Raw genomic sequence first — 144179 nt, 5'->3', positions numbered from 1 at the left:
CAAAAAAAAAAACCAGTGGTGCTAGCCCCTATTTATTTCTTTATCTCTAATGGCCGTCAAACCACCAATGGACCCAACCGTGCAAGTGATTGGGCCCGTCAATACCAACACATAAAACCTCTAAGGAACCCCGTGCCCTTAGGAACCCAAAATTAAAATTCCCCCCCCATGGGAAATTCTAAATACCTCCGCATTAACAATTGGCCATAACCTGCTGCACTTGTAAGGGCTAGCACCCCCGCCCAAAACTGCGACAATAATCCCAGAAACAAGAACCATATAAATTAGGGACGGGTGGGAGGGAGATGCTTTCTGTTATAAAATTTTTAGCAACTGCTGGCTTTCCCGCTCAGCTCCGCTATAAGTAACCTCCTACCCTGCTCCGCCCCTAACTTCTCCTGACTACACTGCCTACTTCCTCTGCGGTCAAAGCTCCCTCCAGCCAGCTTTGCACCGCTTCCAGGAGCCCCTTGACCTGCTATTTCGTCAAGAACCGGCCCTTACCTTTTAACACCACCTTTAAACATTTTTTTAATACACACAAAACAAATAAAGACACTAGACTTGGCGTTGGTACAAATTGGCCGCAGCTCCTTTATTTTAATAAATATTAGAAAACTTTAATAACTTTAATAACTTACGGCTAGATTTGGAGTTCGGCGGTAAAAGGGCTGTTAACGCTCCGCGGGTTTTTTTCTGGCCGCACCATAAATTTAACTCTGGTATCGAGAGTTCAAACAAATGCTGCGTTAGGCTCCAAAAAAGGAGCGTAGAGCATTTTTACCGCAAATGCAACTCTCGATACCAGAGTTGCTTACGGACGCGGCCGGCCTCAAAAACGTGCTCGTGCACGATTCTCCCATAGGAAACAATGGGGCTGTTTGAGCTGAAAAAAAACCTAACACCTGCAAAAAAGCAGCGTTCAGCTCCTAACGCAGCCCCATTGTTTCCTATGGGGAAACACTTCCTACGTCTGCACCTAACACCCTAACATGTACCCCGAGTCTAAACACCCCTAGCCTTACATTTATTAACCCCTAATCTGCCGCCCCCGCTATCGCTGACCCCTGCATTACACTTTTAACCCCTAATCTGCCGCTCCGTAAACCGCCGCCACCTACGTTATCCCTATGTACCCCTAATCTGCTGCCCTAACATCGCCGACCCCTATGTTATATTTATTAACCCCTAATCTGCCCCCCACAACGTCGCCGACACCTACCTACACTTATTAACCCCTAATCTGCCGAGCGGACCTGAGCGCTACTATAATAAAGTTATTAACCCCTAATCCGCCTCACTAACCCTATCATAAATAGTATTAACCCCTAATCTGCCCTCCCTAACATCGCCGACACCTACCTTCAATTATTAACCCCTAATCTGCCGACCGGAGCTCACCGCTATTCTAATAAATGTATTAACCCCTAAAGCTAAGTCTAACCCTAACACTAACACCCCCCTAAGTTAAATATAATTTTTATCTAACGAAATAAATTAACTCTTATTAAATAAATGATTCCTATTTAAAGCTAAATACTTACCTGTAAAATAAATCCTAATATAGCTACAATATAAATTACATTTATATTATAGCTATTTTAGGATTAATATTTATTTTACAGGCAACTTTGTAATTATTTTAACCAGGTACAATAGCTATTAAATAGTTAAGAACTATTTAATAGTTACCTAGTTAAAATAATAACAAATTTACCTGTAAAATAAATCCTAACCTAAGATATAATTAAACCTAACACTACCCTATCAATAAAATAATTAAATAAACTACCTACAATTACCTACAATTAACCTAACACTACACTATCAATAAATTAATTAAACACAATTGCTACAAATAAATACAATTAAATAAACTATCTAAAGTACAAAAAATAAAAAAGAACTAAGTTACAGAAAATTAAAAAATTATTTACAAACATAAGAAAAATATTACAACAATTTTAAACTAATTACACCTACTCTAAGCCCCCTAATAAAATAACAAAGACCCCCAAAATAAAAAATTCCCTACCCTATTCTAAAATACAAAAATTACAAGCTCTTTTACCTTACCAGCCCTGAACAGGGCCCTTTGCGGGGCATGCCCCAAGAATTTCAGCTCTTTTGCCTGTAAAAAAAAACATACAATACCCCCCCCCCCCAACATTACAACCCACCACCCACATACCCCTAATCTAACCCAAACCCCCTTAAATAAACCTAACACTAATCCCCTGAAGATCTTCCTACCTTGTCTTCACCATCCAGGTATCACCGATCCGTCCTGACTCCAAGATCTTCATCCAACCCAAGCGGGGGTTGGCGATCCATAATCCGGTGCTCCAAAGTCTTCCTCCTATCCGGCAAGAAGAGGACATCCGGACCGGCAAACATCTTCTCCAAGCGGCATCTTCTATGTTCTTCCATCCGATGACGACCGGCTCCATCTTGAAGACCTCCAGCGCGGATCCATCCTCTTCTTCCGACGACTAGACGACGAATGACGGTTCCTTTAAGGGACGTCATCCAAGATGGCGTCCCTCGAATTCCGATTGTCGCCCCCTTTTTCAGGCATGTCACCTGAACCTCCTGGCTTACCCCTTTTAAAGCACTTAACATAGGGGTGGGATCCCCCACACCCAGAGAACTCGTGCCGAAACCTACAGCCAGCTCCCCATTTACAGAATTTGTCGTTGTATGCAAAGCAACATCCTTTTTTGACGGACGCCGGAGACCCACTGCTGGAAGAGCCACCGGCTCCTGACCGAAAGGACTGGGTGGCCCGAAGCGGTGTCATTATCCTGAGCCACAAGCCCATGTCCCGGTCGTCCCACCTCATATCCGGCTTCACCGAAAGCCGCTGCCTGAACTGCTCATCACAGGACCACCACGCCATACCCCCATAAGTCCTCTGAGCAGCCGCTACCTCATCCAGGTAACAAAACAACGCTTCCCCCTGATCCGGGAACCTACCCGAAAAAACACTTGCATAAATTACAAACGCTTGGAACCAATTTGAAAATGTTTTTGGCAATTTCCTATAGCGTTTTTTCCTCTCTTCTTCCTCTTTCTTTGCAACATCCTTTTTGGAATCCTCTGGAATCTCAAAGGACTGCTCAAGAGGGAGTAGGGAGAACAATTCAATGAATTCTCTCTTACATATTTTCTCCTTCACATCAGCTGTTAAGTGCATTCCCAAAGGACCAATGGAGCAGAGACACGAGCGTGACATCGCTGTGTCGGCCACCCTCAACTCACCCCCGTCTGCCGGCTTAATGCCGGCACTAACTGACTCCTTAGCCGTCCCTGCACTGGCAACCGCCTCCAGAACTGCACCCCCCTTGGACCCCATGGCATTGTTACCGCTAACCTCAGTCCTACCTAGATCTGGAACAACCACAGCCCCAGCCGGAGGCAACCATGATCTCTCCACGGAAGACCCCGGACCCCCCTCCAACTTTGACAGTAGATCCTTCAAACCAGCCACCACTCTCCCAGCCACCGTATCACCACTAGCATCCTGCACACTAGACTCCCCCAAACCACCACTTTGCCCAGAAATTAAAACTGTCTCACCTGCTGAAGCCTCTGTAGAACGCTGGCCACTCGGGAAGCTGACAAGCGCCGTCTGGAGCCCGCCGATGCGCTGCTCCGTATCCCTTCCACCTCTGTCTGGTATCCTGACAGTCGACCGTATCTGCTGGAGCGACTGCCGTGGTTGATCCTGAAAAACAGCATCATGTGAATACATGTCCCCATGTACAACACCTCGCCCGCCCCTCCCCCCCCTAATAAGGCTGGTTCCCCTAGCCGTACCCTCCCCCCTGCCTCTTTTGGGGGCTCCATAACCATCTCCACCAGGCCACATAACATCCACCACAGGCCGTCGCCGCGACCCAGCCCTCCCTAAACCAACACCTACTCCAGGCCCAGCAGGCCGACTACCCCCCCTTCTAGCACCACGCTCGGATGCAATACCAGCCCTGGCCACCCTGCTACCACTTGCCCTCCCACCCACACGTGCCATAGATCCCCCCCTCACCTGACTTCCCCCAACCGGTTGCACCTCCTGCTGCATGCCTTCATCGGGCTCAAGACGAATAGTGTCAGTCCAGGAGCCGTGCAGGCCCGAGAAGTCCTCCTCAAGGCCGTCAAAAACATCTGCCGCTGTGGATGGACCAGGCTGAGGCTCTGGCCGTCGCCCTGCGGAACTAGGAACTGCAATAGAAAAACTGGCATGTGAGTCACAAAAATCAGCACCAGTAACCCCCCCCACAGAAACAGGGGTCCTGGGAGGGGGACTGCCAACCCCGCAGGCCCTACCAGAGCCAGACCTAGCATTAGCCCCCTTAAAACGGTCCACAGGCTTAAAAGTGACCCCAGGGGAAGGAGGGACATAATCCTCATCGGAGGAGTCTAAATATAAATCAACTACCCCAGCATCTATCTCAAATTCCCCCTCCTCCTCCCCAGACCCATACTCCATGTCCACCAACCCACTGTCACAGTCAAAAGTACTCTGCTTATATATTTTTTTTAAAAAAACTGCCAGACCGTGCCGGTGTCATGTGACATGCCAAGCTATTGCCATCTGCTGTTTTAGATGTGCACTGTGCAGCACTGAATGCAAAGCCCTAACTCAGCATCCAGCCATTCCCACTGCATCAGAAAAGGTCCTACTGGGGTTACCACTGTTACCAGGTAACTGCTCTGTTTGTGGGGATTGTTTCTGGGTAGGGCTGACTGTAGGCGCATGCAGCAGAAAGCTGGAGCGGCAAGCACGTGAGGATTTGAGCATCTGTGCAGCTGCATACACTGCTCTCTTCAGTCTTGAGACTGTGTGACTCATCTCACACTGTATCCATGCAGCCTTGGACAGACAGCATCCAGTCTGCTGGTCCCCTTAGCCCTGCTCTTTCTGCTGTGACCCTAAGATCAACTAACTGAAGTTTGTTAGGGGAACAGTGCTTTGTAGAAAGGTGTCAGTGGGAAGAATAAGTGAGTGCACACACGCCCCTCCCCATGCAGCATTGTCTAGTGCAGGGTGAGAGGGAACTTGTCCCTAGCAAAGAAGTGACATGTGCTGCTGTGGCTGATGTATAGTGTCATGCTTATACTTCACACACTAATGTAAGGTTTATTTTTATAGTTTTTGTTTTCTCTCTGTCTCAGATTTTACAGTTTCCCATAGCAGTTCTGCTGTTCCAGTCAGTAAACTTATATTTGTCTGCACCTCCATGCTTCCTCCTCAGTCTTTAACTTGCTTTGCTCCTGTTGGCTGCCCTAAATATCTTTAACCAGCTAACCTCACACCAGAATCACATTCAAAAGAATATTAAATAAATCCACAGTGGAGGAATTGATATATTTATTTACTTATTAATACTGCTTAGGTACAGTTTCACATATTGCAATTTATTTAATTTTTTTTAAATGATTAGCCCAGCAGTGGATGATCCACTACTGGGCTAATAATTTTGAAAACAATTATAAAATTAATTGATTTAGTTGTTTTTTGGGATGTTGGGGTGGAGAGCAAAATTGCATGGGGTGTGGGGGGGGGCAAGAAATTTTTTGCCCAGGGTCCAGTCAATATTAAAGACGGCCCTGAGACAAATGGTTGTAAAATGTTATCTAGGATCCCCTTTGCTCATAAATGGCAGACATGTATGGCTTTGTACACACAGAGAGAAGCACACTCACAAGAACGAACAACCCGCTCAATACCATAGCCTGTTCTATGCGATTTACCACCTGGGTGCAGCTTCTTTTAGCCCAGTAATGCTTTTCACGGTAGAACTTTCCTGTAGTATTTCAGTCTATTCCCGCCTATTACGGTCAGTCCAGCGCCGAAATACCAGGCAATTCCTCTCTGAAAAAGGAACACAGCAACCTCAGACAATAATTTCAGCCTTTATTGGGCCTCGTTAGTGAGGTGTAGCCATATTCATCTAAGCACACTGAGCAAGGAGTCCACATCTGGTTGCCCCTTTTTCCCATAGGGAGACTAAATACACACACACAGCACACTCACAGGAACGAACAACCGGCTCAATACCATTGTTTGCCTGTTCTATGGTGATTTACCACCTGGGTGCAGCTGTTTTTTAGCCCAGTAATGCTTTTCACAGAGTAGAACTTTATGTACGTCTGGGGTTCTGCCATTTCTCTCGTTCAGAGAGGGATTGCCTGGTATTTCAGGCTTGACTTTACTGTTAAGTCAGAATCAGACTGATATGCTACAGGAAAGTTCTTCTCTGTGAAAGGCACATGTTGAGAAAAAAGAGGCTGCTTCTTTGGTGGTAACTAGCCATAGAACAAACTATTATGCTATTGTTTGTTCCCAGGTTGAGCGCTTCTCTCTTTATTTATGCAAATGTTGGCTTTGCCAATGATTTTTGGTAGTTAGAAGGCCGCTAACTGAAGCAGTGCACATGTCTAAAATTCCCAACAGTGAAGGGGTTAGCTCCCAACAGTGAAGCGGTTAGCTCCCCTCAATTTCCCCTCTGGAGATTGACCACCCACCTGCCTTCATCTTTCCTCTCCAAACCCTCCACGGCACCACTGCACCTGAGTGACAATGTCTGTATTGGCAATCTGGCTACATATAGTAAGGGAGCACCATTAGCGCTCCCTTACTATGTGAAGGCAGATACCTGCTGCCCCCCCAGCTGCAGTCTCTGCTGTCTAGGCTGACACTTGGGAGCACAGCAAGTGCCATAGTGTTGGATGTAGGTACTACATCAACACAGTACACTGGGCAAAGTACTGTGTGACATAGTACTACTGTACATCCAACTGGCACAAGTATGGGGAAATGTCTCTAATCTTACAAAGTGATTGATTATAGATGACAAAAGAAAGTTAATTTACATCTGTACCTCATATACCACACAAAATTGAACCAGGAAGATAAATTCTATTCAAGAAGAGTATCCCGGGTTTGCTGTTTACACAACAATAGTGACTTTATGATGGCTGAGATAGGGAAGAGAAAGCCATTATGATTGTCTGTGTATATTAAGTTTAGATCTCATTATTTTGTACTTCCCTTTACAGCCAATAGGATTTCTGTAGCTCTCATCCTATTGGTTAATTTGAATTTGAAGATCCAAATCAGCCAATGGGAATGCAAGTGACGCCATTTTTAAACGCGTACCTTGCATTCAATCCTCAGTGTGCGGCGGTGATCATGCGAAGAGGATCCTCCATGCTCCATGACTCCATGGTCCAATGTCTTCAGTTCCGCGGTCATCTCCGCTCCACACCGGCTTGGTCCTGGATGAAGATGGAAGATGTCGCCGGCTCCAAGAAGACTTCACCGACGCCTGGAAAAGGACCTTCTCTGCTGGACTTCACGAACGGTGAGTACCTATTTGGGGCTTAGAGTTATTTTTTTATTTTTTAAATTAGGGATTTTAGGCACTGAAATAGAGCTGAATTACATTTTAAGGGCAGAAAAAAGAGCTGAATGCCCTTTTAAGGACAATGCCTATACAAATGCCCCTTTAGGGGCAATAGGTAGTTTAAGAATTTTTAGTGTTAGGTTTTTTTATTTTGGGGGGTTTGGTGGGTTGGGGTTTTACTGATAGAGGGGGGGGACTTAGTATTTTTTAAGGTAAAAATGCTGTTTAACTTAGGGGAATGCCCTACAAAAGGCCCTTTTAAGGGCTATTGATAGTTTAGTTTAGTTTAGTTTAGATTAAAGGGTGTTTTTATTTTGGGGGGCTTTTTAAATTTCATTGGGATTATTTTTTTATTTTGGATAATTTGGTTTATTTTTTTCTGTAATTTTAGCATTTTTTATCTTTTTGTAATTTTTGATTTAATTATTGTAATTTAATCTTGGGTTTAATTTTTAAATTAATGTTAGGATTTTTATTTTAACCCCTTAACGACTGAGGACGTGCAGGGTACGTCCTCTAAAGGATGTCAGTTAACGACCAAGGACGTACCCTGCACGTCCTCAGTCTGGAAAGCAGCTGGAAGCGATCCTGCTCGCTTCCAGCTGCTTTCCGGTTATTGCAGTGATGCCTCGACATGTCGAGGCATCCTGCAATAACACTTTCTGGCCATCCGATGCAGAGAGAGCCACTCTGTGGCCCTCTCTGCAGCGGACATCGATGGCCGGTATCGTTGGTGGGTGGGAGCCGACTTGGGAGGCGGGTGGGCGGCCATTGGTGAGATCTGGAAGGTGGAGGGGGGCGGGATCGGGGGCGGAGCCTTCGGGGGCACGCACGGGCGCACGCGCGTGCACGGGGGTGGTGGGCGGGCGCATGCACAGGGCAGGAGCGGGTGGGAACCGCTACACTACAGAAAAAAAGTTAAAAGTTAAATGTAAAAAAAAATTAAATACACTTTTTTTTTCAAAAGCATCTAAGGGATCTGGAAGGGGTGGGGGTTGGTATTGGGGGGGGGGAAGCTACACTACAGAAAAGGGACATTTTTTTAATAAAAAAAGCATATTATTCACTAAAATGGGTACTGGCAGACAGCTGCCAGTACCCAAGATGGCGCACATTAAGTCAGAGGGGGAGGTTTAGAGAGCTGTTTGGTGGGGGATCAGTGAGGTTGGGGGCTAAGGGGGATCCTACACAGAAGCATATGTAAATATGCAAAAAAAATGCACAAAAAAGCCCAAATTTTCCTTTTATTTTAGTACTGGCAGAGTTTCTGCCAGTACTTAAGATGGCAGGGACATTTGTGGGGTAGGGGAGGGAAGAGAGATGTTTGGGAGGGATCAGGGGGTCTGATGTTTCAGGTGGGAGGCTGTTCTTTACACTAAAGCTAAAATTAACCCTGCAAGCTCCCTACAAGCTACCTAATTAACCCCTTCACTGCTAGCCATAATACACGTGTGATGCGCAGCGCCATTTAGCAGCATTCTAATTACCAAAAAGCAACGCCAAAGTCATATATGTCTGCTATTTCTGAACAAAGGGGATCCCAGAGAAGCATTTACAACCATTTGTGCCATAATTGCACAAGCTGTTTGTAAATGATTTCAGTGAGAAACCTAAAATTGTGAAAAATGTAACGTTTTTTTTAATTTGATCGCATTTGGCGGTGAAATGGTGGCATGAAATATACCAAAATGGGCCTAGATCAATACTTGGGGTTGTCTACTACACTACACTAAAGCTAAAATTAACCCTAGAAGCTCCCTACATGCTCCCTAATTAATCCCTTCACTGCTGGGCATAATACACGTGTGGTTCACAGTGGCATTTAGCGGCCTTCTAATTACCAAAAAGCAATGCCAAAGCCATATATGTCTAATATTTCTGAACAAAGGGGATCCCAGAGAAGAATTTACAACCATTTATGCCATAATTGCACAAGCAGTTTGTAAATAATTTCAGTGAGAAACTGAAAGTTTGTGAAAAAATTTGTGAAAAAGTGAACGATTTTTTGTATTTGATCGCATTTGGCGGTGAAATGGTGGCATGAAATATACCAAAATGGGCCTAGATCAATACTTTGGGATGTCTTCTAAAAAAAAATATAAACATGTCAATGGATATTCAGGGATTCCTGAAAGATATCAGTGTCCCAATGTAACTAGTGCTAATTTTGAAAAAAAATGGTTTGAAAATAGCAAAGTGCTACTTGTATTTATGGCCCTATAAGTTACAAAAAAAGCAAAGAACATGTTAACATTTGGTATTTCTAAACTCAGGACAAAATTTAGAAACTATTTAGCATGGGTGTTTTTTGGTGGTTGTAGATATGTAACAGATTTTGGGGTTCAAAGTTAGAAAAAGTGTGTTTTTTTCCATTTTTCCTCATATTTTATATTTTTTTTTATAGTAAATGATAAGATATGATGAAAATAATGGTATTTTTAGAAAGTCCATTTAATGGCGAGAAAAACGGTATATAATATGTGTGGGTACAGTAAATGAGGAAGAGGAAAATTTCAGCTAAACACAAACACCGCAGAAATGTAAAAATAGCCTTGGTCCCAAACGGACAGAAAATGGAAAAGTGCTCTGGTCACTAAGGGGTTAATAGTAATTTAGGATTTTTTTTTTAATTGTAATTTAGGATTTTTTAAATTATTATTTGCATTGTGGGGCATGGCGGATTAGGGGTTAATAGTTTTAATAGCTAGTTTGCATTGTGGGGCATGGAGGATTAGGGGTTAATAGTTTTAATAGCTAGTTTGTGCTGTGGGGCATGGCGGATTAGGGGTTAATAGATTTATTTTAAATTGCGATGTGGGGGGATGGCGGATAGAGGGGTTTTAACATGTTGGGTTAGATTTCAATGGGAAAAAGGTTTCAAAGAGCATCTTTTTCCTGTTTTACACCTAGTTGAGCTGGGTGTAATTTTTGTTACTGTATCGGCAGCCTCTGACAGTGTATTAACGGTTTGCGCAGGCATTGGAAACAAGGTATAATTTCAAGATTAGCGGCTTTTTATGCTTTGTATGGGACACAATAATGTTTTTGGCAGCCGGAGTCCGGTTACCAAAATTGAGTTATAATGGGCCGTTGGAAGCAGTCGGTGAACGATATTGCTTCCGACTCCTTATTTAACGGTTTGCGAGCGCTCGCAAACTGAATTACGGCTCAATGGAAATGAGCCCTTTATACAGGTAATAAACACAGAGGACGGGGAGGCGGAGCTAGCCACCATGCTGAGTGGATGCAAGTCCACTCCGTAAAAAATCTTTCTCCTAAAGGGGTTTCTAAGCACTATCCTCCCTATAACTGTATACACATGCTCCTACATTTCACCAGGGACCTGATGAGAACATGGGTGCAGATTATTATGCAGGCTTTGGATCAAAAGCACACAGCCATGATTGTGGCCTACCACACAGTTATGCACCCCAACTGTGACATCGTCTAAGGAAACGACTACCCATGACATAGAGACTCATCGCTGAGGGGACTCCAGATACCTCACTCTAACACTAATATACAAGTGAGGAGACAGGCTTATGGCTACATTTACGTGCACATACAAGTTTCTCTATGGAGCTGGTTACTGCCCTCCTGACATCGTTGTGCGCCCGACTGGATCACCACCGAGCAGCAATTGTTGACATGCTAAAAAATGCTGTCAGCACTCCTTACACTGTAGTACTGCATGAGGATCCACACACCAGCATGACAGATGCCCTGTCTGATTGTGGGGATATAGCCTTACACCGCACATACAATCAGCAATACGGGCAACAGGAAGAGCCTGAGTTTTCTGCCGGACCTGAAAGGAGAGTGCTGGGCATAGCGAAGAACCCTGGGTTTAGCCGTGACGCGTCTCTAGAACCAGTCCGTGTGATACATCAGTGGATTGTTAGCCACCATAAACCACATGCATCAGCGGTGTCCATCTACAGGAGTATGCATGTTAAGACAGAGGACAATACGCTGCAATCTGTGGATGGTCCTAGGTGGTGAGGGTCTTACCTACACCTTTGCAGCTCACAATGGACCTTTGATTGTATCCTGACCCTGGACACCTGGTGCTGTTTTTTAAAATCAAGATCTGGGGTCGGATGAGTCCTTACCGGATCTAGAGTGGTGTCCGGATTAACTTTAATTAAGATGCAGTACGTCACTGTCCTATCCTCAATATTGTGACTATTTCAGATTTAGTTTGTACACTGGGATATCTAGCCATTGTCTCCTAGCTGTTCACTACCCCAGATGACGACCTTCGGGTCTGAAGCATGTGGACTCAGGACTCTAGATACTCCATTACACCTATTACAATATTAGTTGCATAACATTAGCTCATAAAAATTCATTGTTGGGGGTTTTCAGTTCTTAAAGGTTCCTTAAAAGTTTCCATAGTTGCTCGTGTTTATTGGGTTCATGTTCAAGTTTTAAACAGCTGGGTGATTTCGCTTTACCGCCTTTCAATGTTTAACTTCTATTCATTTGTTTAAATGTTATATGGGATCAAAAAATGTTCTAGACAAGTTTTAATGTATTATGTACACAGCTGCCCTTACAGGTGTTAACTGGGACAGCTGTCTTATTATTTTACTCTCCTATCACACCTAGTATAAAATAAACGGTTGTGAATAGGTTACCAGGTATATACTAGGGACTACTACTACAACATATAGATGGGGCTGTAATTGCAACCCACTGCCATCTATTAAGTGTATATTTATAACCGTTTACTATCTTGATATGATTCCCTCATATATATTATTTTAGTTAAGGGCAACCTGAATGATCATGCACATTTTTACAGGTTGTGGTCACCTATGGCCCTTAGCTTGATAATGCATTATTACTTTACACCCTTATTGCGCCTTTGTGATACACTAGGGACCTGGTTTTAACTGTTATACATCCCTGCTTTCTCTTTATGAAACAGTATTACCTCATGCAAGCTGAGTTCATCATACTATTTGGCATATTATCATATTGCGCTTTTATTAACCTATGTAATCTTGACTCACATGGCATAAGCCAAATTATCCTTAACATAGTCCTTAGGAGACAATATAACTACAACAGTACCCAGCTTTACTCTGATGTACCCAACTTAGATACACTCATTTCCACGTTGGTCTCACATAGAGAATGTCATACACTTCTCCCAATGACTGATTATCCTTAACCCTCCATTTTAGAAATATATTTTTTTAATACCCCCGATAGGCTGGGATTATAATTTACCTTTAACACAATTGCTAGGGTTTGATGATATTGCCTAAATGATACCAACTGTCTGCATTTTCACTTATATTCTGATGACTATGCATGTTAGTTAGTTTGCAGTTTTATAAGATATTAACAGGAATTTATTAAGTTGTTGCGCCATTACTTAGACATGAGCAGTGACAGGGTTATGATTAGCATACGCTCATAGGTCCACCATCTCTGTTCTCGTGGTAGCACTCAGCTTTCCGCTTTAACTCTTACTCTTTTACATATCATCTCCTATAACTTCAGTAATAGGGCTATGTTCACTAAAGCTATTTAAAACACATAAAGTCACAGAGTCACCGTAGCATGCGCTCGCCTGTAAGTCTGGTGCGAGGACAGGGATTCGGCACAATAGAGAGTGGGCGGGGACACACCCCCTTGCTTCTGTCTATGGATAGGCTGCTACTCTGGGTGGAACTGCTGGGCACGCCCCAAACAACGAGTGCATATAATGATACAAAAACGGATAGCGCTCATACCATAGGAGTTCCAAGCCACCATATGAAGGGAATAGATGAAGAAAAGAGCTCCAGGCAAGCCTAATATAAAAATCCAAAACTTTATTTCTTAAAATGAACGTTATAAAAAACATCCATACGAAGAGAGTCAGCTGTGACAGAGACAATCAGGTAGTTGAACTGATCTCCATGCAGACACGTTTCGTGCGCATGTGCACTTGTTCACTGCTCACCTGGAGATCAGTTCAATCACCTTTTAAGGCTGTTTCACTCATGCTAATTTTGCTTCCGTTACCTGATTGGAAACAGACATATGGAGACACACCCCTAAATTCAGCATGTAAAAATGTCACTAATAACTTAGCGTATACTCTTAATACATCTCTTAAGAGAAAATATTTTACATTTTATAGGGAATTACAAGCATTGCTTTATAATACTTAGTGCGGTCTTAATGCATATTGTAATGCTATTGAAATAAACAACCCCAGTATTCATCTCTACATTTATATTTGATAATACATGTGACAGCAGTCAACTTTTTTGTTTTAGGCACATCACTTACTATGTCTGAATTTAGGGCATGAACATATTATGTACTTCGATTACATTTTTTAATGGAAATTTATTCCCTTCCTAATAACTTCAGGCAAAGCTACATTTTAGCCGTGAATAGAAATAAATTAAGTTTAAAGAAAAAAGAGGGGATTTTACATATTTGTATATTCTTTTGTACACTTGTAATTTCTCTAGAGAGCAACCAATAAAGATTTATGGCTGAATGGGTTATCCTAAAAGATATATACATGTGTTATTTAAGGCACTGTAATTTAATTTCTATGTAAATACATCTAGGTCACGTCTAATATTAAGACCATCAGGTTCACTAGTTTGGAGTGTGAACATCTAAAAGATTTCTCTTGTGTTGAGCAACATTACTCTGTTGCCCCCCCCTCTTCCATTTCGTAATGTGGTCAATGCCTTGTATTTTCATAGAGGATACGTCAGAGTTATGTTGTGATTTAAAGTGTCTAGATACCGGAGTATCACTATCTACATCTTCGATTGATCTCAGATGTTGTAAAAATCTGTCCTTGAGGGACCTCTTAGTTTTCCCTGTATACTGTTTTTTACATTTTTCACATGTGAGAAGATAAACAACATGTGTTGTCGCACAGTTAATGAAGTATTTTATATTATATTCCTTATTTGTAGTACATGAGATAAATTTACTTCCCTCAGAGACAAAATTGCAAGTTTTGCATATTGGACGCCTACATCTTGAAAAACCTTGTTTTTTTGGGAGCCAACATGTATTTTTAGTTGGCTTCATATCTGAAGGAGACAGATAATTAGCCAAAGTTTTTGCTCTCTTAGGAATGAAATCACATCCAGAGGACAGAATTTCCTTAATAACTGGATCAGAGTATAGAATTGGTAAAGATTCTCTGACTATTGTGCATATTTTGTTAAACTCAGCACTATAAGTGGTAATACATTTTAATTTAGTCTGTTTATCCTTTACTTTCTTTTATTTATATTTAAGAAACTGTTCCTGAGGGATCTGATCTACATTATCCTTTGCTTTCTTTAGGAGATCTTCTCTATAGCCTCGTTGCTTAAAGGGACAGTATACACTCATTTTCATATAACTGCATGTAATAGACACTACAATAAAGAATAAGATGCACAGATACTGATATAAAAATCCAGTATAAAACTGTTTAAAAACTCACTTAGAAGATGTCAGTTTTGCTCTGTTGAAAGGTAGCTGGAAAGCCCACTGCAAGTGGCAAATAAGATACTCTCCCCCTCCCCTTTCTTTTGCATATGAAAAGACTCTTTACACAAACAGGAGCAAGCTGGAGAAGGTAGCTGACGGTATTCACATAAAACTTTGGGGCTTGGTTAGGAGTCTGAAAATCAGAGCAATGTTATTTAAAAATAAGCAAAACTGTACATTTATTTTAAAAAAAAACTTTATGGGCTCCAGCCGAACCAAAACATGACGGAGAGGTCATCTCCACCCCCCCATGGTTTCAGATTGAAAGATTCAGACTACACAAATTTCTATCCAGCTGGGGCTTCCCAGCAACGGGCATAAGGGACTTAACGGCGTGGGAGCAGAAGTGTAAATCTGGTCAATCCCTATCAAAACCCCTATCAGTCCATTACTCTTACATAATGAAAGACATTTGTGCAGGTGAAGTGTGGCAGTTAAGGGAACGTGAGTTGAGAATCCAGGCCGCTGGAACAATATGGTCCTACGCGTTCTCAATCACCAAAAAGACGCTACATTGCGCCAACTCGTTGGAGTTGTATGTCAAAGTCTGCTTTAGATGGCACTATACTCCCCAGAGATTGGCTCAGATGGCCCCTGCCCACTCGCCTCTGTGCTGGAGAGGGTGTGGTCAGGTGGGTACAGACCTCCATGTGTGGTGGTCGTGCCCAGCCTTGAAACAGCTGTGGAGAGGAGTCTTTCAATTATGTGGCTCAACCGGGATATCTATCCTGCAAGTCCCCAAGGTGGCTCTTTTGAACATTTTCCCATCAAAAATGCCCAGATCCCATAAGCAATTGGCTATTTTTATATTCGCTGCTACAAAACTCTCGATAGCTAGAATGTGGAAACAGGCAAGTCCACCTAACCTTACAGGAGTTGTACAGATCATAGAAACCTACGCTGCGATGGAGAAGGGATTCTATTTCCATCTAAACAAAATGGACTCATACTGGCAAATTTGGGACCTATGGGTCCAAAAACAGGATCTACCAGGTGCCCAATAATATGTCCCCTGCATAACTTGACATACCTAGCCCTGAAATGTATGACTGTGATTCTCCCCACCTGGGGAGTCTGTCTACACCCTCCCATATTCTATCTGAATTCCCCTGATACCCCCCCCCCCCGGACTCTCCTCTCTCACATTTCCGCACCCCCTCCTTTTCTCTCTCAGCTCCACCTGCCTAGGTCAAGTGCTCGTCAATGCTAATCTAGAGTATACTAAATCTGGCTTTTTGGCATTCACTCCCAGAGCTGTTTCTATAGTAGATAGATAAGGTCCTCAGGACAAGAATGGTAATCGGAGTGATGTAGGGGAGGTTGGATTGGAAACGAGCATAATAGGGTAGAACCTGGCCTGGCCCCGGTGAGATCCCCCTAGGGCTTGACAATTTGGCCATGAGAATTCAAGTGGTCCTAAATGTAAGTTAAACTAGGGTTGGTGGTGAGTCGAATTGGATAACCTGATAGTCAGCGGCTTACCTTAAGGCCGACCATAACTGGTTCTAATGGGGTTATGTAATGTACCAATAATACCTATGATGTTTGTAAATGTCTCTGGGGAGTGTTGTAACCCTAAGAGACATATTGTTTTCATATGTTTGTAACAAGTTTAAATATCTTCAATAAAAATTATATTGCAAAAAAAAAAACTTTATGGGCTATATAAATAGATCATCTACAAAACATTTATGCAAAGAAAAAATGAGTTTATAATGTCCCTTTAAATCTTTCAGTAGCCTCTCTGGCCTGTTCCTGGTATTCAATTTCCTTGGTACAATTTCTTTTGATACATATATAATCTCCCTTAGGGATACCCCTGAGAACGTGTCTGGGATGGTATGATTCATATTTAAGTAGAGTGTTGCCTGCTATATCTTTTCTATACATCCTTGTTTGTATTGAAGACCCAACTCCTCCCCCCTGGACTGTGAGGTCCAAGAAATTAACACTCTCACTGCTGTGTTTCCCTGTAAATTCAATTCCATATTGGTTACAGTTTAGATACCTGCAGAAATCATCTGCTGTCTTTTTGTCAGAGTCCAGGATGAAAAACAGATAATCAATATAACGAAAATATTGCAATATTACATCCTTGAAAGGGTTACTATCTCCAAAGACGCAGGACTCCTCCCACCAGCCCATAAAAAGGTTGGTGTAGGAGGGGGCAAACTTGGCCCCCATAGCAGTCCTGCGTCTCTGGAGATAATACTGAGTCTGAAACATAAAAAAATGATGCGTCAGTAAGTATTCAATTGCTCTTAATAGAAAGATTTTTGTTGCTGCCTCAAAATTGCAGGTAGAATCAATGAAAAATTCAATAGCAGTAAGACCCTTCTGATGATCGATAGATGTATACAATGAGGTGACATCTACTACCATTAATCTATAACTAGATTTCCAACTGATATTCTTAATTTTGTTGATAAAAGAGGTGGTATCCTGAATATAGCTGGGTTATTGGCTGACTAATGGCTGCAAAAAGGTGTCTACAAGCTCAGACAGCGCTTCATTTATGGAGCCAATGCCCGCAATAATTGGTCTCCCCGGTGGGAAATTGGGATCTTTGTGTATTTTCAGGAAGTGATGAAATATGGGTGTAACGGGATGTTGCAAAAATAATCTCTCCTCAATTGTCTGTGTGATAATGTTGTTATATCTGGCATATTTAATGATGTCTGTGATCTCTTTTTGAAACCTATTTGTGTTTGTGAGGTTTTCAGTAAGCCTAGTGTACATGCTTTCATCATCCAGTTGTCTTTTGGCCTCAGCTACATAATCTAATCTATTTAGAACCACCACATTTCCTCCCTTATCTGATGGCCTAATAATATCATCATTACTAGATAATTCTTTAAGGGCAATTTTTCCTTAGCTGTTAAGTTTGTGTGTTTTCTAGTTTTTTTAGAAATAGATTCATTTAGATCTTGCAGCTTAACTTCTACAGTTTTTTGAAAGACATCTATTTAAAACACATAGGTACACAACGCCTCCTATCGGCTAATGAATGTGGGCCACCGATAGGTTCACTCTGCACATCCCTTTATATTCATATACCACTAATAAAAAAGCCAGATATGTAGGCTTCCCCATATTATAGTGCCTAAACAATACTGCTTCAGAATGTAATCATTTTTAGATGAGGATAAGGAGTAGTCTTACAAGTGTATATATAAGCTTCAAAGTTTACTCATCCCCCTGGGTCACTTAAATGCTAAACATTTGACAAACACTTTTTTCTTTAGATGCCTTACATATTGAGCCTTATAGTTAGTAGCTCTTTTTCATAAGCCATATTCTATTATGAGTCTCCCTATTACTACAGACCTACACATTGGAGCATTTCTATACGCTACTCCCCTGATGGAGAGATGTAGCACGCTACTATAGTGGTATACCATCTCAATCACCCACATTGCTGACAGGTAAGGATAGTCTGATATCTACATATCTATATTTAGGACATTTCACACAGTGGTGGCCAAAGACACTTGAAGGAAGTTGGTAAACTGGGTCTAGGTTGCTTAGAGCTCTTAGTGTTATATTTATGGGTTTGCGGCCGGGACCCCAGAGAATAATAATCTACCCTGTCTCACCTACTACTAGATCCTTATTACGTTGCAAAAGCCCAGTTACTATATATCAGGAGAGCATTACTTAATACATATTGCTGATACCAGATAACTATTGCTCCCCCCCAAGCCCTTCATGTCCATCACCTATAACACAATAGTCCTATCATACTGATCATGTTGTCTTGATCCGACTCTGTCCTTCTCTCTTTGGTAATGTAGCTATAGCATTTTGAGTTACCCTCGCTCTCATAATATATTCCTACCATAATGGCCCGCCCCCCCCAAATTAAAAGTGGCTATTGCCCACTGACTCCCCCCCCAAACCATACTACTACCCATTTTCGCATATAGGTACATTCATTATATACTTAACCCTTGGGTTCTCATTCATCAGAGGCGACTAATCTTCTTTAACCTTTGAACCATCTACACTCTATATACCTCAACAATAGGTTTTCCAAATCTTTATATCTATTTCATAGTATAACTTGCTATACCTGGTAGTGTCTGGTTCACAGAAAAAGAGGTCTCTCATACTTTGCACAGGTTACTCTTCATCTTTATAATTATCTCCCTACTATTAGTTAACATTAGCTATTGAACAGGACAATCTATATTTACTGTTGTAAACTTTTATTGCGGCATTGTATTATGTATTTAACCTGTGCAGATGGACTATTGTATGTTACATTTTCTTTTCACCTCAATAAAAAAATAATTTAAAAAAAAAAAACACAGAGGACTCTTTTGAGTTTTGGCCACTGATAGAGAATTTAGCCAATATGGCTGATGTACGGTATATGCACAATATGACTGATGTATATACACAATAGGGCTGATGTATATGCACAATTTGGCTGATGTATACGCACAATATGGCTGATGTATATGCACAATATGGTTGATGTATACACACAATATGGCTGATGTATATACACAATATGAGTCACTTTTTAGTAATTTCTAGAATCACATCTTCACTTACACACAATCCCCCTCCTCCTTTTGGAATGTGTTTAAGTACGAGGCTGTGTTTTTCTATGACTATATCTTCACAGCTGTCTTATGTTAAAAAATGTATGTTTTGTTAAAACAAACATACTTTATTTTACACAATGATATTATTTACTGTAGAATGTTAGAGAATATTCTAGAAATTTGTAGTAATTGGTGTATATGTGATAAGAAAATATAAAAGCCTGTGCAGAAGAGCTTTCTATCAGACATCACTTTGCCACCTGCTGTATTTGAATCATCTATTTATGTTAACCTGTTATTTGCCATTCAAGGAAGGAATATAATAAATGTATTTACTTATATCTTTGTGTCTGTAAAGTTCCTGTAACATCTAAATGGTGGAGAATGCAGGCAGACACAGGAAAGGTAACATGAAGACTCACCAGTACCAAACTAAGAATTATTGGCAGGAAGCATTGGCAAATCTGCAGGATTTTCAGAGGGTCAGGGATTGTCTCTCTGTATCAAGTACAGTTACCTAGTATTAAAGAGTTCCCCTGGAAGAAGTATGTGGAAGTTCAGACACAAAAGGGGTGACAGGTTAAGGATCATCTTTGTAAATAAGGAATTTGAGAACCCAATTGTATTAAATTAAAATTGTATTAATGACCAGTCAAGAATATTTTGAGCTAAAGGAAACAGATTGTGACACCTTGCTCATGGGAAAGAAATCTGCGTGCAGTGGATGAAAAAGTGGTCTCTGTGGCACATTTAGTCTGAGATGTATGTAGGAGAGTGCACGCACGAGAGTTTCATTTGGTACGTGAGTGTTGTAACAGGTTATTGTACATAAAAATTATTCTGTACATTGTTAGTTGTTAAAATCATATAATTATAGTGGTATAATGACACAAGCTTGCGGTAGCAATTAGCGCCCTGAAAATTAACCAGAGATTAGATCTCTGGTTAATTTTCTAAAATGCCACAAATGCCCTCAAAATAGAAGGCATTATAGTTTCTTAAGGACCAGCGACGTACCCTGTATGTCGCTGGCCTTTTTTTGGGACTTGATTGTTTTATAGCGTGGTCTTGCCACCAGCGTTGAGACTGCTTTATTCCACAAAGCCATCTGGAGGGAGGGCATTAATAGCGTGTTCTTGCTAGACTTGTGCTATTATGTCCTGAAAAAACCCTTAACGACCAGTGACATACAGGGTACATTGTGGTCATTAAGGGGTTAAAAAAGTAGCATTTTGGTTTTAAACTTGGCGGCTGTGTGGTGTTAGAAAAATTACGGCACTGAAAAGTGTCTTTACATTGCGGTCTATAGGAATTGTGTGTTCCCAGTAAATATATATGTATATGATTAGATACATTTACTGTATATTTATATATTCATATGTGTATATACTCATATTAACACACATAAATAAATATGTACAGTATATAAGCATATACATATATATTTAAAAATTGCTGCCATTACTGCGCTACTTACTCCCTGCGCTGCAGAAATTCTGATGCTGTGTCTCACAGCATGAGAATGAGGCTCCCATTTGAGCCTATGGAAGCGCACTCTCGTAAGCGCAATGCTTCCCAGCAATGTGAATGCAAGATGGCGTTCGCATTGCTTTCAACTTGTAATACCAGCACACATTAGCGTGCACTGCTATTACTAAGTGGAGAGCTAATATCGCCTTAAAGAATGTGATATTTAGCGCTCCACTTGTAATCTAGCCCTTAATTGGCTGTGTGGTTACATTTCTAGATGGTTATAGATGTTTGTCTAAACTAAGGAATTAGATCTCTAAAAAAAACTCTAGATTTAGAGTTTTGTCGGTAACGACCCGCGTAGCTAACGCATGCTTTTTTTTCCCCGCACCTTTTAAATACTGCTGGTATTTAGAGTTCACAGAATGGCTGCGTTTTCAGTGCGTTAGGCTCCAAAAAGGGAGCGTAGAGGCATATTTACCGCCACTGCAACTCTCGATACCAGCGGTGCTTACGGACGCGGCCAGCTTCAAAAACGTGCTCGTGCACGATATCCCCATAGGAAACAATGGGGCAGTTTGAGCTGAAAAAAAACTCCTAACGCAGCCCCATTGTTTCCTATGGGGAAACACTTCCTAAGTCTGCACCTAACACTCTAACATGTACCCCGAGTCAAAACACCCCTAACCTTACACTTATTAACCCCTAATCTGCCGCCCCCGCTATAGCTGACACCTGCATATTTTTTTTAAACCCCTAATCTGCCGCTCCTTACACCGCCGCAACCTACATTATACCTATGTACCCCTAATCTGCTGCCCCTAACACCGCCAACCCCTATATTATATTTATTAACCCCTAATATGCCGCCCCCAACGTCGCCTCCACCTACCTACAATAATTAACCCCTAATCTGCCGACCGGACCTCACCGCTACTATAATAAATGTATTAACCCCTAAAGCTAACTCTAACCCGAACCCTAACACCCCCCTAAGTTAAATATAATTTAAATCTAACAAAATAAATTAACTCTTATTAAATAAATTATTCCTATTTGAAGCTAAATACTTACCTGTAAAATAAACCCTAATATAGCTACAATATAAATTATAATTATATTGTAGCTATTTTAGGATTAATATTTATTTTACAGGCAACTTTGTAATTATTTTAACCAGGTACAATAGCTATTAAATAGTTAATAACTATTTAATAGCTACCTAGTTAAAATAATTACAAAATTACCTGTAAAATAAATCCTAACCTAAGTTACAATTAAACCTAACACTACACTATCAATACATTAATTAAATAAAATACCTACAATTACCTACAATTAAACCTAACACTAAACTATCAATAAATTAATTAAATACAATACCTACAAATAAATACAATTAAATAAACTAACTAAAGTACAAAAAATAAAAAAGAACTAAGTTACAAAAAATAAAAAAAATATTTACAAACATTAGAAAAATATTACAACAATTTTAAACTAATTACACCTACTCTAAGCCCCCTAATAAAATAACAAAGACCCCCAAAATAAAAAAATGCCCTACCCTATTCTAAAATTAAAATAGAAAAGCTCTTTTACCTTACCAGCCCTGAAAAAGGTCCTTTGCGGGGCATGCCCCAAAGAATTCAGCTCTTTTGCCTGTGAAAAAAAACCATACAATACCCCCCCCCCCAACATTACAACCCACCACCCACATACCCCTAATCTAACCCAAACCCCCCTTAAATAAACCTAACACTAAGCCCCTGAAGATCTCCCTACCTTGTCTTCACCACGCCGGGTTCACCGATCGATCCAGAAGAGCCTCCGATGTCTTGATCCAAGCCCAAGCGGGGGGTTGAAGATGTCCATGATCCGACTGAAGTCTTCATCCAAGCGGGAGCTGAAGAGGTCCATGATCGGGCTGAAGTCTTCTATCAAGCGGCATCTTCAATCTTCTTTCTTCCGGATCCATGGTCATCCCGCCGACGCGGAACATCCATCTTCACCGACGACTTCCCGACGAATGACGGTTCCTTTAAGGGACGTCATCCAAGATGGCGTCCCTTGAATTCCGATTGGCTGATAGGATTCTATCAGCCAATCAGAATTAAGGTAGGGAAATTCTGATTGGCTGATGGAATCAGCCAATCAGATTCAAGTTCAATCCCATTGGCTGTTCCGATCAGCCAATAGAATGCGAGCTCAATCTGATTGGCTGATCGGATCAGCCAATCGGATTAAACTTGAATCTGATTGGCTGATTCCATCAGCTAATCAGAAATTTCCTACCTTAATTCCGATTGGCTGATAGAATCCTATCAGCCAATCGGAATTCAAGGGACGCCATCTTGGATGACGTCCCTTAAAGGAACCATCATTCGTGGGGAATTCGTCGGTGAAGATGGATGTTCCGCTTCGGCGGGATGACCATGGATCCGGAAGAAAGAAGATTGAAGATGCCGCTTGATAGAAGACTTCAGCCCGATCATGGACCTCTTCAGCTCCCGCTTGGATGAAGAATTCAGCCCGATCATGGACCTCTTCAGCTCCCGCTTGGATGAAGACTTCAGTCGGATCATGGACATCTTCAGCCCATCGGAGGCTCTTCTGGATCGATCGGTGAACCCGGCGTGGTGAAGACAAGGTAGGGAGATCTTCAGGGGCTTAGTGTTAGGTTTATTTAAGGGGGGTTTGGGTTAGATTAGGGGTATGTGGGTGGTGGGTTGTAATGTTGGGGGGGGTATTGTATGTTTTTTTTTTACAGGCAAAAGAGCTGAATTCTTTGGGGCATGCCCCGCAAAGGGCCCTTTTCAGGGCTGGTAAGGTAAAAGAGCTTTTCTATTTTAATTTTAGAATAGGGTAGGGCATTTTTTTATTTTGGTGGTCTTTGTTATTTTATTAGGGGGCTTAGAGTAGGTGTAATTAGTTTAAAATTGTTGTAATATTTTTCTAATGTTTGTAAATATTTTTTTATTTTTGTAACTTAGTTCTTTTTTATTTTTGTACTTTAGTTAGTTTATTTAATTGTATTTATTTGTAGGTATTGTATTTAATTAATTTATTGATAGTGTAGTGTTAGGTTTAATTGTAGGTAATTGTAGGTATTTTATTTAATTAATTTATTGATAGTGTAGTGTTAGGTTTAATTGTAACTTAGGTTAGGATTTATTTTACAGGTAATTTTGTAATTATTTTAACTAGGTAACTATTAAATAGTTCTTAACTATTTAATAGCTATTGTACCTGGTTAAAATAAATACAAAGTTGCCTGTAAAATAAATATTAATCCTAAAATAGCTACAATATAATTATAATTTATATTGTAGATATATTAGGGTTTATTTTACAGGTAAGTATTTAGCTTTAAATAGGAATAATTTATTTAATGAGAGATCATTTATTTCGTTAGATAAAAATTATATTTAACTTAGGGGGGTGTTAGGGTTAGGGTTAGAATTAGCTTTAGGGGTTAAAAAATTTATTAGAGTAGCGGTGAGGTCCGGTCGGCAGATTAGGGGTTAATGCTTGAAGTTAGGTGGCGGCGATGTTAGGGAGGGAAGATTAGGGGTTAATACTATTTATTATAGGGTTATTGAGGCGGGAGTGAGGCGGATTAGGGGTTAATACATTTATTATAGTAGCGGTGAGGTCCGGTCGGCAGATTAGGGGTTAATAAGTGTAGGTAGGTGGAGGCGACGTTGGGGGCTGCAGATTAGGGGTTAATAAATATTATGTAGGTGTCGGAGGTATTAGGGGCAGCAGATTAGGGGTACATAGGGATAACGTAGGTGGCGGCGGTGTGCGGTCAGCAGATTAGGGGTTAAAAAATTTTAATAGAGTGGCGGCGATGTGGGGGGGGCCTCGGTTTAGGGGTACATAGGTAGTTTATGGGTGTTAGTGTACTTTAGAGCACAGTAGTTAAGAGCTTTATGAACCGGCGTTAGCCCAGAAAGCTCTTAACTCCTGACTTTTTTCTGCGGCTGGAGTTTTGTCGTTAGATTTCTAACGCTCACTTCAGCCACGACTCTAAATACCGGCGTTAGAAAGATCCCATTGAAAAGATAGGATACGCAAATGACGTAAGGGGATCTGCAGTATGGAAAAGTTGCGGCTGCAAAGTGAGCGTTAGACCCTTACCTACACAACTCTAAATACCAGCGGGCGGTAAAAACCAGCGTTAGGAGCCTCTAACGCTGGTTTTGACGGCTACCGCCAAACTCTAAATCTAGGCGATAGGATTTTAAGTCATATAATTTAAGATTTTGATGTTTTCTGTCCACAAAAAAAGAAAATATATTATAGAATTTGATAAAAGGCCAACTGGATAGGTTAGTTAATATACACATTTTAATTGCTGTAACAAATATACCTATTAACTGAATGATCTAGACTTGTGAATATAAAAAAGATTATTATTAGACATTACTTGCTTCACAAGCTTTTGTTTGTGTCTAAATACAATGTTGTAGAAATACAAATACTGTTGCAGTTTGCAGATGGTTTTCATGGCTTGGAGACTTAGAAGATTATTTAGTAGATTATATCTAGTTCTTGTATTTATTATATTCATTTTTGATATTGAGGAATAGCTAAGATATGTTTTTCTTACCAGTCATACTTGTATAAGTATAAAAGAGAGAATTATAGAGAATATAGCCACTATGGCTGATGTATATACCCAATATGGGTGATGTATATACCCAATATGGCTGCTGTATATACACAATGTGGCTGATGTATATGCACAATATGTCTGATGTATATTATGCACACTATGGCTGATGTATATACACAATATGGCTGATGTATACACACAATATGGCTGATGTATATACACAATGTGGCTGATGTATATACACACAATATGGCTGATGTATATACACACAATATGGCTGATGTATATGCACAATATGGCTGATGTATATACACAATATGGCTGATGTATATACACAATATGGCTGCTGTATATGCACAATATGGCTGATGTATATACACAATGTAGCTGATGTATATGCACAATATGTCGGATGTATATTATGCACACTATGGCTGATGTATATACCCAATATGGCTGCTGTATATACACAATGTGGCTGATGTATATGCACAATATGTCTGATGTATATTATGCACACTATGGCTGATGTATATACACAATATGGCTGATGAATACACACAATATGGCTGATGTATATACACACAATGTGGCTGATGTATATACACACAATATGGCTGATGTATATACACACAATATGGCTGATGTATATGCACAATATGGCTGATGTATATACACAATATGGCTGATGTATATACACAATATGGCTGCTGTATATGCACAATATGGCTGATGTATATACACAATGTAGCTGATGTATATGCACAATATGTCGGATGTATATTATGCACACCTTGAGTCATATTTAACAAATGTCTGTCGGACCTGATCCAACAGTGCGGATCAGGTCCGACAGACATCGCTGAATGTGGAGAGCAATACGCTCTCCATATTCAGCATTGCACCAGCAGCTCACAAGAGCTGCTGGTGCAACGCCGCCCCCTGCAGACTCACGGCCGATCGGCCGCCAGCAGGGGGGTGTCAATATGGCTGATGTATATACACAATATGGCTGATGTATATACAATATGGCTGATGTATATACACAATATGACTGCTGTATATGCACAATATGGCTGATGTATATACACAATATGGCAAATGTATATGCACAATATGGCTGATGTATATACAATATGGCTGATGAATATACAATATGGCTGATGTATATGCACACTATGGCTGATTTATATACAATATGACTGATGTATATACACAATATGGCAAATGTGTATGCACAATATGGCTGATGCATATATACAGTATTGCGGAGGTATCTACACAAAATGGCTGATGTATATGCACACTATGGCTGATGTATATACACACTATGGCTGATGTATATACACAATATAGCTGATGTATATACCCAATATGGCTGATATATATACACACTATGGCTGATGTATATACACAATATGGCAAATGTATATGCACAAAATGGCTGATGCATATACACAGTATTGCTGATGTATATACACAATATGGCTGATGTCTATGCACACTATGGCTGATGTATATACACACTATGGCTGATGTATATACACAATATAGCTGATGTATATACACAATATGGCTGATGTCTATGCACACTATGGCTGATGTATATACACACTATGGCTGATGTATATACACAATATGGCTGATGTATATACACACTATGGCTGATGTATATGCACACTATGGCTGATGTATATACACAATATGGCTGATGTATATACAATATGGCTGATGTATATGCACAATATGGCTGATGTATATACACAATATGGCTGATGTATATACACAATATGGCAAATGTATATGCACAAAATGGCTGATGCATATACACAGTATTGCTGATGTATATACACAATATGGCTGATGTCTATGCACACTATGGCTGATGTATATACACACTATGGCTGATGTATATACACAATATAGCTGATGTATATACACAATATGGCTGATGTCTATGCACACTATGGCTGATGTATATACACACTATGGCTGATGTATATACACAATATAGCTGATGTATATACACAATATGGCTGATGTATATGCACACTATGGCTGATGTATATACACACTATGGCTGATGTATATACACAATATGGCAAATGTATATGCACAAAATGGCTGATGCATATACACAGTATTGCTGATGTATATACACAATATGGCTGATGTCTATGCACACTATGGCTGATGTATATACACACTATGGCTGATGTATATACACAATATAGCTGATGTATATACACAATATGGCTGATGTATATACAATCTATGGCTGATGTATATACAATATGGCTGATGTATATGCACACTATGGCTGATTTATATACAATATGACTGATGTATATACACAATATGGCTGATGTATATGCACAATATGTCTGATCTATATACACAATATGGCTGATGTATATACACAATATGGCTGCTGTATATACACAATGTAGCTTATGTATATGTACAATATGTCGGATGTATATTATGCACACTATGGCTGATGTATATACACAATAGGGCTGATGTATATACACAATATAGCGGATGTATATGCACAATATGGCTGACGTATATACACAATATGTCTGATGTATTTACACAATATAGCTGATGTATATACACAATATAGCTGATGTATATACACAATATGTCTGATGTATTTACACAATATAGCTGATGTATATACACAATATAGCTGATGTATTTACACAATATGTCTGATGTATTTACACAATATAGCTGATGTATATACACAATATGGCTGATGTATATACACAATAGGGCTGATGTATATACACAATATAGCTGATGTATTTGCACAATATGGTTGACGTATATACACAATATGTCTGATGTATTTACACAATATAGCTGATGTATATACACAATATGGCTGATGTATATGCACAATATGGTCGATGTATATGCACAATATGTCTGATGTATATTATGCACACTATGGCTGATGTATATACACAGTATGGCTGATGTATATACAATATGGCTGATGTATATGCACAATATGGCTGATGTATATACACAGTATGGCTGATGTATATACAATATGGCTGATGTATATGCACAATATGGCTGATGTATATACACAATATGTCTGATGTATATACACAATATTGCAAATGTATATACACAATATGGCTGATGCATATACACAGTATTGCTGATGTATATACACAATATGGCTGATGTATATGCACACTATGGCTGATGTATATACAATATGGCTGATGTATATGCACAATATGGCTGATGTATATACACAATATGTCTGATGTATATACACAATATGGCAAATGTATATACACAATATGGCTGATGCATATACACAGTATTGCTGATGTATATACACAATATGGCTGATGTATATGCACACTATGGCTGATGTATATACACACTATGGCTGATTTATATACACAATATGGCTGCTGTAAATGCACATTATGGCTGATGTATATGCACACTATGGCTGATGTATATACAATATGACTGATGTATATACACAATATGGCTGATGTATATACAATATGACTGATGTATATACACAATATGGCTGATGTATATACACAATATGGCTGCTGTATATGCACAATATGACTGATGTATATACACAAACAATATGGCTGATGTATATACACAATATGGCTGATGAATATGCACAATATGACTGATGTATATACACAATATGGCTGCTGTATATACACAATGTAGCTTATGTATATGTACAATATGTCGGATGTATATTATGCACACTATGGCTGATGTATATACACAATAGGGCTGCTGTATGTGCACAATATGACTGATGTATATACACAAACAATATGGCTGGTGTATATACACAATGTAGCTTATGTATATGTACAATATGTCGGATGTATATTATGCACACTATGGCTGATGTATATACACAATAGGGCTGATGTATATACACAATATAGCTGATGTATATGCACAATATGGCTGACGTATATACACAATATGTCTGATGTATTTACACAATATAGCTGATGTATTTACACAATATAGCTGATGTATATACACAATATAGCTGATGTATTTACACAATATAGCTGATGTATATACACAATATGGCTGATGTATATGCACAATATGGTCAATGTATATGCACAATATGTCTGATGTATATGCACAATATGTCTGATGTATATTATGCACACTATGGCTGATGTATATACACAATATGACTGATGTATATACACACTATGGCTGATGTATATACACAGTATGGCAGATGTATATACACAATATGGCTGATGTATATACAATATGGCTGATGTATATGCACAATATGGCTGATGTATATACACAATATGGCTGATGTATATATACAATGTGGCTGATGTATACACACGATATGGCTGATGTATATACACAATATGGCTGATTTATATACACAGTATGACTGATGTATATGCACAATATGGTTGATGTATTTGCACAATATGTCTGATCTTTATGCACAATATGGCTGATGTATATACACAATGTGTCTGATATATATACAGTACACAATATGTCTGATGTATATAAACAATATGGTTGATGTATATGCACAATATGTCTGATGTATATTATGCACACTATGGCTGATGTATATACACAATATGGCTTATGTGTATACACAATGTGGGTGATGTATACACACGATATGGCTGATGTATATACACAATATGGCTGATTTATATACACAGTATGACTGATGTATATGCACAATATAGTTGATGTATATACACAATATGTCTGATCTTTATGCACAATATGGCTGATGTATATACACAATGTGTCTGATGTATATACAGTACACAATATGTCTGATGTCTATAAACAATATGGTTGATGTATATGCACAATATGTCTGATGTATATTATGCACACTATGGTTGATGTATATACACAATATGGCTTATGTATATACACAATGTGGGTGATGTATATACACAATGTGGCTGATGTATATACACAATATGGCTTATGTATATACACAATGTGGGTGATGTATGCACACAATATGGATGATGTATATACACAATATGGCTGATGTATATACACACAATATGGCTGATGTATATACACACAATGTGGCTGATGTATATACACACAATATGGCTGATGTATATACACACAATATGGCTGATGTATATTATGCACACTATGGCTGATGTATATACATAATATGGCTGATGTATATACACAATATGACTGATGTATATACACAATATGGCTGATGTATATACACAATATGGCTGCTGTATATGCACAATATGGCTGATGTATATACACAATGTAGCTGATGTATATGCTCAATATGTCGGATGTATATTATGCACACCTTGAGTCATATTTAACAAATGTCTGTCGTACCTGATCCAACAGTGCGGATCAGGTCCGACAGACATCGCTGAATGCGGAGAGCAATACGCTCTCCGTATTCAGCATTGCACCAGTAGCTCACAAGAGCTGCTGGTGCAACGCCGCCCCCTGCAGACTCGCGGCCGATCGGCCGCCAGCAGGGGGGTGTCAATATGGCTGATGTATATACACAGTATGGCTGATGTATATACAATATGGCTGATGTATATGCACAATATGGCTGATGTATATACACAATATGGCTGATGTATATACACAATATGGCAAATGTATATGCACACTATGGCTGATGTATATACAATATGACTGATGTATATACACAATATGGCTGATCTATATACACAATATGGCTGATGTATATACACAATATGGCTGCTGTATATGCACAATATGACTGATGTATATACACAAACAATATGGCTGGTGTATATACACAATGTAGCTTATGTATATGTACAATATGTCGGATGTATATTATGCACACTATGGCTGATGTATATACACAATAGGGCTGATGTATACACACAATATGGCTGATGTATATGCACAATATGGCTGATGTATTTACACAATATAGCTGATGTATATGCACAATATGGCTGATGTATATACACAATATAGCTGATGTATATGCACAATATGGCTGACGTATATACACAATATGTCTGATGTATTTACACAACATAGCTGATGTATATGCACAATATGTCTGATGTATATGCACAATATGTCTGATGTATATTATGCACACTATGGCTGATGTATATACACAGTATGGCTGATGTATATACAATATGGCTGATGTATATGCACACTATGGCTGATGTATATACACACTATGGCTGATGTATATACACAATATGGCTGCTGTGAATGCACATTATGGCTGATGTATATACAATATGGCTGATGTATATGCACACTATGGCTGAAGTATATATAATATGACTGATGTATAAACACAATATGGCTGATGTATATACACAATATGGCTGATGTATATACACAATATGGCTGCTGTATATGCACAATATGACTGATGTATATACACAAACAATATGGCTGCTGTATATACACAATGTAGCTTATGTATATATACAATATGTCGGATGTATATTATGCACACTATGGCTGATGTATATACACAATAGGGCTGATGTATATACACAATATAGCTGATGTATATGCACAATATGGCTGATGTATATACACAATATGTCTGATGTATTTACACAATATAGCTGATGTATATACACAATATGGCTGATGTATATACACAATATGGCTGATGTATATACACAGTATGGCAGATGTATATACACAATATGGCTGAAGTATATACAATATGGCTGATGTATATGCACAATATGGCTGATGTATATACACAGTATGGCTGATATATATACACAATATGGCTGATGTATATACAATATGGCTGATGTATATACACAATATGGCTGATGTATATACACAGTATGGCTGATATATATACACAATATGGCTGATGTATATATAAAATGTGGCTGATGTATACACACGATATGGCTGATGTATATACACAATATGGCTGATGTATATACACAATATGACTGATGTATTTACACAGTATGGCTGATGTATATGTACAATATGGTTGATGTATATGCACAATATGTCTGATGTATATACACAATATAGTTGATGTATATACACAATATGTCTGATCTTTATGCACAATATGTCTGATGTATATAAACAATATGGTTGATGTATATGCACAATATGTCTGATGTATATTATGCACACTATGGCTGATGTATATACACAATATGGCTTATGTATATACACAGTATGGCTGATATATACACACAATATGGCTGATGTATATATAAAATGTGGCTGATGTATACACACGATATGGCTGATGTATATACACAATATGGCTGATGTATATACACAATATGGCTGATGTATATAGACAGTATGGCTGATGTATATGTACAATATGGTTGATGTATATGCACAATATGTCTGATGTATATTATGGATGATGTATGTACACAATATGGCTGATGTATATACACACAATATGGCTGATGAATATGCACACAATGTGGCTGATGTATATACACACAATGTGGCTGATGTATATACACCCAATATGGCTGATGTATACACACAATATAGTTGAATATAAGAGATTATTCTAGAAATTTGTAGTATTTGGTGTATATGTGATATGAAGGTATAAAAGCTTGTGCAGAAGAGCTTTCTATTAGACATCACTTTACCACCTGCTGTATTTGAGACTTCTATTTAATTTAACCTGTTATTTGCCATTCAAGGAAGGAATATAATACATGTATTTACTTATAACTTAGTGTCTGGGATGTTCCTGTTTTTTCCAGGGGGCACAAAAACTATGGCTCACATTTTAGTTCTGCTTTTTCCCAGGGGCTACAAAGTCTAGTGCAGAAGACTGCATGAGGCCCTCGTGAAGCCAGTTGGCCATCCCTGATTTAGTATATTAATAACATCATCAGGCAAATTGCCTCACAGGTGGCAATAGAGATGCAACACAAATGGGGGGAAAAACAGGTCTTTTTGCAGTATATTCATTAATTTGACTTCTACCATCTCAGTTGAAAGGCTGCGCTATGCACATACTACTGTGCATTTTATGTCTCAAACCATCTCGTCACAAGTCTTGCTCTAGCTGTTTTTCTTATATGTTTATCTCAGTAAGACACTTTTTCTTCAAGCAAAAATAAAACTGATGGTTAAGAACAATCTTGCAGCTATTCTGGATTTGTTTCAGTAACTCTGCAAGTACTACAGTAGTTCTCACAGATTCTATCACAAGTTATAATAGTGAAATAATGAGCAGGATAGCTGATCAGTTAAATGGTAATTACTCAGTACATAGCATAATAAAAAAAAACAAAAAACCTTTTTATTATTTTCTGTCTTGTGATCCAAAATCAACAAAAACCTGCCTTCAGTGCACACAGTAAGAACGACGTGTTTTACTGTCTTCCTTTTAATTAATATCAGCCTTGTTAACCACAATGCGTTGTTGGTTTCTCTTATTGATCTTTTTATACAAAGTACTCTTTACTACAGGCATCCAAAGAATGTTTGACGTCCCCAGCAAGTATTTCTAGCCAGACTAAATTTCCCACTGCAGACCTGCTGATCCCTTAAGGCAAAGCAGGAAAAACAAACAGGGAAAATGCAATGCTGATCTCAAGGTGAGTGAAATCTGAGCTTGCTGACATGGTTCACTTGCTGAGCCAATAATATGCATTGGAAGTTAAGCAATAAGGTGTAGTAATGTTGTGTTACTATGGGAGCTTTGTAATCAGACGTTAGATAGTCACAATGCCCTAGTATTGTAGGACTTAACTAAAAAATCTCTCCTTGATTTTCTCATTTCCTTGCCCTCAGCATGTCATTTACTAATGAGTTAAGTGCTTGTTATGCCAAGACACGAAGATTCCGTGAAGTAGGAAGCAGACTGAGGTATGAAAATGGGATGCACAATGGAGGCCTCTATTGTCCAAGTCAGAAGAATGCCTTGATTAATTTAAATGACCGTCTAGCTGCATATCTTGAAAAAGTATCTAAATTGGAAGAATCCAATAGGCAACTTGAGCAACAAATCCAAAACTTAACTGAAAAGAAGGCCAAACATGTTAAGGATAACAGTCGATATGAGAAGACCATCGCTGAACTTGAATCTCAGGTTAGTTCATGTTTACATCATTTGCAACCCATTGCTGTATAGGGATGTTGAAAAGAAAGTAAGTATATTGTATTGGCCTTTACACTGTGTTTAATTTTGATTATCCCATGATGAAACAAGCTTGATAAACACACCTGAATATTATTTACTCAGAGTAAATATGTACGATAAAACATTATTAATTTCTGGGCCATTTCAATATATTAGAAAAAAAATCTACTTGCTTGGAAATCACTTTACAATAACCAACCCTATTCTAATCCACAAGTATTTTTGCAATGTTTTTACATGAATTGTTTTGAAATTATTTTTTTTTTTCAGTTTTTGAGCTTGCTTAGTTCTTATTTAAAAAAACACAATCATTTACTAATTTATAAATATGTCAAAAGAGTGAACAAATCATACTTTTGAACTATGATATGTGTTCAAATACAATATTATGATACAATATGATATGTGTTCAAATACAATATTATGATACAATATGATATGTGTTCAAATACAATATTATGATACAATATGATATGTGTTCAAATACAATATTATGATACAATATGATATGTGTTCAAATACAATATTATGATACAATATGATATGTGCTCAATATTGCAAATGAGTGCAATTTGACATACAATGATTAGGGAAGGGCTAATTGCATACATGTCATGCACTGAGCTTGTTCAGAGACTATAACAACCTGCTGTAAAATCAAAAGGTAGCCACAAGCAATAATAAATCAGACAGGTTTGACAGTCCTATCACTATCAATAGCAGCTTACGAGCACTCAGACTTCAGCAGCACAATAATGCATCAACTTTGACATTGTGACAGCACCAAAGAAATAGTGACTTCCACTACAGTGTAATAATGGCAGCATTCTATGATTTTCTCGTAATATGTATAATACGGGGCTGCAATGCTGCCCCAAACTCCTTTGCCACAACACATCTCAATAGCTGATTTAAACTTCTTACACCAGCATGTAGACAGTTAGGAACTGCTAAAGTGCAAAAATGATAAATAAGTTATCCTCTGCACAGAGCTTACCCCTACTACAATAACTGTAGCAACAACCTTGTCACAGTGTGATTGACCATGTGACTTGACCTCAATAATCAGCTGACCGGCCCCTAAACAGCATCTTTTATCTGCTAAACACAATCAGCATAACCCACCCCACAGCAATTACCCTTATACATAAAACACATTGTGGTTACCCCCACTGAAACAAAATCTAACTCCCCCAGTAGCAATTTACCTTACACAATTATCTCAAATTTAGCTATGTTTTAATATTGACACTGACCATCTGCATTCCTGGTTAACCACTCAGGATTGACAAAACAATGAATAAACCAGAATACAGCAAATATTAAAATGAAGAGTATCTTTCGCTGATGGCTGGCCTTGTTGCTTTGAGGTTAATAGTGTAGCAGGTGTTGCAGAGGGGGAGGCACTTGGACTTATTTAGCTGCCAGAAACTAATAGCAATATGATTATAATTCTGGTAAGAGTGCTGACAATTCTCTGAGATGAGGGTTATTATTTTGAAAGGTTAGCAGATATGTTAGTTTTTTTTTCTGGCAAGTTATAGGCATGCACAGGGAATACATTTGTATCCAACCTAACATCTGTAGCATCCTCCAAAGTTGTTACAAGGTCATGGGGTTTCCAGATTCATGGTCATTCTATTCCATTGGAAAACCTGGCAATTGAGAGGTTTTGCACTTCAGCTGTGCTTTACTAGAAAAAATTGACACCGTTACTCTAATCCAATCAATCAGTCTTTAAATAACTTTTACATAAAACATAAGTTTTATATTTTATATTTTATCAGCTGTGGCCTCTGTCATATCTTGGCTATTTGCATATTTTTATGTTCTGTTATGCTGATATTATATTACCAAGCCTCAGGACAAATAAAACATATATTGTGAAATATAAATAGTACATAATAAACACACGCTTTACGTATCTTTTGTATCTTTCATACCTTACAATTGTGCTATACATCAGAACAGTAAAACTTTTAAGTGAACATTGCAATAATAGGCAAGCTTTTAAGTTCCAGTTTCAAACAATAGCTGTTTTGAAAAGACAAACCTGCTGTATAAAATAATACATGTAGCATCAAATATCACTATCTATCTTGTTCATAGTTACTAGTAAAGTGTTTTCGGTTGGTTGTAATAATGGTAGCCAATTCCTCATTGGTAAAGTATTGGTGAAGTTAGTGCTGTGCAAAACCCCAGCAAGCCCTCCCATTAATTGTATGTATTAGAAGATACTTTGCATGAAACTTCTAAACTAATGGATCCCTTAGTTGCTCAATCTACATGTATATGTGTGAGGTAAAATATAGAGTGTTATTTAATACATGTGTAAAAATGATACCCCATAGTCAGAATTGCATGTAATGGCCAAAGTACAGGTATTTTATCATATATGCAACACTTCCTGACACACTTTAATTGTTGCAAGAAACAATATGAGCTTGCAATTTTTTTCAGATTAGGTAGCCATGTTGTCTCAAATTGCTAATCAATCAAACACATCTGAAAATGCAGCTGCCTCACAAATCCTTATCAATTAAACTACAGTTCTACCTTTAGGGCTAGATTATGAGTGGAGCGCAATGTCATGTTCACACGAGCGCAATATTTGTGCTCCACTCAGAAATACCAGTACATGGAAATGTGCACTGGTATTATAAGTGCGACTCAATGTGAACACGAGCACGCTTCCATAGACTTCAATGGGAGCCTTGTTTTATTGCTGACAGACACGGCAAACCACCTAGCACAGAGCAAGGGACAAATTGTGCAGCAATAAATAAATATATATATGTATATGCTTATATACATATATATTTATGTGTTTATATGAGTATATATATACATATAAACACATAAATATATATGTATATAAGCATATACATATATACAGTTGTATAGAAAAGTTTAGCCACCCCTGACAATTTCCATGATTTTCATACAGCTTCTCCTTGTGCAAAGTGCGCTGAATTGTTGAACTATGCACAGTGACACCATCTGCAGCAAGATGATGTTGTAGGTCATTGGAGGTGGTCTGTGGGCTGTTTTTGACCATTCTCACCATACTTTGCCTTTATCGCTCCGATATTTTACTTGGCCTGCCACTTCTGGCCTTAACAAGAACTGTGCCTGTGGTCTTCCATTTTCTCACTATGTTCCTCACAGTGGACACTGACAGCTTAAATCTCTGCAATAGCTTTTTGTAGCCTTACCCTTAACCATAATGTTGAACAATCTTTGTTTTCAGGTCATTTGAAAGTTGTTTTGAGGCCCCCATGTTTCCACTCTTCAGAGGAGAGTCAAAGAGAACAACAACTTGCTATTGGCCACCTTAAATACCTTTTTTCATGATTGGATGCACCTGCCTATGAAGTTCAAGGCTTAATGGGCTCACCAAACCAATTGTGTGTTCCAATGAATCAGTGCTAGGTAGTTACAGGTATTCAAATCAACAAAATGACAAGGGTGCCCAAATGTATGCCCTGTCTAATTTCGTTTGGATGCATATTGCACATTTTCTGTTAATTAAATAAACCTCATTTCACTACTGAAATATTACTGTGTCCTTCAGTTATTTGACAGATCAAAATGAAATTGCTGATCCAAACACCCAATTATTTATAAATTAAAATCATGGAAATTGTCAGGGGTGCCTAAACTTTTGCATACAACTGTATTTATAGAGAAAATACAGTCCCCCATTGACATCCATGTAAAGGCACTTTCAGTATCACATCCCCTCACTTTAACCCCTTATAACAGCTTTGTGCATTTTTTTTTTTTTAAATAAACATGCTCATATTTTTATTTTATGGTACTTTTCAGTCCTCTTTTTTTTTGGGGGGGGGGCAATTGAGGCAACATTTTTTCATTAACCAGAGATCTGATCTCTATAATGATTTCTAGCACTAAGTGTAAAAGTGAACTCATGGTAGCATTAACCAACCACTTGTAATGGCTTGTTATTTAATATTCACTGTTAAAGAGACAAATGTACCTCTTTACCAGTAAAGATAGCAACTCACTTGTAATCTAGCCCTTAGATGCTATAAAACACATCCATCTAGATTAGGAGTTTTGCGGTACAGCTATACCACTGAAAAATTGGCCATTGCACGTGGAATTCCCAGGAATGCATATTACGAGTTGCGGCAGTATACCTATACCGCAAGCATTTTAGCCTTTAACGCAACGTTCATTCCGCACTCAAAAAAATGACGTTTGAGTGTGGGATATTCATAGAGCCGGTATTACAGGTAGTGCATTCCGGCTAAAATGTGTGCTTTATACTGACACGATCCAAACCACCATCTGACACCAGTAGCTATCCACTATAATAAACCTATTAACCCCTAAACCTCCGCCCTCCCACATTGCCGCCACTAAATAAACCTATTAACCCTTAAACCTCTGCCCCCCCACATCGCAAAACACTAAATTAAAATATTAACCCCTAAACTTAACACCCCCCTAACTTTAAATTAAAATTACATTATAACTATATTTAGATAAATAAAAACTAACCTGTGAAATAAAAATAAAACTAACATTAAACTATAAATTAACCTAACCTTATTATTATAATAGAATAAAAAAACTACCAATTAAAAATCCTAAATTACAAATTTAAATAAACTAATCCTACAAAAAAATTTACATTACAAAAAAATAAGCACTAAATTATGAAAAATAAAAGATACTAAGATTACAAAAAATAATAAACAAAATAATGAAAAAAAAAATTACACTTAATCTAATAGCCCTAAAATAATAATAAAAAAATAATAAAAGCCCCCCAAAAATAAACTACCAATAGCCCTTAACCCCTTAAGGACAAGGCAATTTTTCAATTTCTTTCCCTGAAGGACCAGGGCTATTTTTACATTTATGCAGTCTTTGTATTTAGCTGTAATTTTCCTCTTACTCATTTACTGTACCCACACATATTATACACTGTTTTTCTCACCTTTAAATGGACTTCCTAAAGATACCATTATTTTCATCATATCTTATAATTTACTATAAAAAAAATTATAAAATATGAGGAAAAAATTGAAAAAAACACACTTTTTCTAAATTTGACCCCCAAAATCTGTTACACATCTACAACCACCAAAAAGCAACCATGCAAAAATAGTTTCTAAATTTTGTCCTGAGTTTAGAAATACCCTATGTTTACATGTTCTTTGCTTTTTTTGCAAGTTATAGGGCAATAAATACAAGTATCACTTTGCTATTTCCAAACCATTTGTTTTCAAAATTAGCGATAGTTACATTGGATCACTGATATCTGTCAAGTATCCCTGATTATCCCTTGACATGTATATATATATATTTTTTAGTAGGAAACCCAAAGTATTGATCTAGGCCCGTTTTGGTATATTTCATGCAACCATTTCACCGCCAAATGCAATCAATCAAATAAAAAAAAAAGTTCACTTTTTCACAAATTTTATTTTTCTCACTGAAATAATTTACAAACAGCTGGCTAGATTACAAGTTTTGCGGTAAGCTAAAAAGAAGCGTTAACAGGTGCTAACGCTGCTTTTTTACTACTGCTGGTATTATGAGTCTTGCAGGTTTAGGGACACCGCACACTTTTTTGGCCTTACCGCAAAACGACTTACGTAAAGTCTTTTTTCTATGGGACTTTCATAGCGCTGGTATTACGAGTCTGTCCTGGGAGGCCAAAAAGTGAGCGGTACACCCTATCCTGTCAAGATTCCTACTGCATTTTAAAGTCAGTAGTTATGAGTTTTATGTTACAACGCGGTAGCATAAAACTCATAACTAAAGTGCTAAAAAGTACACTAACACCCTAAACTACCTATTACCCCTAAGCGGAGCAGCTCCATCTTCAAGACATCCGATGCGGAGCATCCTCTTCATCCAGAGTCTTCTTACTGAATGACGGTTCCTTTAAGTGACCTCATCCAAGATGGCGTCCCTTAGATTCTGATTGGCTGATAGAATTCTATCAGCCAATCGGAATTAAGGTAGAAAAAATCCTATTGGCTGATGCAATCATTGATTTCTATGGGGGAAAGCGTGCACAAGCACGTAAAAACAGCCCTCGGCTTCTGTGCGGTATGGAGCTTAACTTACCATAACACACAGCAGAAGGAGGCTTTTCAGTAACTCATAATGGCAGTGCTATGGAGAGTGAAATAACGCAACTTTTTTGGCTTTATTTTCGCACCCTCTTTAGTGCAAAACTGGTAATTTAGGTGATTGAAAGCAATTGTAGCATTAAAGAAAACAATTTTTCCTTTTTTTAATATGCAGGTATATTATAATTATAATATTATGGGCTAAATTTCTAGTGGCATTCTAAATATCACTTGCGTGCAAGCAATATTAGCAATCCACTGAGTAATACCAGGGCACACTAATGTGCGCTGGTATATCGAGTAAAGCACAATGTGAACACAAGCTCGCATTCGCATTTTTAGGAAGCATTGCGCTCATGAGAGCGCGCTTTCATTGGTTCCAATGGGAGCCTCGTTCTGATGCCGTCTTTGACATTGCGCAGCGAAGGGGTAAGTAGTGCAGCGATGGCAGCATATTTTTAAATAAATATGTACATGACTATATAGATATATATTTATGTGTTAATATGTGTATATACACGTATTAACAAATAAATATATTTGAATATAGTAATTTACATATATATTTATGTACACTTAGGAGCCTGTTTATCAAGGTCCGTAAGAGCTGCTGGTGCAATGCTGAATACACTCTCCGCATTCAGTGATGTCTGTTTTTTTTCTAACAACCCATTCCCACTAACTTTAACCCCAAAAAACTGCTTATTGGAGCTGTTTTCATTAAAAAAAAAAAAAGCTACATTATTTTAAATAAAAAAAATATAATGCCCTTTTAGAAAATTATAATATATAAATAAATAAATATATATTTATTATTGTAAGTATATATATTTATATATATATATATATATATATATATATATATATATATATTGTTGTTATCCTTTGGTCTACAACATGTATTCACAAACCTCCCAACATTTTAAAATTGAAAAGAGGGACACCCCCTCCCCCACCGCGGAATTTTTTTTAAATGTGGTGTGCAGGAGCAGGGCAGGGCTTAAAAAAAATCATAAGACCAAAGTAATATAAATAAAATTCTAAATAAAGTCATATCTTTTAATACTCTTAGGCAGCAAATCAAACATAAGCTCAAACCATTGGAATAGCTATGTGAGCTCTGTATTTAATTAACCTTTGCAGAGACAGTGCTAAATATTTTTATCTTAATTGGACATTTAATAATAGATTCTTTAAAACTGCTCTCTGCTTTCCGCATTTATATTCTAGACTCTGGCCTTTAAAGTTAGCAAAAATGCATAGTAACACACTACATAGCATACACTTACACATGCACATACACACACACTACATAGCATACACTTACACATGCACATACACACACACTACATAGCATACAATTACACATGCAGACACACACACTACATAGCATACACTTACACATGCAGATACAAACACAACATAGCATACACTTACACATGCAGACACACACACTACATAGCATACACTTACACATGCACATACAAACACACTAAATAGCATACACTTACACATGCAGATTAGGGATGGGCGAATGTGTACATTTTCGAATTTCGAATGTAGAACGAATGTTATTACCGAAATTCGAATTCTAAATCCGAATGTCGATAAGAACGAATATTCTTAAAAATTCGAAAATCGAATGTTATTTACAGTTTTCGAATGTCACTTTCGAATTCGAATGTTTATAATTATATCGAATGTCCACATTCGAAATTTCGAATTTAACATTCTATTTAACAAATACTATTCAGAAGTTCAATAGTTCATGTGGTAGGGCGGGAATCTAGTAAATTGATACATAATAGATACAAATATATCATTTCGAATGTTTCCATCTAGAATATTGCATAATTCGAATATTACATTTAAAGAAAGCATTAGAAATAATATTACAAACATATAAATTCGAATTTTTCTAATTCGAATATAAATTCGAATTTTTCGAATTCGAATATTGCATAATTCGAATATTACATTTAAAGAAAAAGCATTAGAAATACTATTACAATCTAAATTCGAATTTTTCGAATTCGAATACACGTATTGCATAATTTGAATATTACATTTAAAGAAAAAGCATTAGAAATACTATTACAATCTAAATTCAAATTTTTCGAAAAGAATATTGCATAATTCGAATATTACATTTAAAGAAAAAGCATTAGAAATACTATTACAATCTAAATTCAAATTTTTCGAAAAGAATATTTTCGAATGTAATCGTAAAATTCGAAACCGAACATTCGAAAATCGAATGTTAGAATGTTATGTAAACATTCGAAATTCGATTCGAACGAACGAATGTGTTAAAATTTGTGCCGTTTTTCGAATGTTGCGAAACATTCGCCAATCCCTAATGCAGATACACACACACTACATAGCATACACTTACACATGCAGACACACACACACACACTACATAGCATACACTTGCACATGCAGATACATACACACTACATAGCATACACTTACACATGCAGATACGCACACACACACTACATAGTATAAACTTACACATGCAGATACACACACACTACATAGCATACACTTACACATGCAGATGCACACACACTACATACCATACACTTACACATGCAGATACACACACTCTACATACCATACACTTACACATGCAGATACACACACACTACATAGCATACACTTACACATGCACATACACACACACTACATAGCATACACTTACACATGCAGATACACACACACAACATAGCATACACTTCCACATGCAGACACACACACTACATAGCATACACTTGCACATGCAGATACACACACACTACATAGCATATACTTACACATGCAGATACACACACACTACATAGCATACACTTACACATGCAGATATGCACACACACACTACATAGTATACACTTACACATGCAGATACACACTCACACTACATAGCATACACTTACACATGCAGATACATACACACTACATTGCATACAATTACACACGTAGACACACACTACATATCATACACTTATACAGGCAGATACACACACACACACACACTACATAGCATACACTTATACATGCAGATACACACACACACTACATAGCATACACTTATACATGCAGATACACACACACTACATAGCTTACACTTATACATGCAGATGCACACACACACACTACATAGCATACACTTATACATGCAGATACACACACACACACTACATAGCTTACACTTATACATGCAGATACACACACTTATAGATACGGATAGACACACACACACACACACACACTACATCATATATGGGTATCTGTAACTCATTGTGTGGGGTCATGGGGTTGGCAAGCACATTAGCTGGCAGTCTGAGGCTGCCACTGTTCGTTACCCTGGTGTTAGCACTGCTCATCATATAAAACTAAAGGCATGCTAGTATTATCACCAGGGGTAGACGTCATCACTACCAAGGGTTAGAGGTCATCTTTACCTGAGGTCAGAGGGTATACAGCCTACCTACTCCTGCTTAACCCACACACCATTACTTTTCCACAAGGAATCTAACAGGTATATAACTCTGGGAGAGAAAAGCCGGCTGCTTCTAAATATGTGCCTAATAGAATTAAAAAAATTATTTTTTCAATGCATGGGGCAATGTGGGACAGATGGCTAGCAACCCGGGATAGCGGGACAGACCCCTAAAATCGGGACTGTCCTGCGAACATCGGGACAGTTGGGGGGTATGTATTCATACAAATAAATTAGGAGCCATGCTAATTTATTGCAACTGTTTTTTAATTAACAACAAAAAATGCATAAGGCTTGATCCATAATGATCCATATCAAGATACATGTACACAAACTTTTTTCACTTCTTAAATTAAAGAAAGTTGTTTCCCATAATTTACCCCATAGTCTTAATTAGTCTCCATAGTATCTTACAAAGTATTATCATTTTCTGTAGAATCTAATATGTACATATTGGGCTCAACTTATCATGCAAGCCTGCTTGCCGTAAGTTTAGAATCAGTGGTCCGTTTCTTAAACTGTCTGTCACATCAGAGGGGGTGGAGTCTGAACATCCAAACTCACTCGGGATGATACGCTGTTGGCATTTATCATTGCACCAGCAGTTCTTGTGAACTGCTGGTGCAATGCTGTCCTCTGCAGATTCGCTATCAGGGGTTGTCAATTAACCCGATCAGGTTGATTTCTGTCTGCGGCCTCAGAGGAGGCGGACAAGTTATGGAGCAGTGGTCTTTAGACCAATTGGCCGCTAGCAGGGGGTGTCAATCAACCCAATCGTATTTGATCAGGTTGATTTCTGTCCACTGCCTCAGAGCAGGCGGACAGGTTATGGGGCATCAGGCTCCATACGGTGCTTGATAATTATGCCCCTATGTCTGTTGTTTAAAGAGAATGATAGTGTATTATCAAATTGCTTTGAGTATAGAAGAAGCTATGATTGTTATTTGATAAGTTACTTACACTGTAGGTGTGTCATTTTCTTTTAAACTCTTTCTCATCATTTCTCAAGCAATAAAAACAAATCAACAACTTTAAAGCCTGTGGCCTACATTCTGATTACTTTATCTTATATCAAATCTGAAGAAAAATACCTTTGATGTTTATTGTACTCTATTGTTCTTCGTTTCTTTTATATTTTCTCACCACCTCCACCACAAATAATATTTGTATTTTCTTAGGAACAAGAATAGTAGTTAAAAGCTATACAGAACTTCAAAGGCACCTTTTCTGCCACAGTTGGTTCCAATCTTTCCAAAATTCTAGTTTGATATTGAATTTTTTTTATTTTATTTTTATCAAAACAATCCCAATTGTACCAAGTCAAACACAGCTGAGCTTGTTAGCTTCCATGATTTTGCCCACAATAGCACCATTAATACTCCAAAAAATACAGCTGCTCTTGTCATGGGGTAGCTAAAGTCTGTCCAGAAAAGGACCCTTAGGTTAGGAAGTGACTTTGGGGCCGATTTAACAAGGACCAAATGGCCCCTATTCCCCTTGTTTCCACAGGAGCCTTCAGGCTTGCCAGAAACAGGAGTTAAGAAGCAGCGGTCCTTAAATCGTCCGCCTGCTCTGAGCGGCGGACAGCAATCAACCCGAGCAGATATGATTGGGTTGACTGACACCCCCTGCTAGCAGCCGATTGGCCGTGAATCTGCAGGGGTGGCATTGCACAAGCAGTTTACCAGAACGTCTTATGCAATGCTAAATGCTTACAGCATATGCTGTCAGCCTTCAGTGATGTCTGTTGGACATGATGCGCTGAGCAGATCATGTCGGACAGACATTTGTTAAATCGGCCCCTAAGTATAAACACTGCCCCAGCAAGGAGGGTGAATCCCAGGATGTGACAAAACCAAATACTTTAAAAAACAACAAATACTTTAATAAAAACAAAGTGACATGTTTCTCGGCTACAAACAGCCGTTTCCACAGGCTTTCTTCCCCATGCTCAGAAGAGGACATTTGCATGCACTGGTATTACAAAGTGGAGTGAAAATATTGCTTTCACTGATATTATTCTAGCCCTAAATGGATTAACCTTTTAACAGTTATACACATTTTTATTTTGTATGCTTATTTGAGTTTAACTTTTCAACACTATGGGCTAGATTATAAGTGGATTTTGCTAAATTATCGCATAGCGCCCAATAATTAATAAGCCATTACAAGTGATCATTGGTTAATTTTAGAAATGTGCCCCAAAAATAGAAGCATCTTTATTTTTTAATAAAATTACTGCACTTTTGGGGCTAAAGTTGGTGGGAGTGGGGCTCATTTACATTGCGGTTTATGGGAACTGTGTGTTCCCTGTAAATATATACAGTATGTATATGCTTTTGGTATGTCTCCCATATAAACCACTGTTTATTCCTGTTTCCCTTACACTGCTTTAACCTCTGGTATGTCTCCCATATAAACCACTGTTTATTCCTGATTCCCTTACACTGCTTTAACCTCTGGTATGTCTCCCATATAAACCACTGTTTATTCCTGATTCCCTTACACTGCTTTAACCTCTGGTATGTCTCCCATATAAACCACTGTTTATTCCTGATACCCTTACACTGCTTTAACCTCTGGTATGTCTCCCATATAAAAAACTGTTTATTCCTGATACCCTTACACTGCTTTAACCTCTGGTATGTCTCCCATATAAAAAACTGTTTATTCCTGATACCCTTACACTGCTTTAACCTCTGGTATGTCTCCCATATAAACCACTGTTTATTCCTGATTCCCTTACACTGCTTTAACCTCTAGTATGTCTCCCATATAAACCACTGTTTATTCCTGATTCCCTTACACTGCTTTAACCTCTGGTATTTCTCCCATATAAACCACTGTTTATTCCTGATTCCCTTACACTGCTTTAACCTCTGGTATTTCTCCCATATAAACCACTGTTTATTCCTGATTCCCTTACACTGCTTTAACCTCTGGTATGTCTCCCATATAAACCACTGTTTATTCCTGATTCCCTTACACTGCTTTAACCTCTGGTATGTCTCCCATATAAACCACTGTTTATTCCTGATTCCCTTACACTGCTTTAACCTCTGGTATGTCTCCCATATAAACCACTGTTTATTCCTGATTCCCTTACACTGCTTTAACCTCTGGTATTTCTCCCATATAAACCACTGTTTATTCCTGATTCCCTTACACTGCTTTAACCTCTGGTATGTCTCCCATATAAACCACTGTTTATTCCTGATTCCCTTACACTGCTTTAACCTCTGGTATGTCTCCCATATAAACCACTGTTCATTCCTGACCTGTTCAAATCCTTTCCCAACATGTGCATCTATCTATTCTTTAACTTTGCTTAATTAATCCCCTCCCAATTTGTCTTTCTTGAATCTATCCCTCTGTTATTGCTAACGTTCTTATTTTTCTCACCTCAGTGTCACTTATCTCCCTGTCTCCAATTAATTAATTTAGTAAACTCAGCTGTCTGTAGTAGCCTTATAAATTTAAGACCAGCTAGGGCAGAGCATTTGCTGGGGTCTAAACATTTGCAGAGCATTCCATGGGCCTATTTAACAAAGATCTGTCGGACCTGATCCGACAGTGCGGATCAGGTCCGACAGATCTCGCTGAATGCGGAGAGCAATATGCTCTCTGTATTCAGTATTGCACCAGCAGCTCTTGTGAGGGGTTGTCAATCAACCTGAACGTACTCTATCGGGTTGAATTGCGGCGATGTCTGTCCGCCTGCTCAGAGCAGGAGGACAGGTTAAGGAGCAGTGATAGATATGCCCCCATCTCTCTAAGCTCTCATCTGTCTAAGTGACAGCACTAAGAATTATACAAGAATTGAACAAGATTTGAAGAAGATTTGAGGCAAGCAAAAAATATTTTCATTGCAAACACAGTTTTTGCACTTAATATTTTGGGATGTTTTCAGGATTGCTTTTCCTTTTAATAGTCTTCATGCCTATTCCACAGGCATGCTCACATGCTTATACCTTACCCTTCTCCATAAGCAGTTTTTATAGGTCCTTTTCTCCTTTCTTCTTCATACCTTAGCTCTCATGAATTACTCTCTATTTTAAAATTGGTAACTAAACTGCACTTCTTCACAGAAATACCCCCACTGCTATAAATCTCATTCTCACCTACTCTTACTTTCCATCTTGCTGCTATTAGCATGAGGGGACATCTCTCCAAATCCTGGACCCACCCTCATTCCCACCATTACCCAATCACGCACTCCTTATGGAAACTTTAATAAAAGCAACACACATAACCTCATTTCCATCCAATGCATCCCATACGCACACACTGCTTGCACACTATGGAACTCTCGTTCTGTCTGCAACAAATTTACAACCATTCATGACCTGTTGATATCAAATGCTTTCATCCATTTAGCAATTACCTGGCTATCTTCTTCTGACACCATTTCCATTGCTGCACTCACATATGGTGGTCTCTACTTTAGCCATACTCCGAAGGCAGGTGAGAAACGTGGCAGTGGTGTTGGAATCCTGCTATCCCCCTCCTGCACGTATTAGTCTCTTCCTCCAATCCCATCTCTCTCCTTCTTCTCCTTTGAAGTCCACTGTATTCGCCTGTTCTCCCCCCTCTCCCTCAGAGTGGCAGTCATCTATCGTCCTCCTGGACCGAACTCCCAGTTCCTTGACAACTTTGCCACCTGGCTTCCTCACTTTCTCTCTACATATATACCAATCCTAATTCTTGGGGACTTTAACATTCCCATTGACAACCCGTCTGCCCCTGCTGCCTCTAAACTTCTTTCACTCACATCCTTCTTCGTTCTCTCACAATCCACCCTATTCCCTACTCACCATGATGGACACTCCAATCAACCTGGTATTTTCCTAACTCTGCTCTATTTCTGACCTCACCTGCCACCCTATTATGATTTCAGACCATCACCTGGTCATCTATAATATTAATGCTACAGTTTAACCCTATTCTCCATCCCGTCCCCGCACCTGTAGAAATCTATATGTTGTGGATCAGCTCCAATTTCCAAAAATCATTCAAGATCTCCTCCTTCACACTTCCACTATAACCTACCCTGATCTTGCTACAGCCCACTATAACAAAACTTTCTCCTCTGCACTACACACACTTGCCCCTCCCCAACTGCACAAAACATCACGCCATCAGTTACAGCCCTGGCACTCTCAGCAAACACGCTATTTGCAAAAATGCTCCCTTACTGCTGAGCATGTCAGGAGGGAAACTCACTCTGAACTGACGTCATTCACTATAATTTTATTCTTCGTTCATACTCTTCTGCCCTTCACTTAGCCAAACAAACCTACTTCTCTTTGCTCATATCTACTCTTTCCTCAAACCCTAAATGACTCTTCTCCACCTTTAACTCTCTATTTTACCCACCTGATCCACCCCAATTCTGTCTTTAGTGCTCAAGACCTAGCAGACTACTTTTTAAACAAAACACGTACTATCCGAAGCAACATCCCAACACCAACCTGCAATCTTACAACAACAGGTCCATTTACTTCCTCTGCCACCCTCTGCATCTTCTATCCAGACACTGTAAATGAAGTTTCTTCATTACTATGTTCCTCACACCTCACTACCTGCCCGCTCGACCCTATCCCTTCCCATCTACTACCCTCCCTGTCTTCCACCCTCACATCTTCAACCTATCTCTCTTTACAGGTTCATTTTCATCTTCTTTCAAACATGCAAAGGTCACTCCAAAACTCAAAAAACGCTCCCTTGACCCTAATTCTCCTGAAAGCTACCACCCCATATCACTGCTTCTTATAACATCAAAACTACTCAAAAACTAGTTTACAATCACCTAAACCCCTTTCCGTCCACCAAACACTCAACTGAGACCACCAAGGTTACTAAGAATCTTCTTTCTGCTAAAAGTAATGGCCCCTACTCTATACTTATCTTACTGGACCTCTCAGCTACCTTTGACACAGTTGACCACACCCTCCTCCTACAGACCCTTAGCTCTTTTGGTCTCTGTGACACTCTTCTTTAATTTCTTAGATTCACTATTATCTTTCTCACAGGTCTATTTCTGTGTCATTTGCTGGTGACTCTCCCTCTCCAATGCCTCTGTCTGTTGGAGTACTTCATGGATCTGTTCTGGGTCCTCTACACTTCTCCATTTATACTTCTTCACTGGGTAAACTTATCAACAGGTATGGCTTCAAATACCACCTCTATGCTGATGACACCCAGATCTACCTATCCACCCCTGCTCTCTCTCCTTATGTCCTTTCTCATGTCAGCAACTGCTTATCTAGTTTTTCTTCCGGGATGGCCTCTCACCACCTAAAGATTAGCATATCCAAGACAGAGCTATTTCAAATACCCACCTTAAGCTCTGCACCGACTTCTGACTTTTCTATCCCTGTCGACGGCATCAACATCTCCTCATCCCTGTAGACGGCATCAACATCTCCTCATTGCACTTTTCTGAGCGCTAACACCACAAAGCAAATAATCCACTCGCTTGTTCTTTCCTGACTTGACTACTGCAATAACCTACTTACTGGCCTTCCTCTTTCCCACCTCTTCTTTCTTCAATCCATCTTAAATACCTCTGCCAGGCTAATCTACCTTTCCCGTTGCTCTGTATCTGCTGCACCTCTCTGCGAGTCCCTTCATTAACAGCAGAATCAAATAAAAAATTATCACCCTTACATACAAAGTTCTCACCAATGCCACTCCCCACTACCTATCCTCTCTAATCAACAAGTATACTCCAATCCGCCCACTAAGATCCAACAATGACCTGCTCCATGCATCTGCGAATATCCCCTCTTCCCATGCTAGACTGCAGGACTTCTGTTGTGCAGCACCTACCCTCTAGGTCTCTCCCCCTTGTGCTTTCAGGCTTTGCCCTTATCTTTCTTCCTTTAAATGCTCCCTGAAGACTTTTTTGTTCAGAGAAGCCTACCACCCTACCACCGAAATCAGTAATAAATTAACTTCACTTACCTAATATTTCCCTCATCTAACTCTTCATTAACATCTTTCTCAATCTTGCAGTCCTCACCTCTTGTTTCTCAAGCTCCTACCCCTCTAGATTGTAAATTCCCACAGGAATAGGGCCCTTAATTCCTCCTGTATATGTTTGTAAAATGTTGTCTTGTCTCTTACAAGTTTGATATCATTGTTTTGTTTAAATTAATTGTACCCAAGTTCAATACCATTATATATATATATATATATATATATATATATATATATATATATATATATATATATATATATATATTTATATATATATATATATATATATATATATATATATATATATATATATATATATATGTATGTGTGTGTGTGTGTGTGTGTGTTAATATGTGTATATACACATATTAACTAGGGATGGGCGAATATGTTTATATTCGAATTTGAATGTTAGAATGAATGTTATTGTAGAAATTCGATTTACATAATAGAATGTTGATAAGAACGAATATTCTTAAAAATTAGATTTTCGAATGTTATTTACAGTTTTTGAATGTCACATTTGAATTTGAATATTACATTTATAAAACACAATTGTAGACTAGAAACTTTATTTTGAATTTGAATGTCACATTTGAATCGAATATCACATTCAAATTGAATATCACATTCGAATTTGAATATTACATTTAAAACACAGTATTAGACTAGAAATACTATTTCAAATTCGAATGTGACATTCGAATTTGAATGTAGCATTCAAATTCGAATATTACATATATTAAACACAGTTGTAGACTAGAAATACTATTTCGAATTTGAATGTCACATTCAAATTCGAATATTACATTTCGAAATTGAATGAATACATAGCTAAACATTCTATTATTCAAGCAAATATTTTCAAATTTTATTGAAAAATTCAAAAACGAAAATTCAAAAATAGAATGTTAGAATGTTATATAAACATTTGAAATTCGATTCGAACGAACAAATGTATCAAAATTAGTTTTAAATTTTGAATTTTTAGAAACATTCGTCCATCCCTAATATTAACACATAAACATAAATGTATATAATATAATACAAATATATTTAAAATCGCTGCGCTACTTACCCCCTTCGATGTACTGAAGTTCTGATGCGTCCCATTGGAGCCTATGTAGGCACACTCTCCTGAGCACAATGCTGTGAACTTGTAATACCAGCGCACATTAGCTTGCCCTGGTATTACACAGTGGAGCGCAAATATCTCTTTCATGAAAGCGATATTTTGTGCTCCACTTGTAATCTGGACCTTAATAGGATTTGTGTTTATGTACCACTGCTATATAAAAATTAACTTTTAGCGCTTTTACCATATTTTTCAGGTTTTACATTTTTTAAATGTTATCCTGGTCTCAGAATACTTCTAATTGTGTGTGATTTGATTCCACTAGCCATAGATGTGCAGCTTCATCATACTTTAAAGAGACATTATTTACTCTCGCCTAGATTTAGAGTTCTGCGTTAGCCGTCAAAAGCAGCGTTAAGGGGTCCTGGTATTTAGAGTCAGTCAGGAAAGGGTCGAACGCTCACTTTCCAGCCACAACTTTTCCATACCGCAGATCCCCTTACGCCAATTGCGTATCCTATCTTTTCAATGGGATCTTCCTAATGCCAGTATTTAGAGTCTTGGCTGAAGTGAGCGGTAGAGCCTCTACCGACAAGACACCAGCCGCAGAAAAAAGTCAGGAGTTAAGAGCTTTATGGGCTAACGCCGGTTTATAAAGCTCTTAACTACTGTGCTCTAAAGTACACTAAAACCCATAAACTACCTATGTACCCCTAAACTGAGGCCCCCCACATCGCCGCCACTCTAATAAATATTTTTAACCCCTAATCTGCCGACCGGACACCACCACCACCTACATTATCCCTACGAACCCCTAATCTGCTGCCCCTAACATCGCCGACACCTACATTATATTTATTAACCCCTAATCTGCCCCCCCCAACATCCCCGCTACCTTACCTACACTTATTAACCCCTAATCTGCCGACTGGACCTCGCTGCCACTATAATAAATGTATTAACCCCTAAACTGCCTCACTCCCGCCTCGCAAACCCTATAATAAATAGTAATAACCCCTAATCTGCCCTCCCTAACATCGCCGCCACTTAACTTCAAGTATTAACCCCTAATCTGCCGACCGGACCTCGCCGCTACTATAATAAAGTTATTAACCCCTAAAGCTAACCCTAACCCTAACCCTAACACCCCCCTAAGTTAAATATAATTTAATAAATTATTTCTTATTAAATAAATTAATCCTATTTAAAGCTAAATACTTACCTGTAAAATAAACCCTAATATAACTACAATATAACGAATAATTATATTGTAGCTATTTTAGCATTTATATTTATTTTACTGGCAACTTTGTATTTATTTTAACTAGGTACAATAGCTATTAAATAGTTATTTACTATTTAATAGCTACCTAGTTAAAATAATTACAAAATTACATGTAAAATAAATCCTAACCTAAGTTACAATTAAACCTAACACTACACTATCAATAAATTAATTAACTAAACTACCTACAATTACCTACAATTAAATCAACTAAACTAACTTACAAAAAAATCAAACAATACATTACAAAAAATAAAAAAAAGATTACAAGAATTTTAAACTAATTACACCTACTCTAAGCCCCCTAAAAAAATAACAAAGCCCCCCAAAATAAAAAAATGCCCTACCCTATTCTAAAATAAAAAGTTAACAGCTCTATTACCTTACCAGCCCTTAAAAGGGCTTTTTGCGGGGCATGCCCCAAAGAAATCAGCTCTTTTGCCTTTAAAAAAAAACATACAATACCCCCCCCAACATTACAACCCACCACCCACATACCCCTAATCTAACCCACCCAAACCCCCCTTAAAAAACCTAACACTAAGCCCCTGAATATCTCCCTACCTTGTATTCACCCAGCCGGGTATCACCGATCCGTCCTCCAGAGGGTCCGAAGTCTTCATCCTATCCTGCAAGAATAGGTCCTCCAGAGGGTCCGAAGTCTTCATGCTATCCGGCAAGAAGAGGTCCTCCAGAGGGTCCAAAGTCTTCATCCAGGCGGCATCTTCTATCTTCTTCCATCCGGAGCGGAGAGGGTCCATCTTGAAGCAGTCGACACGGAGCCATCCTTCCTCACCGACGGACTAACGTCGAATGAAGGTTCCTTTAAATGATGTCATCCAAGATGACGTCCCTAGAATTCCGATTGGCTGATAGGATTCTATCAGCCAATCGGAATTAAGGTAGGAAAAATCTGATTGGCTGTTCCGATCAGCCAATAGAATGCGAGCTCTATCTGATTGGCTGATCCAATCAGCCAATCGGATTGAACTTCAATCTGATTGGATGATTCAATCAGACAATCAGATTTTTCCTACCTTAATTCCGATTGGCTGATAGAATCCTATCGGAATTCGAGGGACACCATCTTGGATGACATCATTTAAAGGAACCTTCATTCGTCATTAGTCCATCGGTGAGGAAGGATGGCTCCACGTCGGCTGCTTCAAGATGGACCCGTTCCGCTCCGGATGGAAGAAGATAGAAGATGCCGCCTGGATGAAGACTTTGGACCCTCTGGAGGACCTCTTCTTGCCGGATAGGATGAAGACTTCGGACCCTCTGGAGGACCTATCCTTGCCTAATAGGATGAAGACTTCGGACCCTCTTCTGGACAGATCGGTTATACCCGGCTGGGTGAATACAAGGTAGGGAGATCTTCAGGGGCTTAGTGTTAGATTTTTTAAGGGGGGGTTTGGGGTATGTGGGTGGTGGGTTGTAATGTTAGGGGGGGTATTTTATGTTTTTTTTACAGGCAAAAGAGCTGATTTCTTTGGGGCATGCCCCGCAAAAAGCCCTTTTAAGGGCTGGTAAGTTAATAGAGCTGTTAACTTTTTATTTTAGAATAGGGTAGGGCATTTTTTTATTTTGGGGGCTTTGTTATTTTTTTAGGGGGCTTAGAGTAGGTGTAATTAGTTTAAAATTCTTGTATTCTTTTTTTATTTTTTGCAATTTAGCGTTTTTTTTGTAATTTAGTTTAGTTGATTTAATTGTAGGTAATTGTAGGTAGTTTAGTTAATTAATTTATTGATAGTGTAGTGTTAGGTTTAATTGTAACTTAGGTTAGGATTTATTTTACATGTAATTTTGTAATTATTTTAACTAGGTAGCTATTAAATAGTAAATAACTATTTAATAGCTATTGTACCTAGTTAAAATAAATACAAAGTTGCCAGTAAAATAAATATAAATGCTAAAATAGCTACAATATTATTATTCATTATATTGTAGCTATATTAGGGTTTATTTTACAGGTAAGTATTTAGCTTTAAATAGGATTAATTTATTTAATAAGAAATAATTTATTTCGTTAGATTTAAATTATATTTAACTTAGGTGGGTGTTAGGGTTAGGGTTAGACTTAGCTTTAGGGGTTAATAACCTTATTATAGTAGCGGCGAGGTCCAGTCGGCAGATTAGGGGTTAATACTTGAAGTTAGGTGGCGGCGATGTTAGGGAGGGTAGATTAGGAGTTAATACTATTTATTATAGGGTTTTTGAGGCGGGAGTGAAGCGGTTTAGGGGTTAATACATTATAGTGGCGGTGAGGTCCGGTCGGCAGATTAGGGGTTAATAAGTGTAGGTAAGGTAGCAGCAACGTTGGGGGGGCAGATTAGGGGTTAATAAATATAATGTAGGTGTCAGCGACGTTGGGGAAAGCAGATTAGGGGTTCATAGGGATAATGTAGGTTGCGGCGGTGTCCGGAGCGGCAGATTAGGGGTTAATAATAATATGCAGGGGTCAGCGATAGCGGGGGCGGCAGATTAGGGGTTAATAAGTGTAAGGTTAGGGGTGTTTAGACTCAGGGTTCATGTTAGGGTGTTAGATGCAAACTTAGAAACTGTTTCCCCATAGGAAACAATGGGGCTGCGTTTGGAGCTGAACGCTGCTTTTTTGCAGGTGTTAGGTTTTTTTTCAGCTCAAACTGCCCCATTGTTTCCTATGGGGAAATCGTGCACGAGCACGTTTTTCAAGCTGGCCGCTATTTTAAGCAACGCTGGTATTTGAGTTGAAGTGGCAGTAAATTATGCTCTACGCTCCCTTTTTGGAGCCTAACGCAGCCCTTCAGAGAACTCTAAATACCAGCGTTATTTAAAAGGTGCGGGGGGAAAAAACATGCGTAGCTAACGCACCCCTTTGGCCGCAAAACTCTAAATCTAGGCGTATGTATGCATTTATATTAGCAAATAAGTACAGAATTGCAAAATACCTCATACAAAATATATAAACAATTTAAATTGGTCATTTTTTGTGATCTGAAAATACACATAAAAAACCACATGAAAACCTTGGTAAATATGTTATCTTAGCTCTCTTCATTGTGGCCAGTTAGTGGTAGCCGTAATTGAGTTTGCGTACGGCTGTAAGCAATTACTGTGTATAGCTGGGTAAAGCAATATGCTGTAGTTTTCAGCATGCTTAGGTTACATAATTTGACTACCATCCAAGCTTCCTTTTATTTTCCTGAGTCCTGTGTCATGTGACACTACCATGTCACATGATACAGTAATCAAGGAAATGAAAGTTTGAAATTTGTTAGAAAAGAAAAACCTATTTATTTGAAACTAATCGATAAGCCTGCCCAGAGGGCAGTCTATGTTTAAAAATTACAAACCCGGAAGCTAAAGTTCCAAAAAAATAAAAAAAGCAAAATTACAGAAAATAATCAGCTATCCAACATAAAAAAAAATTAAACCTAAATTAATACCCCTTTAAAAATAAAAAATCCCCCCAAAATAAAAACACCCGTAATCTAATATTAAACTACCAATAGCCCTTAAAAGTCCTTAAAAAGTTAAATAGCTTTTTTACCTCTAAAAAATAATAAGTCCCCCGTAACAGTAAACCCCCACCCCACCCCCAAAACCCCAAAATAAAAAAAACTAACACTAAAAAAACTAAAGGGACATTTGCATGGGCATTGACCTTAAAAGGGCATTCAGCTCTTTTCAAGCCCGAAAAAACCCTAATCTAAAAAAAAGTTTAGGGTTTTTTTGGCCTTGAAAAAGAGCTGATTGCCTTTTTAAGGGCAATGCCCATACAAATGCCCCTTTAGGGGCATTGGGTAGTTGAGTTTTTTTTGTGTTAGGTTTTTTTATTTTGGGGAGTTAGGTGGGTGTGGGGTTTTAGTATTTTTTAGAGGTAAAAGAGCTGTTTAACTTACAAAAGGCCCTTTTAAGGGCTATTGGTAGTTTAGATTAGGGGTGATTTTATTTGGGGGCATTTTTATAGGTATAAAAAAATATATTTTTGATTATTTTGTTTATTTTTTTCGGTAATGTTAGTTTTTTATTTTAATTATAATTTAGTAGTAATTGGGTTTCATTTAGGGGTGTTAGGTTTGGGGCTTAGTAATTAAATTATTTGCGTTGTGGGGGGTTGGCAGTATAGGGGTTAATATATTAATTAGGGTTAATATATTAATCAGGGTTATTGCGATGTGGGGGTTTGGCGGTTTAGGGGTTAATAGGTTAATTAGGGTTGTGATGTGGGGGTTTTGCGGTTTAGGGGTTAATAAGTTAATTATGGTTATTGCGATGTGGGTGCTTGGCGGTTTAGGCGTTTGTTAATACTTTGTGTGGGAGGTTAGGTTTTTTTTTGTTATACTTTGTGCGGGCGGTTACATGTTTTTATTTTTATTTCTTGCGGGCAGTTACGTGTGTTTTGGTTATTTTTTGCGGGTGGTTGCGTGTTTTTATTTAAGGCTTTGGGTTTGCCTACACTGCATCCAGGTGGAATTCGAAAATGGCAGGGTGGTGAAAAAAACCACCTTCTTCACTGCATCCAGGTGGATTCTTTTGGCTGCGTGCGCATTGAACATTCTTTTGGCTGCGCGCGCAGCCAACATTCTTTTGGCTGCCTCGCACAGCCAACATTCCTTTGAGGATGAGTGCGCAACTGGCGGCACCGACGGATGTGTTACAAACGCGATTATAGCATAGATGCTTAGCAAGTGTTATTGCATAGTCTTTTTTTATTATAATGCATTTGTAGTTTATACAATTCTCCCAAAGTAGGTGAAGTATTAGTGAATTTTAGGCATTGTGGAGCCACTGGAGAACCACCAATAAATTAAAATAGTCTAACCCCCCCCCCCCCCCAAAAAAAAAAAAACCATGTAAAGCAATGGAAGAAACATCCTATGGTTCTAAAATGTTGAAAAAACAAAACAGGCCATATTAATTTGGATGATTAATTTCTTGACATTTTTCTCAGGAACAGGAGTGTTGCGTATTTTGGTTTAGTATAATTTGCTTACATTAGCCAGGGCTATAAAAATTCCAGTCATTCAAGTAAAATCCTGGTATTAAGGCTACCCTGTTTTATGGTCTTGTCTGCGTCAAGTTCATTTTTAACCTAGGATTTTTTTTATATAAGTGTTTGAATTTTCTAAAAAATGGATAATAAATAGAAGTCTGCAGGATTATTTGGTCTACAAACACATCTTTTTTTAGTAAGATGGTAACCTATCAGTATCTAGTGCATTGGTTGTAGCTTGTAGCCTGCACACCAATGTCACTCTAAGGGGGCCACAAAGTGGATATGTATTTTCTGGGGGTTAAAATGGGTGAGAGACTTGGAATGACAGGGGAAGACCCCAAGGGCACCATGCACCCTCCAGGCATCCCTTTACCAATCGTATCAGCAGAACCTCATATGCCAGCATGTTTGCATATATCAGGAGCTTGTGCCTCATGCACTGCTCTAATTCTAATGGAAACAAAATCATCTTATTCAAAGTTGTACACACAGACTCAAAAAGGTATAGACTCAAGCAGAAAGGACAAGAATAAATAGATGTAAAGATTACATGTGTTACAGCTCTAGAGAAACAGAGGAACAAACTGAACTGAAATAAATGGGTTAGTGAATAAAAGGGTCTTATGTGGGACAATTCATTTTAGATATGTACACCTGATGCCTGGATTTTAATTTGTTTTAATGGGCATTATTACCCTTTACTAGCCTTTCAATAGTCCATAAAAAAGTAGAAAATGTCTTTGTATTTGAAAATAACTTTCACCTAGGTTACAAGTTTTGCGTTGCAACTTTTAACGCTGAAAAAATGGCAATATCAGCTTAAAAGCAGCACTATTGGGAGTTGTTTTTGTGTGGGATTTTCATAGTGCCAGTGTTACAGGTTGTGCAGTCCGACTAAAATGCTAGCTTTACAGCATATACCGACACAATCCATACCGCCATCACAAAACTCATAACTAAAGTGTTACAAAGCACACTAACATCCATAAACGACATATTAACCCCTAATCTGCCACCCACCCACATCACAACTATAAAATAAACCTATTAACCCCTAATCTGCTGCCCACCCACATCACCAACACTTTAAATATATTAACCACTAAACCGCCACTCCCCGATATCTCTGCCACTATAATAAAGTTATTAACCCCTATTCTGCCGCTCCCCAACACTAAATAAAGGTATTAACCCCTAAACCTCCGGCCTCCCACATCTCCCCCCAAAATTTAAAAATCTAAATTTCATTAAAAATAATTAACACTAAAATCACGAAAAATAAAAAACACTAAGATTACAAAAAAAAATAAACGAAATTATCAAAAATAAAAAAAAATTAACCCTAATTTAATAGTCCTATAAAAATAAAAAGCCCCCATAAATAAAAACACCCCCTAGCCTACAATAAACTACCTATAGCCCTTAAAATGGCATTGCCCTAAAAAAAATCAGCTATTTTACCTGTAAAAAAATACAAAGTCCCCCCCAACAGTAAAACCCAACTAACCCCCCAAAATAAAAAACTCTAAAAAAAAACCTAAGCTACCTATTGCCCCTAAAGGGGCATTTGTATGGGCATTGCCCTTAAAAGGGCATTTAGCTCTTTTGCATTGCCCTTAAAAGGGCATTCAGCTCTTTTTCAAAGCCCAAACCCTAATCTTAAAAAAACCCACCCCCCAAAAAAATAAAAAAATAACACTAACGCCAGAAGATCTACTCACGGTTTCTGAAGTCCGGGCATCCAGGCGGCGAGGTCTACATCCATCCCGGCGATGCAGAGCGGAGCCATCCTGGAAGCCGATGCTTTCCGGCATGGAGCGTCCTCTTCATATGATCGCCGCCGTACACTGAAGCTGAATGCAAGGTAGCCGTTTCAAAATGGCATGTATATATGTGTGTAAATGGCATTGCATTAATATTGGCTGATTTGATTCTTCAAATTCAAATCAGCCAATAGGATAAGAGCTTCTGAAATCATATTGGCTGTTCAAACTGAGAGCTACTGGTCCTATTGGGGTTAGTGTTATTTTTTTGGGGGGGGTTAAGATTAGGGTTTGGTCTTTGAAAAAGAGCTGAATGCCCTTTTAAGGGCAATGTCCATACAAATGCCCCTTTAAGGGCAATGGGTAGCTTAGTTTTTTTTAGTGTTTTTCTTTTTTTCGTGATTTTAGTGTTAATTATTTTTGGTAAACTTAGATTTTTTTACAATTTTTGCAGGATTTGTTTTTTTTAGTTGTAATTAAGATTTTTTTTATTAGGGGGTGTTAGGTATAGGGGTTAATAGTTTAAATTAGTGTTTTGCGATGTTGGGGGCCAGCGGTTTAGGGGTTAATAGGTTTATCTAGTGGTGGAGATGTGGGAGGTCAGAGGTTTAGGGGTTAATAACTTTATTTAGTGGCGGTGATGTCGGAGAGCGGTGGAATAGGGATTAATAACTTTTATTAGTGGTGGCGATGTCAGGGGCAGCAGATTAGGGTTTAATAACTTTATTATAGTGGCGGTGATGTCAGGGAGCGGCAGAATAGGGGTTAATAACCTTATTATAGTAGCGGCGATGTCGGGGAGCGGTGTAATAGGGGTTAATAACTTTTATTAGTGTCGGCGATGTCGGGAGAGGCGGAGTAGGGGTTAATAATGATGTCTATGGGGGAAAGCGTGCACAAGCACGTCAAAGCAGCCCTTGGCTTTTGTGTGGCTTTTGTGTGGTATGGAGCTTAACGCCACCATATTAAATTAGGTTTTTTATTAGGGGGTGTTAGGTACAAGGAGGCTTTTTTGAAACTCGTAATGGCATTAATATGGGGGGGTGAAATAACGCAACTTTTGTTGCGTTTGTTTCGCACCCTGTTTAGCGCAAAACTTGTAATCTAGATGTTTATTAGTACAGCTAAAGGTACATGGAAGCAATGCATTAACTCCAGGGACTTAGGAAGGCTGCAAAAAAATCAGATTACATGGGAAAGTTAACATGTCCCTCCTAACAAATAAGGAGTATATCATTAAATAGGCTTTTTCTCCATACAAGACATTTTAAAAATGTTTAGTAAATCTAGGCAATTGTACAGTTAGAATGCTGAATGTTAATATGGATAAGTTTAGTCAGTCACAATTACCCTCAGAGCTAACATACAATACAACCATTTTTTATGGCTGCCCCACAGCTGCCTGCTAATAATTTGGTTTAGAATTTTAAAGGTTATTGCCCTCTTTGTCCATCATTTATTCCTAAAATCTCTGACAACGGATACGTGTAAGTATATACTTAAGATTCTATTCACTGCTGTGAAGCATGATATTGAGTTAAGAACTCTTAAATTGTTCATTCTTTGAAATATGATTCATATTCACTGTGTTAAATCCTTTGCTGTTACTCTTACATAGTGTCATATTGAAGAGCAAATAATTAGTAAGCTGTTTATAGATTACAATTCAATTACTAAGCTTGTTAATGTAAAGTAAACAAGGGTGGAAGTTATCAAATGAAAGTGCAAACATATTTTAAATTAATAGTTTTACGTAATTTTTCATATACACCTCCCAGCTTTAATAGAAATATGAGGGAGTATACATTTTAAATATCTATGTATGTATATATACATTTTTTAAGTGAATCAAAATATATAAATGCAGTATTAATTATTTCATAATGGATACATTTAAATATATATACTGTATATATTCCTCCTTATGTTTCCTAACCAACTGTATATTATACTGCTAGGCTTACATTTTACAATCTACATGTGCCTAGTTAACTGGATTATACCTCACCCTTTTTAGTAGGAGTAATATGTTAATGTAAGTTAACTACCATGTAGCCTTATTTACTTATATTTGTTTTAATGTCTTATACTTGCCTTTTGTAATTTCAATGGCTTTGGTATTAACACAAAACAGATTATAGAGCAAAACAGGCCATTTTAAAAACACTGCCACCCCACAAAATGTAAATTCATCACAAAAATCTAATTTGTTTAATTTTAACTAAACGAAAATCTGAATGAATGCACCAATGAAAATAAAGAAAACCAAAAAATACTGATGAAAATTGTCAATATTAATGTTTCCTTTATTTTTAAGCAGTTAATACTTACCTTAAGGTGCTTTCCATGCTCTGGTATTGTAGCTACAGGTGAACGTTTCACCATTAGCTTTGAAACATTTTAATTTGTTTTAGTGAAAGTAAATGTTTAACAAAAATGTGATTTTCGTTTTATCTTAAACTAAACGAATAACGAATAGTGCAGCCAATGAATATTTGGGAAACAATTTCCCTGAATATTCGAAATGAAAATTAAGTCTGAAACAAAATTTTCTTCACTGCACATCTCTACTTATTATAAGAACATCACAGTGTTTTATCATCTGTTGGCTAAATCATCTGTTGGTTATGTCCAATAACAAGGCTTTTCAGCATGGGGCATTAACCAAGACAGCACTGAACCCTCCAAATGGTCTCTCTTGTGGTTATCAATATTGAAGACACAAATAGACACAAATATTACCCCCGGCCAAAATTAGATAGAGCTTGTTATTGAAGTCTTAATATGGGGTTTAACTCCTGTAAAGTATTAAACAATTATTTTTAGAGCAATTAAGAGACATTGCATTCCAGATCTAAAGGGGTAAGATGGCTAAAATGATTAGTTACATTTATAGCATTTATATAAGATATAACATTTTAAAATACTTTATTCAAAACTGTTTAAAATCTTGATTTCCTTTTCAAAAGGTGAAAAAAGCAAAGGTCATCAATGCAGAACTTTGTCTAAACATCGAAAATGTGAAGTTGACTGCGGGTGCTTTTAAAGAAAAGTAAGTATTGTTTCCATTCGTCTTTGTTTTGTTTTTTTCCCCTTTTTCTCAAAGGAATAATTACAATAGTGGATCTTAGCTTCACAGACCCAGGTTCTGCATGGACAGCTTGTGAGTACACAGAATTCTATAAAGAATACACTGTGTCTAAATTCACAGGATAGGAGTTTGATTGTATAGTGGAGTAACCTAGTTACAATAGCTGAAGATAGTGATATGTGAACATATTTAAAGCATATGTGTTCTGGACAAATGTTATCAGCTGTCATTGGTAAAAATAATACAACACTATTGTGAAACAGGCTCAGTCTTCTACAATACGTTAATATGGGCTAGGTTACAAGTGGCGCGCTAACTGTTGCTATCTAACAACAACAGGTTTTTGCGCACTAAATGTTGCTCTCGAGCATCAACAGGTTTTAGTATGCGTTGTTAATAGCATGTGTATTACGAGTTAAAAGTAAATGCGAATGCATAAGCGCATGAGCGATTTTATGTTCATTGAGTTAGCTCGACTTCAAGGCTCTTGTTAACTGTTACGCAAGACTAAAAGATGTCACAAAACACAACAAAAATACATTTAAAAGTACAATTACACTCATTTTAACATTATCTAATAAAAAAATATTTTAAAAAAATTGCATAAAAAAGTTATAAGGGCTTAAAGATATGAGGTCTCAGGTGGTAGAAACAAAAATGACTGTGAAGGGCTTTAACATAGAGATACAGTACATACATACACATGTCTAAATATGTATGTATATATGTGTGTAAATATGTATTTATGTGTTACCAAAAAAAAATTAAATGCTAGATTACAAGTGGTGTGCTAACATTTGTGAGTGAGCACTTGTATTACAAGCAGATAAAGAAACGGAGGTGCCACAATGGCCTAGTAGCACCGACACAGAGGATGTTGGTGTAAAAAGCAGAAATAATACTCACAAACGTTGAGCACCCAATGGTGCTAGTAAAGCAGACTGGAACTTTTAGGCAGTGGTCCAGCTCATTGATCCCCACCGGCAATCGTGTCAACTCATATGATCTGGGGAGGCGATGCCCTTTATATGTATGTGAAAGGAGAATAGAGAAACCATAGCCCAATACCGTATGGTCAGGAGGAGTAGGATAATAAGATACAAATGATTGCACTTACAGGATAGAAAGCACCACCAAGTGCAGTAAGAGCAGACTGGGATTTTTCAGCCTCCCAGCTGACTGAACTCCACAGCAAACAGTTAAAAATTATCCAAAAATTTCCCGGAGTGGTGTAACAATAAACACCACCACAGCAGCAAGTGTATAGATAAAATCCAAATCTTTTTTTTTAAAAACGACGCGTTTCTCAGCCTCTTACAGATCTGAAATTTAAGTTAAAAGTAAATGCTATTGCAAAAATGCAATGGCAAATTTACGCTCATCAAGTTAGAGCATCTGTAAACCTGTCTGTAAAGGATTATGCGTTAAAAAAATGCACTAAACACAACATAAATACATTGAAAATTGCACAAAGAGAGAAGCGCACTCTCAGGAATGAACAACCAGATCAACAAATTGTTAGCTTGTTCTATGGCAATTTACCAAGTGCAGCTTCTAAATATAAAAAAAATCTAAATAACCCATAGAATATATATTTTACAGTATCTATGATAATTTTTAATAATTATTCCTATTTTTTTATTTAATTTATCTAATTCTTCATGTGCGCTAACCCAACTCCGCGTTAGACCTAAAGTGCAAAACCCTAAGCGTGTTATGCATTTTTTACATTCCAATATTTTTCACATAGAAAATGTTTTAAATGTTATTGTTAAATATATATTTCTAAATATATCTGATAATGTTAATGTAAAATATATATCTATACCTGCAGTGCCCTCCACTAATATTGGCATCCTTGGTAAATATGAGCAAAGAAGGCTGTAAAAATGTGTCTTTATTGTTTAAACTTTTGATGTTTTGTTAAAAAAATACACATAACATATTCTGCTCTCATGGCTATCAAACAATGGCAAACACAACACAGATTTATAAAAAAAAATTAAAAAAAATTGTTAAACATGTGTGGCACAATTATTAGCAACATTTAATCAATACTTTGTGCTACCTCCCTTTGCCAAGATAACAGCTCTGAGTCTCCTCCTATAATGACTGATGAGTTTGGAGAATATATGGCAAGGGATCTGAGACCATTCTTCCATACAAAATCTCTCCAGATCCTTCAAATGTCGAGGTGGACATTGGTGAACTCTCATCTTCAGTTCACCCCACATGGGTTCAAGTCAGGAGACTTGGGTGGCCATAGCAGGACCTTGATTTTGTGGCCAGTAAACCATTTTTGTGTTGATTCTGATGTATATTTTGGATAATTGTCCTGCTAAAAGATCCAATCATGGACCATTTTTTAAAGCTCTCTGGCAGAGGCAGTCAGGGGTTCATTTAATGTTGAGCAAAAAGAGGCTGCTTCTTGGGTGGTAGCTAGCCATAGAACAAGCTATTGTGCTATTTGAAAAAGTCCATGATAGTATCCTAACAAAATATCTAGGTTCACTGACAGAAAAACAGTCCTCAACATATTTAACCATGGGCATGAGGTTCTTTTCTGTGTGCACCAAACCCATCTCTGGTGTTTATTGCCAAAAAGCTCTCTTTTGGTTTCATCTGACCATAGAACCCGATCCCATTTAAAGTTTCAGTAGTGTCTGGCAAACTGATGACGCTTGAGTTTGTTTTTGGATGAAAATAGAGGCTTTTTTCTTGAAACCTTTCCAAACAACTTGTAGTGATGAAGGTGACGTCAGATTGTAGCTTTGGAGACTTTCTGATCCCAATATGCAACTAACTTCTGCAATTCTCCAGTTGTGATCCTTGGAGATATTTTAGCTACTCCAATCATCCTCTTCACAGTTTTTTAAGACAATATCTACAAACATACTCTAGTTGAATGGAACTTCTTAATTATTGCCCTGATGGTGGAATTTGGTATTTTCAATGAGTTTGCTATTTTCTTAAAGCCATTTCCCATTTTGTGAAGTTCAACAATCTTTTGCCGCACATCACAGCTATATTCCTTGGTATTACCCATTGTTATGAATGACTAAGTGAATTTGGCCTATGTGTTACCTCATATTTATACCCCATGTGAAACCGGACGTCATGTTGAACAATTTCCTGTTTCTAGTCACCCAGGTGTACTAAAAAGTGTAAAATAGCAATGGGAATATGCTTCAAATATATTTTTCCAATATAAACCTATGTTGTGTTTGCAATTGTTTGATATCCATGAAGGCAGTTTTTTGTGTAGTTTTTGAACAAAAGATCAAAAGATTAAACAATAAAGACAATTTTGTACAGCCTTCTTTGCTTATACCAAGGAGGTATATGCCGGGCACAAGTGGTCCTCCATACGGCAGAAGTCTTCATCAGATCGGGACAGAAGAGGTCCTCCAGAAGGTAGAAGGCTTTATCCAGGCGGCATCTTCTATCTTCATCCTTCCGGAGCGGAGCGTGTCCATATTCAATCCAGCCGACGCGGAGCATCCTCTTCAAAATAAGTCCTAACGAAGAATGAAGGTTCCTTTAAATGACGTCATCCAAGATGGCGTCCCTTGAATTCCGATTGGCTGATAGAATCCAATCAGCCAATCGGAATTAAGGTAGGAAAAATCCGATTGGCTGATCCAATCAGCCAATAGGATTGACCTTGCATTCTATTGGCTGATTGGGGCCTATCTATTTATTGTTGACTAAAAGTATAAAGTATACATTTATATATTTGGGTGTGTAAAGTTATTTATGTTTGGCTTAGACAAGTGTCTGTAGAGCTGTATGTTTATATGTGAACATCTGTGGTTAAATATAAATGGTTAGGAGTGTGTACTCTATGGATTTCATGGTATATGTTCAGTGTGAATACATGTACTTGGTTGCCTAAGAGTACAACAAGGGAGCTATTAGTCTTGCATAGGTAGGCTTGTTTGTCTATGCTATTTATGCTTAACTTTGTATTTAATGGCAGCATTGGTTATAGGGGTATCAGTAGATATGTATGACTGGCTGGATAGGTATGTATATAAGGACAAAAATATCTATTAATATTTGTTGGAATTTATGTTTAATTATGAGTATGTATACATATAATGGTTGGCTATGTGAGTATGTAAGCTATGGGTAAATATATTTAAGCAACAAAGGCTATGAATATATAGTATATCTTTATGTACCCTTAATAGGCATGGATCTGCTTTGGTAGCTTTTGGCATGTGTCAATGCTTACTAATGCTCAAGGAGTAATGTGGCTATGTGCAAATCTGGGGGGATACATATATAGGGTCAGATTACAAGTGGCATACTAACTGCTGGACGCGCAAGTGATATTGCGTTTATTGTGGCTGTTTGCATGCATCAGAAGCAGCGCTCGTATTACAAGATGAAACTAAATTCAAACGCATGAGCTCAATCACACTTTAAACTTGTCAGGTTAGTGTGACTTCAGAGCTCTAGTTAACTGTTACCCTTGAATAAAAAGTGGTAAACAGGGAAAGACTGAAGGAGCACCTGAGCAAAGGCAAGGTCTAAAGCTAATCTAAATATAGAAATTAAAAAAATTAAAAAAATTAAAAAAATCGAGATTAGTTAGTATATTTGATAACAGGGAAAAATTTGGTATTTAATAACATAAATGCATAAAATAAAATAGAATAAAATGGTACCATTTTATTCTATTTTATTCTATTCTATTTTATTTTATGCATTTATGTTATTAAATACCAAATTTTTCCCTGTTATCAAATATACTAACTAATCTCGATTTTAATTTTTTTTAAAAATGTTTTAATTTCTATATTTAGATTAGCTTTTAGACCTTGCCTTTGCTCAGGCGCTCCTTCAGTCTTTCCCTGTATATTAATCTATATTGTGGGTGGCTAGGGACCCACTTTGTTAAGGAGCCACAGGTCACACCCTTAGCGCTGTAAGATACCTATTAATTCTTATTTATAAAAAGTGGTAAAACCACATAAAACACACTGTACAGGGGGGGGGGGATTTGGACGCTTAGAGAGATGACCGCACACTAAAACAGCTCCTAGGGCTGGACCACGCAGCTCACCTCAGGGGGACCACTGGCTAACACCACAGCAGCTATTGGGCACAATACCACACAGAGAGATTTTCGTGCCACAGCCTGGCACACAAAGTTCCAGTAACGACTGCTGGGGACTCGAAGACACAGCTGCACATCTTCAGGCTCCCGGACCGTCCTGCATATCGAATACAGAAGTGCACACATAGCTCAACAGGTCAGTCCTTGAGTCCTCAGCCAAACACCCCGTGGCGGTCCTGACAGTCATTCTGAAGCCGCGCTACTGAAAGGGCCTATATTCAGTCCACTCTCCACAACGGACACTCTGCCTTGTCTCCCTTACACCCCATGTATTCAGGGGCATAGCGTACAAAGTAGTAAAGCACAGCAGAACCAGATAACTACAGAAGAAAGTGCTGGGAACAATACATGTCCTAAGACAGCAATAATCAAGCCCCTTCAGCACATACAGTGTTAATATACATAAGACCAACAGACACTTGGGGTCCCTAACTGGCTTGAACATTGTAGTAGAGGAGACATTGCACTGAAATCTTAGCTAACTACACTGTTAAGGTCCCTAACAGTCATCGTATTTACAATAACATGCCAGGGCACAAATCTAATAAGCTGGAAGGGCACACTAACACTAAAACAGTACCTGAAGCCTACAGAGGTCACCCCTCTACCTTCCAACCTTAGCATAACAGATTGCACCCACCAGGGAGAAACTTTTCAAAATCAGTCTTACACCTCATCTGACTCTACTCACTTAAGACCATCTATTGTGCACCAAGGAAGACATCAAAGAAATGATGACAGACGTTAAAGGGTAGTATGGTGAAATGAAAAAAGACTAAAAGAGTCTCTACACTGGAGGAGAGCCACAACACTACTTACAACGATGCCCAGCATTTATCCCGCCTAGTCTATGATCAGGACAAAACAATCCATCACCTATTGGAAAAGGTAGAAGACCTAGACAATAGGGGGAGAAGAAACAACCTATGCATTCGGGGCATCCCTGAAACTGTTCTACCAGTGGCTTTAGAGGTGTGCCTTCAGGATCTCTTCAGGACAGTAAAAGGCGACAGCAATGCACCAGAGGTACTAATTGAAAGAGCCCACTGAGCACCCCCAAAAGCACCCTGAGAGATGTTGTACTCAAACTGCTGCATTTCAAGGATAAGGAGGAAATTTTGAAATGCTCCAGGCAGAAGCAAAACATAACCCATGCATGCAACCGAATACAGATTTTTGCTGACTTAAGTCCAACAAAATTACAAAAAAGGAGGGACCTTCATTTCATCACCTCTACACTGTGAGACCACAATGTTGTGTACCGCTGGGGCTTCCCGGTGAGCATCATTGCGACAAGGGGAGATACCACCGCAGTCTACAAGTCCGCTGAAGACCTTCAACACTTCTGAAAAGCCCCGAAAATATCCATCACACCACCTGACTCCAGACCATCCCCCCAAGTAGACTCACCTACATATCCAGGCAGGACAGACCCTGCTCCAACAGAATCTTCCAGAGAGGGCACCGCTACACCACCTGGAGGAGCTGGACCTCTGTTAAACACCAGGGATAATACTTAACAGACTGTACTCTCTTATCTGACAGGACACTCATTGGCAAGGCCACAGATCGTATGATATATATTTATTGATGTTTTTGTTTATGGGCAAGATGGTTGGGATACTTCCCTCATTATTATAGCAATTTTTTTTTTTTAATCTTCTACACCATAGGAATTGTTTCCTCTAGCACTGCATTGGCAGGACAGGGGACATTGGTGACATTAATTGTTATTCTATTATCTATCTTTTCATTGTTTGCACACATACAATATCCATTTGAGGAAGCGCACAGAGCTACCCAATTCACCACTAATTTGGGTATATAGTAAATAAAACTTTCCCTCCTTCACAAAGGGTCACTTTTTTCCTACCTGCAATTCAGATATACAGGAGCACCCAAAATACCCTTGTACTTCCCTATAAATAAATGACTACCAAGATGCAAAGCCGACTGCTCACATTGATAACCATTAACGCCAAAGGCCTGAATAGCCCTGCAAAAAGGTCCATAGCACTCAACCAATTACACAAATACGTGGGGGACATTATATTTGTCCAAGAAAAACACTTTAAGAGGGGAAGAGAACCTACATGTATTAGCAATATATACAGGACCACATTCCTAGCCTCAGGGGACTCAAAAAAAGGTGGAGTATGTATATTCCTTAGCAAGACAGTTACATTCTAACCTGTGCACATCGAGAAAGACATACACGGGTGGTTTATAATCGTCATGGGATTACTTTTTGATCAACCAGTCACATTGGTAAGCGTGCATCTGCCAAACCAAGAACAGCACATACTACTCAAACAGCTAAGTTACAAACTTCTAGAGCATGCAAAGGGCACTTTACTACTTGAGGGAGACCTGAGCCTGCCTTTAGATCCCATCAGAGATATTTCCAGCGGTAGGTCCAGCACCCCAGCTAGAGTTGTCAAGGCAGCAAACACTCAATTCAAGTTGTTAAACTACATGACATATGGCGGACTACTAATCCAAGTTCCAGAGATTATACCTTCTACTAGCACCCACACCAGGTATATACTAGGATTGACTATCTCATGACTGACCAAATTGGACTATCAATAATAAACATTACTAAAATTTTGCCAATCACGTGGTTGGATCACGCCCCGGTACAGTGCAACATTGAATGGTCTAATATCCCTCTGTCCTTCCATATCTATGGAAACTGGACTGATGCACACTTGACAACCCTCTATTTAAGATCAAAATTGACAAAATGCTGGGACAATATTTTAGGGAAAACACCACTAACGACACTTCTAACTTACCACTTTGGGAGTGGTAAGTGCAAGACAAGTGCATTATCAGGGGAGAATTCATAAAGCAAAAAGCTAGGGAAATTAAGTCAAGCAGGCAATTCATGAATTCCACACTTGCACAGATTAAATACTGGGAAAAAGAGCACAAAAAATCCCATCCTCGACTAAAATCGCTGAATCTTTAATTCAGGCCAGGAATAAACTTCAGAACCACCTCCTCAAAGAATACCAACAAAAATCTACCTTTTTAAAACAAAAATACCTTGACATTAATAACAAGGTGGGTACCTCCCTGGCACGGGCCCTTAGGCGCAAGCAGTTAAACACACATATATATCACATCTTGGATGACAGTGGGCACACACATAAAGATAACAAGAGCATTGCGGAGACCATGAGGAAATATTATGAGACGCTATATACAGCTTAGAAAATAAATGTGAGCGCGCGGATATAGAGAAATTTCTGTCAGATCTACATCTCCCCACACTAAACTTAGAGGAATCAGAATATTTAGATTTGTTAATTACCACAGAAGAAGTTAAGCTGGCTATTAAAAGCATGCCAAACGGGAAGAGCCCAGGCCCAGATGGGCTGAGTATAAAATATTATAAAACATACTTACATCATGTTCTTGCACTCACATCGCTATTTAATTTGTTAGTAAAAGAAGGGGGCTTCTCAGAACAAATTCTCACAGCGCATATCACAGTGCTCCCTAAACAAGGTAAACCACCGGATAGACCTGAAAATTTCTGCCCCATCTCACTTCTCAATTCCGACATTAAGATTTACGCAAAGACCTTGGCCTCCAGAATTAACAAATTCTTACCAAAACTGATACACCCAAATCAGGTAGACTTTGTGCTGGGAAGAGAGGCAGAAGACAATACCCTAAAAATCCTACAACTAATTTCACATTCCCAACAACACAAAACGCCACTGGTCCTAGTATCCACTGATGCGGAAAAAGCTTTCGATAGGGTACACTGGCAGTTTTTAAGAACAACACTAAGCCACATGAAATTCAGCAATACTTTTTGGCACACTATACAGCATGCCCACAGCCCAAGTCAAGGTGAATAACCTTCTGTCTGACAAGTTCATAATACACAATGGGACAAGGTAGGGTTGTCCTCTGACGCCTGTCCTTTTTGCCCATGTTATGGAGGTTTTTGCCCAAAAAATACATGTTACAGGAATCAAAATAGGAAACACCGAACATATAATGGCATTATATGTCCTGCTTACACTCGCCAACATTGATACCTCATTACCAAGGACCCTAGACATACTAGAGGAATATGGAAAAGTCTCTAATTTTCACCTGAATCTCACAAAGTCTGAAATATTAAATGTCACATATGATCCAAAGGATCTGCCAGGTTACTCCACAATTCCCCCTGAAGAGACAGCACGTTAAGATGAAATATCTGGGAATCTATCTGTCCCCAGACCCCCAAGTGTTATTCCAGCTTGAAAAACAAAACAATATCCTGGCTGGGTCTGATTAATGTCATCAAGATGAATATCCTTCCCAGAATCCTATATATTCTGCAGGCGACCCCCATATCTCTCCCAACAAGCTACATACCCACACTTCAGGCACATATAGAACACTATATATGGAAAGTTATTAAACCTAGAGTAGCCAAACACATTCTTTATCTTCCCAGGGACAAAGGAGGGCTCTGAGTGCCCAACATTAGTGCATATAAACAGGCTACCACTCTGCAAAGATTGTTAGAGTGGTGTCAAATTGACACACACAAAGAATGGGTACAACTAGACTGTGACATTATAGAAACTGACAATGCAGGCATGTCGGCTTGGTTACACGTGAAACAGACACAAAGCAGCGGTGCTTTATCCACTGCTGTCTGACTTCTATGCTAATTGGGATAAAATAATTAACACCTCAATGGGCATATCCTCCGCTTTTTCCCCACTGACACCTATTTGTGGTAATCCAGCACTGCCTTGGAACCTTAAAGACATACAAGAAACACAGGGAACGCACATTAAGGACAAAACATTATTTTCTCTCTTAAAAGGCAATAAACTTAAATAGTTGACAGAGGTACAGGAAATATATGATGACAGGTGCATAAACTGGTACCCCTATGCTCAATTGACTGACTTCCTGAACACCTACCACCATAAAAGTCACCTCACTAGACCACTGACAATGTTCGACACTTTATGTGAACGGAGCACACCTACAAAACATGCCATATCAATCCTGTATAAAATACTCCTACAACCAGACAACCACACACTCCCTACGTACACGAAAACGTGGGAGAAGAAACTGAGCACAGACATCACCCCCCAGGAGTGGCGAACAGCCTTTGAAGCTACCTAAAAGGCATCTATTTCCAGAGTCTAGTTATATATTCCTTTCAAGGTGGTACCTTACACCTAGCAGATTACAACGCATATATAAAACTGCCAATGTGAAATGTTGGAGAGGTTGCGGAGGAGATGGAACACCCACAAACATTTGGTGGGACTGTCCTAAATTAGACATATACTCGGTGGAGATTCTATCACACAACACAAGAGCGGTAGGGAAAAACATCCCAAATGACCCCAAAACACTTCTACACCTTTCTCTTCACAAAATTGAGAACAGGGCCCTTAAACCCCTAATTCTTGTCATGCTCAACAGTGCAAAGCTTCTAATCCCCCAAAAATGGAAGTCACAGGATGCTCCAACCGTAACAGATTGGAAAAAGCAGGTAGTCATGATGTTACAGCTGGAGAGGTACCATCACATGCCAAAGGGAACCAAGAACCATAGACATTCATGAACTCATGCTAGACGAATGGGTTCAATGCAGGGCTAGAATTACATGAGTGGCCACTGGCCCAGACTAAGTCTAATAAAGGCGTGAGATCCCCAAAATGTTTCCGTTTATTTTGTGTGCCAATAAAGCACCTTTGCACAAATCCAGTGAGTGCATGCTATATATGGAACTGTAATATTGCTTGCCTGCACCCTGGTAGCTGGTTTTGAAGGTGGGAGTGCGCTCTGTCAGAGTAATTATATATATATATATATATATATATATATATATATATATATATATATATATATATATATATATATATATATATATATATATAAAAGAAAATAGAGAGACACACTCAGCTGAGACAGAACAAAATCTAGAATAAATTCCATGCCTGTTCATTTTCAGTGCCACTCAGGGTGTACTCGTTTAGTACACTATGGGGTAGATTTATCAAATGTTGGCATTTATCAAATGCCGTCCACAGCATATTTGTGGCCGATCAGCCGCTAGCAGGGGATGTCAATCATTCTGATCGTATCCAATCGGGATGATTGCAGTTCGCCACCTTAGAGGTGGCGGATGAGTTAAGCAGCAGCAGTCTTATGACCGCTGCTTCTTAACTTAAGTTTCAGGTGGACCTGAATCTTCGGGGGTAGATTGCAGCATTCGCTGCTTGAGATGAGAAATCTACCCCTTGGCCTTTTCACAGAGAAAATTTTTTTGTGTAGCATATCAGTCTGACCATGCCCAATGACAGTCCAGCGCCGAAATACCAGGCAATTCTTCTCTGAACAAAAGAAACAACAAACCCCAAAAGTATGTTTCGGCCTACTGTGGACCTTGTCAGTGAGGTGCAGTTGCATCTCTCTAGGGAATGTGTGCAAGGAGTCCACATCTGGTTTCCCCTTTAACTCTCAGGGTGACCCAAGAGCAATTTGCATAAACAAGAAAATAGTGTTATTCGAGTTTTAACAAATGGCTTTTAACATTTTTCTCATGTATTTTTTATTTTTTTTAAAGATTATATATATATATATATATATATATATATATACACACAAACATTTGTCTCATAAAAAGCCTACAGTTGGATTTCTAATATTCTGTGTGGCCTAAAGTAAATAGATTAAATAAATGAGGCACAACAGATCATTCTTTATTGCTTTAGTAACAGTAAATTCCACAAGTCTCCAATAATTTCTTGATAGTCATTCTTGCAGCAGACATTCTTAAAGAATAAACCCAGAAGTGACTATAATAGTTGTGAACATTCCTTTAGTTATACAGCAGTTAAAAAAATAGCAACAGTGAAGTAATTGAAAGATAGAATCAGTCTTATATTAATATTACATCTAACAAGTAAATTATTTGTATTTTTATAGCTCAGTGGAGCACATAAGATACTCTGAGTTCAGATATGTTAAACATTAAATCTAGGAATTATTTTAAGCTAATAATGACTTACTAACTAAATATAAGGATTTTTACCAGAATGTGTCATTTGTTATCTGAGGATACCAGAATATTTTGCAATGTCAGAAAAGTTAACTAACAAAGGCCCATGTGTTTATTCCTTACTTACGACCAATGCCATCACTGCTAATTGATCATGCAATACAACCATTGTTATTTAACAAGAAGGATTATAAATCTCTCAGGAAGTTTCCTTGGATATAAGGAACACATTTTCAGAAGGAAACATTTGCCTTTTGTCCCCCATTTGGAGCTGCAAAAAAGCTGCATAAAGGGCGCTCATGGTTAATTTATGAGTAATTTAGGTGTATTTTCCATGAAAGAAAGGTCTGTTGTTTTTGTTGAGCTAATTAAATCTAAAGGCTTTGTTATTTATTTAATAAGGTAGAGTAATGAGTACCTTTGTCATGATTGATAAACATTCATCTATTCATACTTGCATTTCTGGCTTCCTTAATGTTGTCAGCTTTATAACTACTTTGCCATTTCTGCCCATAATAAAATATTTTAGCTTATAGTATTCAAGGATTATCTGCATCCCTTTAATGTGCAACAGTAAAGTTGAGGTATTTAAAAATGAATTAAAATATTTCTAAACCGTTTTTAGGTACGAAGCTGAACGTTCCGTTCATCAGACTATAAGGTCAGAGGTTAAGGATATGAAGAATGCAGTGCAAAACCTAGAATCTGACAGAGCCAGACTAGAGGTAGATGTCCGAATTCTAATAGAGGAGCTAAATGGCATCAGGAAGGACCACAAGGAGGTAATCTATTTTTATTATACACTAGGGGATCAATTAGAGTCTAATGGACAATTATACAGTACTTTTTGGGGGATATCTATTAAGCCGTCAACTGTGTTGCATACGCCGGCACCAATACGCTCGCCTAACATCACGGCCGCTTATCTCAATAAGCTCTCCTTATTTATTAAAAAAGCCGGCAAAAAGACGTGCACCAAGTATGGGGCGATGAGCATTGGACTGTTGTTAACTAACAGCCATCGATCTTGCGTCTATTCAGCTTTTCCCCAAATTTATTTAAACCCTGTCACCAAATGCCGCCACTATACTAAAATGTTTAACCCCTATCCTGCCACTCCCCAGACCCCTCTGCAACCTAAATAAATGTATTAACCCCTATCCCACCTCTCCCCGCCTGTAATGATACGTGTTATGTAGTAGAACAAGTGGTGTGTGAAGTTCTGGTACCTAGTATCCACTATTGTAGGACCACTCAGCCTCACACCAAACCTTGGATTCACACAGATCTAACTTATAGGAATCCGGTTTTGCTCATTGAACTGAGGGTCACTACTGCAGGGTACAGAGTGAAAACGGAGCTGTCACGCAACCAAATAAATGATAGAGAAGTATCTAATGATAGATAGGACTATGTGTCAAGGTTACAATTGAATGTAAGTATGATAGAAGATACTGCAATATAAGGTAGACAAGATATATATATATGATAGACTTACACACTCAATATGCAATACTAAAGTACAGCATGGCAAAGCATATAGAGCCTAAGAAATATGTCATTAGTCAAACTAAATGTATTCAGGGATAATGAAAAAGAGATATGTTTGGTTAATAGAGCACAAGCACAGAATGAGATTGATGGAGCTTATACCAAAATAGAGTACAAAGATAGTCAATGAAATCACAGTATGTAACTGAAATACTTGAGGAGATGGCAGTAAACAGATAGTTAATTTGGAATATGCAGATATTATTAGTTATGGGAGTCTGGTGAGATAATGAGCAAATACAGTCAATATGGTTAGATGAAATGAAGCAACAAGCGTGTCAATGAATTCAAAGATCCACTTAAGCATGCAATGAGTTATGGCAGGTAATGATGTTATTCACAAATGGAGGTAGCAAACAGTCAATAAGCGTAATGGTGATGAAATAGTAAATATGAAAGTCAATGTAATATCCAGCAATGTTAGAAAGTGAATACAGACCAAATCCAAGTTGTACTTCAGGAACAGCGTGGGAGCAAATGCAGTTAATACTGTTACCCTTGAAGGAGAGAGTGAGAGAGGCACGGTACACGCGCTGCAGGAACGCTGAGATGCCGGGTGTGACGTCACACACACACGGAATAGCGAAAGTAGGAATACTGCAGCTAAACTTTTGGTTCCGGTTTGAATGCAGTATCTGCAGGAGACGTTTTAGTTGTTCAGGTAGAGAGAAGCTGAGTTGGGAGTGCTCAGCAGAGTTTCACTGGAGTAGGTAAATAATCCCCTTATTCAGAGGAACGGACTAGGTTTCTCTGACAGCAGTCACGTATAGTAACAAAAGCAAATTACCAAGCAGGGAGCATAGAGAGGAGGGGCCTTAAATAGGGTACAAGGAGTAAGATTTAAAAGAACAAATCCCTGACACCGCCCCAACATAAATAAATGTATTAACCCCTATCCCGATGCTCCCTGACCCCGCCGCAACATAAATACATTTATTAACCCTTATCCCGCCACTCCCTGACCCCATCGCAACCTAAATAAATGTATTAACCCCTGTCCTTCCACTCCCTGACTCCGCCACAACCTAAATAAACGTATTAACCCCTAAACCTCTGGCCTCCCACATCACTTCCACTAACGAAACCTATAAACCCCTAAACCGTCAGGTCCCCCACATTGCCAAAATCTAAATCAAGCTATTAACCCCTAAACCTAACAACCCCCTAACTTTAAATTAAAATCACAACATCCCTATCTTCATATAAATTTAAACTTTCCTGTAGAATTAAAAGAAACTAATTTAAAATATTATTTAACCTACCCTAACTATTATACTACAATTAAATAAAACTACCAATTCAATTAACTAAATTACATATTAAAAAACCCTAACCCTACTCAAATTATTTAAATACACTATTACACCTTATTAAAAGTACTACATTACCAAAAGAAAATAAACTAAGTTACAAAAAAAACCCATTAAATTACGAAAAAAAAACACATTATCAAAAATAAAAAAGAATTATACCTAATCTAAAAGCCCTATCAAAATAAAAAAGCCCCCCCAACATAAAAAAACCCTAGCCTACAATAAACTACCAATGGCCCTTAAAAGGGATTGCCCCAAAAAAATCAGCTTTTACCTGTAAAAAAAAATACAAGCACCCCCCAACAGTAAAACCCACCACCCACCCAACCAACCCCCAAATAAAAAACCTATCTAAAATAACCTAAGCTCCCCATTGCCCTGAAAAGGGCATTTGTATGGGCATTGCCCTTAAAAGGGCATTTAGCTCTTTACATGCCCAGGCCCTAATCTAAAAATAAACCCACCCAAAAAACCCTTAAATAAACCCCCGACAATCCACTTACAGTTATTGAAGTCACGCTTGAAGGATCTATCCAGCCGGCAAGAAGTCTTCATCCAGGTGGCCTCTTCAATCTTCATCCAGCCAGGGAAGTCCTCATCCAGACAGCATCTTCTATCTTCATCCATCCAGCGCGGAGCGGGTCCATCCTGAAGACATCCGAAGTGGAGCATCCTCATACGGTCGCAGCCGTAAACTGGAACTTCAATGCAAGTGACGTCATCCAAGATGGCATCCCTTGCATTCCTATTGTCTGAAAGATTCAATCAGCCAATAGGATTTGAGCAGCTCTCACTATTTTGGCTGTTCCAATCAGCCAATAGGATAAGATCTCAATCCTATTGGCTGATTGGAACAACTAATAGGATGAGACCTACTCAAATCCTAATGGCTGATTGGCAGCTCAAATAGCATAGCGATCTGCGCGTGCACATTTGCACTTCAAGGTTCAGTCTGATTGTAGTTAGCATGCTCTCAGTAAATTACATAGGGCGCATGGTGAGGCTGCGATTGGCTGAAACAGCTGTCAGTCAAATTACAGAATTAGAAAATCTGTGACAGAGGCTGAATTAAAGCAGTCACCGAGCCTCACAAAACCTGTGTTTTATCGAAGTTGAATTAGAGTGAAAATAAAATAAGCACATTGATATGCTTAACATTACTAGATTTTCCAATATTTTAAAAGTTAGTGATGTGAATTTACCATCACTTTAACATGTAAAATATTATTTTCTGTGCATACTGTACAAGGGGATTCATCCAAATGCCTGTAATGCATTATATTGAGCTGCCAAATGGCCATTTAATTTAACATTTTTGTTTAAATTTTACTTTTCCATCCCAATTTGAACTTAACAACTAAAAATATATTGTGGTTGCAAACTTTTATTGGACAATGCCACTTGGGATTGTAATCATTCAAAAACAACCTGACAATATATGCTGAAACCAGAATTTTTATATTTAGAGCGAAATGAAAAAGATTGTGATTGAGGTCTTGGTTAGTTGTAAATTTATACAGGTACCTGTTTTGTCCAGTGTTGGTAAAACAATACAAAAGAGATATAATTTAATTGTTTTAATAATTACACTATAATTTATTCTACTGGTGAATGTTTATTTAGAAGTTGGGCACAATCCTTTAGAAAAGACCCGGTTATTTATCTACAAAAATCCCCATAGACTTTTCGATATTCTGTTGAAAATCATTATATACGTTTTTCTAAAGGCTTGATATCAACCCCTTAATGTTTAAGATTTAGACTTATTTCTGATTTTGTTCATAAATATGACTAGTAAAAGAAAAAACTAAGAAAAACCCCACATTGCTGTAACCAAAGCGCAAACAATAGAAATATATGACTCATTCCAATTATATTAATTGTGTGTGATTAATTTTTAACATCACTACTATATTGTTCCCCCTTTAGGAATTAGAAAAGTTTCATGCTTGCGCCAGAGGTTTTGTGAACGTGGAAATGGACAGTCTGCAGGAAACAGACCTTACCAGAGCATTAGAAGAGATACGAGCAAACTACTGGGCAATAACAGAAAGACATTGTAGGGATATGGAAACATGGTTTCTCTATAAGGTACACTACAAGAAATAGGATCCATGTCTGCATATTCTATACAAAATAATGATATGGAGCAGCTAATGAACATATTAGAATATACAGTTTTTGTGATGATGATCTATTTAAATGGATCACACTTGCACTTTATTTTATTATGTCTAAAAATATCATTAGTATAACGGTAATTCAACTAACCTGACTGGATTATTGCCTGCAATTCTTCCCCCGTGTTTAATATTCTAAGCTTCAATAACATGCCCAACATTAAGTGGTCATATGTTGCTAAAACTTTTTATTAGAAAATATATTACATCCCCACTTTGTAGGGTTAAAGTAGATATACGGCAAGATTATGAGTAGCACACTCTCGTTTGTGTGTGAGCGATATCGGATTTTCCCTCCCATTTGAGCGCAAGTTAAATTCCACTCTAAATTCAAACTAATCAGCGCAATCGCAATTTGCACTCGTCAGGTTAGCGTAACTTCAGAGCTCTAAAAAGCTGCACAAAACACATCAAAATTGCATTGTACAGTACAGTTGCTCTCATATTCACACTGTCTGATAAAAAATATTAAACAAAAAATTTGCATTCATAAATTATAAAGGATGAAAGGTCTTAGATGTCAGAAGAAAAAAAGGCTGCATATGCGCATTGGAGCCCTTTTCAGCCAATTAGCTGAAAAAATGAAAAAGCATACTTATGCAATATTCAAATAAAGTTTTATAGTGTATTTTTATTGTAAATATTTCACATTACAATGTTTTTCACATGGGGGAATGTGTTTGTTTTATTTTTAAATAGTTCTTAATATACCTATATCTATATCTGTGTATAATTATATCTATAGGTATAGATATATATTTTACCAAAACACCATAAGATATACAGTACATAGAAACATTTATTTAAAAATAAATAGAACATATTTCTGTGGAGAACATTGGATTTTAAAATAGTCATATTTTATATCGGGTTAGCGCACTTGAATAATCCAAATTGGGTAAGACGCAGGGCTGGATTGGCCTACCAGGATACCAGGAAATTTCCCGGTGGGCTGCAGCAGCTGGGGCTGGAAGGCTACAACTTAAAGGGGTGATTAATGGATGCAATTGGGTTTTAGGGTGCATATATAATATCAATCTGGCATTTGTATTTAATGCAAAGTAATATAATTTAATTGTGAACAAAATATCGGGGAAGGAGTATCCCAGTAATCCCCCTTGAGAGAAATTGGTCCTGTGCATTCTACCGACTCAACAGAAAATAAGGATGGTCTTCATATTTTTCCAGGGCTGCTTTTTATTCCCAGTCCGGCCCTGGTAAGACGAGAGTATGGGTGTTTGCATGCTCCATTGAAGTCTAAGGGAGATTGTGTTAATGCAATCATAATTTTGTGAGATCTATCTTTTTAATTGTGTCAACTTTCGCAAGTGCGCAAAACTTGTAATAAACGCGCAACCCAACAAGCACAAAAAGCCTTTGTCTAGCAAGTTAACGTGCTAGCAGGGGTGCAAAAAAGAGCGCCACTTTTATTTTAGCTCATAGTTAATAAGTTCAGTTGGGAAACAAATGTTAAATTACTAAAATCAAATAAAATTGTAGCTCAAAGACAAAAGAAAGGTGGAATGGAATTATTTTGAAGCTTGCATTTTTGCGCTTGCAATAATTTCTCAAGCAGAAAATTCAAAGATAGAACCCTGGTATGAGATAGAAAAAAAGTCTATGTTGGAAAGAATCAAATTCTTGCCTCTGGACAATCAAATCCCATGAGGAGGCAAAGAATAAATGGGAAGGCTCAGTGGTGATGGGAAATATTGTTAGCTCCTGGAAAAAGATTATGAAAAATCTGGGAATTCATAATAAGATCTTAAGCTTTTTCCCAATAAATACCATATTGGCTAATATAGACAATATCAACCTAAAGAATTGGCAAAAAAAGGAAGGTATGAATATCTCAGACCTGTTGGTTGGAGATCAGATAAAGAGTTTCCAGACACTACAGATAGAACTTAGTCTGCCGCCTAGAGAAGTATTTACATATTTAAGAATTAAATGGTTTCTAGAAAGACATCTAGCAAAGGATAAGACCCAATTAATCCGTAAATTGGAAATATTATTAGACAAAAAAGAAGTAAAAAACATCACATCTATGTGTAATAATTTCCTTCAGGATATCACACCTATAGAAATCTCAGTTGCTAGAATTAAATGGGAAATAGATCTAAAGTGGGAGATAAATTTAAAAGAATGGATCAGAAATTCTGCACAAGTGAGTAAATGGGTGAGATGTATTAATGTGAGAGAAAAGTGCTGTTTTCGAGTGTAAAAGAGAGCTTCGGATCAAAAGACAATGGAGACTAGAAAGTAAGCTGATAGAAGGATGGGAATCTTGGATTGAGAAATTATCACTTATATCACAATAGGGCAGATGACATTTTAGATGAGCCTAAGACTCCCACGGTAAATAGGAATAAATGAACAAAGTGTTAAAAAATAGTCCTACAAGGAGGGAGAGATTCAGGGCAAAGAAGAAGTATTTCTATTTTTTTTTCTTTTTTTTCTTTTGTAGTTAGTTTTTGCCTCTTTTCTTCTTTTTTATGTGATGTTTTGAATTGTGTATGTCCTGATACCTCTTTTCATCATCAAAAGAGATAGACCCATGGAAAAGATTCGACAAAGACGGAGAAATAAATTTGAGCATATTAATATATAATTTATCTGATTTAAGCGGTTATTTAAAAAGGAAAAGAAAACTTAATATAGTTAAAGGGACACTGTACCCAAAAATTTTCTTTCGTGATTCAGATTGAGCATGACATTTTAAGCAACTTTCTAATTTACTCCTATTATCAAATGTTCTTCATTCTCTTGGTATCTTTATTTGAAATGCAAGAATGTAAGTTTAGATGCAGGCCCATTTTTGGTGAACAACCTGGGTTGTCCTTGCTGATTGGTGGATAAATCCATCCACCAATAAAAAAGTGCTGTCCAGAGTACTGAAACCAAAAAAAAGCTTAGATGCCTTCTTTTTCAAATAATGATAGCAAGAGAACGAAGAAAAATTGATAATAGGAGTAAATTAGAAAGTTGCTTAAAATTGCATGCTCTTTCTGAATTACAAAAGAAAACATTTGGGTACAGTGTGCCTTTAACAATTTTAATTAAAGCTATGACGTTAACACCTCGAGGATTTCTAAAGTGGTTAATGACCCTCTGCTTAGGAATTCCATTGACAGGATTAATACTGGGTGGACTGAGCTATTATAAAAAAAATAGAAAAATCACTTGTGCATTACCCCGTAAAAAGCTGTCCAAAGAACTCTTCAAGACCGCTTCTTCATAACTACTGTTTCTGGCGAGTCTGAAGACTCGCCAGAAACGCGGGCCCACAAACTCCCTACGGAGCTTGTTAAATGGGCCTTCTCTCTCTCTCTCTCTCCACCTAGCAACTGGAGAATACATTACTCTCATTTAATTTAACACAGGTGAGAAAAATACCTTCCTGATTTCTCACCTTCAGCGTGTGTAAACTGAGGAATGGAACACTGGCCCGCCCTCTCTCCAATGTTCCACCCCAGGGACCCAAAAATACAGCAGCTTAATTCCTAGCCACATTTTATATAATACAATTCCCTGGGGCTTAGAAATGAAATACACATTTCAACATAGTAGGAGAAATATAAACCTGGTCACTCACAATTCCCTGTTCTCTGTCACACATCCTCCCCCCAGCTCAGACCTATTTGGGGTGAGAGGGCTCAGACCATAAACAATTAACTTGAGAAAGACCATCTGCATTATCTTGTTCTTCTTGTTCTTTACCAGCCCTATGCTCTATGGTATAATTAAAAGGTTAAAGACTAAGCAACCACCTGGTCACTCTGGCATTTTTCTCCTTGTTCTGCCTCATCCATGTTAATTGACCATGGTCAGTAACCAGTCTAAATTGTCTCCCAAGCAGGTAATATCTCAAAGTTTCCAAAGCCCATTTGATGGCTAAACATTCTTTCTCTACTATGGAGTACCTCTGTTCACGGAATTCATTTTTCTACTTAAATACATAAATGGGTGTTCTTCTCCCCTATAAACTTGAGAAAGTACTGCTCCCAAGCCCACATCAGATGCATCAATACTGGGTCAGCAAACAATTCCTCTTTTAAAACACCAAATGCACACTCTGCTTCAGGGATTCATTTCTCCATTACCGAACTTTTAGCTTTAGTGAGCTCTATCAAAGGGTTAGCAATAGTAGCAAAATTAGGGATGAACCGGCGATAATATCCTGTTACCCCCAGAAATGCCCTTACTTGTCTCTTAGTCACAGGACGGGGCCAACCTGAAATAGCCTCAACTTTACTCTGTTGTGGTTTAAGGAGCCCCTGACATATTGTGTAATCCAAGTATTTTGCCTCTTCTAATCCTAGAGAGCATTTTTCAATGTTAGCAGTTAACCCTGCAGCCCACAGTGCATCTACAAAAGCCTAAACATGGGGAAGATGTGTTTCCCAGTCCGCACTGTGAATTACCACATCATCCAGATAGGCAGCTGCATATGCTCTATGAGGCCTAAGTATTTTATCCATCATACGCTGAAAGGTGGCTGGAGCAGCATGCAAACCAAATGGCAACAATTTATATTAAAATCGGCCCTCAGGTGTAGAAAAGGCTGTTTTCTCTTTTGCTCTGTCTGTCAATGGGACATGCTAGTAACCTTTAGTCAGATCTAAGGTGCTCAGATATTTAGATCTACCTAATCTCATAGGGTAAGCGTCAAATTTGGAAATATCATTCAGTTTGCGAAAATCATTACAAAACCTTATTTCACCATTTGGCTTAGGCACCAAAACAATTGGGTTGCTCCACTCACTTTGTGAAACCTCTTTTACTCCCAACTTAAGAATCTTTTTGACCTCTGTACTAACTGGCTCTCTCCTGGCCTCAGGTATTCAGTATGGCTTCAAATGAATTATTTTCCTGGGTTCTGTAATTATATCATGCATGATTACATTTGTTCTCCCTGGTATTGGGGAAACAACAGCTCTGTTTTTAGACACAAATTCTCTCACTTTATAATTAACGGTCCGCAAGACATCACTGAATGTGGAGAGCAATATGCTCTCCATATTCAGCATTGCACCAGCAGCTCACAAGAGCTGCTGTTGCAACGCCGCCCCGTGCATACTTGCGGCCAATGGGCCGCCAGCAGGGGGTCTCAATCAACCCGATTGTACTCGATCGGGTTGAATTCCGGTGATTCCTGTCCATCTGCTCAGAGCAGGTGGACAGGGTTATGGAGCAGCGGTCTTTGTGACCGCTGCTCCATAACTTGTGTTTCTGGCGAGTCTGAAGACTCACCAGAAACATGGACCATCAAGCTCCATTCGGTGCTTGATAGATAGGCCCCATTGTCTGTCCCTTGCACCCATACTACATTGCATAGGCTCCCCCCCCCTGTGTACAGTTGCATGCAATATGCCCTAACTCTTGGCATTTAAAACACCTTATTTGTTCACCGATAGTTCTCAATTCCATGGATGGACATCTGAGAGATGGTTTTGCTATTTCTGAACCAGATACATTATTACAACAGCTTAATGATAAATATATACAAATAGATTTTAAGCCAAAATCACAATTTAACCCCCCACGTGTAAGGAACTCTCATATCAGTATCTTCCAGTCGATGGTACTAAGAGATTTTGAGAAACTTTCCAAAAAAACTAAATACAAACACAATTTAAATCCAGGTGAACGCCTAGCACTCCAAACATTGGCCTCTAATAAAAACATCATAATACGCCAGGCTGATAAGGGAGGAGGGATTGTCCTCCAAGATAGGGCAGATTATATTTTGGAGGCTGACAGGATTCTGAAAGATGAAAGCTACTATAAAATATTAGCAAAAGACCCTACCCCTATATATCAAAAACAACTTTACTCCCTTCTTAAAGAAGGGTTTGATGAAGGCATCATCTCTAAAAAAGAGAAAGAATACCTTTATCCAAAAAATCCCTGTCTGGCGTTCTATTATCACCTGCCTAAGGTCCACAAAAGTACTTCTTCACCCCCTGGTCGCCCCATTGTGGCAGGGATAGACAGCTTGACGGATCACCTTTCAGCTTATGTGGACTCTTTTCTGCAGAAACATGTTATCAATTTACCCTCATTTATCAGGGATTCTACAGATCTCCTGAATAAATTGAATAGTTTAAATATCACCAAAACAGATAATAGGCTGCGGTGGATTACAAGCGATGTAAGTTCGCTCTACTCCAATATCCCACATGATAAGGGTCTATCAGTGATACAATCATATTTGGCGACTGATATATACATGCCACCAAGACAACAACAATTTATTGGTGAAATAATTTATTTCATACTACACCACAATTATTTTCTCTATCAGGGGCAACACTACCTGCCATGGGCACCAGATTCGCACCCAGTTTTGCCAATCTTTATATGGGCAGATTTGAGGAGGCCCATATCTATGGGTCTCCTATGGGTGCGAGTCTGGTGTTCTATGGCCGGTATATAGACGATCTGCTGATTCTATTTAGGGGGACCTATGAAGAGGCTAAAACCTTCTCTATCTCACTTAATTCCAATGATTTTGAATTAGAATTCACTTCCAACATCCAGTCTAACATAATTGAATTTTTAGATTTATCTTTATCTTTTTCTACAACCGGTACAATCATGTCTGAAACTTTCTTCAAAAAAGTTGACTGCAATAGTTTTTTAAACTTTAGCAGTAATCATTATATGAGTTGGAAGAAGAACGTGCCTTATGGCCAATTTAGACGAATAAGACGCAATTGCAGCACCATTGAGAGCTATAAAAAACAAGCTCTGATTCTGAAGGATAGGTTCTTGGAAAAGGGTTATCCCTTGGATCTTATCCAGAAAGGATATCTTAGGGCATTGAATGACGATAGAAATACCTACCTGTTATCAGACAAGTCCCAAAAAAAGTCTAAAGAAAAAATGTCTGTTGAATATAACAAGACACCTATATTTATCACTGGATTCAACAACAATTATCGTGAGATTCAAAAAACTATAGCCAAACATTGGCCTATAATTTGTGATGATCCACATCTTAAGAGACTTGTCCCTTCCAAACCTAGGATTGTCTACAGAAGGGCGCCTACACTTAAAAATAAACTGGCCCCCAGCAAGATTGTGAGAGACAAGGTTATGGGTACTAATCATCACTTAGGCCTAAACAGGACCTTCTTAGGTAACTTTACTCCCCAAAGTGGAGTCTATAAATGTATGAAGCGTAAATGTAATATGTGTAAGGTCATTAAAAGTGGCACTACGACATTTTCTTCACACCAAACAGGGGAACAATTTAAAATTATCAAGAGATTATCTTGTGAATCTACTTATGTAGTTTATTTAGTGAACTGCCTTTGTGGGGATCAATATGTAGGGCGCACGAGCCGGACCATCAGGAAACGTTGGAATAAACACCTCTATAACGTCAAGAGAAAATATCTTAAACACAGTCTATCTAGACATTGTGCTTTTTCACACAAAGGAAGTGCGAAAACATTATCTGTATTACCTATTGAACAAATTTCCAGAAATAGTCATAACCCTCTTCTTAATTTACGCCGTAGAGAGACATACTGGATACACAAATTACATTCTTTAGTACCAGATGGTCTAAATGAATGTGTAGATGTGGCCGCCTTTGATATATGATGAAGGGGATTTGACATCATATACAGGAGTTATTACTTTTCATTTATTGATACCCCCTGGCACCATATGATATTATTTGTGGATACCTTATCATCAAGTTATATCCTAGGATACTGAGATTCTTCTCTTATACCTCACACAATGCTAGATTGCATTTAGCTGTTACAGCTATTAGCTGATTGGAGACTCCCTAGAATTGCTAGCTCCATTCCCACATAGATATAGTATCTATAGCCTCCCAGTTGCTCAGAGTACAGCCAGCTATACGCTTACACACTATATAATCTATTGTGATCTACACACAGTTATTTGAGAGATCACGCATAGATATGATAGGAGCATTTGTTCTATTCAGGGGTCTAGCCAAGTAGAGTTATTACAATTTTATTCTTTGGTCCATTGTTTCATACTTTCATTGATCAAACACATCAAATATAACATATTAGTTTTAATCATTATTACTTAACATCAACGTTATGACTTATGTAAATATAGATAATAACATCACAGATAATTAATAGTCTCACTATCACTATAGGGGACCCTATATATTATTTGTTCCTCATTTACACATATTCACATATTATTATAATTAATGTTCTATCACATTATCACCACTATATAGTAAAATACACATTGTGGTCACTATCTATACTAGACAATTCACATATGATTTTTGACATAAAGTCATTTAGGTTTTTGGACCTTAAAAAATATAATAGTTATAGATAGGAGTGTCACTTAATAAGAGGAGCACTTGGAAAAATATAAGCACCATATGCATTTAGAAGAGGGGGTTTTAATTTTTTAACAAACACACACTTATGGAAGATTTAGTTTAGTTTTCAATTAGGTACTAGCCCTTTGTATGACAAGAAGTTTACTCAATAACTTTTACACAATTTATATATAGTATTGTGCCACTATTGTATATACGGTACATTATTTTAATTATTATTTTCAAATACACATTGCTCACTGTTCACTAAGTATAAATAACCACTGGCAGACCATAATTTTAGGTCCACTAAAATATAGATAGACTTTTATTATAATATGTTATCGTCATAGTACCATCTACTAAACAATTAGACATACTAATTCTCTGAGATGGAACATAGACACCAGTTATTTATAGTTAAAGGATATCATTATCATATTAGCTAATAGCTTCTCATTATATCTAGTACTGTGCTGAATAGGTCTTATTGTACTTATAATAACACTAGTGGCTGGAACACAGCTAATCATTACATTGAGCCAAAAAGATACACAGACATATCAGGCTACAGCTCCTTACTTGCGCGTAGCGTGGAGCCAAATGCGTCATATGGTTCCTATGGTTACATTACTGACATGCGCATTAGCGCTAGTTGCACGCCATTTAGAAACTCTAATGGCATTTTGAAACAAAACAAATGTAAGTAACTGAATAGGCCTTATTGTACTTATATCAAGGCGAGTGGCTGGAACACAGCCAATCATTATATTGAGCCAAATAGTCACATAGACCTACTAGGTCACAGCTCCTTACTTACGCTTAGCGTTGAGCGGAATGAGTCATATGGTTCCTATGGTTACACTACTGACATGCGCACTAGAGCTAGATGCACGCCATTCAGAAAATCTAATGGCGATTTGTAACAACACAAAGTAAGTGATCCGTTTTAAAAATAACTTAAAGAACTTGGATTGATATGATATCACCATCAGTAGGAACAGTCTTGATTATGAAACTATAAGGCATGAGTATTGGAAACTTGTATGCTGGATAATATACGATCTTAATGAATGGAAAAGATAAATAGTGGCAATTAGGGATTTGAATGGGGCTTCATATGAATGAGTAGCTATATAAAAAGAAATAGCTAAATAAGAAACCTAATAGAAACAACTAAGGTGTTAATATACACATGTTTAGCCTAGACGTGGTATACAAATGGATTTTAGATTTGATTAAACTACTTACTATAAGCTAAGATGAATATTTGTTTTCCACATATATACAAAAGACATGCAAATCGTTGTTATATGCAATTGTATAAATTGATTTAGAATTGTTTTGAGCATTATTTGTTATAATGTGTATTTATTATTATTTTCATTTATTTTTGTATTATATAAAACATACAAATTGGGTTTACCTATGTTGTCAAAACAGATTTGTAACTAGGATACCTATGATGTCATAGATTACACCCACTACAAGTGATATCAATTATGTTAATTGGTTTGGTTAGGTATATGTAGCAAGTGTTTGGAAATCATTTTATTATGCCTGAGGAAACAGTCTGTGACTGAGAAACGCGTCGCTGTATTTTAATCTATGCCAGTAAAGTTGAATACTTTTTTATCTCAAACACTTGCTACTGTGTTTTATTTGGATTTTATTTGGATCTTCACTTGGTCCACTGGACCTCTGCGGTCTGCCTCCTGTGGAAGCCTTGTTACAGTCTGTTGGGTGACTTTATTGATCCCTTCCTGTCTGATTAGCATCAATGGAGATGCTTTACTTCTTGTGAGTATATATCTTACCATACACACCACTGCTCCTGGTATAAGACAGTACTAGGCCATATAGGCACCTCTGTGTCCCCTTGTGTTTCACTACAGATTATCCATCTTCAGCTTGAGAGGTCGGTCTGCTGGGTGACTGTTATAGATCCCAGACTGCTCCCATTGCACTAATTGGAGTGCTTCCTAGATTGTGAGTTTAATATAATACATTCTGATAGTTCAACTCTGTAGATCAAACAATATTGGGCCATGTGGCGCATCTGTCTTCTTCTTTGCTTATTTGTTCATCAGTTTGGCTTCTTGGCCATAATGGTTCCCTAGGGAGCCATTTCCCACCATAGTCATTTGTCCCTTGTTATGAATAGACCTTTGTCCTTCTGTTTTTCCACTTGTTTTTTTTGTAAGGCAGCTTTGATTTAGGTTGAGGATCATTGTTGTGCAATTCCTTAGCAGTCAAATATTTCTCAACCAGGTTCATCATTTCTTCTGGGTCTTTAGGATCCCCTTGACTGACCCAATGTCGAAGACCAGATGGCAGATTCCTGAGAAATCGATCCATTACAACCATTTCTATGACTTTTGTGGCTGAATTAATGTCTGGCAAAAACCATTTGTGAGCAAGTCTCAGCAGTTCATACATTTGTGCTCTTGTAGGTTTTCCCATCTCAAACATCCAATTATTAAATCTTTGGGCACGAATTGCAGGTATTACTCCCAAGCATGTTAGAATTTCAGTTTTTAGTTTCTTATAGTCTTGAGCTTGGCTGTGAGAAAAATCCTCATATGCTTTATAAGCTTCTCCACTAAGACATGGTGTGGGTAGCCTTGCCCACTGTTCAGGTGGCCACTGTTTCCTGGCAGCAATCCTCTCAAATGTTGTGTGGTAAGCCTCAATATCATCCATCTCTGACAACTTATGCAGAAAGTAATTTGCTCAGATATAGTACCCCCTATCCACAGTATGGGTAGCTACAGAAGGCTGTAGGACTTGCTGCAATACATTAACCAATGTAGCTCTATCCTCTCGCTGAGCATCCATTATGCTGCTTACTTGTGCAGACAGTAAGCGATTTGTCTCCTGCTGTACAGCAGTAGCTTGCACCAAAGTTTTCACCAGCTCCTCCATTTTTGTAAAAGTTCTCCACTTAAAAGTAACAGGTAACACCAAGGCAGGTATATGTTTAAAAGGTACAGTGTCACTTTTATTTCCAACAGTTTAAAGCAAAAGTTTTCTTAGTGCAGCTTGCAGAAAACTTTTATACCCACAGACAATATTTGTGCTATGCTCGCATTCTCCACCACCGCATTCTCCACCATATTGAAATGCACCCACTCCTAGTGCCTGGTTTAAAGGAAATAGCACAGTCCTCTAGGGTATAAAATGACACAGCCTTAATAAATGTAAACAGTCAGCTTTATTTTTCACGGTGTAAGTGCAGTTCACAGCAATGTGTGTTTTATAACAACTAAACACCCCCAAACTTACAAACAAAAACCTAGCTCAGTGTGAGCTCTTACTGATATAGTTTTACATCCCTTACTGAATCAAGGAAAACTAAACAAAACATGCTGTTTTTAGCAAACTCACTTTTTATCAGCTTTTCTCAGCTCAGCTGCAGTGTCTCTCTCCAAGTCAGAAACACTTTAGAGTCTCTCTCTCTCTCTCTCTCTCTCTCTCTCTCTCTCTCCATCTAGAAGCTGGAGAACAAATTACCCTCATTAAATTAAACACAGGTGAGAAAAATACCTTCCTGATTACTCACCTTCAGTGATGTGCAAACTGAGAAGTAGAACACTGGCCCACCCTCTCTCCAATGTTCCACCCATGGACCCAAAACTACAGCAGCTTAATTCCTAGTCACATTTCATATAATACAATTCCCTGGGGTTTTGAAATCAAATACACATTTCAACATAGTAGGAGAAATATAAACCTGATCACTCACAATTCCTTTCTCTCTGTCACAATATATATATATAAAATTACTATTGATTGTCTTTCACAAATCAAACAGATATTTTAACATCATTTTTTATTTCAGTCTAAGGAATCAATTATCCAGAACAGATCAAGAACAGAGTCTCTACAAATGCAAAATAGAGAAGTGGCTAAATTAAAAGGGGCGTTGCAAGATCTGGAGATTAAGCTGGAAGTTTTGCACAATATGGTATGGGGAGAATTTATTTGACTATTACATTTCTAATAAATAATAGTTGATGCCAATATAACTTTTAAAAAAACATACTATTTGGAGGTTAGCAAAGAAGCACTTTAACTAGACTGTGTGGATAAACTACTTAATTTTGAAAGAAGAATGTTTGGGAATTAAGTGATAATTTTCTGACTCCATAAATGATTTGATTTAGGCAAAAACAATCCCAGCATTCACTCTTTATATTATTGATAAGCCATGAAGAAGCTAAATTAAGTCTATATGGAACTGTGATAAAGTCTATGTCACTCCAGGCCATTTTAAAATAAAAGATTAGCACTTTCTTTTTAGTGAAAGAAAACATATTTTAATACAGAAATCCACTACTTTTTTTTTATATAATAACCATTGTGTTTTTCATCCTAGAAATTTACCCAGGAGGTCACACTATCAGAAACAGAAGCTAGCTTTAACTTCCAGTTACAGAATATCAAGGAACTTGTGTCCAGACGAGAACAGGAACTTGCAAAGATACGGAAAGAAATGGAACATCTGGTTTCTGACAGTCGAATATTGCACTATCTTAAAGATCTCCTGGAGATGGAAATAAAAACATATGGGATGCTTATGGATGAAGAAGAGATAATGTAAGAAAAATGTCTGATACAGAATAAAGTAATTAAATTACAATGAATTGCTTAATGAGACCCAAAATAGCCCATTATTTTATAACTATAAATGGCAAAAACCTCAAATATGAAGATAAAATAAACATATTAAACCATGTCTAAGTAGTACAGTATATGTTGTTTTACAGACATTTTTTTCTATGCCCATGCAAGAATACATGGAAATAATGTTTTACAAATCATCTTAAAACAAACTTACTAACACATGGTGGCTGCAGATCAATATTTTTTCAGAAAAAAAATGCGAGTATACACATAAATAATCAAATATTTTCAAAAAATATTTTTGATGTCAGAGGGCCGGACCAACTTAAAGTGATAGTAAATTTAAGTGTTTAACAAATGCTAGGATTTACCATCACTAAAATTAAAGTCTAGTTTCTGTCATTAATTACTAAAAAAACAGGTGCTAAACTCACCCTTTTTGTGCTGAAGTATATAGCTAAAATCAGTGCCTCCAGCCACCCATGACACAGTGCTCCTTTACCAATGAGGTGACAATTCCACCTCTAGCCATGCTAGGATGTCAGTTGACACACATGGCAATAGGTTTAGAGGTGGAATCGTCACCTCATTGAAGAAGAGCTCTGTGCCGGGGAAAGCTGGAGGTGCTGATTTTAGCGATATACTTCAGGACAAAAAGGGTGAATTTAGCACCTGTTTTTTTAATAATTGATGACAGAAACTTGAGTTTATTTTTAGTGATGGTAAATCCCAGCATTTGTGAAATGCTTGGATTTACCATCACTTTAAGGTACTGTGTGTCTCTTCATTTTTTTTCATTTGTGGCCACCTTGTTTTCTCACCCACCAGGAGGACCCAAAACCCATATTTTAAGCTCTGCTTTTTCATGGGGATGCAAAACATATGGCACTTATTATTAGCTCTGTTTCCCAGGGTCCACAAAACCTAGTGCAGAGGGCTGAGTGTGGCTCATAGGCAGCCATTTGGTCATCCCTGGTATAAGACGTAAATATTAGCTTTGCAATTAAATATATATGAGACCACTCCAATTTTTTCTTAAATCAGCATCTCTACATGTGTGGCAGCCATTCTATTTCAGTGTCTGTATCTGTTGAATTCCATCACAGACACAACTCATTCCACTAACTGATTAGGTACTGATTAGGTGATCACCTGAAAAACATCTGATGTCATCAAGTAACCTAAAAAAAAACTATAGCAAATTGCAGCTGGGGTGAAGAGCCCAGCAAGGACAGTACAAAACAGGCTCCTAGGGGCAGGGCTAAAGTTGTGCAAAGCTAGAAAAAAGCCCTTCATCAATGAGAAGCAAAAAAAGAGCCAGGCTGAGGTTTGCAAAGATCTTCTCTGATTCGTTGCATTTTTAGCTTTTCCCAGCACCTGGTTGTCTAATGGTTAGACAGAGACCTGGACAGGCCTACAAGCCACAGTGTCTCACACTCACTGTGAAATTTGGTGGAGGATCGGTGATGATCTGGGGGTGCTTCAGCAAGGCTGGAATTGGGCAGATTTATCTTTTTGAAGGATGCATGAATCAAGCCCTGTACAATGTTATCCTGGTAGACAACTTGCTTCCTTCTGCTCTGACAATGTTCCCAACTCTGAAGATTGGTTTAAAACAGGACAATGCTCCATGCCACACAGCCAGGTAAATCAAGGTGTGGATGGAGGATAACCAGATCAAGATCCTGCCATGGCCAGCCCAATCTCCAGACCTGAACCCCATTGAAAACCTCTGGAATGTGATCAAAAAAGACAAGCTGCTTGAATTTTTATGCCAGGAGTGTCAGAAAGTCACCCAACAACAATGTGAAAGACTGGTGGAGAGCATGTCACGATGCATGAAAGCTGTTATTGAAAATCAGGGTTATTCCACCTAATATTGATTTCCGAACTCTTGCTAAGTAAAAACATTAGTATTGTGTTGTTTGAAAATGAATATAAACTTTTCTTTGAATTATTCGAGGTCTGATAATACTGCATCTTTTTTATTATTTTGAGCAGCTGTCATTTTCTGCAAATAAATGTTTTAAATGATAATATTTTTATCTGGAACTTGGGAGAAATTTCAGTAGTTTATAGAATAAAAATGTTTATTTCACTCAAACACATAAATATAAATAGTAAAATCAGAGAAACTATATATATATAGAATAGAATAAGGATCCCTGTTTGTAACTAAATTTTCTACTTCCTTCTTAGCCTTGAAGAAGTAAAATCAGAAGCAACTTATAGAACTGCACAGCAGCTTTCAAAGTCCAAGCAAAGTAAGTTTATTTAATACAATACAGTAAAATAATATAATTAAATTACTTGGATATATGGAATGCATATTTTTGTTTTAAAAAAACAAGTCTAATTGCTAGATCCTAGAGTTGTAACTATAATAGAACTATTATGAAAATATTGAAGACCTTACTCTCTAAATCTCTATACTCAGAAGTAGTGATGGCGCGAATACTTCGCCAGCGAATAGTTCCCGGCGAACATAGCTTGTTCGCGTTCGCCACGGCGGGCAAACATATGCGATGTTCAGTCCACCCCCTATTTGTCATCATTGAGTAAACTTTGACCCTGTACTTCACAGTCAGCAGACACATTCCAGCCAATCAGCAGCAGACCCTCCCTCCCAGACCCTCCCACCTCCTGGACAGCATCCATTTTAGATTAATTCCGAAGCTGCATTCCAACGGCTAGATTTGGAGTTTGGCGGTAAAAGGGCTGTTAACGCTCCGCGGGTTTTTTTCTGGCCGCACCATAAATTTAACTCTGGTATCGAGAGTTCAAACAAATGCTGCGTTAGGCTCCAAAAAAGGAGCGTAGAGCATTTTTACCGCAAATGCAACTCTCGATACCAGAGTTGCTTACGGACGCGGCCGGCCTCAAAAACGTGCTCGTGCACGATTCTCCCATAGGAAACAATGGGGCTGTTTGAGCTGAAAAAAAACCTAACACCTGCAAAAAAGCAGCGTTCAGCTCCTAACGCAGCCCCATTGTTTCCTATGGGGAAACACTTCCTACGTCTGCACCTAACACTCTAACATGTACCCCGAGTCTAAACACCCCTAGCCTTACACTTATTAACCCCTAATCTGCCGCCCCCGCTATCGCTGACCCCTGCATTACACTTTTAACCCCTAATCTGCCGCTCCGTAAACCGCCGCCACCTACGTTATCCCTATGTACCCCTAATCTGCTGCCCTAACATCGCCGACCCCTATGTTATATTTATTAACCCCTAATCTGCCCCCCACAACGTCGCCGACACCTACCTACACTTATTAACCCCTAATCTGCCGCCCCCGCTATCGCTGACCCCTGCATTACACTTTTAACCCCTAATCTGCCGCTCCGTAAACCGCCGCCACCTACGTTATCCCTATGTACCCCTAATCTGCTGCCCTAACATCGCCGACCCCTATGTTATATTTATTAACCCCTAATCTGCCCCCCACAACGTCGCCGACACCTACCTACACTTATTAACCCCTAATCTGCCGAGCGGACCTGAGCGCTACTATAATAAAGTTATTAACCCCTAATCCGCCTCACTAACCCTATCATAAATAGTATTAACCCCTAATCTGCCCTCCCTAACATCGCCGACACCTACCTTCAATTATTAACCCCTAATCTGCCGACCGGAGCTCACCGCTATTCTAATAAATGTATTAACCCCTAAAGCTAAGTCTAACCCTAACACTAACACCCCCCTAAGTTAAATATAATTTTTATCTAACGAAATAAATTAACTCTTATTAAATAAATGATTCCTATTTAAAGCTAAATACTTACCTGTAAAATAAATCCTAATATAGCTACAATATAAATTACATTTATATTATAGCTATTTTAGGATTAATATTTATTTTACAGGCAACTTTGTAATTATTTTAACCAGGTACAATAGCTATTAAATAGTTAAGAACTATTTAATAGTTACCTAGTTAAAATAATAACAAATTTACCTGTAAAATAAATCCTAACCTAAGATATAATTAAACCTAACACTACCCTATCAATTAAATAATTAAATAAACTACCTACAATTACCTACAATTAACCTAACACTACACTATCAATAAATTAATTAAACACAATTGCTACAAATAAATACAATTAAATAAACTATCTAAAGTACAAAAAATAAAAAAGAACTAAGTTACAGAAAATAAAAAAATATTTACAAACATAAGAAAAATATTACAACAATTTTAAACTAATTACACCTACTCTAAGCCCCCTAATAAAATAACAAAGACCCCCAAAATAAAAAATTCCCTACCCTATTCTAAAATACAAAAATTACAAGCTCTTTTACCTTACCAGCCCTGAACAGGGCCCTTTGCGGGGCATGCCCCAAGAATTTCAGCTCTTTTGCCTGTAAAAAAAAACATACAATACCCCCCCCCCAACATTACAACCCACCACCCACATACCCCTAATCTAACCCAAACCCCCTTAAATAAACCTAACACTAATCCCCTGAAGATCTTCCTACCTTGTCTTCACCATCCAGGTATCACCGATCCGTCCTGGCTCCAAGATCTTCATCCAACCCAAGCGGGGGTTGGCGATCCATAATCCGGTGCTCCAAAGTCTTCCTCCTATCCGGCAAGAAGAGGACATCCGGACCGGCAAACATCTTCTCCAAGCGGCATCTTCGATCTTCTTCCATCCGATGACGACCGGCTCCATCTTGAAGACCTCCAGCGCGGATCCATCCTCTTCTTCCGACGACTAGACGACGAATGACGGTTCCTTTAAGGGACGTCATCCAAGATGGCGTCCCTCGAATTCCGATTGGCTGATAGGATTCTATCAGCCAATCGGAATTAAGGTAGGAATATTCTGATTGGCTGATGGAATCAGCCAATCAGAATCAAGTTCAATCCGATTGGCTGATCCAATCAGCCAATCAGATTGAGCTCGCATTCTATTGGCTGATCGGAACAGCCAATAGAATGCGAGCTCAATCTGATTGGCTGATTGGATCAGCCAATCGGATTGAACTTGATTCTGATTGGCTGATTCCATCAGCCAATCAGAAAATTCCTACCTTAATTCCGATTGGCTAATAGAATCCTATCATCCAATCGGAATTCGAGGGACGCCATCTTGGATGACGTCCCTTAAAGGAACCGTCATTCGTCGTCTAGTCGTCGGAAGAAGAGGATGGATCCGCGCTGGAGGTCTTCAAGATGGAGCCGGTCGTCATCGGATGGAAGAACATAGAAGATGCCGCTTGGAGAAGATGTTTGCCGGTCCGGATGTCCTCTTCTTGCCGGATAGGAGGAAGACTTTGGAGCACCGGATTATGGATCGCCAACCCCCGCTTGGGTTGGATGAAGATCTTGGAGCCAGGACGGATCGGTGATACCTGGATGGTGAAGACAAGGTAGGAAGATCTTCAGGGGATTAGTGTTAGGTTTATTTAAGGGGGTTTGGGTTAGATTAGGGGTATGTGGGTGGTGGGTTGTAATGTTGGGGGGGGGGTATTGTATGTTTTTTTTTACAGGCAAAAGAGCTGAAATTCTTGGGGCATGCCCCGCAAAGGGCCCTGTTCAGGGCTGGTAAGGTAAAAGAGCTTGTAATTTTTGTATTTTAGAATAGGGTAGGGAATTTTTTATTTTGGGGGTCTTTGTTATTTTATTAGGGGGCTTAGAGTAGGTGTAATTAGTTTAAAATTGTTGTAATATTTTTCTTATGTTTGTAAATATTTTTTTATTTTCTGTAACTTAGTTCTTTTTTTTTTTTTGTACTTTAGATAGTTTATTTAATTGTATTTATTTGTAGCAATTGTGTTTAATTAATTTATTGATAGTGTAGTGTTAGGTTAATTGTAGGTAATTGTAGGTAGTTTATTTAATTATTTTATTGATAGGGTAGTGTTAGGTTTAATTATATCTTAGGTTAGGATTTATTTTACAGGTAAATTTGTTATTATTTTAACTAGGTAACTATTAAATAGTTCTTAACTATTTAATAGCTATTGTACCTGGTTAAAATAATTACAAAGTTGCCTGTAAAATAAATATTAATCCTAAAATAGCTATAATATAAATGTAATTTATATTGTAGCTATATTAGGATTTATTTTACAGGTAAGTATTTAGCTTTAAATAGGAATCATTTATTTAATAAGAGTTAATTTATTTCGTTAGATAAAAATTATATTTAACTTAGGGGGGTGTTAGTGTTAGGGTTAGACTTAGCTTTAGGGGTTAATACATTTATTAGAATAGCGGTGAGCTCCGGTCGGCAGATTAGGGGTTAATAAGTGTAGGCAGGTGGAGGCGACGTTGTGGGGGGCAGATTAGGGGTTAATAAATATAACATAGGGGTCGGCGATGTTAGGGGCAGCAGATTAGGGGTACATAGCGATAACGTAGGTGGCGGCGATTTGCGGTCGGAAGATTAGGGGTTAATTATTTTAAGTAGCTTGCGGCGACGTTGTGGGGGGCAAGTTAGGGGTTAATAAATATAATATAGGGGTCGGCGGGGTTAGGGGCAGCAGATTAGGGGTACATAAGTATAACGTAGGTGGCGGTCGGCAGATTAGGGGTTAAAAATTTTAATCGAGTGGCGGCGATGTGGGGGGACCTCAGTTTAGGGGTACATAGGTAGTTTATGGGTGTTAGTGTACTTTAGGGTACAGTAGTTAAGAGCTTTATAAACCGGCGTTAGCCAGAAAGCTCTTAACTCCTGCTTTTTTCAGGCGGCTGGAATCTTGTCGTTAGAGCTCTAACGCTCACTGCAGAAACGACTCTAAATACCAGCGTTAGAAAGATCCCATTGAAAAGATAGGCTACGCAAATGGCGTAGGGGGATCTGCGGTATGGAAAAGTCGCGGCTGTAAAGTGAGCGTTAGACCCTTTAATCACTGACTCCAAATACCAGCGGGCGGCCAAAACCAGCGTTAGGAGCCTCTAACGCTGGTTTTGACGGCTACCGCCGAACTCTAAATCTAGGCCCAAGTGAGAGGAGGGACAGTGTAGCTGCTGCTGATTTAATAGGGAAATCGGTAGCTAGGCTAGTGTATTCAGTGTCCACTACAGTCCTGAAGGACTTATCTGATCTATGCTGCAAGGACAGCACCCCAAAAAGCCCTTTTTAGGGCTAGAACATCAGTCTGCTTTTTTTTTTTTCCTGTGTAATCCAATTGCAGTTGCCTGCCTGCCTGCCAGCGTGTGTGTCAGGCTCACAGCGTATAATGTGCCCACTTGCCCAGTGCCACCACTCATATCTGGTGTAACAGTAGTGTACATTTAAAAAAAAAAACACTTTTTTGACTGTGAAATAATAGCAGTCAGTTTCCTTCACACGTGTGCGTTTCAGGGCCTACCAGGGCACAGTGTCACACCAGTGCAACTCATATCTGGTATAACAGTAGTGTACATTAACCCCTAATGGCTAGATTTAGAGTTTTGTCGGTAACGACACGCGTAGCTAACGCTGGCTTTTTTCTGGCCGCACCTTTTAAATAACTCTGGTATTGAGAGTTCACAGAATGGCTGCGTTAGGCTCCAAAAAGGGAGCGTATAGCATATTTAACGCCACTGCATCGCTCGATACCAGAGTTGCTTACGGACGCGGCCAGCCTCAAAAACGTGCTCGTGCACGATTCCCCCATAGGAAACAATGGGGCTGTTTGAGCTGAAAAAAAAAACTAACACCTGCAAAAAAGCCGCGTTCAGCTCCTAACGCAGCCCCATTGTTGTTTATGGGGAAAGACTTCCTACGTCTGCACCTAACACCCTAACATGTACCCCAAGTCTAAACACCCCTAACCTTACACTTATTAACCCCTATTCTGCCGCCCCCGCTATCGCTGACCCCTGCATATTATTTTTAACCCCTAATCTGCCGCTCCGTAAACCGCCGCTACTTACATTATCCCTATGTACCCCTAATCTGCTGCCCCTAACACCGCCAACCCCTATATTATATTTATTAACCCCTAATCTGCCCCCCACAACGTCTCCTCCACCTGCCTACACTTATTAACCCCTAATCTGCCGAGCGGACCGCACCGCTATTATAATAAAGTTATTAACCCCTAATCGGCCTCACTAACCCTATAATAAATAGTATTAACCCCTAATCTGCCATCCCTAACATCGCTGACACCTAACTTCAAACATTAACCCCTAATCTACCGACTGGAGCTCACCGCTATTCTAATAAATGTATTAACCCCTAAAGCTAAGTCTAACCCTAACACTAACACCCCCCTAAATTAAATATAATTTAAATCTAACAAAATTAATTAACTCTTATTAAATAAATTATTCCTATTTAAAGCTAAATACTTACCTGTAAAATAAATCCTAATATAGCTACAATATAAATTATATTTATATTATAGCTATTTTAGGATTTATATTTATTTTACTGGTAACTTTGTATTTATTTTAACCAGGTACAATAGCTAAAATAGTTAAAATAATTACAAAATTACCTGTAAAATAAATCCTAACCTAAGTTACAATTAAACCTAACACTACACTATCAATAAATTAATTAAATAAAATACCTACAATTACCTACAATTAAACCTAACACTACACTATCAATAAATTAATTAAATACAATATCTACAAATAAATACAATGAAATAAACTAACTAAAGTACAAAAAATAAAAAAGAACTAAGTTACAAAAAAAAAAAATATTTACAAACATCATAAAAATATTACAACAATTTTAAACTAATTACACCTACTCTAAGCCCCCTAATAAAATAACAAAGACCCCCAAAATAAAAAAATGCCCTACCCTATTCTAAATTACTAAAGTTCAAAGCTCTTTTACCTTACCAGCCCTGAACAAGGCCCTTTGCGGGGCATGCCCCAAACAATTCAGCTCTTTTGCCTGTAAAAAAAAACACATACAATACCCCCCCCCAACATTACAACCCACCACCCACATACCCCTAATCTAACCCAAACCCCCCTTAAATAAACCTAACACTAAGCCCCTGAAGATCTTCCTACCTTATCTTCACCATACCAGGTTCACCGATCGATCCAGAAGAGCTCCTCCGATGTCCTGATCCAAGCCCAAGCGGGGGGCTGAAGATGTCCATGATCCGGCTGAAGTCATCATCCAAGCGGGAGCTGAAGAGGTCCATGATCCGGCTGAAGTCATCATCCAAGCGGGAGCTGTTCCGATCAGCCAATAGAATGCAAGCTCAATCTGATTGGCTGATCGGATCGGCCAATCGGATTGAACTTGATTCTGATTGGCTGATTCCATCAGCCAATCAGAATTTTCCTACCTTAATTCCGATTGGCTGATAGAATCCTATCAGCCAATCGGAATTCGAGGGACGCCATCTTGGATGACGCCCCTTAAAGGAGCCTTCATTCGTCGGTAGTCCGTCAGGCCAGCAGGATGTTCCGCGTCGGAGGTCTCCAAGATGGATCCGGAAGAAAGAAGATTGAAGATGCCGTTGATAGAAGACTTCAGCCGGATCATGGACCTCTTCAGCTCCCGCTTGGATGATGACTTCAGCCAGATCATGGACCTCTTCAGCTCCCGCTCGGATGATGACTTCAGCCGGATCATGGACATCTTCAGCCCCCCGCTTGGGCTTGGATCAGGACATCGGAGGAGCTCTTCTGGATCGATCGGTGAACCTGGTATGGTGAAGATAAGGTAGGAAGATCATCAGGGGCTTAGTGTTAGGTTTATTTAAGGGGGGTTTTGGTTAGATTAGGGGTATGTGGGTGGTGGGTTGTAATGTTGGGGGGGGGTATTGTTTTTTTTACAGGCAAAAGAGCTGAATTCTTTGGGGCATGCCCCGCAAAGGGCCCTGTTAAGGGCTGGTAAGGTAAAAGAGCTTTGAACTTTAGTAATTTAGAATAGGGTAGAGCATTTTTTTTATTTTGGGGGGTCTTTGTTATTTTATTAGGGGGCTTAGAGTAGGTGTAATTAGTTTAAAATTGTTGTAATATTTTTCTGATGTTTGTAAATACTTTTTTATTTTTTGTAACTTAGTTCTTTTTTGTACTTTAGTTAGTTTATTTCATTGTATTTATTTGTAGATATTGTATTTAATTAATTTATTGATAGTGTAGTGTTAGGTTTAATTGTAGGTAATTGTAGGTATTTTATTTAATTAATTTATTGATAGTGTAGTGTTAGGTTTAATTGTAACTTAGGTTAGGATTTTTTTTACAGGTAATTTTGTAATTATTTTAACTATTTTAGCTATTGTACCTGGTTAAAATAAATACAAAGTTACCTGTAAAATAAATATAAATCCTAAAATAGCTATAATATAAATATAATTTATATTGTAGCTATATTAGGATTTATTTTACAGGTAAGTATTTAGCTTTAAATAGGAATAATTTATTTAATAAGAGTTAATTAATTTCGTTAGATTTAAATTATATTTAATTTAGGGGGTTGTTATTGTTAGGGTTAGATTTAGCTTTAGGGGTTAATACATTTATTAGAATAGCGGTGAGCTCCAGTCGGCAGATTAGGGGTTAATTTTGAAGTTAGGTGTCAGCGATGTTAGGGAGGGCAGATTAGGGGTTAATACTATTTATTATAGGGTTAGTGAGGCGGATTAGGGGTTAATAACTTTATTATAATAGCGGTGTGGTCCGCTCGGCAGATTAGGGGTTAATAAGTGTAGGCAGGTTTAGGCGACGTTGTGGGGGGCAGATTTGGGGTTAATAAATATAATATAGGGGTCGACGGTGTTAGGGGCAGCAGATTAGGGGTACATAAGGATAACGTAAGTAGCGGCGCTTTGCGGTCGGCAGATTAGGGGTTAATTATTGTAGATAGCTGGCGGCGACGTTGTGGGGGGCAGGTTAGGGGTTAATAAATATAATATAGGGGTCGGCGGTGTTAGGGGCAGCAGATTAGGGGTACATGAGGATAACGTAGGTGGCGGTCAGCAGATTAGGGGTTAAAAAAATTTAATTGAGTGGCGGCGATGTGGGGGGACCTCGGTTTAGGGGTACATAGGTAGTTTATGGGTGTTAGTGTACTTTAGAGCACAGTAGTTAAGAGCTTTATAAACCGGCGTTAGCCCAGAAAGCTCTTAACTACTGACTTTTTTCTGCGGCTGGAGTTTTGTCGTTAGATTTCTAATGCTCACTTCAGCCACGACTCTAAATACCGGAGTTAGAAAGATCCCATTGAAAAGATAGGATACGCAATTGACGTAAGGGGATCTGGGGTATGGAAAAGTCGCGGCTGAAAAGTGAGCGTTAGACCCTTTCCTGACTGACTCCAAATACCGGCGGTAGCCTAAAACCAGCGTTAGGAGCCTCTAACGCTGGTTTTCACGGCTACCGCCAAACTCTAAATCTAGGCCTTAATGACCACAGCACTTTTCCATTTTCTGTACGTTTTGGACCAAGGCTATTTTTACATTTTTGCAGTGTTTGTGTTTAGCTGTAATTTTCCTCTTACTCATTTACTGTACCCACACATATTATATATCGTTTTTCTCGCCATTAAATGGACTTTCTAAAGATACCATTATTTTCATAATATCTTATAATTTACTATAAAAAATTTTATAAAATATGAGGAAAAAATGGAAAAAAACACACTTTTTTTAACTTTGACCCCAAAATATGTTACACATCTACAACCACAAAAAAAAAAACATGCAAAATAGTTTCTAAATTTTGTCCTGAGTTCAGAAATACCCAATGTTTACATGTTCTATGCTTTTTTTGCAAGTTATAGGGCCATAAATACAAGCAGCACTTTGCTATTTCCAAACCACTTTTTTTCAAAATTAGCGCTAGTTACATTGGAACACTAATATCTTTCAGGAATCCCTGAATATGCATTGACATGTATATATTTTTTTAGAAGACATCCCAAAGTATTGATCTAGGCCAATTTTGGTATATTTCATGCCACCATTTCACCGCCAAATGCGATCAAATACAAAAAATCGTTCACTTTTTCACAAATTTTTTCACAAACTTTCGGTTTCTCACTGAAATTATTTACAAACAGCTTGTGCAATTATGGCATAAATGGTTGTAAATTATTCTCTGGGATCCCCTTTGTTCAGAAATAGCAGACATATATGGCTTTGGCATTGCTTTTTGGTAATTAGAAGGCCGCTAAATACCACTGTGCACCACACATGTATTATGCCCAGCAGTGAAGGGGTTAATTAGGGAGCATGTAGGGAGCTTTTTGGGGTAATTTTAGCTTTAGTGTAGGGTAGTAGACAACACCAATTATTGATCTAGGCCCATTTTGGTATATTTCATGCCACCATTTCACCGCCAAATGCGATCAAATTAAAAAAAACGTTACATTTTTCACAATTTTAGGTTTCTCACTGAAATCATTTACAAACAGCTTGTGCAATTATGGCACAAATGGTTGTAAATGCGTCTCTGGGATCCCCTTTGTTCAGAAATAGCAGACATATATGACTTTGGCGTTGCTTTCTGGTAATTAGAAGGCAGCTAAATGCTGCTGCGCATCACACGTGTATTATGGTTAGCAGTGAAGGGGTTAATTAGGTAGTTTGTAGGGAGCTTGCAGGGTTAATTTTAGCTTTAGTGTAGAGATCAGCCTCCCACCTGACACATCAGACCCCCTGATCCCTCCCAAACAGCTCCCTTCCCTCCCCCACCCCACAATTGTCCACGCCATCTTAAGTACTGGCAGAAAGTCTGCCAGTACTAAAATAAAAATATTTTTTTTTAAAAAAATATTTTTTAGCATATTTACATATGCTGTGGTGTAGCATCCCCCCTTAGCCCCCAACTTCCCTGATCCCCCCCAAAACAGCTCTCTAACCCTCCCCATCTGCCTTATTGGGGGCCATCTTGGGTACTGGCAGCTGTCTGCCAGTACCCAGTTTGCAAAAAAAGGGCTTTTTTTGTTAGGTTTTTTTTTCTGTAGTGTAGCTCCCCCCCCCCCCACAGACAAACCCCCACCACCTTACTGATCGTTTTTTTTTTTACTTACTATCCCTTTTTTCAACATTTTTTATTACAGTTTTCTGTAGTGTAGCGGTTCCCACCCGCTCCCTCCCCGTGCACACGCCCGCCCCCGCTCTCCGTGCACGTGCGCACCCCCATCCATGCCCACGATCCCGCCCCCTCCACATGACCAGGGCCATAGATGGCCGCCACCTGCCTCCCTAGTCTGCTCCCACCCACCAACGAGTGGCTCTCTCTGCATCGGATGGCTACCAAAGGTTATTGCAGGATGCCTCCATATCGAGGCATCACTGCAATAACCGGAAAGCAGCTGGAGAGAGCCACACCGAGGACATGCAGGGTACGTCCTCAGGCGTCACCCTGCACGTCCTCGGTCGTTAAGGGGTTAAAAAAAACTAGAAATTTGACTGTGAAATAATAGCAGTCAGTTTCCTTCACAAGTGTGCGTTTCAGGGCCTGCCAGGGCACAGTGTCACACCAGTGCAACTCATATCTGGTGTAACAGTAGTGTACATTTAAAAAAAAAATACAATTTTGACTGTAATAGATTGAATAGCAGTTAGTTGTCTGCAAGCATGTGTGTCAGGCCTACAGCGTCTACTCTGCCAACTTCTGCCAGTGCACAGTGCAATTCATATCTGTTGTCACAGTAGCTTGCACGCATAGTACCACTAATCGAAAAAAAAATGACAGGCAGAGGCAGTCCACCCTGCAGGGGCCGTCGTGGTCGTGGTGCTGTGATTCCCTTTGGCCCTAGAATAATGCCCAGTGTTCAGAGGCCACGTACCCTGAACTCAAAAAGTTCTGAGGACATAGTTGACTGGCTAACACAGGACACCCAATCTTCTACAGCTTCCGCTCAGAACCTTGACGCACCATCCTCCTCCAGCTCAGCTTCGGCACCTCTCAAGTTACCACTTGCCCGCCTGCCGCCACCACCAACACTAGCACCACAGCTGCTTCACTTGATCTGTCAGAGGAGTTATTTACACATCAGTTGGATGAAATGAGTGATGCGCAACCATTATTGCCAGAGGATGTAGATAACAGGGATATGTCTCAGTCAGGCAGCATTACACACATGGACGTACTGTGTGATGATGATGATGTTGTACCCGCTGCTGCTTCCTTTGCTGAGTTGTCAGATACAAGTGAAGCGGTTGATGATGACGATGCGTCCGTGGATGTCACGTGGGTGCCCGCTAGAAGAACAGGGGGAAAGTTCAGATGGGGAGACAGAGAGGAGGAGGAGACGAGTTGGAAGCAGGGGGAGGTCATCGCAAGGAGCTAGTGGCACAGTCAGACAGCATGCATAGGCACCCGGGGTGCAGCATGCATAGGCACAGCCAGACAGCACGCCAATCAACGCATGCTGTTGCCACCACCAGAATGCCGTCATTGCAGAGCTCAGCAGTGTGGCATTTTTTTTGTGTGTCTGCCTCTGACAACAGCGATTCCATTTGCAACCTGTGCCAAAAGAAACTGAATCGTGGGAAGTCCAACACCCACCTAGGTACAACTGCTTTGCGAAGGCACATGATCGCACATCACAAACGCCTATGGGATCAACACATGAGTACAAGCAGCACACAAACTCAAAGCCACCATCCTCCTCCTGGCCCAGCATCTTCAGCCACGTCAACCACTGCTGTCCTCCTTGCCCCCTCTCAACCATCCGCCACTCCGTCTCTCGCCTTGAGCAGTTCCTGTCCACAGTCAGGTGTCTGTCAAGGACATGTTTGAGCGTAAGAAGCCAATGTCACAAAGTCACCCCCTTGCCCGGCATCTGACAGCTGGCTTGTCTGAACTCTTAGCCCGCCAGCTTTTACCATACAAGCTGGTGGAGTCTGAGGCGTTCCAAAAATTTGTAGCTATTGGGACACCGCAGTGGAAGGTACCCGGCCGAAAATTCTTTGCACAAAAGGCAATCCCCAACCTGTACTCGATTGTGCAAAAGGAAGTAATGGCATGTCTGGCACACAGTGTTGGGGCAAGGGTCCATCTGACCACTGATACCTGGTCTGCAAAGCATGGTCAGGGCAGGTATATCACCTACACTGCGCATTGGGTAAACCTGCTGACGGCTACCAAGCATGAAATGCGTGGCTCTGCAGAGGAGTTGGTGACACCGCCACGACTTGCAGGCAGGCCTGCTGCCACCTCCTCTACTCCTCCTACTCCATCCTCTTCCATAACCTCCTCGGCTGAGTCCTCTGCTGCTGCATCTTGCTCCACATCAACGGGGAGTTTGGTCTGTCACTGTGAAGCGGGCGTAACCCTTACACTACCTGATTGATACAACATCATACCTGATGTTTTAAAGCATGTTATTCCAAGCAATTTAGGAATGTTAGGTGATTTATGCCCTTTATGGATTAAAACCAGACTCTGCATCAACTATGTAATTTTCCATGGGAGTTTTGCCATGTATCCCCCTCCGGCATGCCACAGTCCAGGTGTTAGTCCCCTTGAAATAACTTTTCCATCAGTATTGTGGCCAGAAAGAGTCCCTGTGGGTTTTAAAATTCGTCTGCCTATTGAAGTTCGCCCGTTCGCAAACATTTGCGGAAGTTCGCGTTCGCTGTTCGTGAACGGAAAATTTTATGTTCACGACATCACTACTCAGAACAAATAATCTAAAATGATCAGGGTTCGACTGAGAATAAAAAGCAGTCATGAAAAAACTGAAGACCATAGAATGTACACACCACATTTTCTCAAGGGGATTTAAACTGCATTTCAGTTTAAAACAGTGTTTGACATAAAATACTATGGGCTAGATTACAAGTGGAGTGCTAAATTATCGAGCTCCCGAAAGCGGGCAAATTTCAAGTGACTGGTTATTGCTCCCGCAAGTTTGCAGTAGCAATTAGCGTTCCAAAAATGAACCCGAGATCAGATCTCTGGTTAATTTTCTAAAAGTGCCCAAATGCCCTCAAAATAGAGGGCATTATAGTATGTTATTTTTAAAAAAAGTAACATTTGTTTTTTAAAATTTAAAAAACTGCACTAGACCGTTTTGGGGCTTTAAAGTTGGTGGGAGTGGGGGTTAGAAAAAAAAAACGGCACTGAAAAGTGCCTTTACATTGCGGTCTATGGAAACTGTCGGCTAGATTACGAGTTTTTGTCGGTAAACTGTGCGGTGCTAACGAGCCTTTTTTTCTCACCGCTCACTTAAGACAATGCTGGTATTACAGGTTTATCTAAACCCGGTATTAGCCGCAAAAAAGTGAACGGAGAGCAAAATTTAGCTCCACATCTCACCTCAATACCAGCGCTGCTTACGGTAGCGGTAAGCAGGTAAAACATGCTTGTGCACAATTTCCCCATAGGAATCAATGGGGCAGATTCGGCTGAAAAAAACCTGCAAAAAAGCAGCGTAAAGCTCCTAACACAGCCTCATTGATTCCTATGGGAAAATACTTTTTATGTCTACACCTAACACCCTAACATGAACCCCGAGTATAAACACCCCTAATCTTACACTTATTAATCCCTAATCTGCCGCCCCCGACATCGCCGACACCTGCATTATATTATTAACCCCTAATCGGCCACTCCGGACACCGCCGCCACCTACATTATACTTATGAACCCCTAATCTGCTGCCCCCAACATCGCCGAACCCTACATTATATTTATTAACCCCTACTCTGCCGCCCCCAATGTCGCCGCAACCAAACTACATTTATTAACCCCTAATCTGCCGCCCACAACATCGCTGCCACTATAATACAATTATTAACCCCTAAATCTAAGTCTAACCCTAACCCAAACACCCCATAACTTAAATATAATTTAAATACATCTAAATAAATATTCCTATCATTAAATAAATTATTCCTATTTCAAACTAAATACTTACCTATAAAATAAACCCTAAAATAGCTACAATATAACTAATAGTTACATTGTAGCTATCTCAGGGTTTATTTTTATTTTACAGGCAAGTTTTTTATTTATTTTAACTAGGTAGAATAGTTATTAAATAGTTATTAACTATTTAATAACTTCCTAGTTAAAATAAATACAAATATACCTGTAAAATAAAACCTAACCTAAGTTACAATTACACCTAACACTACACTATAATTAAATAAATTACCTAAATTAACTACAATTAATTACAATTAAATTAAATAAACTAAATTACAGAAAAAACACTAAATTACAGAAAATAATAAAATAATTAAAAAAAAATTTAAACTAATTACACCTAATCTAATCCCCCTAATAAAATAAAAAAGCCTGCCAAAATAATAAAAATCCCTACCCTATACTAAATTACAAATAGCCCTTAAAAGGGCTTTTTGCAGGGAATTGCCACAAAGTAATCAGCTCTTTTAACTGAAAAAAAAGTACAATCCCTCCCAACATTAAAACCCACCCCCCACACACCCAACCCTACTCTAAAACCCACCCAATCCCCCCTTAATAAAACCTAACACTAACCCCTTGACGATCACCCTACCTTGAGAAGTCTTAGAACAGCTAATAGGATTGAGGTCGCATTCTATTGGCTGTTCCAATCAGCCAATAGGATTGAAGTTCAATCCTATTGGCTGATTGCATCAGCCAATAGGATTTTTTCTACCTTAATTCCGATTGGCTGAATTCTATCAGGAAATCGGAATTGAAGGGACACCATCTTGGATGACGTCATTTAAAGGAACCTTCATTCAGTCGTCGGATGAAGAAAGAAGAGGATGCTCCGCGTCGGATGTCTTGAAGATGGACATGCTCCGCGCCGGATGGATGAAGATAGAAGATGCCGTCTGGATGAAGACTTCTGCCCGTCTGGAGGACCTCTTCTTCCTGGCTTGGATAAAGACTTCTGCCTGTCTGGAGGATCACTTCGCCCGGCTTCGTTGAGGACTTCGGCCCAGTTGGGTGAAGACTTCTCAAGGTAGGGTGATCTTCAAGGGGTTAGTGTTAGGTTTTATTAAGGGGGGATTGGGTGGGTTTTAGAGAAGGGTTGGTTGTGTGGGTGGTGTGTTTTAATGTTGGGGGGGGGTATTTGTACTTTTTTTTACAGGTAAAATAGCTGATTACTTTGTTGCAATGCCCCGCAAAAGGCCCTTTTAAGGGCTATTTGTAATTTAGTGTAGGGTAAGGCTTATTAATTACTTTAGATAATTGTATTTAACTGTATTTAATTGTAGTTAATTTAGGGAATTAATTTAATTATAGTGTACAGGGAGTGCAGAATTATTAGGCAAATGAGTATTTTGACCACATCATCCTCTTTATGCATGTTGTCTTACTCCAAGCTGTATAGGCTCGAAAGCCTACTACCAATTAAGCATATTAGGTGATGTGCATCTCTGTAATGAGAAGGGGTGTGGTCTAATGACATCAACACCCTATATCAGGTGTGCATATTTATTAGGCAACTTCCTTTCCTTTGGCAAAATGAGTCAAAAGAAGGACTTGACAGGCTCAGAAAAGTCAAAAATAGTGAGATATCTTGCAGAGGGATGCAGCACTCTTAAAATTGCAAAGCTTCTGAAGCGTGATAATCGAACAATCAAGCATTTCATTCAAAATAGTCAACAGGGTCACAAGAAGCGTGTGGAAAAACCAAGGCGCAAAATAACTGCCCATGAACTGAGAAAAGTCAAGCGTGCAGCTGCCAAGATGCCACTTGTCACCAGTTTGGCCATATTTCAGAGCTGCAACATCACTGGAGTTCCCAAAAGCACAAGGTGTGCAATACTCAGAGACATGGCCAAGGTAAGAAAGGCTGAAAGACGACCACCACTGAACAAGACACACAAGCTGAAACGTCAAGACTGGGCCAAGAAATATCTCAAGACTGATTTTTCTAAGGTTTTATGGACTGATGAAATGAGAGTGAGTCTTGATGGGCCAGATGGATGGGCCCGTGGCTGGATTGGTAAAGGGCAGAGAGCTCCAGTCCGACTCAGACGCCAGCAAGGTGGAGGTGGAGTACTGGTTTGGGCTGGTATCATCAAAGATGAGCTTGTGGGGCCTTTTCGGGTTGAGGATGGAGTCAAGCTCAACTCCCAGTCCTACTGCCAGTTTCTGGAAGACACCTTCTTCAAGCAGTGGTACAGGAAGAAGTCTGCATCCTTCAAGAAAAACATGATTTTCATGCAGGACAATGCTCCATCACACGCATCCAAGTACTCCACAGCGTGGCTGGCAAGAAAGGGTATAAAAGAAGAAAATCTAATGACATGGCCTCCTTGTTCACCTGATCTGAACCCCATTGAGAACCTGTGGTCCATCATCAAATGTGAGATTTACAAGGAGGGAAAACAGTACACCTCTCTGAACAGTGTCTGGGAGGCTGTGGTTGCTGCTGCACGCAATGTTGATGGTGAACAGATCAAAACACTGACAGAATCCATGGATGGCAGGCTTTTGAGTGTCCTTGCAAAGAAAGGTGGCTATATTGGTCACTGATTTGTTTTTGTTTTGTTTTTGAATGTCAGAAATGTATATTTGTGAATGTTGAGATGTTATATTGGTTTCACTGGTAAAAATAAATAATTGAAATGGGTATATATTTGTTTTTTGTTAAGTTGCCTAATAATTATGCACAGTAATAGTCACCTGCACACACAGATATCCCCCTAAAATAGCTATAACTAAAAACAAACTAAAAACTACTTCCAAATCTATTCAGCTTTGATATTAATGAGTTTTTTGGGTTCATTGAGAACATGGTTGTTGTTCAATAATAAAATTAATCCTCAAAAATACAACTTTCCTAATAATTCTGCACTCCCTGTAGTGTTAGGTGTAATTGTAACTTAGGTTAGGTTTTATTTTACAGGTAAATTTGTCTTTATTTTAACTAGGTAGTTATTAAATAGTTAATAACTATTTAATAACTATTCTACTTAGTTAAAATAAATACAAAGTTGCCTGTAAAATAAAATTAAATCATAAGGTAGCTACAATGTAACTATTAGTTATATTGTAGCTAGCTTAGGGTTTATTTTATAGGTAAGTACTTAGTTTTAAATAGGAATAATTTAGTTAATTGTAGTTATTTTATTTAGATTTATTTAAATTATATTTAAGTTAGGGGGGTGTTAAGGTTAGGGTTAGACTTAGATTTAGGGTTTAATAACTTTATTATAGTGGTGGCGACGTTGGGGGCGGCAGATTAGGAGTTAATAATTGTAGGTAGGTGTCGGCGATGTTACGGACGGCAGATTAGGGGTTAATAATATTTAACTAGTACTATCACACCAAATGAACAGTGGCACCACTCGGGCTTTTCCTCTGGTAATATATATGTGTATGTATAGAAAATTCTATGTTATTCAACCTTAGATTGTTAGGAGGAAATGGTGCTTGTGCATAAATATTAATCTAGCCACAACAGAAACTGGATATATAGGATACCACAGTTCCCAAAGTATGCACTTCTAGCACTCTGGGCCCTGAACTAAAGGACGGAATACCCCAAACAGGATTGTTAAAATATAACCTTTATTATAAAAATTAAAAAACCTAGATAGGTTATTTCACAAACAATTTAAAATACACTCCAGTACCCTGATCAGTGTAATAAATGTTAGGTCTGATCACTGTAATTAATGATTAGGCCTGTATAGTATCACAGTGATAAGTGATCTGAAATATGACCAATAATACTCGCTAGTTTATATTTGTTCACTCGCTTGCTGCAAGCAAGCTGGGATTAAATTCGTAGTCAGGGTAAATAATGATCTGAGAACTAATATCGATATATTGCCAATATTATTATATCATGATATTTATTTGTCATTCATTCAAGGATTGTGTCCATTTATTGAAAGAAGTCTGAATTCGACCTCAACTTTGTGTGTGATAATATAATTCGTTAATCCATCAACCTAGTGCCACGAAAATCACAAGGTTAATTTAAGCTAACATTCCAACCATTATTGCCATTATTTGGCATATGTATTCAATTCTAGTTTCAGCTGAATTAGACGTAATATGAGCTGAGTTCGATTAGTATCTAACAGGTTATTAGTACAGCTTATATTTAAAGTATTAGTGATATTAACAGGTTTACTGGGTTCTTGTACTGAGGTTGATAAAGAAGTTGTGGTTATACTGTAGACTAAATCAGGCGTTGCCCAGGTTAGCAATAAGGTTACTGATATTAAGTGAGTTCTCTTCTACTTCCAATAATATAAGGGTAAAATACTTATATATAAAGTAGCTAATTACTTCTATCACAGTTATAGCTACTCAGTTTATACTATCTAACGTCACCCAAGTGGTGTATAAGTAGGTATTGCTGACTATACGGCGCTATGAGCCGTCTGATAATCAGTATCAGTAATTAATGAATTCTATCTGGCTAGGCCCCGATTCAAAAGTTAGTTTAGTAACAGTATGTTCTATGGCACTTCTTGTGTGGCTGGTACAATTTAAACTAAGTCTGGCACACCCCGGAATGGATTTCCAATTAGTCGTTCACACAGAATCAGTATTCCAAGTGCTGTTGGTCTCCCGCAGTTAAGCACTCATTCAGTCATTCTTACATTCATTAAACATATTTATGGATGTATGTAAGAACTATGTTAACGGTTAAGCTAAGTCTGGCACAACCCAGGCTGTATATTGATTAATATTACCAGTTAAATACTGTAGTTAGTGGTCCAAACATACGTTCATACAGCAAGTGCTGTGCTTCACAGGCTATTAAATGTTCATACAACAGTTCTGCAGTTGGATAGACAATATTATTGAATGAATTTTGTTAATAGTTCAATTGATTAGATACAGGCTGAACTATATAAGAGTTAGATGCTCGAATATCATCAAGTAAGTTATTCCCTGCTTTCATTAATATGAGGGTATAATACTCCTGTGGTCAATAGCTGGTTAACTCTGTTACCATTATAGCTTCACAGTTTGTACTGTCTAACATAGCCCAAGTACTGTGTAAACAGGTATCGCTCACTTTGTGGCACTCTGCGCCGTCTGTTTTTCAATATCTATAATTGTTACAATAAATCTGGCACAACCCAGACTATAGATTAATTTTGATAATAATCTTATCGATAGCACTGTTTATATTGTTGGTAAAAATTTATTAAACTATGTCTGGCACAACCCAGATCGAATTTCTAATTCATCATACACCGAGAATAAGTGTGACAAGTGCTGCAGATCTCCCGCAATTTAACACTCATTCAATCATTCTTACATTAGTCAGACATATTTGTTGATATGTATACGAACTATGTTAACGGTTAGGCTAAGTCTGGCACAACCCAGGCTGTGAGATTTTTAATATTATCAGTTAAACACTGTAGTAAGTGATCTAGTACAGCTGCTTCTCAGACTATTCAACATTCATACATAAGTTCTACCGTTGGTCAAACAATATTTTTAAATGAGTTTCTGTTAGTAGTTCCGTTAATTAGGCACAAGATAAGCTATGTTAGAGTTAAATGCTGTAGTGGCAACTCGATATAGCTATACCGTAATTACAATGTGAACCCTGTTCACTCATCTGAAAGGACCCTGACAGTCTAATAATAGCGTTAGTATAAAAATCACTACTAGCGGTACATAGATACAGGGTACTGGGCAGTTAAGATAAACACAAAAGATAGAGTGTGAACACGTTCAGGGGAGAGTGCTGAACGTGTTCACACTCTATCTTTTGTGTTTATCTTAACTGCCCAGTACCCTGTATCTATGTACCGCTAGTAGTGATTTTTATACTAACGCTATTATTAGACTGTCAGGGTCCTTTCAGATGAGTGAACAGGGTTCACATTGTAATTACGGTATAGCTATATCGAGTTGCCACTACAGCATTTAACTCTAACATAGCTTATCTTGTGCCTAATTAACGGAACTACTAACAGAAACTCATTTAAAAATATTGTTTGACCAACGGTAGAACTTATGTATGAATGTTGAATAGTCTGAGAAGCAGCTGTACTAGATCACTTACTACAGTGTTTAACTGATAATATTAAAAATCTCACAGCCTGGGTTGTGCCAGACTTAGCCTAACCGTTAACATAGTTCGTATACATATCAACAAATATGTCTGACTAATGTAAGAATGATTGAATGAGTGTTAAATTGCGGGAGATCTGCAGCACTTGTCACACTTATTCTCGGTGTATGATGAATTAGAAATTCGATCTGGGTTGTGCCAGACATAGTTTAATAAATTTTTACCAACAATATAAACAGTGCTATCGATAAGATTATTATCAAAATTAATCTATAGTCTGGGTTGTGCCAGATTTATTGTAACAATTATAGATATTGAAAAACAGACGGCGCAGAGTGCCACAAAGTGAGCGATACCTGTTTACACAGTACTTGGGCTATGTTAGACAGTACAAACTGTGAAGCTATAATGGTAACAGAGTTAACCAGCTATTGACCACAGGAGTATTATACCCTCATATTAATGAAAGCAGGGAATAACTTACTTGATGATATTCGAGCATCTAACTCTTATATAGTTCAGCCTGTATCTAATCAATTGAACTATTAACAAAATTCATTCAATAATATTGTCTATCCAACTGCAGAACTGTTGTATGAACATTCAATAGCCTGTGAAGCACAGCACTTGCTGTATGAACGTATGTTTGGACCACTAACTACAGTATTTAACTGGTAATATTAATCAATATACAGCCTGGGTTGTGCCAGACTTAGCTTAACCGTTAACATAGTTCTTACATACATCCATAAATATGTTTAATGAATGTAAGAATGACTGAATGAGTGCTTAACTGCGGGAGACCAACAGCACTTGGAATACTGATTCTGTGTGAACGACTAATTGGAAATCCATTCCGGGGTGTGCCAGACTTAGTTTAAATTGTACCAGCCACACAAGAAGTGCCATAGAACATACTGTTACTAAACTAACTTTTGAATCGGGGCCTAGCCAGATAGAATTCATTAATTACTGATACTGATTATCAGACGGCTCATAGCGCCGTATAGTCAGCAATACCTACTTATACACCACTTGGGTGACGTTAGATAGTATAAACTGAGTAGCTATAACTGTGATAGAAGTAATTAGCTACTTTATATATAAGTATTTTACCCTTATATTATTGGAAGTAGAAGAGAACTCACTTAATATCAGTAACCTTATTGCTAACCTGGGCAACGCCTGATTTAGTCTACAGTATAACCACAACTTCTTTATCAACCTCAGTACAAGAACCCAGTAAACCTGTTAATATCACTAATACTTTAAATATAAGCTGTACTAATAAGCTGTTAGATACTAATCGAACTCAGCTCATATTACGTCTAATTCAGCTGAAACTAGAATTGAATACATATGCCAAATAATGGCAATAATGGTTGGAATGTTAGCTTAAATTAACCTTGTGATTTTCGTGGCACTAGGTTGATGGATTAACGAATTATATTATCACACACAAAGTTGAGGTCGAATTCAGACTTCTTTCAATAAATGGACACAATCCTTGAATGAATGACAAATAAATATCATGATATAATAATATTGGCAATATATCGATATTAGTTCTCAGATCATTATTTACCCTGACTACGAATTTAATCCCAGCTTGCTTGCAGCAAGCGAGTGAACAAATATAAACTAGCGAGTATTATTGGTCATATTTCAGATCACTTATCACTGTGATACTATACAGGCCTAATCATTAATTACAGTGATCAGACCTAACATTTATTACACTGATCAGGGTACTGGAGTGTATTTTAAATTGTTTGTGAAATAACCTATCTAGGTTTTTTAATTTTTATAATAAAGGTTATATTTTAACAATCCTGTTTGGGGTATTCCGTCCTTTAGTTCAGGGCCCAGAGTGCTAGAAGTGCATACTTTGGGAACTGTGGTATCCTATATATCCAGTTTCTGTTGTGGCTAGATTAATATTTAACTAGTGTTTGCGATGCGGGAGTGCAGCGGTTTACCGGAGCCCACCGCAACTCTAATAAAGTTATTAACCCCTATCCCGCCACTCCCTGACACCGCCGCACCTAACTAAATGTATTAACCCCTATCCCTCCACTCCCAGAGCCCACTGCAACTAAATAAATGTATTAACCCCTAAACCCCTGGCCTCCCACATCACTACCACTTACTAAACCTATTAACCCATAAACCGCCAGCCCCCCCCATCGCCATAAACTAAATTAAGCTATTAACCCCTAAACCTAATAACCCGCTAACTGTACATTAAAATTACATCATCCCTATCTTATAATAAATTTAAACTTACCTTTAGATTTAAATTAAACTATATTTAACTATTAATTACCTACCCTATCTATTATACTAAAATTACAATAAACTACATTAAACTAATCATTAACCTACACTAGCTGTTAAACTAAAATTACATTAAACTTCAAATTAAATTAACTGTATTATATAGTTAAAAACCTTACCCTACTCAAATAATTTAAATCTACTATTAAAAATTGCAAAGTTGCAAAAAACTAACAACTAAGTTACACAAAATAACAAACACTAAGTTACACAAAATAAAAAATAAATGATCAAATATTTAATCTAATTACACCTAATCTAACAGCCCTATGAAAATAAAAAAGCCCCCCCCAAAATAAAAAAACCCCTAGCCTACAATAAACTAGCAAGGGCCCTTAAAAGGGCCTTTTGCTGGGCATTGTCCCCAAGAAATCAGCTCTTTTACCTGTAAATAAAAATACAAATACCCGCCCAGCAGTAAAACCCACCACCCACACAACCATCCCCTGAAATAAAATTCTATCTAAAAAAACCTAAGCTCCCCATTACCCTGAAAAGGGCATTTAGATGGGCATTGCCCTTAAAAGGGCATTTAGCTCTTTTTCCGCCAAAAGTCCCTAATCTAAAATTAAAACCCACCCAATAAACCCTTAAGAGTTATAATATAGTTAATTTAATTTGTAGTTTAATGTAATTTTAGTATAACAGTTAGGGTAGATTAATTATTAGTTTAATGTAGTTTATTGTAATTTTAGTATCATAGTTAGGGTAGATTAATTAATAGTTTAATTTAGTTTATTGTAATTTTAGATAGCTAAGGTAGGTAATTAATAGTTAAATATAGTTTAATTTAAATCTAAAGGTAAGTTTAAATTTATTATAAGATAGGGATGATGTAATTTTAATGTACAGTTAGCGGGTTAGTAGGTTTAGGGGTTAATAAGTTAATTTAGTTCACGGCAATGTGGGGGGCTGGTGGTTTAGGGGTTAATAGGTTTAGTAAGTGGTAGTGATGTGGGAGGCCAGGGGTTTAGGGGTTAATATATTTATTTAGTTGCTGAGGGCTCCGGAAGCACCGGGATAGGGGTTAATAACTTTATTAGAGTTGCGGTGGGCCAGGGGTTAATAACATTATGTAGGTTGCGGCTATGTCGGGGAACAGCGGGATAGGGGTTAATATTTTTTTTTATTTTTTTTATTTTTTATTGAGGTTTTGAAAAATGTTACAGGTAAGAATCATCTTTAGACGGCAATAACATAGCAAGATAACAATAGGACATACATTATTGAGGCATTAACATAATCTAATAGTTGAGAGGCAACAGTTCTGGACAGAAAGAGCTTCTCTGGAGAGATAAATGTATTAAAGCCATAAAGTATATAGTTATGCCCAAATTCCAACTGCCCACGTGGGAATAAAGGGAAACTACAATATGAAGATGGAGGTGATATTCCAGAACATGGTTAGCATGTATGTCTGAAAAAAAAAAAGATGATGGAGTTTATAATGAAACCTCTATTTTATAATTTATGGATAAAGCAAAATGAAAAATGATCCCCTCCTAGCCAGAAAGAGCTTTCATACAGTTTATCTGTTCAAATAAAATTGGGGTAGGTGGGGAATTAGCTATATTGAAATAATATATATTAGGGAAGGATCACTACGTTGCCATAGGAATAATTTATAGAATTGTATATCCTAGTAATGGTGGGACAAGTGTGAGTTAGCTTATATTTGGCCATTTTTAGACCAAGTTAGTAAAGAGAGGGGTAAAGGAATGCAGCTGGGCAAGAGCCGCTCGAAATGGAGTGGGGGAGGGAGTGGAGGGCGGAGCCAAACAAGATAACAAAATAAGTGATAAAGGTCATATTATACAATTACAGTATGTTGTGCTTAAAAGGAAGGATAAGTTGTTTATAAAAAGTGAGGGATAAAGACTAAGCAGGGGGCAGCTGAATCTTGATCTAACGCTTAATGCGAGTAAATTCGCTTTCTGTAGCATGCATAAAAAGTGTGCTCTGCAATAATATGTGTAGAAGGGGACAGTGGAATATTTAGAACATAGGGAACCTCTGAATGAGTTCCTCTCCTAGGGGAGTGCCACCTATGGGCGATGTGGGAAAAAGGAGTGGGGGTATGACCCGCCGGCAATAAGGACCGGCGGGAAAGGGAGGAGAGGGGCTCAGCAGAAAAAAGGAATATGTACTAACAATGTGGACCGAACTATAAACAGTGGGGTAAAAGCTTAACAGCATGTAGAGATAATAAAGCGCTGAAAACTTTTAGGACTAGACATGCCAGGCTTAGAACAGTACCATCTTTCATATGGGGGAGAGAGGTACTCCAGTGTATTGCTAATGTATATATGAGGTCAGGACTGAACAATATAAAGTTAAACTATATCCCTATTTCGGTCTCAGCGCCCCCATTATGTACAACTTGTGAACCACTAACATCAGACCCTTTCATAATTGTGAGGTTGAGCTAAGTTAGAATTATGGGTTAAAATATAACTAGGAGGTCAACATTATTAACAATTACCTGAGTGAAATATAACAAATAGTGGGTATATGAATTAATGGGGTTATCTGTAAGGTAGGAAACAACTAGTGGATAAGCACTTGCGATAAACCTATGGGCGAGCCTATAGAAATAGTCCTGGTCTGCCAAATGATAACTAGTGTCCCCATACCTGTTGCTTTAGATATCATAGCTTCAGAGACAAAAGTGTAGTCTTAGATATTGGATATTGGAATAGAGTCCAAAAAGATAATAGTGGGTTAATCTAACATTGTGCTTACAGCTAAGGTTTCAGATACTTCGCACTTAAGGTATAATATTGTAATATAACCGTATAACTTGATTAGTATGAGGGGGTTTAACAAAACAAAGATATCTAAGACATAGCTATCTCTTATGAGCTAGGAGCTCGCAGAGAAAACAGTGGCATAACATCAACATGAGAAGTGTGACAAAATTATTAGAAGTGGACAAGTCAACAGAAAGCATCTAGTGAACAGTATGGGATAAACCATAAAAACCATGAGCCATGCGGTGTCAAGCTAAGATAACATGCATAATGACAAGACCATAATGCTATATATAGGTACATATATACACATAAATATCATGCTTCTTAACTTCAGAATCATGAAATGAGCAATAGGGGTTTATCTAACATGTTAATATTTATAGTAGCACATTCACTTCCAGATGGGAGATAGCATGCTACCCCCCATTTATATATGTCTGAGAGCAGGTATAGGTAAAGAGGAATCATGCAATTACTCCTCTATTGTTAGTGTAATACAGAGAATAAAAACATTAGTAATTAGCAACTCAATGTCCTCTAAGGATCTGACTCGGTGACATTATTAGAGTAACTTACAATCTATACTGCAAGAGATGTTAGACAATAAAATGGCCCTAAATGGGTGAAGTAAAGAGAGCGGTACTTATGATACAGTTCAACATAGAGCTTTGTGCCAAATGATAATATATTACTGTACTATTAACATTACTGGCACCTGTGCGTTATGTCCCTTAGCCTACACCAGCTTTTACACCAACAAAGGGATAGCCTCCTCTGCATAGCTGATTCAGTCCAGAGAGATTACATAGTGGAGTCAGGGTTCCGGTAAATAAGAGTAGATCAGTGGGTCTCAGGTATCCATAGCACCCGTCACTAACGAGCTGTGGCCAAACTTGCAGAAGACGGTCCTCTGCAATCACTTTGTCACTGAAGAGCTTTACCATAAATCGAAGTGTCAGCGACTGGAGCTCTGTAGGGGGCAAAGAGTTATTAATGTGACACTGCTATCCCCTTCTAAGATCAAAGAGGGCTTAAGGGCTGTACTTCTCGTGACTGGCACCGTGGCCAAAAAGTTACCGGTCAAGTTAAGTAACAGGTCTGCCTCTGGAAGATATGAAGAGGTGAAGAGCTCAACAGCCGATGTCTCAAACAAAGAGAGAGGTGTCTGCGGTATGTATCCATTAGTCCCTGTAGTGCGGTATACCAGCGAACTATGTTCACAGCCTATAACCTTGCTTCCGACGGCTAGTAAAATTGGGGAGGCCAAAGCAGAATCACTGCGAACAAAGGGGTCGGGAGTGTCTCCCAGCTCTGTGAGGTGCTCGCTGCTGCTGGAGTCGGAAACCGGCGTCTCTGCTAGGCTGCGTGTTCTCCCTGTAGACCAAACGGTACTCTCTAAGGTGAAAGGTAAGTGAGCGCCCGTGCTTATATGCGTGAGGCAGTTTTCAGACTTTAGCCCCTGCGCTTAAAAGGAGGAGGAGGCGGCTGAGAAATCATCTAAATACGGAGGTTGCATTGTGAAAGGTCCGCAATCCTCTCCTGTAGCTTTCCGCTCCAACACAAGTTCCTCGCGCAGCTTGGAAAAGTGGGTGTCCATCTTAGCCTCCAGCTGTTGCAATAAAAGTATGACCGTCGCCATCTTGGTTATGATTCCGCTCTAGTGCACAATAACAGCCCTTATGAGAAGTTAACCGTATAGGTTAACTTAAGCGTTGTTGCTATTTTTAGCAATAAGAGTGTTCACTGAGAGGTTTGCTGCTGGATATAAACCACATTAACGGCTGACTCTCTAGTTTATGACATGTTATGTCGCGTGGTGGTTCCTTGGTAAACGTGCTAAAACCTCCTTCAAATCTCCACTCCTCTGATGTTTCCTCAGCTCAGCGTTCACTACTAATCCATCTGAGATTCAAATTAATAAAGCTTGGGGAGTTTTTAAGGATATTAGCTGATGGAAAGTAGATAATGTCTGGAGCTTCATTGAAACATGTCTTGCTTCTTCAACGGCTAGCTCCGCCCCCCCAGGGGTTAATAATTTTATTAGGTAGCAGCGGTGTCGGAGCGGCAGATTAGGGGTGTTTAGACTCGGGGCTTATGCTAGGGTGTTAGGTGTAAACGTAACTTTTATTCTACCATAGAAATCAATGGGATATCTGGCAGAAGCGAACATAAGCTTTCGCTGCTTTCAGACTCCCATTGATTCCTATGGCATCCACGGCCTCCAGGGCAGCGGATTGAAAACCAGGTACGCTGGGCCGGAATAGTGGCGACCGTACCTGTTAGCAGTTTGATAACTTGCAAAATAGTCAGATAGTGCCGAATTTGTATTTGGAACATCTGTAATGACGTAAGCATCGATCTGTGTTGGACTGAGACCGGCGGATCGTATGTTACGTCCCAAATTTCAACTTTTGCCGGTCTGTAGACTTTGATAAATGAGGCGAATCAGACTCGCCACAATTACGCTGCAGTTGAGGAGCCCTAGTGATGTCGCGAACCTAAAAATTTCCGGGCGAACCGCCATTGACTTCAATAGGCAGGCGAACTTTAAAACTAACAGGGACTCTTTCTGGCCACAATAGTGATGGAAAAGTTATTTCAAGGGGACTAACACCTGGACTGTGGCATGCCGGAGGGGGATCCATGGCAAAACTCCCACGGAAAATGACATAGTTGATGCAGAGTCTGGTTTTAAGCCATAAAGGGCATAAATCACCTAACATTCCTAAATTGTTTGGAATAACGTGCTTTAAAACATCAGGTATGATGTTGTATCGATCAGGTAGTGTAAGGGTTACGCCCGCTTCACAGTGACAGACCAAACTCCCCGTGTAACGCACCGCAAACAACCGCAAACAGTCCATTTGCACAACCACGAGATGGATAGATTTGATAGATAGATACATAGATTACATAGATCAATAGATGCAATATACATTTGATAGATACGATTGATAGTTAGATAGATTTGATAGATAGATAAATAGATAGATTTGATAAATATATAATTTCCCAGACAGAGAATTACAAGACGTGCGGTCTGTGACCCATGGTAAGGTTCCCAGAGGCAGTTGCGGCACCAGGGGAGGTGTATATGGCATGGATTTTAGGAACCGGGAGATGGAAAAAGATGCTTGGTCGGTCCTCCTACTTCAAATTTGGGGCACTGCGCGTGCAATCGTGGCCGGACTTTTAGCCGACGGACATTTGTCCGATGGACATTTGGCCGAAACACCAGTGGCTGTTACAAAATAGTCCGGCCACAAGATAGATAGATTTGATAGATAGATACATAGATTACATAGATCAGTAGATGCAATATACATTTGATAGATACGATTGATAGTTAGATAGATTTTATAGATAAATAGATAGATTTGATAGATATATAATTTCCCGGACAGAGAATTACAAGATGTGCGGTCTGGCACCCATGGTAAGGTTTCCCAGAGGCAGTTGTGGAGCCAGGGGACGTGTATATGGCATGGATTTTAGGAACCAGGAGATGGAAAAAGATGCTTGGTCGGTCCTCCTACTTCAAATTTGGGGCACTGCGCGTGCAATCTACTGTGGCACCAGATATGAGTGGTGTGTTAAGTAGTACTATTCTGATCAGTTTAATACCTGTTACTCCCCCTATCGTGGGAGGTGTATATGGCATGGATTTTAGGAACCGGGACATGGAAAAAGATTCTTGGTCGGTCCTCCTACTTGAAATTTGGGGCACTGCGCGTGTAATCGTTGCCGGACTTTTAGCCGACGGACATTTGGCCGACGGACATTTGGCCGATGGACATTTGGCCGAAACACAAGTGGCTGTCACAAAACAGTCCGGCCACGAGATAGATTTGATAGATAAATACATAGATTACATAGATCAATAAATGCAATATACATTTGATAGATATGAATTACCTAGATCTATAGATGCAATATACATTTGATAGATACGTATTACATAGATCAATAGATGCAATATACATTTGATAGATACGAATTACATAGATCAATAGATGCAATATACATTTGATAGACACGATTGATAGATAGATTTGATAGATAAATAGATAGATTTGATAGATATATAATTTCCCAGACAGAGAATTACAAAAGGTGCGGTCTTGGACCCATGGTAAGGTTCCCAGAGGCAGTTGCGGCGCCAGGGGACATGTATATGGCATGGATTTTAGGAACCGGGACATGGAAAAAGATGCTTGGTAGGTCCTCCTGCTTCAAATTTGGGGCACTGCGCGTGCAATCTATTGTGCAACCAGATATGAGTGGTGTGTTAAGTAGTACTATTCTGATCAGTTTAATACCTGTTACTCCCCCTACCGGGGGAGGTGTATATGGCATGGATTTTAGGAACCGGGAGATGGAAAAAGATGCTTGGTCGGTCCTCCTACTTCAAATTTGGCCGAAACACAAGTGGCTGTCACAAAACAGTCCGGCCACGAGATAGATAGATTTGATAGATAGATAGATACATAGATTACATAGATCAATAGATGCAATATACATTTGATAGATACAAATTACATAGATCAATAGATGCAATACACATTTGATAGATACGAATTACATAGATCAATAGATGCAATATACTTTTGATAGATACGAATTACATAGATCAATAGATGCAATATACATTTGATAGATACAAATTACATAGATTAATAGATGCAATATACATTTGATAGATACGATTGATAGTTAGATAGATTTGATAGATAGATAGATAAATAGATAGATTTGATAGATATATAATTTACCAGACAGAGAATTACAAGACATGCGTCCTGTGACCCATGGTAAGGTTACTTCCTTTTGCACAATCGAGTACAGGTTGGGGATTGCCTTTTGTGCAAAGAAATTGTGGCCGGGTACCTTCCATTGTGGTGTCCCCTATCAGGGGATGTGTATATGGCATGGATTTTAGGAACCGGGAGATGGAAAAAGATGCTTGGACACCCAGTACAGGTTGTTCTCCTTCAGCCTTTTTATACGAGGGTCCCCGACCCTCAACAGGTACGACAGCATGAAAGACCCCATATGCCATGACTTCCTTTTGCACAATCAAGTACAGGTATGGCATCGATTTTAGGAAACCGGAGATAATTTTTAGGAACCGGTATATGGAAAAAGATGCTTGGTCGGTCCTCCTACTTCAAATTTGGGGCACTGCACGTGCAATCTACTGTGCCACCAGATATGAGTGGTGTGTTAAGTAGTACTATTCTTAGCAGTTTAATCCCTGTTATGTGCCTTTTTTTGGTTTGGGTTTTGAAGCCACAGTGCAGCACCAGAGGCCAGAAAAATTAGGCATGTACACATGCCTGAAAAATTAGGTATTGTTGCAGCTGCTGCTGTAGCAGCGGCCAGAAAAATTGATGTTTGTTTGACAGTTAGAAAGTGCCCTAAAACATTGTGGCTTGAACCCTAGTTGTTGGCGGATAAGTCACGCAAGTCATCAGGCATTCGAAGATAAAATACAGCAGTGTGCCCTCTTTCACCCATTATCTTTGCCCTGGCTATTGAGCCATTGGCACAGGCGATTAGGAACTCCCCTAGGATTCGTGGGGTCCCTCTGAGCTCACGTGGGGAGGAGAGAGGAGGGGGGAGAAAAGATCGCTCTTTTTGCTGATGATGTTACCCTCTTCCTCTCCAACCCTATGGGTTCTCTCCCGGCACTCTTCGAGATTATATCTTTATTCGGTTCCCATAGTTTCTATAGGCTTAATCTGGCCAAAACGGAAGCGCTCCCGATACATCTACCGTGCTTCGAATTGGAAATCCTCAAAGAGTCCTACCAATTCCAATGGGCTTCTGACACCATTACACACTTGGGCGTCCAATTGGGTCCTAAGGTGGACGTAGTTAGATCAAAGAATTACGAAAAGCTCCTGTCTGAAACTAGAGTACTACTTGGCTCGTGGTCCTTTAAGGAGGTATCTTGGCTGGGACGCATAGCCTCGGTCAAAATGACCGTCCTACCGAAGATACTTTATTATTTTCGGTGTCTTCCAATTAACCTTCCTCAAGCCCTATTGGACAAATTCAATGCTCTAATTACTAGATACATCTGGCAGGGGAAAAAAACAAGAATTGCTAGGAAAACTCTGCAAAGACCGTATCACCTAGGTGGAGTTTCCCTCCCTAATATTACCACCTATTATGAGGCTGCGAGACTGTCCCACATATCTGGGTGGGGGACGACGGATATGCTTACAGGCTGGAAGAGAGTTGAACAATTCTCTCTTCCCGCGGGGATCAATCTTAGAGACCTGCCCTGGATTCCAAATTATCTAATTGAAGATGTGGGCATTCAGAATTCCATAGTTAAACAAACCCTTGGTTGCTGGAAGTCTATCAGACACTATGTTGATATAGCTCCACACCCATCCCCAGTCCATTCTATCGCAGGCCTGCTTAGGGGCCTACCTGACTCACACCACTCCCAGTGGAGCCAGTGGGATTTGATAAGAGTCTCTGACCTTTATCAGCAAAATACCCTAAAGCTGGCAGAACCAGTGCTGAGGGAAGAAGGCTCAAGTTTACCCCAGTGGTTCATGTTTGAAAGACTACGTCTCCATACACTTCTAGTGAGTTGGGGTTTCCCATCAACAGACCTCAGAACCTTGACTTCCTGGGAACAGAAATGGAAATCTGGCTCGTCACTGACGAGGTCACTATCTATGCATTACATGCTAATTATGAAGGATGAGAATTCCAGTACAGTGTGGCAATTAAGGGCCTGGGAAAAAGACCTAGGAACTCAGATCTCGGAAAAGACCTGGGCACAAGCATTCTTACTTACTAAAAAGACGCTTCACTGTGCCAATTCAGTGGAACTCTTTGTGAAAATATGCCTTAGGTGTCATTACACCCCACTAAGACTAGCACAGATCGCTCCGTCTCATTCGTCCCTTTGCTGGAGAAACTGCGGACGGGTGGGTACAGACCTCCATATATGGTGGGCATGTCCGGCCCTGAGAAAATTATGGATGGAAGTTTTTGGGTTGTGTAGATCAGTAGGAATGTCCCTCTTAGAAGAACCTAGGGTGGCCATACTGAACATTTTCCCAAGGCAAACACCAAAGCCTTACCGCCAGCTAGCTATTTTCATATTTGCAGCAGCCAAAATTTCCATCGCTAGGAAATGGAAAACGCCAGACCCACCTTCCTTGACTGACATTATACAGACTCTAGAAACTTATGCCCAGATGGAGAAAGGGTTCTACCAACACCTCAATAAAATTGAGTCATACTGGAAAATATGGGATCTTTGGACCCACAGAAACCAGAGAGAACACCAGAATCGGTGATCTCCTCTCATAGGAGTATTATACACCTAAAGATCCTCAGTTCTGGGAAGCCTACGCCTTTGCACTTCTTATTCCTTTCTTTCCTATAAATTTTTTTTTTTTTTTCCTTCTCTTTCTTTCCTCCTATCCTCTTTGTCTCACCCTCGCATATTCCATTTTTTCTTCTGCTCCACCTGCCTAGCGGATCGGGTACTTGGTTGAAATGTTCTTTTTTTTTTTTTTTTTTTTGAGCAATCCTAAGGTCACTTCCTCTAGATTAAGGGGGTGGTCCCTCTCATACAACGACTCCCTTGTAGCCAGTCGTGTCCCTTGGGAGAGTGGTGACCCCTGCTTGCGAGGTCATCAGGCCTCACATGGGAATGGTTGGGGAACCTTTACAGAACGTGAGGCATGGAGGAATGACACATATACAATTGTGGGGTGTTTAGACACACCTGTCTGGCTATTATTCAGTGATGTTGGACGTTTCTCCAACTGGGAGCTAAAGAGGGGAGTATAAATTCACACCCGGGAAGGTTATATAAAGTAGCCCAGATAAAGAGGTAAACTATTCTTATCCAGGGTTGAACAGAAGACAGTTGATGTTGTAGTATATACCCCAGCCTGTTTTGTTAATTGTATTCTGTATTTTGTGATTTGCCACATACTTTCATATTCCTAGATGTTCTGGATATCAGTTGTAACCAAAAGAGATATGATTGTTTCTCTTTCATTGCCTTAAAATGTTTGTACTCAACTTAATTTACCTCAATAAAAAGAAATTTAAAAAAAAAAAAAAAAAATACAGCAGCGTGTGGACCATTTTTAGTCCAAGGCAGCTCATCTCAGCAGGCCTTTTTTACTCTAATGTATCGCCCAATGTCAGTCCCTTCGGGATCCATCCCTCATTCATTTTAATAAAGGTGAGATAATCAAGACTTTTTTGACCTAGGCTACTTCTCTTCTCAGTGACAATACCTCCTGCTGCACTGAAGGTCCTTTCTGACAGGACACTTGAAGCGGGGCAGGCCAGAAGTTCGATTGCAAATTGGGATAGCTCAGGCCACAGGTCAAGCCTGCACACCCAGTAGTCAAGGGGTTCATCGCTCCTCAGAGTGTCGAGATCTGCAGTTAATGCGAGGTAGTCTGCTACCTGTCGGTTGAGTCGTTCTCTGAGGCTGGATCCCGAAGGGCTGTGGCGATGCATAGGAGTTAAAAAGGTCTGCATGTCCTCCATCAATTAAAACAAAAGATTTTTTGCGCTCTTATGCCGACAGTAAAAAGTATCAAATTCTGATAGAGAGTATATACAATCCAAGTAACATGAATCTGTTATCAAAAAATGTCCAATTGGGGAAACCAAAAAAGGACTAGACCACAGTACCTTGTAAAGGAGAAATTAGTTTGAGGATTAAATTCTTGCAGCTGGTATCTTGCAGGTTCTTTCTTTAATTGTAGAATGCTATCCAAAGCGGTTCCTCTGGAAAATAGTTAAAATCCAATCTTTGTGCCTTTGTAGTGCAGCCTTGTTCCAGCCAGCAATTCACCGGTCTTGGCTCAGAGGTAGAAACATAAAACAAAGAAGAAAAAACAGGCGCACAAGGCACGATTCAAGTGTAAATGTTTAATAACAAAGTCACACACGCACAATAATGATTGCACTTACTAGATAAAAATAAATGATATGCATTAAAACAACACTCCTTGGGTCTGCAGCTCCTGTAACAGTGGCATAGATGGTCCTTCGCCTTTCAGCTCTTAGTCAAACAACATCAGGTATTGGTAATCCGGATCCTTAACCTGAGCGTGTAACCGGCTTCTGTGTACAGATTGTTCTGCTTCCCAAATAGAGCGATAGTTTGTAGTGACTGGCCTGACGCGTTTCCCCCGACTTCGGCCGGGCTTTTTCAAAGGCTTGATGTTGTTGAAAAGGCGCCTTTTTGTTTTAAAGGCACGGTGGCCAATCAAAAAGGAGATGGGAATTTGTTTAGCCAATGCTAAGAGGGGGTGTGTAAAACATTTGTTAGAGGGTGATAGATACACTGTAATTCCTACTTAAAAACTGTCGTCTATGTTTTTATCCTTGACGACAGTTTTTAAGTAGGAATTACAGTGTATCTATCACCCTCTAACAAATGTTTTACACACCCCCTCTTAGCATTGGCTAAACAAATTCCCATCTCCTTTTTGATTGGCCACCGTGCCTTTAAAACAAAAAGGCGCCTTTTCAACAACATCAAGCCTTTGAAAAAGCCCGGCCGAAGTCGGGGGAAACACGTCAGGCCAGTCACTACAAACTATCGCTCTATTTGGGAAGCAGAACAATCTGTACACAGAAGCCGGTTACACACTCAGGTTAAGGATCCGGATTACCAATACCTGATGTTGTTTGACTAAGAGCTGAAAGGTGAAGGACCATCTATGCCACTGTTACAGGAGCTGCAGACCCAAGGAGTGTTGTTTTAATGCATATCATTTATTTTTATCTAGTAAGTGCAATCATTATTGTGCGTGTGTCACTTTGTTATTAAACGTTTACACTTGACTCGTGCCTTGTGCGCCTGTTTTTTCTTCTTTGTTTTATGTCCTCCATCAACAACACGTCTGGAAAGCGTCCTGTCCTTGCCACAGTGGTCGTGGGAGGAGGAGTATTACTTTCATCTATTCCCCTGTTAGATTCCCTTTGTGCTGTGACATCACCCTTATACGCTGTTTAAAGCATACTTTTTAATTTATTTTTTAACTGCTCCATCCTTTCTGACTTGCGGGAATTCGGTAACATTTCAGTCACTTTATGCTTATACCGGGGATCTAGTAGCGTGGACACCCAGTACAGTTCGTTCTCCTTCAGCTTTTTTATACGAGTGTCCCTCAACAGGCACAACAGCATGAAAGACCCCATTTGCACAAGGTTGGATGCTGAGCTACTCATGTCCCGTTCCTCATCCTCACTGATCTCACTGAAGGTATCTTCTTCCCCCCAGCCACGTACAACACCACGGGTACCAGATAGGTGACAACAACTAGCACCCTGGGATGCCTGTTGTGCTTGGTCTTCCTCCTCCTCCTCAAAGCCACATTCCTCCTCTGACTCCTCTTCCTCACAATCCTCTTCCTGCGTTGCCGCTGGTCCAGCAAGCGATGCTGATAAGGCTGTTTCTGTTGGTGATGGAGACCACAACTCTTCCTCTTCCTGCTCATCTACGGCCTGATCCAGCACTCTTCGCAGGGCACGCTCCAGGAAGAAAACAAATGGTATGATGTTGCTGATGGTGCCTTCGGTGCGACTGACTAGGTTTGTCACCTCCTCAAAAGGACGCATGAGCCTACAGGCATTGCGCATGAGCGTCCAGTAACGTGGCAAAAAAATCCCCAGCTCCCCAGAGACTGTCCTAGCACCCCGGTCATACAAATACTCGTTAACAGCTTTTTCTTGTTGGAGCAGGCGGTCGAACATTAGGAGTGTTGAATTCCAATGTGTTGGGCTGTCGCAAATCAAGCTCCTCACTGGCAGGTTGTTTCACCACTGGATATCTGACAAGTGCGCCATGGCCGTGTAGGAACGCCTGAAATGGCCATACACCTTCCTGGCCTGCTTCAGGACGTCCTGTAAGCCTGGGTACTTATGCACAAAGTGTTGTACAATCAGATTACACACATGTGCCATGCACGGCACATGTGTCAACTTGCCCAATTTCAATGCTGCCACCAAATTACTTCCATTGTCAGAAACCACTTTGCTGATCTCCAGTTTGTGCGGAGTCAGCCACTGATCCACCTGTGCATTCAGGGCGGACAGGAGTGCTGCTGCGGTGTGACTCTCCGCTTTCAGGCAAGTCAACCCCAAGACGGCATGACACTGCCGTATCCGGGATGTGGAATAGTACCTGGGGAGCTGGGGGGGTGCCGTTGATGTGGAGCAAGACGCAGCAGCAGAAGTGGACTCAGCCGAGGAGGTTATGGAAGAGGATGGAGTAGGAGGATTAGAGGAGGTGGCAGCAGGCCTGCCTGCAAGTCATGGCGGTGTCACCAACTCCTCTGCAGAGCCAGGCATTCCATGCTTGGCAGCCGTCAGCAGGTTTACCCAATGCGCAGTGTAGGTGATATACCTGCCCTGACCATGCTTTGCAGACCAGCTATCAGTGGTCAGATGGACCCTTGCCCCAACGCTGTGTGCCAGACATGCCATTACTTCCTTTCACACAATCGAGTACAGGTTGGGGATTGCCTTTTGTGCAAAGAAATTTCGCCCGGGTACCTTCCACTGCGGTGTCCCAATAGCTACAAATTTTTTGAACGCCTCAGAATCCACCAGCTTGTATGGTAAAAGCTGGCGGGCTAACAGTTCAGACAAGCCAGCAGTCAGACGCCGGGAAAGGGGTTGACTTGGTGACATTGGCTTCTTACGCTCAAACATGTCCTTGACAGACACCTGACTGTGGGCAGATGAGCAGGAACTGCTCCGGAAGAGAGACGGATTGACAGATGGTTGAGAGGGGGCAAGGAACACAGCAGTGGTTGATGTGGCTGAAGATGCTGGACCAGGAGGAGGATGGCGGCTTTGAGTTTGTGTGCTGCTTGTCCTCATGTGTTCATCCCATAGGCGTTTGTGATGTGAGATCATGTGCCTTCGCAAAGCAGTTGTACCTAGGTGGGTGTTGGACTTCCCACGACTCAGTTTCTTTTGGCACAGGTTGCAAATGGCATTGCTGTTGTCAGAGGCAGACACATAAAAAAAATGCCACACTGCTGAGCTGTGCGATGACGGCATTCTGGTGGTGGCAACAGCATGCGTTGATTGGCGTGCTGTCTGGCTGACCCCGGGTGCCGATGCATGCTGTCTGACTGTGCCACTAGCTCCTTGTGACGACCTCCCCCTGCTTCCAACTCGTCTCCTCCTCCTGCTCCTCTCTGTCTCCCCATCTGAACTTTCCACCTGTTCTTCTTCTCTTCTACCGGGCGCCCACGTGACATCCACGGACGCATCGTCATCAACAACACCTTCACTTGTATCTGACAACTCAACAATGGAAGCAACTGCGGGTACAACATCATCATCATCATCATCATCACACCGTGCGTCATCCATGTCTGTAATGCTGCCTGACTGAGACATATCACAGTTATCTGCATCCTCTGTCAATGATGGTTGTGCATCACTCATGTCTTCACACTGAGGTGTACATAACTCCTCTGACAGATCAAGTGAGGCGGCTGTGGTTCTAGTGTCGGTGGTGGTGGCAGGCAGGCGAGTGGTAAGTTGAGAGGTGCCCGAAGCTAAGCTAGAGGAGGAGGATGGTGCGTCAAGGTTACGAGTGGAAGCTGTAGAAGATTGGGTGTCCTGTGTTATAAAGTCAACTATTTCATCAGAACTTTTCGTGTTCATGGTACGTGGCCTAACACTGGGCATTATTCTATGGCCAAAGGGAATCACAGCACCACGACCATGATGCCCCCTGCGGGTTGGCCTGCCTCTGCCTGTCGTTTTTTTTTTTCAATTAGTGCTACTATGCGTGCAAGCTACTGTGAGTGGGCACAGTATACGCTGTGAGCCTGACACAAAAAAAACAGACTGATGTTTCACAGTCAAATTTTTTTATTTATTTTTGAAATGTACACTGACACTACTATTAAACAAGATAATATGAGTGGTGGCACTGGAACAAGTGGCACAGTATACGCTGTGAGCCTGACACAAAGAAGCAGACTTATGTTTCACAGTCAAAATACTTTTTTTATTTTGAAAATGTACACTTACACTACTATTAAACAAGATAATGTGAGTGGTGGCACTGGACAAGTGGGCACAGTATACGCTGTGATCCTGACACAAAGAAGCAGACTTATGTTTCACAGTCAAAATAGTTTTTTTATTTTGAAAATGTACACTTACACTACTATTAAACAAGATAATGTGAGTGGTGGCACTGGACAAGTGGGCACAGTATACGCTGTGAGCCTGACACAAAAAAGCAGACGTGTTTCACAGTAAAAATAGTTTTTTTATTTTTAAAATGTACACTTACACTACTATTAAACAAGATAATGTGAGTGGTGGCACTGGACAAGTGGGCACAGTATACGCTGTGATCCTGACACAAAGAAGCAGACTTATGTTTCACAGTCAAAATAGTTTTTTTATTTTGAAAATGTACACTTACACTAGTATTAAACAAGATAATGTGAGTGGTGGCACTGGACAAGTGGGCACAGTATACGCTGTGAGCTTGACACAAAAAAGCAGACATGTTTCACAGTCAAAATAGTTTTTTTATTTTTAAAATGTACACTTACACTACTATTAAACAAGATAATATGAGTGGTGGCACTGGGCTAATGGCCACAGTATACGCTGTGTGTGAGCCTGACACAAAAAAGCAGACTGATGTTTCACAGTCAAAATAGTTTTTTTATTTTTAAATGTACACTTACACTACTATTAAACAAGATAATATGAGTGGTGGCACTGATCAAGTAGGCACAGTATATGCTGTGAGGCTGACACACAGGCTGGCAGTGGCAGGCTGGCCTGGCAACTGAAATTAGATTACACTAGCAGACTGATGTAAAAGGTTTTTTTTAAAAAAATTTACACTATGTTTCCAGGTAACATATCATTATGAACATATCCCACTATTTATCGACCCACAACAAATTCTACATATTTCCTACATATTAGCTATTCAGACCTTAACAGACTAAGATGTAGCCATCGGTTTGGTGATAGCAATTACCTTGGATCCTACTTTAAACTATACCAGTGTATCTTTTGTCAGGAGACTATAGCACCCCCTCCCCATTTCCTTAAACCAGCAGGCCCATATCCTTACCTTTAACAGTCAGCCCAATAAGAGCATAAAATACTGACCATTGCCAACATGTCTCGTGTCAGATGTCTATCCTTCAATTATATGGTAACCCAGTATACCTTTTCCTGTCATTATATTCCCTGGACACGTCCCCCCCCCTCCCCAATCTTAGAGCAGCTCTTGTCTGCTGACTTCCCCCCTTCTCCGTTATCATATGGTCCAAGAGTGACCTCCAGGTAACTATCACCCATCACCTAGTTTCTAATTCTCGGAGCCCATGAGTGGCCCATTCCACAGTTACCCCATCTATATACCTGTATTGAAAAATGAGGTTTCATTGGTGTCTATATTATCTGCTCACTGTGACTATTTTACCTATTGCTACTCTATATACTATAATGAGTATACTTGATTTATAAGTTCTGATGAGCGCTCAGTGGGTGCTGAAGTTTGATACTAGCCTACTGTATACTATTCCAACTACTTTGATATGTTGATACCTTGTATTCTTAATTTTATTTTCTTGTTAATATGCTAAAAACCTCAATAAAAAATGTTAAAAAAAAAAAAAAAAAAAAAATTTTACACTAATGTTACACCAGATATGACTGGTGGCACTGAGCAAGTAGGCACAGTATATGCTGTGAGCCTGACACACAGGCTGGCAGTGGCAGGCGGGCAACTGCTATTAGATTACACTAGCAGACTGATGTAAAAGTTTTTTTTTTTTAAATTTACACTACTGTTACACCAGATATGAGTGGTGACACTGAGCAAGTAGGCACAGTATATGCTGTGAGACTGACACACAGTCTGGCAGTGGCAGGCTAGCCTGCTGGCAACTGAAATTAGATTACACTAGCAGACTGATGTAAAAGTTTTTTTTTTTAATTTACACTAATGTTACACCAGATATGAGTGGTGGCACTGAGCAAGTAGGCACAGTATATGCTGTGAGCCTGACACACAGGCTGGCAGTGGCAGGCGGGCAACTGCTATTAGATTACACTAGCAGACTGATGTAAAAAAAATTTTTTTAAAATTTACACTACTGTTACACCAGATATGAGTGGTGGCACTGAGCAAGTAGGCACAGTATATGCTGTGAGCCTGACACACAGGCTGGCAGTGGCAGGCTGGTCTGGCAACTGAAATTAGATTACACTAGCAGACTGATGTGAAAGTTTTTGTTTTTAAATTTACACTACTGTTACACCAGATATGACTGGTGGCACTGAGCAAGTAGGCACAGTATATGCTGTGAGCTTGACACACAGGCTGGCAGTGGCAGGCTGGCCTGGCAACTGAAATTAGATTACACTAGCAGACTGATGTAAAAGTTTTTGTTTTTAAATTTACACTACTGTTACACCAGATATGACTGGTGGCACTGAGCAAGTAGGCACAGTATATGCTGTGAGCCTGACACACAGGGTGGCAGTGGCAGGCTGGCCTGGCAACTGAAATTAGATTACACTAGCAGACTGATGTAAAAGGTTTTTTTTTTTAAATTTACACTACTGTTACACCAGATATGACTGGTGGCACTGAGCAAGTAGGCACAGTATATGCTGTGAGCCTGACACACAGGCTGGCAGTGGCAGGCTGGCCTGGCAACTGAAATTAGATTACACTAGCAGACTGATGTAAAAGTTTTTTTTTTTTAAATTTACACTACTGTTACACCAGATATGACTGGTGGCACTGAGCAAGTAGGCACAGTATATGCTGTGAGCCTGACACACAGGCTGGCAGTGGCAGGCTGGCCTGGCAACTGAAATTAGATTACACTAGCAGACTGATGTAAAAGTTTTTTTTTTTAAATTTACACTAATCTTACACCAGATATGACTGGTGGTGGCACTGAGCAAGTAGGCACAGTATATGCTGTGAGCCTGACACATAGGCTGGCAGTGGCAGGCAGGCAACTGCTATTAGATTACAAAGAAAAGAAAAAAAAAAACGACTGATGTAACCCTAAAAAGGGCTTTTTGGGGTGCTGTCCTTACAGCAGAGATCAGATGAGTCCTTCAGGACTGTAGTGGACACTGAATACACTAGCCTAGCTATCAATTTCCCTATAAAATCAGCAGCAGCTACACTATCCCTCCTCTTACTAAGAATGCAGGATCAGAATGAATCTAAAATGGCTGCTGCCCAGGAGCTGGGAGGGTCTGGGAGGGAGTGTCTGCTGCTGATTGGCTGTAATGTGTCTGCAGACTGTGAAATACAGGGTCAAAGTTTACTCAATGATGAAGAATAGGAGGCGGATCAAACATTGCATATGTTCGCCCGCCGCGGCGAACGCGAACATGCTATGTTCGCCGGGAACTATTCTCCGGCGAACTATTCGCGACATCACTATGACGGCTTGATAAATAGGCCTCAATATCAAAACCAAATATAATGAAATCAAATGCACTGCAAATAAATCTACTATTGTGAAATAAATTTAATATTAATATAAATATAATATCAATATATGTGAACACAAATGCAAAATTTTAAAAACATCCAGACTGGGTGTCCCCAGTCATATAAAAACTATGACGTCAGTCCTTAGCCTTAAAGCCCTTCATGATAAAATGTAAAATAGCACTTGGCATGATGTACAACCATAATAAATGTAGGCTTTTTTATGGACCAATCGGCAGGTGCAGTCAGGTGTTAATGCAATGAATATATATAGCTTTTCATGCTAAAACATTGCTTATTAACAAGAATATTATATAAATATTGTGCTAGTGTTAAAAAAGGGATTCAATATTTCATTTTATTTTTAAAACAGGTTGTCTCTTTTACTATGCATTTAACCTTTCAAAAAGGTTACAATCTTAAAATACCCCTTCTTGCTTCACATAACGATATGGTTGCAGATTATTGTAGTATACACATGTATGCCGTTGCAGGCTTCTTATTTGTTCATTAGCTGTATCCTCATCTTGGGTGGGATAGGGTCATAACTTTGACACCCCATCATATACGATTGGGTTGATTGACACCCCCTGCTAGTGGCCAATTGGTCATGAATCTGCAGGGGGTGGCTTTGCACAAGTAGTTCACCAGAACTGCTTGTGCAATGATAAATGCTGACAGCGTATGCTGTCGGCATTTATCGATCTGCAGCGGACATGATACGCTACATTGTATAATGTCCGCCTGCACAATAGTAAATTGACCCCTAAATGTCCTAAAGAAATGTGTGGCGGACATGATACGCTACAACGGATCATGTCCGCCCGCAGGATAATAAATTGGCCCCTATGTATTTAACCACTTTGCAGGGGATTAATTAAAAAAAGCCATTTTATACTTTAAATTTTCACACAGACTTTGAATATCTTTCCAAAGCTTTTTGTAATCTAAAAAAAAAAGTTCAAACTAACAGTTGCAGACATTTAGTGAATCCCACAATAATTATACACATTATGCTGTTTAAAAATATAGTAATTTATTATATGTCCACTTCATTCTACTATTTCATCACTGATTTTTCCAGTGTACATGTTTTTGATTTCAGAGTCTTCTTCAGTTATCACAAAACAGCCACCGGTTCTTCAAGATCTGAAAAAGGAGGACAGCAAAATTAGCCAAAAAACTGAAGGGAAATGAAGCAGGAAGACTGTTTTCTATATGCAGAGAAATAAAGCTATTTATTAACATGAGGTGTCTATAGTGTGTACTGAACAGTAATAGGCCATGCACGTTACATCAAATTTACAGGCAGGGTTGCCAGGTGTCCTGTATTCAACCAAAGAGTACAGCGTTTTAGCAGACTGTCCAGTAAAATCTTCACAAACATACAATTATCTGAGTGTTAGATAAATATAGAAGGCCTCATATACCTAAATACATTACAAATATGGATTAGAAAGAAGGGTGGGGCAGTCAAGTGGGTCAAATAACTTCTGTAGATATTGTATATTATAAAAGACCAAGTATGTTTGTCCTACGCAGTCCTGTGCAGTAGAGACTGCGTGAGACAAACATAACTAGCCTTAACCCCTTAAGACCAGCACGGATGCGCAGTATAGACTGCATGAGACAAACATAACTGGCCTTAACCACTTAAGACCAGCGCGGATACGCAGTAGAGACTGCACGAGACAAGCGCAAGAACGACGCTAGTCATTAAGCCCTTAAGAACCTGGCCTATCTCTGCCGCGATCTTGCTAAAAGTAGCGAGATTACGCTATTTCTGCATGCCCCCAGGGCCAGTGCAGAAATAGTCTGGCAGAGGTAATGAAGCAGAGAAGGACACTCTGTGTCCCTCTCTGCATCGGGCAGCGGTGGGCCTGATCCTTGTAGGCATTTGAGGGTTAGGCGGAAGGCGGGTGGGCAGATTATTGCTGGAGGGGGCGGGAGGGGCGGGAACAGGTGGGACCACTACACTACAGAAAAAGTGTATGCTAAGAGAGGCAGGGAGGTGGAAGGAGGGAGGGGGAGGAGGGAGAAGGAGGTACAGGGGGATCCTAGAGTGGAAGGGGGGAATAAAGCCTAGGGAAAGGATCTTGGAGGGGGACATTTTGGCCCGTGTAAACGTGCTTTAACACACACATATATATATATATATATATATATATATATATATATATATATATATATATATATATATATATATATATATATATATATATATATATATATATATAATGTATATATAGGCTGACCATATTGCTGCTTTAAAAAGGGACACATGAAAAATACATATGTTAGGGCTGTTTTCAGGGCTGTTTAAAGAAATGGTTTTGTATAAGAACCCTCACATATGTATTTTTCATATGTGTTCCTTCTTAAAGCGGCAATATGGTCAGCCTATGTATATATATATATATATATATATATATATATATATATATATATATATATATATATATATATATATATATATAGTTGTGAAAATATACATAATAATATCAGGAGTGGGGGCTAAGGCAGAGCTTTTGGGGATGGCATTGAGTGACCCTACCTACCACTGTGCCCTTTCACCGACAGATTGTCCAGTATTTTTGTAGAAGACACCTGGCAACCCTATTTACAGGTAGGTACAGGAATAAGCTCTTTGTAAATTACTAGAAAACTATAAATATTATCTTATATTGTTCTAAAAGCAATGTTGTTTGTTTGTTTGTTTAAGTGCATCTTGCAGCTAAAATACACAACTTAATGTACATGGAATGTTGCAGGTACAGGTTAATTGTCATTTACTGTACAACTTGGCAATGATCTTTATTAATTTTACTCTGAAAATAAAAAAAAAGAGATTGTATTTATTTATGATAATTGAAATGCAAACTAAATGCGGTTTTAGTGAACAAAATACTGTGCTCTGGTTTTTAGAAGAAAAATAGTAATATTGCAATTTTAGTTTGTGTACTTTTCTTAAAGGTAAGTGCTTGAGTGGCTAAATAAACTATACTGTACCCTTATGAGACTGGTCATCTATACAACTTCACCAGACCATGTATATACCAAGTATATTCTCTCCCACAAATAGACAATACAGAAATACAATTAGGATCCATGGCACATTAATATACAGGGAGTGCAGAATTATTAGGCAAATGAGTATTTTGACCACATCATCCTCTTTATGCATGTTGTCTTACTCCAAGCTGTATAGGCTCGAAAGCCTACTACCAATTAAGCATATTAAGTGATGTGCATCTCTGTAATGAGAAGGGGTGTGGTCTAATGACATCAACACCCTATATCAGGTGTGCATAATTATTAGGCAACTTCCTTTCCTTTAGCAAAATGGGTCAAAAGAAGGACTTGACAGGCTCAGAAAAGTAAAAAATAGTGAGATATCTTGCAGAGGGATGCAGCACTCTTAAAATTGCAAAGCTTCTGAAGTGTGATCATCGAACAATCAAGCGTTTCATTCAAAATAGTCAACAGGGTCGCAAGAAGCGTGTGGAAAAACCAAGGCGCAAAATAACTGCCCAGGAACTGAGAAAAGTCAATCGTGCAGCTGCCAAGATGCCACTTGCCACCAGTTTGGCCATATTTCATACTGCAACATCACTGGAATGCCCAAAAGCACAAGGTGTGCAATACTCAGAGACATGGCCAAGGTAAGAAAGGCTGAAAGACGACCACCACTGAACAAGACACACAAGCTGAAACGTCAAGACTGGGCCAAGAAATATCTCAAGACTGATTTTTCTAAGGTTTTATGGACTGATGAAATGAGAGTGAGTCTTGATGGGCCAGATGGATGGGCCCGTGGCTGGATTGGTAAAGGGCAGAGAGCTCCAGTCCGACTCAGACGCCAGCAAGGTGGAGGTGGAGTACTGGTTTGGGCTGGTATCATCAAAGATGAGCTTGTGGGGCCTTTTCGGGTTGAGGATGGAGTCAAGCTCAACTCCCAGTCCTACTGCCAGTTTCTGGAAGACACCTTCTTCAAGCAGTGGTACAGGAAGAAGTCTGCATCCTTCAAGAAAAACATGATTTTCATGCAGGACAATGCTCCATCACACGCGTCCAAGTACTCCACAGCGTGGCTGGCAAGAAAGGGTATAAAAGAAGAAAATCTAATGACATGGCCTCCTTGTTCACCTGATCTGAACCCCATTGAGAACCTGTGGTCCATCATCAAATGTGAGATTTACAAGGAGGGAAAACAGTACACCTCTCTGAACAGTGTCTGGGAGGCTGTGGTTGCTGCTGCACGCACTGTTGATGGTGAACAGATCAAAACACTGACAGAATCCATGGATGGCAGGCTTTTGAGTGTCCTTGCAAAGAAAGGTGGCTATATTGGTCACTGATTTGTTTTTGTTTTGTTTTTGAATGTCAGAAATGTATATTTGTGAATGTTGAGATGTTATATTGGTTTCACTGGTAAAAATAAATAATTGAAATGGGTATATATTTGTTTTTTGTTAAGTTGCCTAATAATTATGCACAGTAATAGTCATCTGCACACACAGATATCCCCCTTAAATAGCTATAACTAAAAACAAACTAAAAACTACTTCCAAAACTATTCAGCTTTGATATTAATGAGTTTTTTGGGTTCATTGAGAACATGGTTGTTGTTCAATAATAAAATTAATCCTCAAAAATACAACTTGCCTAATAATTCTGCACTCCCTGTATTATACTAATAAGGAAAATGTTATAAAAGGAATGACTGAAGTCTCTCAAACCTGTTTGCAGTTCTAATCAAGGGCTAGATTACGAGTGGAGCATTAACAGTTATGCGTCAGCAAAAATGGGTTTATCACAGGAGTTTGCACACATCCGTTTTTTTGCTCGTATTGCAAGTTGAAAGGAAATGCAATTATGTAATCACTTTAGTGCAATTGAAGGTAACACACGTCCGGTTAGCACAACCTCAAAGCTCTTGTTAACTGCTTCACAAAATAAAAAAGTGTCACAAACACATAAAAAATACATAACAAAGTAAAGTTACACTCATAATAACACCATCTAATAAAAATATACGTTTATATGTGTGTACATATGTATGTATATGTGTATTTATGTATTTTCAGACAAAAATACACATATTAACACAGAAATACATATGTATACATATATAGACATATAAATAAGGGCATTTGAGCCTTTTGCAGTTAAGCAGATGAAAACATGAAAGTGTTATAGTGTGTATTTACTGTAAATATTTCACATTCCAATGTTCTTCACGTAGGGGAATATGTTCTATCAGATATATGTAGAAATATGTATTTATGAATAAATAGAAAATATTCTATGTGAAGAACTTTGGAATGTGAAATATTCATATTTTCATGTCGGGTTAGTGCGATCAGGTTTGCATGCGATTAGGGTTTGGTTTTTTTCCACTTTTTTTGCACCATAGACTTCTATGGGGTAATATGTTATTGCACGCGGTATTGTAAGTTTGGCTTTTTACACTTGTTGAGTTAGTGTGCAAGCTAAAACAGTTACTTTCAACTTGTAATACAAGCACAACCCAACCCGTGCAAAAAGCTTACTTCCACCGCAGTTAACGCATGAGCGGAAGCGTTAAATAGCGCTCCAGTTGTTTTCTGGCCCAAATGTCTTTAGCTTAGTAAATACAAAGGGGGCGATTTATGAAAGTGCGAGAGGACATGATTCGATGTAGCGTATCATGTCCGCTGCACATCAATAAATGCTGACAGCATACGCTGTCGGCATTTATCATTGCACAAGCAGTTCTTTCACTGCCCTCCCCACTCTCCCCCATTGCTCATCCTTCTCAAATTAGAGAAAATCTTTAGCATTGTAAATGGGTACTATTACTAAGGAGAGGGGCCACTGAACTAACTATTTAAAGATGCATGGATGGCTGTCCCATAGCTATAGCAGCTTCTCACTCTGGACAAAACAAGGTCATTTTGCTCCATGTACTAAGAGGCGG

General features: G+C 39.0%; 1 protein-coding gene across 1 annotated transcript; it reads left to right on the top strand.

The window, feature by feature from the left end:
• The first annotated feature begins 34155 nt into the window (after positions 1–34155).
• LOC128641577 (keratin, type I cytoskeletal 12-like) lies at positions 34156–139470 on the top strand. The gene is made up of 9 exons (XM_053694119.1): positions 34156–34201; positions 34398–34695; positions 63419–63501; positions 76333–76489; positions 80501–80662; positions 92925–93050; positions 93462–93682; positions 95909–95973; positions 139326–139470. The coding sequence occupies exons 1-9, from the start codon at positions 34188–34190 to the stop codon at positions 139415–139417; spliced, it is 1218 nt and encodes a 405-aa protein (XP_053550094.1). The 5' UTR covers positions 34156–34187; the 3' UTR covers positions 139418–139470.
• The last annotated feature ends 4709 nt before the right edge of the window (positions 139471–144179 follow it).

This window comes from Bombina bombina, chromosome 1, assembly GCF_027579735.1.
Source record: "Bombina bombina isolate aBomBom1 chromosome 1, aBomBom1.pri, whole genome shotgun sequence".
Lineage (NCBI taxonomy): Eukaryota > Metazoa > Chordata > Amphibia > Anura > Bombinatoridae > Bombina > Bombina bombina.
Note: the sequence above shows the minus strand (reverse complement) of the source record. Positions and strands in the feature narration are given on the sequence as shown.

Bases quoted from the DNA above. Each gene is read 5' to 3' on its own strand.
- LOC128641577 (XM_053694119.1), top strand. The intron at 63,502-76,332 runs GTAAGTATTGTT...AACCGTTTTTAG, and splicing joins GCGGGTGCTTTTAAAGAAAA to GTACGAAGCTGAACGTTCCG. The intron at 93,683-95,908 runs GTAAGAAAAATG...CTTCCTTCTTAG, and splicing joins ATGGATGAAGAAGAGATAAT to CCTTGAAGAAGTAAAATCAG.